The 144,179-nt window shown below is 40.8% G+C and overlaps 4 protein-coding genes across 5 annotated transcripts; 1 reads left to right on the forward strand and 3 right to left on the reverse strand.

Moving 5' to 3' along the window:
- Positions 1 to 10,543: 10,543 nt before the first annotated feature.
- LOC109409477 (rho GTPase-activating protein gacF) lies at positions 10,544 to 32,780 on the reverse strand. Of its 2 annotated transcripts, none has more exons than XM_062845143.1 (4): positions 31,680 to 32,780; positions 12,692 to 13,435; positions 12,127 to 12,634; positions 10,544 to 12,054 (listed from the first exon to the last, which is right to left on the reverse strand). In XM_062845143.1, exons 1-4 carry the CDS (start codon positions 32,355 to 32,357, stop codon positions 11,651 to 11,653), a joined length of 2,334 nt encoding a protein of 777 aa, XP_062701127.1. In that variant the 5' UTR covers positions 32,358 to 32,780; the 3' UTR covers positions 10,544 to 11,650. The 2 variants fall into 2 exon arrangements, with proteins under 2 accessions (XP_062701127.1, XP_062701126.1); XM_062845142.1 differs by having other exon boundaries at positions 12,121 to 12,634.
- On the reverse strand, positions 14,549 to 22,891 carry LOC134285095 (uncharacterized). The gene is made up of 2 exons (XM_062845144.1): positions 20,004 to 22,891; positions 14,549 to 14,563 (listed from the first exon to the last, which is right to left on the reverse strand). Exon 1 carries the CDS (start codon positions 22,889 to 22,891, stop codon positions 21,326 to 21,328), a length of 1,566 nt encoding a protein of 521 aa, XP_062701128.1. The 3' UTR covers positions 14,549 to 14,563; positions 20,004 to 21,325.
- Positions 32,781 to 34,957: 2,177 nt separating the features above from the next.
- On the reverse strand, positions 34,958 to 59,786 carry LOC109409480 (uncharacterized). The gene is made up of 4 exons (XM_029880411.2): positions 59,561 to 59,786; positions 36,912 to 37,055; positions 35,537 to 35,769; positions 34,958 to 35,468 (listed from the first exon to the last, which is right to left on the reverse strand). The coding sequence occupies exons 2-4, from the start codon at positions 37,019 to 37,021 to the stop codon at positions 35,152 to 35,154; spliced, it is 660 nt and encodes a 219-aa protein (XP_029736271.1). The 5' UTR covers positions 37,022 to 37,055; positions 59,561 to 59,786; the 3' UTR covers positions 34,958 to 35,151.
- A 28,583-nt stretch (positions 59,787 to 88,369) lies between these two features.
- Positions 88,370 to 92,729, forward strand: LOC109397627 (BTB/POZ domain-containing protein KCTD12). Its single transcript, XM_029880412.2, has one exon. It carries the CDS (start codon positions 89,180 to 89,182, stop codon positions 89,864 to 89,866), a length of 687 nt encoding a protein of 228 aa, XP_029736272.1. The 5' UTR covers positions 88,370 to 89,179; the 3' UTR covers positions 89,867 to 92,729.
- Positions 92,730 to 144,179: the final 51,450 nt, after the last annotated feature.

The raw sequence follows: 144,179 nt of genomic DNA on the forward strand, positions 1-144,179 counted from the left end.
AACGGCGGTATGCTCAACCGAGATACCAAAACGCGGAGAAGCTGCATCGTTCGAAAATGGTCCACGGAATGACGTTTACGAAAACCGCCAAAAGGTTTGGCGAAATGCGTGCGGAAAACGGATTTGCAAAACCAGCGGCAAGACCATTGACCCGGATCCACCGAAGTCCAACGAAGGCCATCAGAAGCAAAACACCCGCTGAAATGTGGAACGGAGAAAAGCCAAAGGTGGATTATTTGCTCACATCCGAGAGTCAGGCGTTCTCTCGGATTCCGGAACAGAAGCGAACAAAATTGCATCCCATAGGACGCACAGGACAACGTTGCAAGATGCTGGGATATGCGCCATGTAGCGGTAATCGACTTTGTTATCCTTCAACCAGAAATCAGTTTGTGGCTCGAGATGTTTGGAAGAAGTCTGAAGATGAAGTTCCAATGACACGCACAGTTGTTCCCCTAACGATTCCGGAAACACAAGAGAAAGAGGGGGAAATAACGCAAGCTGTAGGCGAGGTACATCCCGATGAACAACCTGCACAAGTAGAAGCGATAGCAGAAATGTATCCCCTTGAGTTTCGAGATGGAATTGATGATCACCATGGAGAAGAAGATCAAGATACTGAGGACATTCTATCTGAAGATTCGACTGGCGAACCGAGTGACACGGAATCAGGAGCATCGGCACTCCCACCACAACTTAAAAGGAGTAGCTTTCAGAATGAGACTGCTCCAAGGACTAGTGGTCGGGAGTGCAGGAATTCAGGTGGGTTAAAAGATTTTAATACTTCGTATGGATCGTTTTCTGCTGCGGATCATCCTTCTCAGGTTACCGAAACGTTTTACCCCGATGATGAAATGGAGCACGATACGAACAGTCTTGGCCATCGCAAATACCAGAGGAATAAAAAAACAATCAAATGGACGTGTGGACTTCGTTCCTGAGCGGCAAATCGGAAGAGAAGATACCAGGATGTCACGCCAACCCAGGAGAAGTAAAGATACCAGCAGCGATAGCAATGTCATCAACAGAAGCAGAGTATATTACCATTTGACCGAGCGGATTGATGGCGGACCTTGGAGAAACGCAGTTAAAATAGTCACTCCAAAGACAACCAGGGCACAGAAGGAAGTCACGCAAAGGGCAGCATAACAAATTCAGTTTGCCAACGGGCTCAACTTCAATCATCAACCTTCGGAGCAAAATAGGATTAGTATTAAGCAACTGAGAGGGGGTGTTGAATGTAACAAAGAATGCTAATCGTAGTAGCAGTTGCTAATCATAGTAACAATAGGATTGCCCAATTTGACGGGTATAAATAGCTGTAGTTGTTAGCTAGTAAGTCATTCTTCAATAAACCATCAAGCGAGAAACATCAATCTTTCAATATGTTTGAACATGTGAACGACGTTCTGCTGGATCGGAGGCTTTCAGGTCGGCTCGCAAGGCCTACAGGAAAGTTCTTCGATCTGCTAAACGATCCGACTGGAAAAAAACTTTGTACAAATGTTTCCAGTCTGAGTGAAGCCAGTCGGTTGAAAAAAATCCTTGCAAATCTAAGGATTTTCAAGTGAATGAACTTCGTTTGCCAAATGGTGATTTCACTTCCTCTGATGAGGAAGTTTTAGAATGTTTATTCAGTACACACTTCCCCGGATGTGTGGATATTACATCTTCGGATGAACCTAATGTCTTTTCTTGTTATGATTCTTTAGCTTCGGCTCGGAGTATCATAACTTTAGAATCGATTGAATGGGCACTAAATAGCTTTGCTGCTTTCAAATCTCTTGGGGCAGATGGGATTTATCCTATTTTACTTCAGAAGGGATTTGATTATTTCAAAAATGTTTTGAAAAAACTACTTGTTTGCAGTTTTGCTACAGGATATATTCCCAAATCCTGGTGGGATATTACTGTAAAATTTATTCCGAAAGTGGGTCGTGCGTCGTATGAAGAAGCAAAGAATTGGGTGTTTTCTTAGATATCGAGGGTGCCTTTGACAACCTGCCTTTCGATGCCATATTGAAAGCCGCACGAAGTCATGATATATCTCCAATGATTTCCAATTGGATTCACCAATTCCTCAAAAACCGACATCTCTTCTCGACATTGCGTCTAGCGGCAATTAGGAAATTGTGTGTTTGTTGATGCCCCCAAGAGGGAGTCTTGTCACCACTTTTGTGGAATCTCGTAGCAGATACGCTATTGAGGCAACTCAATAATAGCGGTTTTCCTACTTATGGTTTTGCCGACGACTACCTAACATTGTTAGTCGGTATGTGCATCAGCACCCTTTTCGACCTGATGCAAAACGCTCTTCAGGTAGTTGAGGGTTGGTGTCGCCAATATGGCCTTTCGGTAAATCCGAGTGAAACATCTATTGTTCTTTTCACGGAAAAACGAAACCGTAATGGTGTTCGACCTTTACGTCTCTTTGATTCTGAAATCAATGTGACTGAACAGGTAAAGTACGTTGGAGTCATTCCTGATTCCAAGCTTTCCTGGACACCTCATGTTGAGTTCAGAATCAAGAAAGCTTGTATGGCCTTCGGGCAATGTCAGCGAACATTTGGTATAACTTGGGGCCTAAAACCTAAGTATATCAAATGGATTTACACAACTGTGGTTCGGCCAATATTGGCCTATGGATGACTTGTGTGGTGGCAAAAGGGTTAAATGAGAACGGTCCAATTAAAGTTAGGCCATCTCCAAAGGATGTGCCTAATGGCGATGTCTGGAGCCTTCCCTTCAACTCCCACGACAGCGCTCGAAGTTCTCTTTGACGTTGCTCCACTACTCATTCATCTCAAACAAGAAGCACTTTCTTGCACTTACCGTCTACGGGTACTCGGTCTACTAGAGGAAACTCCTGTGAAACGCACATCAACACACACCTCGTTATTTCCACTTTTGATGAATTGGGACAAAGTTGTCCTTGCTCCAAGTGATCTTACAATTGCTTGTAATTTTCCATATAGGACATTTTCCACGAAATTCCCTTCCCGGGAAGAGTGGACATCTGGATATCTGGAAGGAAGACGGCATCGTATGTTACACTGATGGCTCCCTTCTCGAAGGTCGAGCAGGTACTGGTGTCTATTCTCGTGAGCTAAGGCTGCATCAGTCTTACTCACTTGGTAGACACTGCACCGTTTTTCAGGCCGAAATCTTTGCTCTTGTGTATGTGCGGAGTACAATCAGCACTTCAGCAGAACGTAATGGGCAAAGTAATACAGTCGGAACTCGCTCGTTGAGCCACAACCTCCACCCAACCAACGAATTCGATTCGCTAGTTGGGTGAAGTGACATCAGCACAAGGGGCGTGCGCATTGTTTTTTTTAAATCATGTTTAGTTTGGAAGTATAAAGTAAAATGTTTTACATTTAGAACAAAACTGATACGTTTTGCAAGATACATATATGGCCAATGCGAGAAATAATTATTTTCACCCATTTTTAGCCGGTGAAGTGAAAATATAGATGTTTATGAAACCACCCGGACCAAAATGCAAGCACAAAACTCTTTCATTGATCGACAAAATAAAGATTGCCGATGTTTTGCATTTGTTTCGAAGTAATTGTACATATTGTTTTTTTTTTTAAGAAATATGAAATAGAAATTCTTCTCGATTATCAGTAAAGTTTAAGAAACCAAAACTTATTAGCTCGCCCCTCGGAATTACAGATTGGTTGTCATTTTCAGTTTGACATTGAATTATGACATCCAGGTGCTTTTTAGTTGGCTGACAGCTCAACTAACGGAGCCCCAACTAAAAAGTCACCCAACTATTAAGCCCCCAACCAGCGGGTCATGACTGTATACTGATGTTCAGATAGCCAGGCTGCTATAAAAGCACTTGCTTCGGCCAACTCTAGGTCGAAGATAGTTATCGCTTGTCGAACTCAAATCGAGGAGCTGAATTCAGAAAATGCTGTTCACCTTGTATGGGTACCTGGCCATTCTTCCATCGCTGGAAATGAATTGGCTGATGAGTTAGCTCGCACTGGAGCATCACATGACTTCATTGGCCCTGAGCCAGTTATGCCGATATCGAAGTGTTGGTTAAAGCTTCAGATTCACACCTGGGCTTCTACTCAACACAGACAATACTGGAATAGTTTGGAGACATGTCGTCAAACCAAATTGTATTGTATTGAGCCATCTCCAAGGGTGGCGAAGTATCTTACAAATCTGTCAAAGCAGAATTGCAGCATTCTGGTCAAAGCATTGACTGGCCACTGCTGACTCAGCTATCACATGGCGAGTATTCAGCAAGCTGATTCATTTGCATGTGATGGCTGTGAATCCGATTATGGAACTTCGTATCATTTGATATGTAACTGTCCAGTTTTTGCGCAGCTGCGTTTCCGAGTATTTCACTTATTAAGTGAAACTGACTTCAGAAACCTCAATCTTCAGGATATTCTGTTGTTCTTAACCCGCTGTGGTAAAGAGCTATAGGCTCTCTTTCGCTTTATGCGTTATTACAGTGCCCTTTTCAGGACGCTGTTTGAACCCTTGGTGGTACGCTTATGCGTTAGTACCCTCTTCCAGGGTATTTTTTTCCCTATTTCCCTACCTGTCCTTATCCCCATCCTTATCCTTATTTCCTTCCTTTTCCCTCAGGTAGAAGATGAAATAAGCTTTTATTTTAGCGATGTCACAAATGTCCCAAATCCTCCACGTGCCTCTGGAGCCGGCCTTCTGATACCTGATACCCCTCTGCTACATATATCAATGATATTAGCAGTAACATATTTTAAAAGGGACTCACCTCGTTTGTTGATGTTACTGCTTCCCCATACAGGGTGGTGAGCTTTGGCATTGCAACAGATAATAAAGTGCTGGTTTTGTTGTCTGCAGCTGGTGACATATTCGCAGCTTGAGCACGTCGGAGCTTCTTCTTCGTCACCGGGAAAGTAAAGTGATGCAATATTAACGATAGACTTACCCCTGGCTGGTGGAACCTCCATCCTGATGGCTACGATGTCTCGTTTGATATATTCTGTAAAAGGAGTATAATTAATCTTTCCATTGGTGTTGTAAGGCCCATCACCCTATGATTGTTGACCCACGGTTCCTGTATCAACGCCAGGTCGAGGTCTTCTTTGGCAAACCTTTGCAAAAGTACGCCTGATGCCCCTCTTGCATGCTGTAGGTTTGTCAGGACCATTTTTATGTTAGTCATTGCGTTGACGATCCGCTTTTTTGTGACTAGCGGATAGTCGGCTTAATTTCTGAGCCTTTTGTGGTGGATTCTTTGAAGATTTCTGGGACCTTCTTTTGCATTCCCAGTGAACTACTGTTGTTCTCGCCACGGTTGTTATCCTTTTTCGGGTTCATTTTAGCAGTTCGTGTTGGAAGTTAGGTAGCGTTGAACGCTCAGGTAGCGTCGAACCTTCAGGTACGAGTTTGTAGTCTTGGAGCCGGTTTGATTTTTTGGCGTAGATATGTTGTTATTGAAGAAGATTGACAAATTGTATATACCTGGAATGAATAAAGAGTGTGACGGTTGCTGATTGAGGTATCAGTCGGCAGCCGTCTAGTTTGATGGAAGGTGTCTTGCGTTCTTTTTATTTATTATTAAGAAACAACCATCGACGAAGCTAGCCTCACTATGGCCTGCGTGGCCATGGTGGACTAGCCTCCAACAGGTTATACCTCGGACAGACATGTGATACGAGTGTGATTCCTGTACAACGGTACGCAGTGTCAAGAAAATTTTAACAAGACTGACTTGAACTGAGAGAATTTTCAGTATGGCACTCATTTCAAGCGCAATTGTACAGTGATTCTTGTATCACATGTGTCTCATAAGTATTATGGGCCCAGGAGTGTGTTCCACAGCACGTATCGACCGGGAGAAGGATCGGCCGCATAACTCGCAGAGTCGCAGCACGGGATCCTTGGGCGGATGGATTGGCTGCAAGGGAGGACAGGATCCATGGGAAAGTTGGCGATACGGGTCAACTGGATGACTGCTGGCTGGCCACCGGAGCTCGAGGCTTGTTGAGTTGGATCGGATGCAGTTCGGTGGTCGCACCTGGACAAAGAGGTTGGCGACAGGAGGAGTGATCCGGAAGACAACATGAAGGTGGAACTCGGAGATGGACCTGGTCGGAGCTCGGAACTGGTGCAAGCGATGGAACTCCATCGCCACTTGCCAAGCGTTGGAGCAAAGAATAAAATTAGAAAAATGCCCTCTCTTGTCTTTTTTCATGTAAACGACAAGTGACAAGACAAGTGGCGCTCTCTAAGCGTTTCAAGGTAGAAGCTCTATGTAAGTGTTCGTGATTTGTCATAAATGAAGGTGGTGTGCGTTTGTTTTGGTATCCGCATTACAATCAGTAACGCACACTACCGCATGAAAGTTGAGCTTTCATCCGCAGATAGAGCTGCGATAGTGTCCCCCCGAGCATCAGCGGAGTGGGCATTCTTGATATTCATATTCTTTGGTTGGAGTGAGGAGCTTTGAGCCAGGAGGAGGTGATCGTTGTTCGAAGGTTGCGACGCTAAGGAGGAGTGTTGGAAGTTAGGTAGCGTTGAACGCTCAGGTAGCGTTGAACGCTCAGGTAGCGTCGAACCTTCAGGTACGAGTTTATAGTCTTCGAGCGAGTTAGATTTGTTGGCGTAGGTATGTTGTTATTGAAGAAGATTGACAAATTGTATATACCTGGAATGAATAAAGAGTGTGACGATTGCTGATCGGCAGCCGTCTAGTGTGATGCAAGGTGTCTTGCGTTCTTTCTTCAATGTAATTAAGAAACAGTCATCGACGGAGCTAGCCTCGATATGGCCTGCGTGGCCATGGCAGCCTAGCTCCAACAGTTCGATCTTGGGATTCAGTTTTAGACGAGCATTCATGTTCATCACCAGTAGTATTTAGCGGACTCGGCCCAGGAATTTGTTGCTGCTGGTCCACATGAGGGCCCGGCAGTGTGTTCCCTAGGTATTTAACCTGTATCATACTGGAGATATTCGTTTCCATTGCCATATCCTGAATCTCTCTACAGTCAGTGTTACTCTGCCTATGATCGCATATCAGTCCCATATTTGCTGGGTTTCCTATTCATATGGGACAGTTATGCGATCATAGTCAGTACTGTCCTGCTTGTCAATCCTGCTTTCCCTGATAAAAATATACAATAAAATCGCCATAAACTTCCATTGAATAATGATAAAGTTGATTGTTCAACAACAAATCATATTGTGTACGTATTTTCCTGCTGAAAATTATGTATTGGAACTACAATATGTGCACAATAAAATGAATGGCACTAGAGATTTCAATAATAAAAACACCATAAATTGAATGGTAGTTGGCTTGAATTTGCTCCTGAAAATTTGGATTTTTCTATGGTTAAGATACATAACAACCCCCATTTTCTATTGTAAAAGTGACATTTACAATACATGCTATTGTGGAAAACCATAGGGTCTGTTGTTACTCTATCGTTTTAAACAATTGAAATCATGGTAACTACCATTCATTTCCGCGTGTTGTAACAATACATTCTGTTGTATCTCTATGATCTTTTTTATCAGGGTTTCTTGACCCGATTTAGTTTTTCAGTGTGATACAAGTAGAGTAGATGATTTGAAACCCCTATCTCTTTAATTTCTGCATCGAGTACTCGTTCACTGTGAGAACCAACTCAACCAGGGGACCCGCATGCGGCAAGGTAGGCCTACTGCTCATCTTTTGCGAGTGTGTTAGTGTGACTGGCAACGCGACCAGAAGCCTGGTCGAATACTGCTTGGAAATCGGTTTGTTTTGTCGATGGGGGTGGCCCGCGAAATCGCATTGTGTTGTTTGGGAAGGCCCGCTCGATGCATGTTAGGTAGGCGTAGTTTGTTCGAGTTTGACGTGCCTGCACCCTCCCTGAACTCAACATCATTCCCGTTAGGGGAAGATCTTTGCAGAACTATCCAGGAGTCCGTGTCCAAGTAATTCTGCAGACTCGATGAATGTTATTATTTTCTCGTTGCTTTTCATGGCGCTTTTCGGTAGGTAGGCTAGGCTAACAAGATTTCCGATTTAGGAATGTTGTTTTCGTCGACCGATATCAACTCAACTTCCTCGCATACAAGTAAGCTCGGAGTTATCCTTTTTAACCAGTCCGCTGTAGCCTGGGTCATGGCAGTTGATAACAAGGAAGCCTGTTTTTATGGTGAAGCCTCTGAAAATAGGTTATACATCTCTTGCGGTTAGTATCATACGGGCGTATCCACAATAATCGATTTTCTCTTAGGATTATTCCGGGAAGTACGAGCAATATTCGGATGATCTCTCGGTGTATTTCGATAAATGACGACTAGGACTAGCTCCTAAAATAACAAAAACAACCGAAAATAATGTGCCAAAGAGAAGTTGATCATTGTATATACGCCCATATGATACTATGCGCGAAATCTGTTCCTCGATTACTATAACTTATTAATAATGGTGTATTGTACCATTATTAGCTGTTGTGTTGCTAGCGTTGTAGTCGGATAGTCCTTTGGTATTATTCCTATGCGCATTTGATCAACAACCTCCGTGTATAGCGGATTTTGAGTAGACTGCAGACTCCTGCTTTAGCCTGTTTACATGGGACTTTAAGTTTCCCGGATTTGTAGCGTTTAGCGTTTTCGTTGAGTACGACTGCAACGCACGACACGTTCGGTCGTGTTCCGCGGCGTGCTCACAGAAAGTAAACTCCACCGGAGTATAAACGAAAATTAACTGGCAATATAGCGCTAGATCGCTGCGCCATTTTTCGCTCTTTTGCTCCTGCAAAGAGCAATCAGAAGTAAGAAGAAGAAGAAGAAGAAGCGTTTTCGTTTGTCTTCTTGTTCGTAACTTTTGAGATACCGCGTTGCATATGGACATTCTGGAGTTACTCTAGGGGATTCTTCTGGAGCCACTTTTGGGGATGCTCTGCTCCTGAAGTTTCTAGTGGGTTTTCTCGTAAAGTTCATTCAACGGCTTCTCCTAGAGTTCTTACAGGGGTTTCCCTGGGGATGCATCCTGGTGGGATCCATCGAGGATCCTTCCTGGAGTTTCTTCTTGGATTGCACCTAAACTTCAGAAATCCTTTTTGGAGTTGCTGCAGTGATTTTTCTAGAGATGCATCAAGGATCCATTCTGCAATTGTTTTGGAGATTCTGTTTAAAAATTCAACTCCGAAAAATCCTCTCAGAGGCTCTCTAGAGATCCCTCCTGAAGATTCTACAGGTGCCTCTTCTAGAATTGCATCGAAGTTTCTGCTAGAAGGTCGTAACTACTCAGGCAATTTCGCCAACGATTCATTTTAAGATTCCTCCTGGGATTTCTCCCGCAAGTCTTCCAAACCCCCCCCCCCCCCCCCCCTCGTTAAAATTCCACATTAATTCTTCCTGGGATTTCTTTTGTAATTTTTCTGGGGTTCCTCCTGGAATTCATCCAGGGATTTCTCCATGAGTCTTTCTAGATATTTTTTCTGAAGTCTCGCTCGGAGTTCTTCAATAGGAGGTTCGTCTTGAAACGGCTCCAGTGATTTCTTTGGTGCTGCTCGAAGAATATCTCTTGAATTTGCTTCATTGCAGATTTCTTCTCGAGTTGTTCCATATATTTCTGCTGGAGTTGTTCCAAGGACTATTCCTGGAGTTACGCTGGAGGCTTCAGCTGGAGCTTCATCCAAAATCTTTTCAAGAATTTCTCAAGTCGCTGCAGGATATTTTTTGGAAGCTCCTCCAAGGATTTCCAAGCAGAAACCAATGGAGCAATTGTGCGGTAATTTCAGGAGGAATCCCTTGAACAACTTCAAAACAATCTTTGGAGTAACTGAATCCAAAGATTGTTTTGAAGTTGTTCAAGGGATTCCTCCTGAAATTACCGCACAATTGCTCCATTGGTTTCTGCTTGAGTTCTTCCAAGGATTCCTTCTGAAGTACATTCAGAGATTCCTGTTTCGGTTTTTGAAGGGATTCCTCCTGAAGTTCCTTCAGAGAGGTCTCTGTCTTACTCCTGAGATTCATGATCGAGATCCTGTATGTAAGAAATATCATCAAGAATTGTTTTTGAAGGTTATGTAATAATTCTTCAACGACCCCGAAGTTCTTTCTGGAAATCGTTGCAGGACTTAGTGAAGGCATTTCTACTGAAGTTCCTTAAGTGATTCGTTAAATCGCAGGCCAGATACTCTAAGGATACTGAGGAATCAATTTGCTGCAAATACCTAGAAGACCTGTAAGACCTTTCTTTTGAAATTTGGATCAGAGACGTGTTGTAGATCTCCGTAATGCTTAATTATGTGCTCGATAGGTACCTCATTGACTGTTAATGATAAACGACAGGAGACGATCTGGCGGAGCACTTTCAGAATAAAAAGTCTTTATCAGGAGAATCTTATATTGGTAGTCAAATTGGGATTCAAAATTAACCTTTGCCATGTTGTGGCAGTTGGTATTGTACATAATAAAATGACAGACAGGGATTAATGAAGTTGGCAAAAGAACACTTACTGGAACCAAACATGACTGAGGCAGAATGGCAAGGATTTCGTTCATAGTAATCTAGTGCAAATACATTGACAAAAAATAGTTTATTGAAATATATACTGCTTTTACCATTCACTCACGCACGGCGGTATGAACAAACTCTCGAACCCACCGGTTCAAATTTCTGCTAAATCAGTAGGTTACATGCGCTATTCTAACCATTCAATCATCAGTACGAAAACAAGAAAGTCGCCGAAACTCGACGACTGTGTGGCATTCATCCGCGCAAAGATATCGACGACGACGACGGTTCAAGCTGCAATTTTCCACATTTACCAGTAAAAACAAGTAGGAAAAACGGATTTTGTCAATTAGTTATTAGAGGAATCTCCTGCCTGTGGGGGAAAGGGTTTGGGGGTTACTTAAAATCGAACATCTCACTACTGAAGACGGGCGGCGCCGATGGCGATGCCGTTCGTCGTATTGCCCAGGGAACGAAAGATCCAGGACCCGGCACGATGCGACGATTGACTTTTTGGGGGGTTTTGCTTGCTACTTAGCTATTAATAGGAGTGAGTAGTTTTTCGCTGATGCTTCAAGAAGTCTTTGAATTCAAAATGAATTCGAACCCCTTCGTCAAGCAGTAGCACAGTTCCAGCGCAAAACCACTCAGTCAATCTTTAGAACACTGCTGCTCGTTTTGTTCCATTGTTGTTTCCTGTTGTTTGCTACACATGTATGAGAGTAATCGTAATAGTACAAAAAAGTCTACCAAACTACCATGTTTGTGTGTTTGCTTTTACGCGTAGAACTATAATAATTACATATATCGACAAAATAGCGAGCACGAAACCTAATAAAGCATTATTCCTACGGGAGTACCCCCTCAGGCATAATGTTGTTTGGCATATCATGATGGCTAATATTCCGAACGACCATTTTATGCCAAATGAGGAACTCCCATTCCTACACAACTCGAAGGAAAAGTGGATGACGGACCATTTTGTGAAGGAAATATACGACACGCGTAAGGTTCTGCTTATGGGGAGGGCTGTCCCTGGGACGGGACAATAATCAATGCACATATTATTCGTCGCTGAACGGGGAGCAATTTGGAAGAGTGAGTGCTCCACGAACAAAACAAATATTCCGTTTACGAACTAATCGAAATAAAAGTCTACAATTTACCACCTTAGACGACATCGTCCGTGTGATGCAACCGATCGTCCAGCGTTCCGTCGATGGTGATCAGATTCGTTCCGCCGAGGTCCAACTGGTCGCCGATGTCGATTCCGGTTCCGTCGCCCATGCCGGCCAGTTGCTGCTCCAGTCCGTGCGAGATCGAACTGTGCATTCCGGTCACCGCACTGTTGCTCAGGATGTTGGACACGCCACTCGTGGACATGGCCGCCGTCGTCGATGGGTTGAAGAGGGCGTGGCCTAGCAGGCTCGAGGGGGTCGACATGCTCAGAGGGTTTAGCGAACTTTGCGTCAGCAGCGCGTCCGGTGGTTTGTGGGTCAGTAGACTGTTGAGGCCGGTGTCCGTCCGAATCATGTTAGACACGTCGCCGAGATGCGTCGCGTAGATGCCGACCACTACAGAAAGGTTAGTGTGTGAATAAAATCGCAGCCAAGATACCAAAAACTAAAAATAAAACATACTCTTACCGTGTATTGTCCCTCCGTTGGACACATTGTACTGGGTGGTGGTCGGTCCGGGTCCCACCCCCACGCCCGTCCCCGTATCCAAGCTGGCCTGCGTTATGTAGCTGAACCCGTTGGAATCTAGTAGGCCCCCACTGGGAACCATGTCCATCCCGTCCGGGCCGGCTATCAGTTGATTTGTACTGCTCAACACATTAGCTATCGATGTGGGTGTGATTTTGAGTGTCGAACCTCCCGGCAGATGACTGATCTGGGTCAACCCTTTGCCTCCGGTGCTGATCGTTTGGCCCAGGCTATGATTCGGCAGCGGCTGACTAACGCTCGTACTGGCAGCAAGTGAACTCTGTGGGCCAAGGACGCTTATGTGTGACGTTACGCTGTTGGTGCCCATGGAACTTACGGTCTGCTGAGGAGCCAGGACAGTCGTTGTGGCCGTGGTGAGAGCTTCCTCCTCGTTCGGATTATGGAGATTGATTTCCAGATTCTGTAGCTCGGGAATGTGCGGTCGAACCTAAAAGACAAATCAAATTTAGTCGATATGTACAAACTAATAACTTTTGAAACATACCTTCATGCCATCGGCCCGGTGAGGATTCCGACAGCCTCGGCACTTGCAGTCGACGCAGGACTTGGAATCGACATAACAGGGACACCGCTGGCCACAGCACGTCAGCTTCCCGGGGGTGGCCGTGGCGTTCCCACACCGGCAGCCTCTCCGTTTGAGCAACTGTTTGGCCGTCTGTTTGCTCATTGCCGCTCCGGTATTGATCGTTGCGCTAGAAGTGGCCCCAGCGGTTCCGGCATTGACAACCGTCACGTTGTGTCCTCCTTGCACGGTGGTCAATCCGCCGGTGGTCGTCTGAGGCATCTTGAAGCCACTCATGGCGGCCGAATTGTCCGCCAGGGTCTTGGCCAGCTTGATCTGGCCTTCTTTGTCCAGCGTGTGGATCGTGGCCTTCCGCTGGATGTGCGGTGGGTCCATTTTCCGCTTGATCGTGATCTTATTGCCATTCCCCGCGTACAGCACCGAGTACATGGTCGATCCATTCGATACGGTTTTGATCGGTGCCGAACGAAATTTGATTTCCTTGTGTTGTTGTTGAGGCGGTTGCTGCTGATGAAGTTGATGAGGCTGCCGGCTGGGATTCGGATGATGGTGCTGCTGTTTGTCCAGGATGGTGATCGGTCCGCCGGCAGTGGGTCCGATCGGCGTCGACGTCGTCTGATGAACTTTGGCTTGCACTTGGGAGCCGATTCCGCTGGAGGGCACGGATAGTTGCTGGCTCGGTAGCTGACCGCCCACTGATGAGGGCTGTTTGGGAAGAAACGGAAAACGAAAAAGTTAAAGTTTTGACTGTGGAAACGGAAATGTTCATAAACATTCATGACAGTTTTTTTTTCTTCTAATCCTCAGGGGTAAAATCTGCAAACATACACCCTTATAACATGGCTAGGGTAGTGTGGGGCTGAGGCCGTCTTCTACTACAATAGTAAAAGCAAGGACTACTCTCTCCTGGACCCACTAAACACATTCCTATGGTCGCCACAACCTACGTCTCTCCGGAGTCCGGAACCACCAAGAAGGTATTGCTTCAGAGAGGGGCTAGTGCACATCGCACCCTCAAGGTTAGCTGCTGCCAGTTTCCCGAGCGGTCCTGCATCAACCCCGCGATGCCCACGTGCAACCCGATCTGACCTGCCCGGAAAGGAAGGGTAACACTACCCTTCAGGCCCTATCAGATGCACCAGAAGGTTGTCCCTGACTAACCGCGGGATCGGATCCAACCCAGTAGAGCGACGCCACGACAGCACCGCTACCGGTCCTCTCCGCGACCACTTAATCGCTGTAAGGATCGATCTCGACCGCAGGGCACCGGTATGACCTACGAAGCCCTGGACCACCTCTTGTACCGCATCTGAACTAGCCATTCTCTGAGTAAACGCGCCACCTCCTCTGTAGCTCCCAAACGATATGGGTGATAGCCGTTGAAACGGCGTTCCAGCCAAACTCATCCCTACACAACACATCCTCTTGAAACTAATGTTCTGCCCGACAACAACTCAGCAGCGCGAGACTCGGACGTAGTCACAGGGTCGGCGCGCTACCGGGCAACCGGAGGGGCTTCGCGGATGTTTTAGGGCGCTCAAAGATTCAAATTAACTACACTAAAGCTGTTTGAAATTACGGTGTATTCAGTTGTCTGTTTCTGTTGTTCTGTAGTCTGTCACTGGAACACGGCACGTACCTTAGCTGACTGCAAACCTGCGAGCGCTCGCGGCGGGACCTCTGTTCCAGCGATGGCTGGCTGGACTCGATGCCGTCCTGTGGCAAGATGGTGGAACAGCTGCCGACGATCTGCGACGTCTGGAACGTACAATGGCGCTCGGAGAATGACTGGAATGGCGGTGTGTGGAGATGGTTCCGGACTACAGGCGCTTCCTTCAAGCTTAGTCGGTCGACGACGACAAGGCCGCCCTTTGTCGGTCCGAGAAGGGAATCTCTCCTTGAGATTTAGGGCTTTTGCCCGAGAGCTTTGTCCTCCTTGGTGGTTAAGGCCGAAGCCAGAGGACCAATGGTAATCCGTTACTTTTAGATTTGGGCACCTTACGGAAACCCAAACCGTTGCGTGCACTGGCGGTACTCGGACACACCAATCGGAAGGCTGGTTTTTAAAGAAACCGAAAAAAGGTCCTATTGAAGGACATTCCAGGGTCAGTTAAGATCCATCAGGATTTTCGAGGGCTTAGTTACCCGAATGCTGGTTAACTCTGGCACACAGGGTGTCCATCCATCCGGGAAACACGGGAAAACCGGGAAAAAACCCGGGAATACGAAAACACCGGGAAAAATACGGGAAATACACGGGAAATCGAAAAAGGCACCGGGAAAAATCTTTATGGTGTCTGTAAAGTAAACACAAGAAAACAACAACAAGTAAAAGCCTTGAATAGTATGATAGCAACGCTAACAGAGTTGCTGGCTGACTATTTTTTTTTAGACAGGCAGCCTCTCGGGAATTTTTGTAGTATCTGCTGGATTTCGATCAATTCATGTAAAAAAATCTGAAAACTTCTTTGGCAAAAATTTCAGATTTCCGAAAGGACTTTCTGAGTCTTGCTTGGAAAATCCTGACAGCAGGATTCTAGCGAAAAAAGTCCAAAAGGGCCTTTCAAAATTCCTGGAGAACTAGCTAAACCTGCAGATGTTACTCTCGGTTAAGTGATCTTCACGTTTGAAAAAAAATGTGTTAGTCCATGGAGGAATTCTGGTGACATTCTTAGTGGAACTCTATATGATTTCTGTCAGATCCCTTATATTTGATCGCTTTGGCAGAAGTAAAGGAGAAACATGCCTGAATCCGCTTCTGTATAGAGTTTTGGAGGAACTTTAGGCAAAATTTAAACAAAAATATAAAAAATGAGTGCAACACAGAAAATTTACAAAATTAAAAAAGCGTATGGTAGACAGCCAAGCAAAACTCCTGAAAGGCTCTTTTATGGTATCCCCTAAGAAATTTCTAAAAGATTTCCTGAGTACATTACCATACTCCACAGAAAAGTCTTCATCGGAATCTGTGAAGAAATGTTTAAAAATTTACCGAAAAAATGCTTCAATTACTCGAATCCTCGGTAGAGTATCCGTAGTAGTAATCCCTGATATTTCACGGCAATATTAGACAAACACAGCTTTTTCGAAAGAAGTTGTACGTGTAACTTTTGTAAGTTTTGAATGCCCACGAGATATTACTGGAGAAAAATCCAAAGAATTCTCTATAAAATTCGTAGAAAATTTTGGATTCAGCAAGCACATTGCTCAAAATGACTATAGAAGCAGAACGAAATTTTTCATGGAAATTTTCACAAAATGTAGCAATTAAATGATACATGACCCGGTAGTCCACCAAAAATGTTCCGATATTTTTCCACCGAACCTTTTAGGCTTGGTTTTGTACTGTTAGTTTTCATCCAGGTTTGATAAACGATTTTTCCATACATTTCGTATGGGGTCTTGGACTTGGAACGTTAAAAAACGCTGTAAGCAAAATAAAGTTTATCGATGATAGCATAATATTTTCATCAAAGTGCCATTTCCTTGTTATAGAAGGACCATTTCCACCGACTTCCATCCTAAATTTCATGTAAGGAAGGGAAATCAACGTTGGTGATTGTATAACTTACTCTTCAATTTTTTAAATCTTATTTTTTCAAGTCAGGAAATCATTAATATTCATATTATCTTATAGACCAAATTGAAACTGTGTATAAAAATGCTATAAGTTCTATCTTACTAGAACGATAATTTGCGTCCATACCCGGGAAAAATCCGGGAATCAGAAAACTGAATTTGAATGGACACCCTCGCACACCTCACTTCTGGCACAATCAACTGTTTCGAACACTCCACAATTACTTTAGTTAGCACATCCGATCTACACGCTCGCCTGTTTCAAAGTGGACGATGGCCGCCCACTGAGTCTTTTGAACCCTTCAGCCATCTCCTAAGTTCCGTGACGTCATCATCTATGACTTGGGTCACGCCATGTTTAGCTGTAGATTTGATTGCAGCCCAGTGGTTTTCTAATCGCTGAAGTTTGGTAACGTATCTGAACCTTCGACTAACATGGCGCAAATTAAAAAAAAAAACAGATATGAACCTTGTAACAACACTCTTGACAAGATTGTCCGGAGTTGTGTCCTGTTTCGACATGGAATGAACTGTAGGATTCCAATTGATTTCGGCCATGGACTTCAGATTTTCCGGAAATAAAAACTCACACGCGACTTCGGAAAAGCGATACAAAACGTTTATTGCGTTGATGACGAACTACAAAACTAAACTAATTCTTTTCTTTCTAGCGGGTTGCCGCGCTTTTTTAGTCCCAGTGGAAATAATAAACTAACAATAGTAAACACTGCAGAAAATAATACGGCATTCGTACGAGGGGCGCTACGATGCCGGAACGTCCTCCTCGCTTTGAGGCCACGAAGGGGCATCAATCAGACGGAAGTACACAAAGCTTATGAATCGGTATCTGGTATACAGTTGAACCTCGGCGCAATGTAACCACTCGAACGGTTCCCGAAGAGTCTGGATGAACCTTCTCCATGCGTGATAGTTCCCACTGCGTTATCATTCTTCATCAACGCCAATTGGCCTACGTCGAGATTGGGTTGAGCAGTACGCCACTTGCTGCGAGGTTGAAGACTTGCAAGATATTCGTCCTTCCATCTATTCCACACACGTTCAGTTTGCTGCTGAATCTCTTGCCATTGGTCCAATCGGTTGGCTGGCAAATGCTTCATGCTGGGCTCAGGAACCAAGTTGATGGGCTGGCCGATCAAAAAATGACCTGGCGTCAAGGCCTCAGCACTGTCGGGATCGCTGAAGCACGACTCAATTTGGCACAACAGTGTGGACAAATGCTCGAACGTGATGGCCGATTTTCCAAGTTCAGCCACGAGATGCTTCTTCACACTACGCACTGCGGCCTCCCAAATACCGCCCATGTGCGGCGCCGAAGGGGGATTGAAAACCCAGCTGATTCCTAGGTTCGACAGATTGCGTCCTTGCTGTTGACCAGGATTTGCTCCATGAACTCTCGTAGTTTACGATCGGCACCAACGAAGTTGGCCCCGTTGTCCGATCGGATCTCCACAGGATAACCACGGCGTGATATGAATCGCTTCAGAGCTCCAAGCTCCAAGTATCGGATGAAAGGTCACTTGCCACTTCCAGGTGGATCGCACGGGTCGATAGGCACACAAATACCGCGAGGTATCCTTTTGTGGTTTTCACTCCTCGAACGCACGCGGCCTTCAGCATAACGGGGCCAGCATAGTCCACGCCAACATGTGAAAATGTTCGTGTGGCCAGCACTCTAGCCGGCGGTAGGTTGCCCATCAGCTGACCAGCCGTTTTCCCCTTGAGACGTACGCATCGTGTGCAGCCTTGTACTACCTTGCGAACGACCGTTTGGCAGCCAATTACCCAGTACTGTTGGCGTAGTGTTGATGTCAGAAGAGCCGACCCAGCACGTAGGTCTCGCCTTGGTGGTAAAATGATGGAGTGTCCAAAAAGGGATGCAACGGAGAAAGAATGTGTTTGGATTGCAAAGACTTACCCTTCCGTAGAAGTTCTACCTCTTGACCATACTCGTCGTGCTGTGCTGCTTGCAGAAGTTTAGTCTTGGCTCGATGCAGTTCATCCGGTGTAGCTTCACCAGTGCGTCGATCGTCGATGGCTTGATTGCGTACATAGGATTTGAAGTTGTGGATGGCACGTTGCACACAAGCCAACAAACGAACTAGGACGAAGAAGCTGGAACATTTGGTGTTCAGTTGCGGTGCACCTTGGAACCACAGCCGATTGCCAACAAACTCGGTCGGCGTTAGACCGCGTGATGCCAAATCAGCGGGGTTTTCCTTGCTAGAAACGTGGCGCCAGCAGCTTCGCGGCAAGTATTCCAGTATGGCAGCAGTTCTATTGGCCACGAAAGTTTTCCATTTACGAGGATGGGACGCCAACCAATGGAGGACAATACCGAGGGCCTTCACTGTTTCGCTGTCGTTCAACATTTTCACTGGAACGGGTGAAGCTCCGTCATGTCGTTACATGGCAGAAGGTTTTCGTTGTTTCACGACCACTTGCGTAATTCAAAATCCGCTGACGAAAGGATTTCGGCCACCTGCTCCTTCAGCTGACTTGCTTCCTCCTCGTCATCGGCGCCTGACAAGAAATCATCGACGTAGAAATCGAACTTGATTGCTTCAACCGCTTTAGGATAAACTGCTTCAAATGGTTTGGCTGCTTCCCTCATGGATTCGATTGCCAAATATGGCGCTGTCTTCGTACCGTAGGTAACAGTACAGAGTCGGTAATGCTTCAGAGGCTGGTCTGGTCTGGACAGAGGTTGGTGGAACCGCAATGCTACAGCGAAGAGATCAGCGTTGTTGTTGGGTCCAGCTAGCAGCTTGTCGTTCAGTGAGACCCCTAACGATGACGCACAAGAAGCGTCAAATACGACGCGTAGCTTGGTGGTCAAACTATCGGATTTGATCACCGCATGGTGTGGCAGATAATAGCACTCGTTGCTATCCTTTGGTATCTGCTCGGCCGGAACTTCTTCCATGTGGCCAAGTTCCAGATACTCGTGCATGAAAGAAGTGTACTGGCGCTTGAACTCGGGATCCAGTTGGAATCGTCGCTCGATGGATGGCATCCGCTTCGTGGCTACGGCGAGGGAATCACCGAGCGCTGGCTTCGAATCATCAAGGGGTAGTCTGACAATGAAGCGTCCTGTTTCGTCCCGTTGCAGAGTCGAACTGAAGTGTTCAGTGACCTGCTGCTCAGAAGGAGTAAGCGGTGATGCTTTGGAAATCTCCTCCTGCTCCCAAAACTTCTGCAAGGTTCGATTAAGATCGATGTCAACATGCAGATTGACGACGGCGTGGTTGTTGGGGATAACTTCCGACGCATCGTAATGTCCGGCGACGATCCACCTGAAGATTGTCCGTTGGGCCACCGTTTGGCCGCTTTCGTTCTTGACTTGTCCCCCTTCCAGAAGAGCAAGAAAAACGTCTGCACCTAGGATGATATCTATAGCACCCGGTCGGTTGAACTCCGGGTCGGCAAGATCTCCCAAGTCATCCAAAAGCTTCAAATTGGCAGGGTTGAATCGTTGGGATGGTATTGTGGTGGTGAGTTTCCCAAGCACGTAAGCCTCGGTGGTCAAGATTACGACGTCGTTGAACCGTGATGCAAGACGAATGGTAACCAAACCACGTGTTGTTCCCACTTCCTGCTGGCCAAGTCCGTTGACCACGAGTTTTCCGTTACGTCGCGGCAGTTTCAGCTTCCGGACACAGGCTTCGGTCACTACCCAACTAACATTTATTGTGAATGTAAACGTCAACAAAGCGTCCTTAATACGGCTTGATGCTGAGTTACTGTGTTGTACATATGGATGGAAGCTTCTATGCAAGCCCTATACCAATGAATCTGGCGAACTTAATCAGCTTGTACATGCTGTGCGATCAGCTTCTATGCCACCTAGTCATAGCTCTTTTCTCGGCTCCTATGTAACCACTAACTGAATAACATCTTGAGAAGGCGCTTTTTCAGCCTTTTCGCAGTTGTTAAATAATAGTTTTACGGCATCCCCAAACTAAACGATTAAATATAATTAGGTTATGGATACCGTGACGCAATACATGTGGAACTGGAATTATCACTTTTAAAATTGAATAATTAAAGTACTTGCCGCTACTTGGAATCGAACTCCCGATCTCCGTATCCACTGGTCCCGATGATGTCCTCGCTGCCACACTTCTATATATAAATAACATAGAAAATAGCCCGTTTTGTTTTACTCCAGACAAGGCTTCATAATTGTGCCACAAGAAACCTTACCCAACTTCATCTTGCTGTAAAAGCTTGTGAAACGTCAAACGCAATAATGTTTACATTGAACAAGCTGTGTGGTTGCGCCAACAGATTCTTCTTCACAGCTTCTAGCTGAAAGAGTGTTCTTTAAACGGCTACGAAGCGCTGCTGTTTTGTATTTTGGCAACATTACAAAACATACTGTATAAAAGCAGCTGTTGTAGTGGATGGGACTCTTACTCGATTTGCACATCTTCCGGCAAATCTTCCGGCATTGAATTAAAGTGCAATAAAAGCAACCCAAATAATTTCACAGCACATACATGGATAGCTGTAAAGAATTTGTGTAGTAGCTATATATCCCGCTTAAAGTTTGTTTTGACAATAATGTTTATATCCGACAAGCCGTGTTGGTAAACCAACAGTTTCTTTATTACAGTTTCTAGCCGTAATGAAATCGTATAACGGCCTTTAAAGCGCTGCTGGTTTGGGGATTTGTCAGTATAATGAATTGTACTGTATAGTAGCAGCTGTTTTGTTAGTGGGGACTCCTATTCGATGTGTTCAAGTTTTTACATCTTCCGGGAAATTTCCCGGAGTTGGAATAGGGTGGAGTAAAGGCAGCCGCAGTGACAAGCAATGGATTTCTGAAAACCGAGTTTGGTAGCTGTATGGTGCTTGTTTTGCAGTCGTGTATTAGCTTATGATTTATATTTGACTAGCTTTCCTTTTATTCAGCGTTGACCTAGGCGTTGACTGCTTTTATTCGATGGTTACACAACAGAAATCAAATGACTGAAGCTTATAGCGCTGAAAATGTTAGTTGGGTAGTGATGCCTGCGACCCAGCATCGATCAGCACCCTTGCCGAACTGAATCCACCATCCGCCTGCTGCACTTTCACTACCGCCGTAGGTAACAACGAAATGGATTTCTTGTCGCCTTGTTCCATTCCGGCTGTCAACGCAACGACGACACCTTCTTCCTTTGCAGGTACTTCCGGCGACTGATCTTCTTCCTGTTTCTTCGCCACCACTTGATCAGGCTTCTTCACCATCGGACACAGCAGCGTGTGGTGGCGCTGTTTACACTCACTATTGCGGCATACCGTTTTCGACGAGCACGATTTCACAGAATGTGAGGGTCGTAGGCAGTTAAAACAGAGTTTGGCCTTTTGCACTAATTCTCGCCTGTCCTTCACACTCATATTTTTAAAGTCTTCGCACTGATACGTATTGTGCTCACTAGAGCACTTCGCGCACTTTTTGTCCACTGTTGTATGCAGCATCTTCAGCTTCTCTGCTACCGGCTTGGCCGCTTCTTTCTTCGGTTCATTCACTGGTTTCTTCGAAAATGCCGAACACGTTTCCAGCACCTCACAACGCTTCTTGAGGAACTCCAACAAATCTTCGAAGGTGGGATTTTCGGTGTCGACAACTTCCTGTGACCAGCTTGCTCGCGTCTCCTTGTTCAGTTTCTCCAGGATAAGATGAATCAGCCACGAATCCCGGCCGGTAAAGTCGTTTCCCAACGCGTCCAACTGTTGGATGATCTCGTCGGACGTTGTTACCAGCCTGCCTAGTGACTGTGGAGTAGCTTGGGTTACCGGAGATTGAGCCAGGAACTCATGAACCAACGAAAATACGGTGTAGCGCTTCTTGTCGAAGTGGGCAATCAAGGTGCCCCACGCATTTTGATAATTTGCGCCTGGGATAGCAAATTTGCTGACTAATCTCTTGGCATCTCCCTCGAGGTACGAAAAAAGATACTGCATCTTCAGCGCATCCGAAATGTCGGCTCGGTTGTGGATCGTTGAAACGTAAATATCCTTAAACGTCATCCACTGTTTACGTTCACCACTAAACGGTTGAATGTTGATGGCAGGCAATCGAACGGCGAGCTGCGGTAACGAATTCGGCATCTGACTTCCATCGAGAGGGGCACTATTCGAGAGCTGTGCAAGATTTTCGACGGTTTTCGTGTTCCTTGCTTGATCCAGCAGCAGCTTCCGCTGCGTCTCGATGAGCAGATGCAATGCCTCTTTCCAGTCGCTCGATTCGACCGCTGTTCGCTGGCTAATCGATGATCCCACGTCGAATTCGTCCAAGTAGCCTTCGAAAACGTCCTTGGCACGGTAGAACATACCGAAGAACTCCTCGCGTACGTTGTGGACGGATGCGATGGCATCGGGGTTCTCCTGTTTATCCTCGATCGATCCTTGTGTCTCCCGAAAGCTAGCAGCAAGTTCCTTCAGCTGGTTCAGTCGATCCCTAACCTCACTTAAGGAGAGACTCCGCTCCTTGACAGAGTCTGCGACTGAAAGCTCTCCACGCACCTGAATCATCAGGGCGTTCCGGCGGGTAATTAGCCTTCGCAGGTCCAACATTATTCGGAACGAAGATCCAAATGTTTCGACATGGAATGGACTGTAGGATTCCAATTGATTTCGGCCTTGGACTGCGGATTTTCCGGGAATAAAAACTCACACGCGACTTCAAAAAAGCTATACAAAAACGTTTTATTGCGTTGATGACGAACTACAAAACTAAATTAACTTTTTTTCTTTCTAGCGGGTTGCCGCGCTTTTTTAGTCCCAGTGGAAATAATAAATTAACAATAGTAAACACTGCAGAAAATAATACGGCATTCGTACGAGGGGCGCTACGATGCCGGAACAAAGTTTTTCGCAAGATTGTACGCGGATTTCTTCCGATATTCCCTGAAAGTCTCTTAAATAAAGATAAATCAATCAATCCGATATTCCCAATACAAAAAAAAACTGTAAAAATCCCTGCTGAATTCTGGGAGCAAAAATTCCAGGATTCAAGAAATCTTCCGGGAAGAGTTCTGGGGATAACCCAGAGAAAATCTCAAGAGCGTCAATGCAAGAAATCTTGTAAACAACTCCATGAGAAATATCAGCAAAAGCTTCTGCAGAAATCCTTAAAGGCAACGCGGAGACAATCTTAGAAGAAAGTCCGAAAAACTCTAAGACACATTCCAGGACAAACATCGGAAGAAATCTTCTGAGAGAACCGACAGGAACTCCAACAGAAACCTCAAGTGGAACATTAAAAAAAATCCCTCGAGAACTTTTAGGAAATAACTTGGCTAAAGGAAAGCTAAAGAGTTTCTGGCAACCCTGCTCACTTACTGCGCTTAGGCTCATATCGCCCCCGTTACTTCTACTGTTTTTCTAGTGCTAACCGATCTAAAATTCGCGTGTGATAGCTTAGCAGTGAGATAAATTGGTGCATTAAGTGATACAAGTGCAGTAAGGTAACAGCATGCCATTTAATTGCTATAATTAATGGTTTATTAGTGCCGGTGAAAGTGCTTCGTAAAGTACTGTGCTAGTACGAACAAAAGAAATTGATGAGAGAGGCTGAAATTTAATCCCGCCTTGCACGCAAGTTTGTGTTTATAGAGTGTGTGTGGTCCTGCATAACTTACGTTCTGTTCGGAAATATTCATGAAGTGCTTATTTTATGCTCTCCATATATTTTTTTTTGCAGTAGTGATATTAAACACTATCGAACGCTCATATACTTACCTAGTGCTGCTGCATTACTATCACTGCTATGGTCCCAAAGTCTGTTTAATTGACAAGGGAAAAAAGGATGGTATGCAGTAGGAACCTAAATCATTATCAATTGTAACAAAAAGCTGTATCAAGTTTTTATTTTTCTTGGAATTGAAACACTGAAAGAATTAATTGTGCACATATTATATCTGTATACATATTTGGTTTATATAAATTAGTTTTCTTTTTTCTTTCTCTAATGTCTATGTATTAATTATTTTTCTTTATCCATATATTTTTTTTAACTATTTGCTTGCTTCTGTTCTTTTTCTCTTGACTTATAACATCTATTAGTAATATTTGATTCTTGTTTTCTTGAATTTATTTCCATTTGTTTTTTTTTTGTTCAATTGTTGTACATATTTTCCTGTAATTCATGTATATTTTTTCCTGTTATGTTAGCGCTAGTGTCATGACTGAAAAACGTACTTTTCGCTTATTGTTACAGAGCTCGAATACTAAGCATAATGGATATGCATAGAGAAATTGACTTTGTCGAAGATCAATTAAAAAGCAGTTCTTTAGAGGAGATCAATTCTTGTTCCTCGTCTATTTTAAATACGCCGGATCGTGAAGACATGTATGTCGACGATGATGATTATGATGATGGGATTAATGTCACTCTTCTATCATCATCGGCTACTATGGGATGTGCAATGGAAACTACCCAAAATACTACGGTGGAAAAGAAGCTCAATGATTCTGCCACAGATGCCATTGGTATTAACAATTCTGGTAATAATGGTGATAAAAAGCTGCCATCCCCTGCTGTTGATGAAAACGAAAACAAGCGGAAGCGTCTTAATGGGGCTGCTAAGAAGAGGTTCAAGTACCTGGTAGATCACGGACATAGTCGTGATGAAGCTCGCGTATTAGCGGAAAAACCATTCCGCGTTTTGCAAACTGATCCAGCAAAGCGTCGCAGAAATGCCGACCTAAGCGAATCAGTTTCCAGTGATACTAATCCACCGAAACGGCTTGCTCGTCATTTTGATAGAGGACAGACTTCTGAAGCTAGGTCCTCGGTTCAAAACAGGCTAGTACAAGCTAGAAAAGGTGGGGCACTGACTAATTCTAAAGAGGCTGCTGGAAACAGTGGGCCTCACAAACCGCTATATTCGGAAGTAGCGAGCTGCATTAGAATTGGTGTTTTGCCGGAAGGCTTTCCCAATACTGAACTCACTACACAACAACTAATTGTGACTCAGAATGAAATTCTGAAGAAGGTTGCTGAGCAACGAAAGGAACGGATCAAGCCTAAGTTCGGTAACTGTTTGTTCAGACCTGGGCATATGATTATTGTGTGCAAAAACCAAGACACAGTCGATTGGTTGAAGGCTAAAATCCCTAGTATTAAACCATGGGAGAACGCGGGCCTTATTGCACTTGATGAAAAGGACATACCCAGGCCTGAAATTTTAGTGGGATTTTTTCCACGTAGACTCCAACGAGGAAATTCTTGCCTTGGTGGAAAGCCAAAACGAAGGCCTAGTAGTCGATACTTGGCGAGTTATCCAGAGATACACGGTTAAACAGCATCACGTGGAACTAGTGTTCACTGTTGATGCTGTTTCCTTGAAGTCTCTGGAAGACTGTAAGTATACAATCGACTACAAATTTGGAGTGGCCTACATAAGGAAAAGAAACCCAAAGACAGAAGGCACTGAGGGCGACCAGAATGAGGAAACAAGAGGTGCTGGTGAAGAAATATCAAGGGATGATGAACATCCCAGACAGGATTCGGAAATCAGTAAAAATGCTGTTGGCGCCGAAATGACAGAATCTGGTCAAACGGAAGGAAATAGCAAAGCCGCAAATGAGGAGTTAGAAGGGAAAAAGAATGATAGCCCGAGCACTTCGAACGCTGGAGAAGAAAGCGATAAAAATTCAGAGTTGCGAAAGAAGGGAAGTAATGATCGCTTGGCATATCGCCAAATACAGTCCCACAAGCAACAGTATAAGTTAAAGGCGGATAAAACTGCCTAAATGTAATCAAAATGGTGAAAGAATTCCGATAAAGTGGCCAAAAGAAGCATAAAGTTCATACAACAAAACCTTCATCACGCTAAGGCAGCTTCAGCAATATTGAGCAAAACATTTATCAAAGGCAAACTGGACGTGGCACTATTACAAGAACCATGGACAAGGAACCGTAAGATTTTAGGAATACACACTACAGGATGTAAGTTGGTTTATGATGATACTCAGCATGCACCAAGAGCTGCAATTCTAATAAACTGTAACGCTAAATTTACACCTATTACAGAATTCATCGGAAGGGACATTGCTGCAATTTCATTAGAGGTGCCAACCGCGAAAGGAAAAACACAAGTATTTGTGGCGTCTGCGTATTTTCCTGGCGATGTTGAAGAAGTACCTCCTCCAGAAGTTGCAGCATTTGTGTCCCATTGCAGAAACCAAAATAAAGGGTATATCATCGGATGCGATGCTAATGCCCACCATACTGTATGGAGTAGCACCGGAATCAACAGCAGAGGTGAGTCTCTTTTTGATTTCATAACTCAAAACGATATCGATATATGCAATAGGGGTAATTCTCCTACATTTGTCAATGCTATAAGAGAAGAAGTGCTGGACTTAACTCTTTGTAATTCAGTTCTATCTAGTAGTATAGAAAATTGGCAGGTATCTGACGAAATTTCATTGTCAGATCATAGACAAATTCTGTTTGAACTTGGTTCAAAGGAAATACTAAGGGAAACTTATAGAGATCCTCAGAAAACAAATTGGGAGCAATATGCCCGAATACTAAACCAGAGTGAACTCATTTCTGATACTATAGTCACAAGCATTGAACTTGAAAAGGCAGCTGACTGCTTAACTACTGCAATTATAGATGCTTACAATGAAAGCTGTCCATCAAAGGAACGCTCCAGTAGCAGAGATGTTCCCTGGTGGAATCAAAGATTGGAAAAACTAAGAAAATATGCTCGTAAACAGTTTAATCGAGCTAAACTTACATTGAACTGGTCTCCCTACAGAGAGGCCTTAACTAATTATAATAGAGAAATAAGAAGATCCAAGTGGAAAAATTGGAGACACATGTGCGAAGGCATAGAAAGTGCCCCTGAAACTGCAAGACTTCAAAAAGTACTCTCGAAAGATCATGCTAATGGTCTCGGAACGCTAAAAAGGACGAACGGGTCTTTTACTGTAAATACTCAAGAAACTTTGGAATTAATGATGGAAACTCATTTTCCAGGATCTATTCCTTTTACCTCTGATCAGAACAAGGATCAAGATATCAGTTGTGATCGTTTAAATAATGGATCGGAAATGTCCAATATAGAAGCTACTGATGTGGCAAACTACATTTTTACTTACTCAAAGATCGAATGGGCATTAGACTCTTTTGATCCATTTAAAACACCAGGTTTAGATGGAGTTTTACCTGTGCATTTACAAAAGTGCAAGGTAAAAATTATTCCAAGTTTGATAACGCTGTTCAAATCTAGTTTTCTACTGAAGTTCATTCCATCTAAGTGGAGACAAGTTCGAGTAGTATTTATACCAAAGATTAATAAAAAAGATAAAATGTCGCCGAAATCATATAGGCCAATAAGTCTTACATCGATTTTCCTAAAACTAATGGAAAAACTTATAGATGAGTACATTAAATCGAACGTACTTAAAGATAAACCATTAAATGGAGCTCAATTTGCCTATCAGACTGGCAAATCGACTACATTAGCTCTACATTCATTAGTTACAAAAATTGAAAAAAACATTTGAACATAAAGAAATACTTTTGGCAGCAGTACTCGACGTAGAAGGCGCGTGCGACAACGCTAGCTTTGCGTCGATGAAAAGAGCCATGACACAAAGGGGTTTTTCTAAAAACATAATCGATTGGATTGAAGTGATGCTTTCAAGAAGGGAAATATCTGCATTTCTTGGGAATTCAGTTGTAAAGGTAACAGCTGTTCAGGGCTGTCCCCAAGGAGGAGTAATTTCTCCTCTCCTCTGGTCCCTGATTGTTGATGATCTTCTTGTAAAATTACAGCATCAAGGATTCGAAGTAATTGGATTTGCGGATGACATTGTCATTATTGTCCGTGGTAAATTCGATAAGATTATATCTGATCGAATGCAAGCTGCGTTAAATTTTACTTTAACGTGGTGTAAAAATGAAGGGTTAAATATAAACCCTATAAAGACAACAATTGTACCGTTTACTAAAAGACGCAAAATCTCCATATTAGATTTAAAACTAGGAGATGTTAAGCTGTCTTTATCTAGAGATGTAAAATTTCTAGGAATTATATTGGATAGCAAGCTCTGTTGGAACAAACATATTGAACAACAGATAGAAAAAGCAAGAAATGCTTTCTGGGGCTGCAAAAGAACTTTTGGTAAGAAATGGGGTCTAAAACCACAGATGATACTATGGATTTATACTGCCATTGTAAAACCTATTATTACCTATTCATCTATTGTTTGGTGGGAAAAAACCAAACAAACTTCCACGCAAATGAAGTTAACAAAGCTTCAAAGGCTTGCTACTGCATCAGTAACAGGGGCAATGTATAGTACCCCATCTAAAGCCTTAGACGCTATGTTAAATCTTCTACCACTACACGATTTCATACACATGAACGCTGTTAAATGTGCTCTGAGACTCGAAAGGTCCTCAATGGCCACTGCAGGTGACCTAAGAGGACATATGAGCATATTAAAAACTTTTAGAGTAAGTCCAATATTCTCTATGAATGACGATTTCATAGTGAAGCGTCATTTTTTTGATCATCTCTTTAGAGTTCCTGATGTGTCCCGTCATGATTGGGAAAACAGAGAACCGGATTTTCGATCTGGCTCAATAGTTTTTTTCACTGATGGTTCGAAACAAGATAACAATGTAGGGGCTGGAATATTCGGCCCTGGAGTCAACGTTTCATTACCATTAGGTAGCTGGCCGACAGTTTTTCAGGCTGAAATTTACGCCATTTTAGAATGTGCTGACATTTGTCTCAAAAGGCGCTACAAAAACGCTAATATATGTATTTGCTCGGATAGCAAAGCTGCACTGAATGCTTTGAAGTCCAAGGTGTACACATCTAAACTTGTCTGGGAATGTACCGAGCTTCTGCAGCAATTGTCCTGTCGCAATAAGGTTAACCTGTATTGGGTTCCTGGTCATTGCGGAATAGAAGGAAATGAAAAAGCTGATCAGTTAGCAAAAATAGGGTCATCTACTCAATTTAACGGGCCTGAGCCATTTTTTGGAATAGCTCCTTGTGCCCTCAAAATGGAACTAAAGAATTTAGAAAAAGTAAAAATAAAACTTATCTGGTCGAACACTACAGATTGTCGTCAATCTAAGCGATTTATTGAACCAGATGCATCTAAAACATTAAGGTTAATGAACCTGAACAAACATGATTTAAGCATTTATACTGGACTAGTAACAGGCCACTGCCCTTGCAAATATTACCTAAATATAATTGGGAAATTACAAGATAACAAATGTCGTTTCTGTAAATTTGAGAGCGAAAGCTCTGAACACTTATTGTGTGAGTGTGCTGCACTTTATCAAAAGCGCCGCGGTTACCTTGATAAAGGCTTGATGGAGCCTTGGGAAATCTGGGCCTCTCATCCCAAGCAGGTATTGGATTTCATACGAAATGCAGTACCTGATTGGGAAACACGCCAATAGCTGTGAGGATGATCATTTCTCCATAGTGATGAGTCTTTTCAGTATGGCAAAAGTAAAGAGGATGACACCACAATAGATCAAATTAATGGTCGCTGTGGTACTATGTCCCCAACAGGAAAAAAAAAAAAGGAAAGCTGAAGGGAAATGTCTTGAAGAAAACACAGAAGAAACTTCGAAAGAAATACCGGGAGAAACTTCTGCAGAGAATTGGCCAAAAACTTCTTAAGAAATCCTCGGAGGTGCTCTAGCAGAAATCCCAGGAATGACTCCTATAGAAATTCTGGGAGAAATCTCGGTAAGATTTCCTGGGGAAGTCCGAATAGGAACTTCGACATTTCGGAAAAAAATATTTGTTTTGCCAGGTCTTACTACTAACATGTAGTAAAAACTCATGCTCAAAAGAAGTACAAGTTCGAAAACTCTTTTATTCCAAACAAAAATGTAGCAAACTCTGTGGACTTTTCTTCTGAGTAGATCAACAAAAAGAAAAGTTTACTACTTTTTAAATATTCATACGACCAAAAATGTTCTATATTCGAATTTACATTCTAAGGCCTGAAGTACAGGGTCAAATATTTGACAAGAAAAGAACTCAAGAAACAACATCTGTTTGACACTGTTTGAAAATTCGATCGAGTCAAACAAGATGTTTGAGCATTGGTTTCTTTTTGGACAAATATTTTACCCCGTATACTAACGGCTTAATTCCGATGGGATTCTTTGACTAGTAAAGGTCGACAGCAACGATAACTCAAAATGGGGTCTGGTACGTTTGGCATAAGGGCGTTTGGCATAAAGGACATTTGGCATAAAGGACGTTTGGCATAAAGGACCTTTGACATAAAGAATATGTGAAATATATTTTCCCTCTGGAGAAAAATTAAAGAACAGCCTTCAGTGGCAAGAAGGCAAACTTGTTAGTGGTGCATTATATTGGATCTCTTATTTTCGAAATAACCTTTTGCTTTCATGAATTGGATTATTTTCCGGAGGGGGAATATTCCTTCTTTTGTGTATAGGCTGTTCTTTATCGATACAAGCAATTTGGATTCCGGTAATTATTCTTTCCAGTAAATCATCCTTGTCTATGTATTATAACCAGAAAAATTAATGCATTCTAATGTATTATCCTTTTTAAAAATACTTTTCGTTCTTATGCAAAACGTCCTTTATGCCAAATGTCCTTTATGCCAAGTGTCCTTTATGCCAAACGTCTTTATGCCAAACGGCATTATGCCAAACGGCCTTATGCCAAACGTACCAGACCCCTCAAAATGTTTTTCAGTTAAGCAGTCTACAGTTGCCGAATGAGATTTAAGGTAGTACTGGTAACAAGGTAATAAACGCAATATTTGGCATACATCGTTTATTTGAAAGTTATTCAAGAAATTTACCCATTGATTGCTTAAAAAAAGATTTGCAAAGTTTGTCATATGATGTGATCTATCTATCTCGAATTTGTATCGTACTGGATCAAATCTAGGCACGGACTTGAAATACACATTTTTTTTCCTTGACCTGATTTATAGTTAAAATAACTGCCAAGCTTACATGGGAGCGGGACATTTGGCATAAAGTCATTTGGCATAAAGTCGTTTGGCATAAGGTCACTTGGCATAAAGACATTTGGCATAACGGTCATTTGGCATAATGGACATTTGGCATAATCGAAATGCACCCTTCTTTATTATGCCAAGTGTCCATTATGCCAAATGACCGTTATGCCAAATGTCTTTATGCCAAGTGACCTTATGCCAAACGGCGTTATGCCATGTGACTTTATGCCAAATGACACAGACCCGCTTACATATAATTAATAAACTACAATTACAATTACAATAACAATAAATAATGAAACCCCAATGATCGACTGGAAAGTAAAGGCCCAAGCGTTGGAAAATAAAAAAATACACTTACCGTTACGGACGGCACGGTCGTCGTCACCACCGGAGGCGCCGGATAAATGCAAGGCAGGATCGAGTACGCCGATTTGGTCAGCCCGGAACTGCACCGGTAGTTGTCCTGGAACTGCGCCCCCTCCTCGATCAGCTCGAACAAATTGCTCGGGACGCTGATTGGCTGGGAATTCGCCAAAGATGCACTTCCGACTCCTCCGCCACCGCCCATCATCGTCACCGAGATTCCATTTAGCGCCGTACTTCCCGTCGCCTGTTTCCGAATTTCCGCAAAGAACGGCTTCGTCTTGATGTACTCGCAAATGCTTTTGTAGCACTGCAGCAACATCCGCAGCTGGGTGTTTTCCACGTACCGGTTATAGTCCTTGCACGCCGCGCAGGACGGTTTCAGCTTCTTCCGCTCGCCGACGCATCCCCGACAAACATGATGCTGGCAGTTCAGTTCCGCCGGAGTGTGCGGCTCCATCAGCAGCCGGCAGCAAACGGCACAGCTCAAGCTCTTCCTCAAGTACGGCAGCAGACGGTTGAGATCCGCAAAGGCACTACTGTTGGCACCGGCACCGCCACTGCCATTGCTGGTGCCGCCGGAATCCGTTCCACCGGGTCCGGCTCCGGCACCACCGCAGCCACTTTGAAACACTAGCCGCGAGGTTGTGATGTATAAACTGACCGGATTCATCGCTTCCCAAATGCACACGGTTCCCGGAGCTGGCGTCGTCCGGTTCACTGTCCCACTCCCCCTAGGGATCGCAAATTCACACACAAACCGCTTCCGAACTGATTGCCACACAATTTAAAACAAATTTTCTCGATTTTTAGCCGCGACAACAAACAAAAGAACGTAGATTTTTGTTGTGCCTTTTGACAGCGCTTGCGACGAGCAGCGATCGGTTTTTGACAGGTTTCGTTTTGGGTGCAAGCCAGTCAGGGCCGCATTCGGTGAACGAAAACAAACGCGCCGTCGAGCCGGGGGAGCGCCCGGAGAATGTGCGTGACGGCAGCGTGACGATTGAATGACGCGTACACTGGAAACTTTTTCATTATGGAACACAGCGTCCGTTCCGTCGAGGTTGGGAGTTTTTTGACAGTTTTCCCCAGTGAAGAGAATTGTCAGACAAATGAGGCACAAAACAAGCAACAAAGAAGGTGCGACGATTACTCTTTATCCCTACTGGTAACAGATAATGACATGATCTCGAAATTTTTTGTTGCAGACAAAATGGAAGCTGAATTTGTTGCGTACTTTTCAACTCGTGAATAATTAATTATTACTAACCCAAAGTCGAAAATGTTTGATCATAGAGCTTCACCAGAGTTGCAGTGTTTACCGACTCGAAGTTACCGTTCGAAAATTGCAATGCAAGGCTTAAAAATCTCTAAACTCGTGGTGTACGATGTTATTCCCATTATTTTCAAGTTGGGACAAACTTATGTCGCATAGGTTTGTTTGTCGCAACAAATACAGGTTGCGACATTGTCATTATTGTTGCGCGATGGTTGAATTTTGATTCACTGGTTTCCCATTAGGGTAAATCTGTCAAATTCTTGTCACGCACACGCAAACGTATCCATGAGCCTCTGCACGAATTTGCCCTGTCCTTCTCACTCTCACAGAACATCTAAGAACAGCGCGCACAGTAAAAGTCAAATTTGACTTTTACCGTGCGCGCTGTTTTCATGTTTTCTGTGGGAGTGAGCAGTAGGCCAGATTCGTGCAAAGGCTCATTGTGCGGAGCACTTTAGGATATGTCAGGCGTTTGATTTAAATAGGTCATGAGTTTCTAGAAAAAAAATCTAAAAATTTCTAGAGGAAAATCTGAAGCGATCCATGAAAAGATGTTCCACAGACAAACAGACGTATCACTTGGAACAAATAGGGTCCTAAAATTAAAGACGAAATCTCGCTTATATTGAATAATACGATCAAGCATGGTATTCTAATCTGAATAGGGTCCCAAAATGAAAAATATTTTCCCGGTTTTGCTGCATAATACGAAAGAGCATGCTTTTCTGATCTCAATGGTATTTTTTCCGAACTTAAACAGTGACAGAATAGTTAATAAATTCGAAAATAAAATATTTATGAGCAGGTCTTGTTTGACATTCGAGGTCAACCTTGACGTAACGAAAGTGAAACGGCGTGTTGCAAAAGACAACAAATGTTCCTGTTTGACATACACGGTAAACAAAATTTATCCAAAATTGAGTGCTAAAAAAGGAGTGTTGCAAAAAATCTTAAATTTTTTGAAAATATATTTTATGGGCTTTACCTAATAGGAATACTTAAAAAATGAGTAAACATGTCGTTTTAATCAATGCTTGATCGAATTATGCAGAAATTGAGATAGGCCTTTTGGAGCCTATTTTTGCTGAGAAGTGCTAAAACTCTATTAACACAGACAAACAGACGTAACTCTTAGAGGAAATTCATCAAAAACTTTTGTCCGGTGTCATTTTCATGAGCACACTGCCACACTATCCAAACCGCGCGCAAAACGGCCATGATGGATTTCGATTTGACGTTTTGCTGACACGCACACTACTACCACAGACAAACAGACGTCTCACTCTACTCACTTCTCATCGTTACCCTTTTTAACGGTTAGTTCAAATATTTTATAGTTCGCAAATCGCTCGGTCACTGCGCTCGCATCGTTTTTGCTCCTGTTTGGCGTTTGCTCACTACTGTCACCTACTGAGTGATTTGCGTAACACAGCCTGGTTAGCATTGGGCGATTATGTTTTCGTGACGATGATTTTTATCGCAATTTGTTCCAAGTGATACGTCTGTTTGTCTGTACTACTACACAAATTGCCTGTTTTTCGTTTGCATCATTCAGCAACGTGTACACTGGCAAACGTAAAAGCGATCGAACACTAGCGCCTCTGGTGGAACGATCACGCAAATCAAATGAAATTTGAATTGATCGTTAAATGCATATGCCAAGCCGTTTTGAAGAGTGTTACCATAGACTAATTTCAAGACCTCGATGTACCAAAGAAAACGATCAAATTTTCGGTGACCAGTCCGGTACCCAATAAATATTCATAACCGTGTATTTTTTTCCGTGTAAATTGCCTTTTGTGTAAATTTTATTTAGCGTGTTACACTGATCTGACAGCTCTGACAGTAAGGGACTAAACATAAATTACGTAAAGTGAGTACCGAGGATTGTTCACAATCTGCGAACTTGACTGCGGAAAAAATTGCGACCATGATGCCGCTGGTGTTACGTCTGTTTGTTAGTGATAGTAATAAATTGATAAATAAATAAAAAATATGTGAAAACCGTCTCAAATGCTTGGTTTATTATATTGAATGTTACATAACATAGCATAATACCAGGAAATCATTTATTTATCTGGAGGATGAACTACGTTGAATTTTAAATTGTGTTCACCCGTGTTACGAGTATGAAAAAAAAACAAGTCATAAAAAGTGGTTCTCGCGTGAAATGGCAGCTCTCAACACGTTACTGGGCGAAGTACTTCTTCAAATTATCCCGCAACTGCAGCGGGCTGGTCTGCGGTCCGTGCCGTTCCACCGGTTGCCCCTTCTTGTCCACGATGAACTTGGTGAAGTTCCACTTGATGGCATCGAACAGTGTACCGCCCTGGCGCTGCTTCAGGAACTGCCACAGCGGATGCGCTTCGTCTCCGTTGACGTAGATCTTCGAGAACAGGTCGAACTTGGCTCCCTTCTGGTCCCGGGCGAAGTGTTTGATCTCCTCGTTGGTACCCGGTTCCTGGTTGCCAAACTGGTTGCACGGGAACGCCAAGATGCGAAGGCCTGCGGCAGAAAGATGCGGAGAACAGACATTAAGAAAGGGCAACTACAAACAATTCGTTTACTCTCACCTTCCGTTTCACCGTATTCCTCGTACAGTTCGTTCAGTTCCTTGTAGTGACCGCTGGTGTAGCCACATTTGGACGCCACGTTGACGATGATGAGCACGTGGCCCCGGTAACGTTCGAAATCCACCTTGTTGCCATCGATGTCCACTGCGCTGAAGTCGTACACCGAGGCAGGTGTGGTGCCAGCTTCCGTTTTCAGTGGTTGTTTGCTTTGGGACGAAGGGCATGCCAGAACACTGGGAACGAAAAAAATATGGACGATGAAGATCACGAGTTTAGAATTTATCACTACGGAAAATGTACGAAGGAATCAATATGATGGCCAAGTGCTGTACACTTCAGCGAAGAGAAATATGCAAACTGTGTCAAATAATGCCCAAGCATTAATAAGCATGGACTTCCAGCGAAGCTTTTCAGGCTGGTACCACAGACAAACAGACGTAACACTCTTTAAAACGACTTGGCTCATGCATTTAACGATCAATTCAAATTTAATTTGATTTCCGCGATTCTTCCACCAGAGGCGCTAGTTTTCGATCGCTTTGACGTTTGCCAGTGTACACGTTGCTGAATGATGCAAACAAAAATTACAGTCGATTTGTGTAGTAGTATGCGTGTTAGATAAAGCAAACAGACGTAACACCTTGAACGATTTTCATGAAAATCCATCGCCCAGTTCACACTACCATCACCTGGTGGAAAAGTTGCACGAATCACAGTGTTGTGTAATATCGTCAACAGAAGGCGCTAGTGTAAAACGTCAAACGCATAGAAAAACAATGCGCGCACCTCTGGTCGTGAAAGCCACAACTATGAAAATTCAAAATGATCGTTAAGGACAAACGTCTTGATATCCCGCTTCAACAGAGCATCAGAACTTCAGACGCACAAATTTTAAAAAGCAAGCCTCAAACAACAGTGCATTTTATTATTCTGTTCTTGCTCACTTGTAATAAGCTTAAAATAAGAAGCTCAAGTGCACTGGCGTTGTTTATGAAGAGATTTGTGCTTTCAAAATCGTGAGTAGGTGCCAAAGTCGGCCATTGTGGCGGCCATTTTGCGATTCTAACAAGTCTGTCCTTAAAAGCGTGGTCGATGGAAATTTCGCAAGTGTTACGTCTGTTTGTCTGTGGATAAACGTTAAATCGAAATCCATTATGGCCGACAGTGTCTCGCGCGGATCTACCAACAGGTATTTAGCAGTTTGTTCATGGAAAAGACACCATTCAAAAGTTTTTGATGAATTTCCTCTAAGAGTTGCGTTTGTTTGTCTGTTTGAATCAGGTGTTTGGATAGACGAACAACCAATCTTTTTACAGCTCATGGACGCCGGTGGAGACAGAGTAGGTTCTGCTGGTTTAATATACCACGAACTCACCTCGATGTTGAGAGCAAATTTATTGCCACCATGGCCGTTCCGAAAAGGCCAAATGCGGCTGTCCTGTTAGATGCAGCGGCCGGACGAGACAGGAGACGCAACAGGAACATCCTGATAGCTAGTTTTGGTACCTAAGTCCGATTACTGTAAGTAGAAGTAGAAAAAAAAAATAAAGTTTAGGTTTAAGCTCAACTGGAATTGTACAAAAATAGTACATACACAAACCATTTTAGGTCTACGTTACTTTAAATATGATTCTTAATTTGTGTCCAGATTATTCATGGTTTACGATCACATGATGCCAAAATTTTAGAGACTTTAAGGATAAAAGGACAATACGTCGAAACGACAGGATTCCTTCAGAACTCCTTCTGTAATTTCTTCGGGAATTCTTCCCTGGAAGCCCTTGTAAGCCCCTGAAAAACCCTGACGCATCTGAAACCTCTCTAAAACGCCTTGACCGGCCCTAAAACCCTTTAAATCGTTTCGGTAACCTGCCTGAAACGCCCAACGCCCCTGAAAGGCCTCTAAAATTCACCATGAAACCTTGCGACAAGACACTGTGTAAACGAGAGCAATTCTGAGAATTTCGGAGTTACTCTTTTTGGTGTTCGACGAAATTTGTTGAAAGACATCCCCAAAACTGCAATTTGCATTCAGCACACGTAACACTTTGCAATTTTACATTGATGACAGATCACACTTTGATATAAATGGGAGAAAATCTGAGGACCTGTGAGGGATTCTGAGCAACACTTCGAACACAGATTTTCTCTCGTTAGATCTGTCTTGCACCTAGCACGCAACCCCCAGAACTCCTCTGAAACCTCCCTGGAACGCCTTGTAACCTCTTGAAACGCCACTGAAACGCATCTTAAAGCCCCTGACACCCCAGTAACCCTCTAAAACGTCCCTGAAATCTCCCTGGAACGCTCTGTAATCCCTCAAAACACCCCTAAAAGCTACCCTGAAACTCCCTCTGAAACCTGTTCAGTACGCTCTCTAACACCATGGAACGCCCCTAAAAGTCCCCTTGAAACTTCCTGAAACCTCCTTGAACCCGCTAAAACGCCTCTGAAACCCCCCTAAAGCATCCCACAACCCCTTGGAAAGCCCCTGAAATGCCCCCTAAAATGCCTCCCCTAAAGGCTCCCTGAGAGCCCCAGAAGCCCTAATGCCTCTAAAACTTCTTTGAAACGCCGTGTAATCCCTTGAAACGCCCCTGAAATGCCCCTGAAATGCCCCTAAAAGCCCAATCTGAAACCCTCTGAAACGCCTCTGAAACCTCATTGAAACGCCCCTACCTGGAACGCCCTATAGTACATTCCCAAGTAACATTTTAGGTTTTGTTCGGATCTATAAGAGATCTTCATAACCAATTTTATAAAACTTGCAATAAAACTGATTTATACATCAAAACCTCTTGATAACCTCTTTAAGGGCATCTTCCGGCTAAGTGGACCACTCTCGGAGAGGTTTTGCAAACCACATTAAGAGTAGCAATAAACTCGTTTTGAAACCTAGCTGAAAAATGTTCCATTCTCGTTTGTTGTTGTTTTTTCTTCAACAAAAACTATGACAGCTCAAGATGCAGAGAAGCTTCTGCGATGACACGTAAAGTTCAGGAGAATACATCATTCGTAAGTAGAAAGCGGTCATTTCAAAGTAATATTTCAGTAGTTATTGTGCTGGTAGGCTTATGCGCATTCAAATTTACCGTGAATATTGGGGGTGCAGAATCATAAAATTAATGCGCTTCGAAAATAGTGAATATTATCATCTTGGAATGAAATGAATCAATTTTTGAATTTAGTATAACTATCTCGAATCACAAGAAAACTCAGCAGAGAGAGTTTATTTATGTGAGCATGTTATGAAAATGGTGACAAACTATCAATTTATTGCTTATTTAAGCAAAATTAACTATTTTCCATTCACGTAAGCTAATTATTCAATATGGCGACGACCACAATCAGCGAAAATAAAACGAAAGCAAGTTTACTTTTATGATGACCGCAATAAACCTAGCAGTCTCGTAGTTTCTGCTTTTCCACCAACAGATGTCGTTACTAATCGAACGGGTCGCCATCTGTTGAGAGTTTTAACAGTTTTATTGTGGTAATAATGATTGCCAGAAGGTTTACATATCGGAAAGTTTTGTTTACTCTTGAAATATGTCTTTATGAATATCTTCAAGTATACTATAAAACATTTTGTCAATGGTTTTCATAAAAGCAGTCATAAAACTGTGAGTTTTAATTATTGCTGTAATAAAACCCCTGTCAAAATCAAACAAAACCAATCTGCAATGGAATTGTTACTTGGGTTGAATCGCCCCTAACAGCCCCCCTGAAATCTCCAGGAAGCTCCTTAAAAATGTCTCTGAAACTTCCCTGAAACGCCATGTAGCCCCTTGAAACGCCCCTAAAAGCATCCCTGAGACCTCTATATAGCTTATGTCACATCTACCGAGACATGACATTTTTACGCGTTTTTCAAATAACGCGGCTCATTTACGTGTTTTTTTTCTTATGGGTAGTACGCAGATCGCAAGAAATTTCTTGGCCTATCTCGATGCGTGGAAAATTTAGGCAAGGGATCGCTCAAGAAATGAGAAAGCGTCACTGAAACGAAACGTCAAATCAAATAGGGCTTGCTGTGTTAAATTTCTTGACCATCCCGGTCACGGAAAAATAACGCACTGAACTAAAATTACTTGGGCGATTCCGGTTGAAGTGCATACCTCGCATAAATCCTAATGTAACCCCTTCCCAGAACATTTGAAACTATAAATTTTCTATCATGGGAATATCAACATCATGATCAGTCCTCTAAAACAGATTTACATAAAAATTGGAATTATTTTTTTCAATGTTTCATGTGCATATGCCTCACTGTGTATTAAAACGAAAATGTCACCGTCGATTTCCGTTAAAATGGCTGCAATAACTCTTTTTTATGTTTTTGAGATACTCCAGAAAAAATCAGATATATATTGTGGTTGTGGTATAATTGGGGCGTTAATGGGTTAAAACACAGAGAACAGACATCAAGGCTAGAACAAATTTCATTCGGAAAGTTGTGTAAGGATTTGAATCTTTACTTGAGTAAGGTTGCAAACCAATACACGATGACAACACTAACGCCGCCAAACACCATATTGCCACAGTCAGTGGTGAATTGAAACATTTCAAGTGGTGAATTAAATTAGTATGGGAAATTAACCGATTGCAGCGCCACGCTATTGCCACTTGTGTTGCCGATTTCAAATGGCCGTTAAATTCCTTACACAGTTTCGGAACTGGACTTGGATGTCTGTTCTCTGTGGTTAAAATGAAAAATAAGATTATATCTAGAATGGTTTTCACAAATTTTCTGAAATTTATGGAAAAATCCTAGAAAACGATTTTTCTAGTCCCAGCAGTTAATTAGTCGAGCCTTTTAGTTTGACCAGATATTTTTGAACGGAAGTGTTATTAATTTCACAAGGCTTCAAATATTACTGTGGTAGATGCCCAGTCGAGTGCCCAGTATACAATTATGAAAAGAATTGTTTGACAAAGAACACAGGCAAACTGAAACATAGAGTCTGTCTCAGTGGTAATGATATTCTAAATAGGGATGATGTTATTTTGCTGAGATGCTCCTGAAAAGGGTTTTTATTAAAAGGATATAACTCAAAAAAGTACTTCATCATTATTATTCTTGTAATTTCATTATTACAACTTCAGCTATTAGATAAACTAGAACACACAAAATACCTTCCTTTTGGTTGAAATAAAAACGAACCATTTTTTCATCTGACAATTCCACGTTACGCAAAACCTATCTCGACGAGAAAAGTGTAACAATTCGAATCCTTGGAAAAGATCCCGAACGGATCGAAACATCGGAAAAGATTCAAACAACTCGTTTTTAATTGGGTTGTTTAGTGAAAAAAAATATTGCTATTTTCTGTAGCCTAATCGAAAGAGCTTATTTTTCTGAGTATAACGTGAGTTTATTGGATTCCAATACCTTTGTTTTGATGGTTAAATTAGCAAAACAGTTTTTATTTTCGTGGATAGAATGACAGTTCAATCGATAAAGTGACAGTTCGACCCGAACAAAAAATTTTCCCCATACAAACTTTAAATGCATTTTTAAAATAGTTCCCGGACTTCAAAAATTATGAGATTTTGGATTTCGACTAATTTTTGGGCGGAGAATCCGATTATGAAATAATCCGGATACCCCTTAAGAACCCAATTGCCACCAAGACTGCTAAGCCATCTCCCAAAGTTGAAAATGATTATAGAAAGAAGATTCCCGTAGGAATCATTAGAATGATTTTAACAAGAATTCCTCTAAAGATTTCTCTTAGTATCCCTTAAAAATGCATTCCTGTCCATGGATTAAAAAAATATCCATTGATTCAGCAAGAGATACTTTTAAGAAAATCCCCCGGGATTTTTTTTTACATTTTTTCATGAGTTTCTCAAGAAATTTCTCAAAATATTAATCTTAAACTGATCCACCAGTTTCCTCTGAAATTTCTTCCGAAATCTTTTCTGGGATATCCCGAGGAATTTCATTAAAACAAAATCCTTTAAGAATTGTTAAATAGGTTCATGCTTGTATTCCTTCAAGTATTTCTTCAAACTGTTCTGAAGAAATTCCTCCAGAAATATTGTTAAATTTTTTGCAAGAGTTTTTCTTTGAGATTTCTCTGAACATGCTTTTAGAAATTTCTGTAAAAAAATACAGGAACTTCTCCAAGGGTTTCTCCAGGAATTCCTCCAAACTATTCTTCAAAAGATGCAATTCCACTAGAATTTTTCACAATAATTCGAAGACTCTTTCGAAAATCCCTGTAAGGTTTTCCTTCAAAACTTCAGAAATTTTTCAAATTTTATTCAGAAATAGTTTTTTTTAATTTCTCCAGAAGTTTCTTTAGGTATACAGATATTAGATATGTTTTTCTTTATTCAGGAATTTTCGGAAATTCCTGTAGAAAATTCTCTACTGATTTTTCGTGAAGTTGCTTCAGATTCAGACTTGTAGATTTTTTTAGGTTTTTTCAGAGATTAATTCAACAAGTTCTGCAGAAATTACTAAATTTTCAAGGATTTTTTTCGAGATTGAGCAACCTTTGAAGGACTTATGAATTCCTTCAAGGATTTCTAAGATATTTTTTCAGGTATTTCTAAGAAATTCGATCAGGAATTTCTTGAAGAATTTTCCGATTATTTTTGTGCAATTTCAGAAAAAAAAAACTTTGGAAAAATCTCTGGAGATTTATATGAACGAATTCTGCAGGAATCCCTTGGGGCATCGCAGAAGACATATCTGATGGAACCGTGAAAGGAACTTTGTTGTAAATATCCTTGGGGAATTTCAGCAGAAATCAATAAAGAATTTCTCAAAGATTTCATGAATAAACCTAAGAAACTCCGAACCAATCCATGAAGGATTTGTAAAGAAATTTTCCCACGAATTTCTGAAAAACTCTACAGATGAAATTTCTGAAGCAATCCCTAATATTCTAAAGGAGTCTCTGAAGATAAATACATTACCTCAAAAGAATTTCAGAAGGAATCCCAGCAGAACTTTCTGAGATAAACCGTGATGGAATCTCTAAAGAAATCTTCAATAGAATATCTGTAGCAATTTAAGAATGTATTTTTGAATGAATCTCTGCAGGAATCACAGGAAAATTCTTGAAGAAATCCGAGAAATTTTTTAAGTAGTACATGGAGAAATTCCTCGGCAAAAACTTTGGTGGATTTCCTGGATTCCTGGGAAAATCATTTAAAAACAAATTCTTGAAGGACTTTCTGAAAGTATTCTTGCAGAATTTTATGGACGAATTTTTGAAAAAAATCTGAAACTGGAAAAACACAAAGATGGCCGTCTGCAAAGATCCCTAGAAAAAAAACTCTTAAGATATTTTTAAAGAAATTTGAGTAGAACTTTCTAGAATGAATTTTCCAATAAATATCTTGGAGAGTACGTGTAGAAACTATTGTTGTTATTCTTAGAGGAAATTCCGGATAAATTTCTAAGATATTCATGTATTATTTGATACTCAGATATTCATGAATATTTGAAGAAAATTCTGAAAAAATCTCTGCGTGGACTCTTACTTGAATCGTTTGAAAAATTTCTGCTGGATTTTATGCTGAAATTTCTGAACACATGGAAGTTTTCAAATGAATACCGGAGCAATATATGAACAAATCTCTGATGGACTTCAATAAATTTGAACAAATTTCTGAAGGAATATATGGAAAATTTTCGGAAAAAAAACACTGAGAAACTTAATTAAAGAATCTGTGAAAGATTTCTACAGAAATCCCTGTAGAAAGTTCCAAAGGTATCCCTGACGAAATTTCCACAGGATTTTCTAAAAGAACCGCTAAAAGAAATAATAATGTAATTCCTTGTAGAGTTTCAGAACCCATAGAACCCATGGAAATCTACCTTGAAGATTTTTAGGAGAATTCTGAAGAATTCTAGAAATTCTAGAAGTAATATCTAAATGAGAAATATAGAAACACTTTTTTTTTATTTTTTTTTATTTTCATTTTTATTTCTGTGTATATTTTAACTTATGCTAATTCTACACTTCTTAGAAATATCCTTAAGAAATAGTTTCTGAAAAAAAAAATCGCCAGAGGAGTTAGATTTTTAGGCCGAATTCATTGAGTAATCTCTGAAGGAATCCATGGATCACTTTTAGCAGAGATCCATAGATTTTTTTCTTGGACTTGGATTCCATTGTAGAAGATTCTCATAATGAATTTTAAAAGGAATCCCCAGAAACATTTTTATAAGACACTTTGAATGAATTTTATGTAGGAATTTGTGGAAGATTTTCTAGAGAAATCCTTGGACAAATATCTGGGCGATATTTGTCCAAGGATTTTTCTAGAAAATCTTGAAACAATTATGAAAATTAAAAAATTCTCAAACGTGTCCATTTATTAAAATGTTTTGGGATTCCTTTAAACTCATGAAGCTAAGACATTTTGAGAATCTTCTACAAGGATCCTCTAACGAAAATTCTGAATGAAATTCTAAAGGAACATCTGAAGCGACCTATGAAAGATGTTCTAATAAACGTTAAAAAAAATCTGTGGAAGACTTTTGGAAAAGAATTGCTGGAGGATTGAAGGCATCTTTTTCCAATTTATAAAAATGTCCTAAAATTAATTTCTGGGGTAATTCTTTGAGAACATTTTGGAGAAAATTCCAAAAGAAACTAGCATTTTTTGAAGATGTAAATAAAATAATTCCTGAATGAAAGACTCTCCGACGATATTCACGGTAGAATGTCTTAATAATTCCCTGAAATATTTTCTGAAGAAATCGCTGGAGAAATGTCGGAGGAAGGAGGATTTTTGGATTTCTGAAGATATCCTTGTGGAGCTAAAAAAAAAATTCCTTGATGAAATGTCCAAATGAATCTTTTGAAGTTTTTAATGACATCGCAGTGGAATTACAAGATCAATAAGTAGGGTATTTTTTGAATATGTGATGATCTTTCAAAGTAATTATCGAAATATTTATTTTATTTACAGGGATTTCCGAAGGAATCCCTGGAAGAAGTCCCAATATCATAGAGTTTTTGAGCACATGTGAGGGCACAAAAAATGGAAAACTTACAAAGTAAACTTATACTTTCTACGTATATGAAGTCACAACAAATTCGTAGACGTTTTCTAATATTTAAGAGGAAAAATTTCCTAGTATGGAGGCACACAAATTGTAATATTCACATGAATTATTACACTATGTTTGTGAGAGTGCAGAATGGTTACAAAAATATTATATAGGTGATTTTATTAAATTCAGAAGGGCTTCCGCCCTTCCAAAGTAAAAAGTTGTTTTTCTTCCTTACACGATTGGGACCCAAGCAGTACACATGTCACAAAGGAGTATCGATGGTGCTGGTTTTTGGTTGGCCACAAGTTATTTTCAAGTTATTCTGCCTTTTTGTTAGAATTACATGAATGTAGCTCCTGTACAACCAAAACGCTGCACTGTCAATGCATTGGGGTACAGTTTTATCGACATTAAGCTGTCCACTTAGCTGTCAAATAATAAAAAAATCGATGTTCTAAAAGTCCCGGTGCTCAACTTTAAAATGAAGGATATACATATTTGGAGCACTGTTGTAGATCTTTTCGATTTTCTAAAAAAATCATTTGGAGTTTCTGCCAGGCCAATTTTTGAAAAAATGGCAATTTTTAGAAAAATTCTAATAAAAAACATTTTTAGTAACATTTTTTCAATTTCTGTTTTTTTTTCTTTTTTTGTATTTTTCTATGATTTACTAAACATTTTTAAACATTCCAAAAACTCATACCTCTCAGAAATGCCTAGTTGTCCATAAAAAAGTTGAAAAAAAAAGAAATTGAAAAAAAATTCTTTTTCTGAGAATTTTTATTAAAAAGTGTAAATTGCCGTGGCGAAATCTCATAATGATTTTTAGAAAAATATAAAGTTCTTCAACGATGCATAAAATATGTAAATCTTTGAGTTTTTCACCTTATATGTGCTGTGGAATAAGTTTTCATGACAAGGATAAATAAAAAGTTCGACAATCGAAAGCTTAATCCACACTCCAAAATCAACTCACCGTAAAACCCACGTGCTCATAAATCCTTTTAAGATTGAGCAACCCATCCCATCCAAATGACGTATTTCGCATGTCGGCTTTTAACAGATTACACACCCGGGGGGTGGCCAAATGGACTTGCTCCCATGATGCAATGCCATCCAAAGGGCAGGTTTACGAGGTTCACTGAAAAAATATTTCTAAACCTCTGCTCTGGTCTGGATACAGCTCTCAGCTGAACGGATACGTAAAGCCGTATTCCTCCCGGTCGGTCAGACAGTAATCCACGGTTTGGTATATGGGCAAGCTCCTCCACGAGCAATCTATATAATGCACTCTTTATGGATATCATCAAAATTTGGGGTGACACTTGCTGCTTCTGGGCAGGATTATGGACGGGCAGTCTGCCAAGCAACCTGTCCGAACGCTCGGGTTATGTGCGGTGGAGGATGAAGCAGTAGCTAAGGATTTGATGTCCCGGCCTTTCCTTACACACCTGCTGGCTGCTGGCGCTCTTTTGGGAATGCGAAACGGAGTAAGTGTCGTGTGCCCCACCTCAAATCCGTTTAGTTCGATTTTTTATGACATCAGTGGTCGTGGGGAAATGGTATAAATTATGGTCTCCAGGGGTTTTAAGCTTTCGGCGGACACCAAAAAAATTGACACAGTCATTTTGTAGGTATATACTTCTGTGTGAGGCGTTAAAGTCTAATGAAATAATTACGCTCTGTTTGTAATAGTGCTGCTTTCACCTTTCAACGTTCTCACATCTCACATATGTGTTTACATACATTTATTTAAAACTAATTAATTTGTTCGCAATGCTATTAGTAGTCCAGGCAGGCGTCGCCAGTATCGTAAAACGTGGTAAGCTTCGTTTATTACCACTCAAAGTGCACATTATTGCAGAATAATCAAGTTATAACGAGACAGCAAATGAAAAATAATGCAATCGGGCTCCTGGCAATCAAATATGCATGTCGATTTAAATGTATTTCCCAGACCGGAGTCGCGATACCCGGTTGGCTGGTCGACCGGCCGAACGGCAATCACTGAAGCTGATTGGGAAAGATAATAACCCATTTTAAAGCAGCAAAACTCATTTCCCCTGTAACGAGTGGATTTGCGCGGCCACGGTGCTTCCTGTGTTTGCCCACCATGCTTTATTTCATGGGCAATGCCACCGCGAGATGGCTAAAGTTCCGGGGAGTGACTGACTGCACGGTGGAGTTGAACTGTTTGGTCGAAGAATTGTGTAACTTTAGAATCTTTGTCCTACTAGCAAAAAAAGTTGTTGAAATCCGAACCCGGCAGATGAATGGGAACGTCATATCCATAACACTGCATGTAGGGTAGAGCATACAGAGCAGACAGAGCAGACAGAGCAGACAGAGCAAACATACTAGAACAGACATAGAAGACAGAGAAGACTGAACGAACAGAAAGAGAAGATAGAGAAGACAGAGAAGACAGAGAAGACAGAGAAGACAGAAAAGACAGAGAAGACAGAGAAGACAGAGAAGACAGAGAAGACAGAGAAGACAGAGAAGACAGAGAAGACAGAGAAGACAGAGAAGACAGAGAAGACAGAGAAGACAGAGAAGACAGAGAAGACAGAGAAGACAGAGAAGACAGAGAAGACAGAGAAGACAGAGAAGACAGAGAAGACAGAGAAGACAGAGAAGACAGAGAAGACAGAGAAGACAGAGAAGACAGAGAAGACAGAGAAGACAGAGAAGACAGAGAAGACAGAGAAGACAGAGAAGACAGAGAAGACAGAGAAGACAGAGAAGACAGAGAAGACAGAGAAGACAGAGAAGACAGAGAAGACAGAGAAGACAGAGAAGACAGAGAAGACAGAGAAGACAGAGAAGACAGAGAAGACAGAGAAGACAGAGAAGACAGAGAAGACAGAGAAGACAGAGAAGACAGAGAAGACAGAGAAGACAGAGAAGACAGAGAAGACAGAGCAGACAGAGAAGACAGAGAAGACAGAGAAGAAAGAGAAGACAGAGAAGACAGAGAAGACAGAGAAGATAGAGAAGACAGAGAAGACAGAGAAGACAGAGAGACAGAGAAGACAGAGAAGACAGAGAAGACAGAGAAGACAGAGAAGACAGAGAAGACAGAGAAGACAGAGAAGACAGAGAAGACAGAGAAGACAGAGAAGACAGAGAAGACAGAGAAGACAGAGAAGACAGAGAAGACAGAGAAGACAGAGAAGACAGAGAAGACAGAGAAGACAGAGAAGACAGGGAAGACAGAGAAGACAGAGAAGACAGAGAAAACAGAGAAGACAGAGAAAACAGAGAAGACAAAGAAGACAGAGAAGACAGAGAAGACAGAGAAGACAGAGAAGACAGAGAAGACAGAGAAGACAGACAAGACAGGAAAGACAGAGAAGACAGAGAAGACAGAGAAGACAGAGAAGACAGAGAAGACAGAGAAGACAGAGAAGACAGAGAAGACAGAGAAGACAGAGAAGACAGAGAAGACAGAGAAGACAGAGAAGACAGAGAAGACAGAGAAGACAGAGAATACAGAGAAGACAGAGCAGACAGAGCAGACAGAGCTGACAGAGCAGACAGATCAGACAGAGCAGACAGAGAAGACAGAGAAGACAGATACTAAGAAATGTTTGAAAGAATTGCTAGAAAAGTAGCCATCAAAAATTCCAAATGAAGGACCTCTTTTGTAACAGACAATAATGGACTTATGACCCTTCCCAAAGAAACGATTCACTTTGTCCGCCGGAAGAAACCAAGCACTACTTTATTGTTTATTCCATTTTATGTTTCACTTTTCACAATCCTTCCACCGCACAGCCCCTCACCAACTGGTCTACTCTGTGACTATTACCCATTCCAAGTACCTACAGTAGCTTTTCTGCATTTCCATTTCGAACTGCCGCGCCGCCCCGCCCATTATTAGCATTATTTGCCCATCAGGACCAATTCGAGATGCATTTATTCCTGGATCTGAAACCGTGTTGCAGCATCTAACTAAGTAGCATCCAGCAGTACCTACAGTATAGTGGTGGATGGTGCGACCACGCAGCGGGACTGAATTGTTTCACAATTTTCCTCTGATTCGAGCCATTTTTGCTACTTACAGCGGAATAAAGTTCTTTCCCGGGAGCTGGCGCGAGGACGTGACGGTCTTTCCGCTGGTGGTGTGGTCATCCACCAGACGGTTTCCATCTTCTGTTGAGGGGAAGATCGTCTAGAAAGGATTGGTGCGTCCCAGAGAAGGATCTGAGGAACGAAGGATATCTTTGAGCTTATCCTTGAGAAAATGCTTAAAAGGTTTTCTGAGGGATTCTAGAAGAAATCGCAGAATTATCTTCTGGAAGAATCGTTGGAAATTTCTGGAGAAATCATCGTCAGAATTTACAGAGGAGCCGTAGAAATATTAGGTGCATTTCTTTGAGAAATTTTAAGAATGTTCAGACTACAATTTTGAGAAATTCTTAAAGGAACTTCTGGGGGATTTCAGAAAAAGACTTCTGGAGGTTTAATTCAAAGAATTAACGGAAAATTTCAAGGGATCTCGATGAACTTCTGTTTCTGAAAAAGCCCGTTGTCGAGAAATGCTGGTAAAATTTTAGGAAAATTTTTCAAATGAATTCCTGACGATACCTCCATGAAATTACTTAAGAATTTTTGGATACTTGGGAAATTTTAACAAAATTTCTAAGAAATTTTCTCAAATTTTTTCAGAAAAATTGTATGAGGAGTTTCAAGGGGAATGCTTTTAAGATTTCTCGGAAATAATTCAGAAATCTTAGTTTTCGGAAGAGTACTGGAAGGAATTGGAAACGGAGTTGTCGATTAATTTTGAGAGGTATTCAGGATAAATCATTAAACGAATCTGCGAAACATTCTGAGTGATACTCCTGAAATTTTAAAGAAGTCATGATAGGAATTTCCAAAAAATCTCGATTGAATTTTAATAAGGAATCTCCATGATTTTTTCTTCGTGTTTTCGTGACGATGGATGATTCAAATCACAAATAGCTCCAAGTGACACGTCTGTTTGTCTGTGAATCCAGTATCATTGTAGGTGTTAGGAATAAAACTACAAGAAGCGAATCAAGCATTTTGATACAGTTTCCCCTAAATTTGCACGCCTCCGCTGTACCACCGCGTTGTTGTTTGTGCATGCTACTTCTTTGCACAAGCAAAAATCCATTATGAAGCGTAAGGAATTTTGATTACTTTTAATTTTCTGTGAGTGGGATTGAGGGGTTTTATTTTCTTTTATTTCGTACGAAGATTGCGAATTAGCAACTAAGAAGATTCGTGCGAGTCTTCGCGATTTTTGTGTAGCTGCTGTGTGTTGAACTGGTGCTTTGGATGTAATTGTCAAAAACATTGCACATTCCAGGAAATTTTCCCAAATGGAAAACTTCTTGCGAGAGGGTAATAATTGGACCATTCTATATTCCAGCTCAGATTGTAACCGTGTAGCTGAGTGAGGATCCTAGATCAGTTTTTTCGCGAATTCCTTCATGAATTCTTCTTGAATTTGCTACGGGAGCTCCTTCTAGAAGTGCTCTCGGAGTTTTTTCTGCGATCTTTCTGGGATTTCACGAGGAGTTCCTTCTGGGATTATTCCTTCTAATGATTCATGCTTCTAAACATTGCACCTTATGAGATTCTTCAGGAGTTGATTTAGCTGACTTTCAGGACTATTAGAGATATTTCTGAGATTTCTTCAAAAATTCCTTCCAGGATTCCTCCAGAAACTACCTCTAGGATGCCTCCAAGAAAAGTCTCTACGATTTCCCTAGGAGTTTCCAGGGATTCCTCCCTGAATTCCTCCAGCAGTTCTATCAGGATTCCTCCAGGAATTCCTGCCGGGAATTGTCAGGGAACTCGTCTCGGGATTCCATTGGGAATTGCTCCCGGGTTTCTGTCAGGAATTCTTCGCTGGAGTCCTCTAAGAACTCTTCCCGGGATTCCTTCAGGAGTTCCTACCGAAATTCCTCCAAGTATTCCTCCCAGGATCCCTCCCGGACTTTCTACCGGAATTCCTCCGGAAGTTCCCCTTGAGGTTCCTCCAAAAGTTACTATCGGGATTCCTCCAGAAGTTCCTTTCGGAATTTCTTCCAAGATTTCTTCAGGATTGCCTCCCTGAATTAAGCCTTGGATTCCTCCCGACATCCCTCCAGGGATTACTCCAAGAATTCCTCCCGGAATTTTTCCAAGAGTTCCTCTCGGGATTACTCTCGAAGTTCCTATCGAGATTCCTCAAGAAGTTTTTCGTGGGATTCCTCCAGTAATTCCTACTAGGACTTCTCCCGGGATTCCTTCAGGATTTCCTCCCACAATTCCTCTTTGGCTTCTTCCTGGAATTTCTCCCGGGGTTTCTCCTGGAATTCCTCCCGGAATTTTTCTAAGAGTTCCTCCCGGGATTCTCCAGGACTTCCTCCCGGAATCCCTTCAGATGTTCCTATCGGTATTCCTACTTAAGTTCCTCTCGGGATTCCTCCAGGAATTCCTTCCAAGATTCCTCCAGGAATTCCACCTGGGATGCTTCCGGGAATTCCTTGCGGGATTCCTCCAGGAATTTCTCACGGGATTCTTTCAAAATTCATCCAGGGATTCCTCCAGAAATTCCTCCCGGGATTCCTTTTGGAATTCCTACCGCAATTCCTTCAAGAATTCTTCTCTGGATTTCTTTAGGAATTTCTCCCGAAATTCCTCCCGAAATTCCTCCCAGGATTCCTTCTGGAATTCCTCCAGGAATTCCTCCTGGGATTCTTCTCTGGATTCCTCGGGGAATTCTTCTCGAGATTCTTCCGGAATTTCCCCTCGGGATTGCTTTTGGAATTTCTCGCGAGATTCTTTCGGAAATTACTACCGGAATTCCTCCAGGGGTTCGCCCAGAGATTTTTTCAGGTATTCTTCCAAGAATTCCTACAGGGATTCATCCCGGGATTCGTGCAAGAACTCCTCCCGGGATTCCTTTTGATAATATCCCGGAAATCCTCCAGTAATTCCTTCCGGTATTTTTCCAAGAGTGTCTCTCGAAATGCCGCCAGGAGTTCTACTCGGGAATCCTTCAAGAATTGCTCCCCTTCAGGATCCCTTCTAGGTTTACTTCATGAACTACGGAACTCCTCGAAGCAGGACAAGTCCACAAGTTCTTTCTGGGATTGCTCCAAAAGTGTCTTCTGTGATCCCTTTTAGCAGTGCCTTCTGGTATTTATCAAGAAGGGTCTTCTGGAATTCATCCTTCAAATAATTTCTGCGTCTTATAATTCTTCACTCTGAGATTGCTCCAGGAGTTCTTACCGAGATTCCTCAAGAACTTCTCATGGGATTCCTTAACGCTCCACCTCCAGCTTTCCTCTAGGAGTAACTTCGGAAATTTATTCTGCAGATATATTTTGGATTCATCAAGGAATTTCGTCTGGAATTGCTATCTTCCTGAGCATCTTTCCAGATTTGTTATTGCTTCAGTGGCTACTCTGAATTATCATCCAATTTTTTTCAGGGATTCCATTCGTGATTTCTCAAGAATATTTTTCATATATTCCTCAAAAACAATCTCCCTGGATTGATCCGTTCTCTCCAAACGGGATTTTTTCAAGAGTTACTTCTGGGATTTTAAGAGGAGTTTCTTCCAAGTTTCGGACAGGAGTTTCTTCCGAGTTTCGATTTCTTGGAGGACTGGCTCGAGGATTTCTCCAGAATTTCCAAAAAAATCTGAAGGAAATGGAAGCGGAATTTGAGTTTGAGTTCCGGCAGAAATTCCTGGGGGACTCTCAAATGAAGTTTTTGCAACGGGTTTGTGTGACAATCCAAAGAAATATTTGTGTAGTAATCCGTAGTCGAATATTTTGGTAGAATTTAGGCAATTTTTGGTTGGAATTCCTGATGGAATCCCCGGGAGGAAGTTCAGGCATGACCAGAACCTGCCTGTATATCCCGTTGCAAATATTCCGGATTTCACCTGGAGCTCTGTCTGCATTTCTTTCAGCAGTTTCCTCAAGCATTCTCTCTGATCTAACTTCTTTTTTAAGGAGTTCAACCTGGGTTTCCAGTGGATTTTCCTATAGGTATTTTTTTTTATGTGTCAGAGGTTTCACGAAGAGAACCTTCTGCTATTCGCTCGCATATTTCCTTTAGGATTATTTCAGGAAGTCTTTCTCTCTGCATTATTTTTTTTCTCAATGAGATTGTTTGTAGGATTCCTTCTGTAGGTTCGTCGTTTTTTATAGAGTCATTTAAGATTCCAAAATTAACTTCTTGAAATACCTAAAAGCACGAATGGAGTAATTTCAGAAGAATCTTCAGAAAAAAAACCCTGAAGAAAGTTGTTGAAAAACCCCACAGGGAGTTAATAGAAGAATCTGAGGAATAATTAAAAATACGCTATAGTAAACTTAAGGAGGAGTAGCAAAAAAAAATCTTGAAGAATCCCAGAAAGAACATCTTGTAAATTCTCAGAAATTTATTTTTAAAGAGCAGCAGCAATTCCAGACCAAAAGCCACAAAGAACTAATGATGGAAATTCCAGAAGGATCCCAAGGAAAAATCCTTGAATGGGTGAATGGATGAGATTTTCTCAGGTATTCTTTCGGGAATCCCACGGAATATTTTCTAGCGATTTCTCCAGAATTTTTTTCAGAATTTCTGGGATTTTTCCTGGACATTCTTCTGGTATTCCTTATGCCGTTCCTTCTGTTATTTTCCAGACATTTTTTTTAGAAATATGCCTAAATTATCTAGGATCCCTTAATAAGAATCCAGAATCCTTTTTAAGAGATCCCAGAATACTTGGAGACATCCTAGAAGAATTTTTAAAATTGAATCTTAAATATAAGTACTTTGGGTTTGGGTCTTAATCTGAACATCGTTCAAACTTAAAATGAGCAGTGGACGGAACGTAGAATCAAACTATAACGATTATGGCCATGCCCAAAGAATAGGTTTTATGACTATGGGAGAAAAGGCTCAAAAATAAACAGAAATTTCTCTTCCACGGACTTTTCCCTACTCAAAAAAAAAAAAAAGAAAAAACAAAAATAAGGTTACCAGAAATACGTTTTACTCACATTTACAGGGCAATTAGAAGTTATAAAAATGAATTCGGATGGTTTGCATGCGGTGTCGTACAAACCAACGTAAGTACACGGTATTCAGGGCGCTAATACCGAGGATTTTCGAAGAGTTCGATTCACATACCGGTATGGTGCAAAACCGCTTTTGACCTGGATGGTGTCACGCCATTGACTAATTTGAACTTTTGCAGGGATTCATGGAAGAATTACTAGGCGAGTTCTTGATAGAGGTCTTGAAGGAGTGTCTGTATGCATTTCAGAGGGATTCCTTGCAATAATTTTCAGGATTTTTGTTGAAAAATTCCCGACGAGTCCTTGAATGATTTCCCTGGGGAAATCCATAGAAGAACTCCTGCAGAAATCCTTGGAAAATCTGTAGAGGAATTATTGGAAGATAATCAGGGGCAATCCTTGATGATGAAATTTCCGGCTTTAGTTTTTGAAAAATCATCGAATTAGTTGTTTCGAAAATTTCCACAGGAATTCTTGGAAAAATATTCGGCGGAAACATTGGATAATAAAATCAGGCCAAATCTTTGAAAAAAAAACCGAAAATATAATCAAAAGATTTCTGTAGATATTATTCAAAGAATTCTTGAAGAAACATTTGGAATAATTTTTGGATAAATCATTGAAAATAATTATCAAACATTTTGTTGGAAGAATATCTGGTTCACCATTGGAAGAACTCCTACAGAAATTTTTCAAGAAATCCTTATAGGAATTCCTGGATCTTTGAAAATAATCTCAGAGGAAGCCTTGGAAGAATTCCGGAAAAAATCTTCGAAAATTTTTCTCGAAGAATCCTGGAATCATCCCCAAAGCACTTTTTTAAGAACTACTGAAGATTTTTTTTAATTCCTGGAAATTTCCGGCGGAGTGCTTGGCAGAACTTCAGGGCAAATCATTAAAAGAGTTTTCTATTTAAAAAAAATATATTGAATGAACCATTAGAAGAGTTTCTGCAAGAAAATCTCCTGGAGTCATTTGTAGAAGAATGCATAGATGAATTTTTGGAAGAATTCCTCATTCCATCCGTGTACGATTAAAAAAAAAAGACACTACACCGTCTTCAACCAGAGGTTTTACAGACTGAACAAGCACTAACATTAGACAACGGACAACACATCTAACACCCAGTGGCCCCGTGGAGAATTTTCCGTTCGACGAAAAGTTTTCCCCGACTGGAGCAGCAATCGAACCCGCACTCCGAGGCTTACGAAATGCCTAGATGACTGACGTCTCTAGCCACACGACCACGAAGCCCCAATTTTCTTCATAAATCCTAAAAAAATCTCGGAAAAGTCCTTCAAGAATTACCGGATGAATCCTTGGAAGAATTTCTTTGAAAATTCCTATGCGAAAGAGAATATTTTGAAAGATTTAACGTAATGAATTCCTTGAATTTATGCCTGAAAGAACCTTAAAATGAAGGGCTTCTTGGAAAAATTCAAATCTATGAAGATTTCCTGAATCACAAGAGGAATCCTTGGAACATTGTCTGCAGATTTCTTAAAAAGTATTCCTAGAGAAGTTTAAGCGAAAAGATTCGCAAGAGCCCTTGGAAGAATTTCTGAAAGATTTTCAAAAACAAAATTCTGAAGGGATTGTGGAATATATCTCCAAAAATCGTTTGTAGAATTCTTGGAGGATTTCCTGCTTCCATCTGAAGGAAACCGTAGAGATATTTCTGGAGGAGGATTTTCTGGGATAGTCTTTATAAAAAATCTCGGTAGCCATTTTAATTATTCTCTAAGAAATCCTTCCGAAAATTACTAAAAAAAATCTTGGAACAGTTCCCGAGGAAATCATAGGAAGAATTTCCGGAGAAATCCTTGAAATAATATTTGGAGAACCTACTTACTTTCAGTCCTGGGCACCCGCTGTGGTGCAGAGGACCGAAGATATTTGGAGAAGGCTATTTAATATTTGCTGGAAATGTGCTTGAAACAATTCTTGTAAAATATTTCTGTAGTATAAACTGCCGGAGGAATCTTTTGAGGAACACGTGGACCAATACATGGGAGAGTTTTGATTTTTGAAATGAAGCCTTAGAATCATGGAATGACTGACTTAATATGTTCGGAATTAAGAAAAATCTGGAGGTGTCTCTTGTCCGAAGATAAGCACAGTGGTACAATTTAAAGGAATTTGCTCATCCTTTCTGATTTTTCTTTCAAGCGTTATTAATTTTTCTTCCGCAAATGTGACAATCACTTCAGTGATTGAAGTGTTTTCATATTTTTTACTAATATTTCAAGTGAAAAAGTTTTACTAAAAGCTTAAAGCGATAGTGAAATGCTTCTTAGATTTTCAAAAATATGCTTCCAGGACTTCCTGTAGGCATACTTCTGTGGATTTTTGGATTCCAGCATTTAAAATGGTTTTAAGGTAATCATTTAAATATGAGCATTGAAGGTATTTTTATTCTTAGAGCGGTTCCGCGACAATATTTCAGGAATTATTTTCGGAAAAAATCCTGGGAGAATTGTTAGAGAAGTTTATAATGGTATCTTTGTTAGTATTCTTGGAAAAAAATTCAGATGGCTTGTCCAAAAGGAGTACCAAAAAAAAACTTGCGAAGAAGTTTTTTGGACGTATCCTCGGAATTATTTATGGAAATAAATCTTTCAAATTTCTGGAAGAATTTTAGAGAAGGATCTGATGAAACCATTAAAAAAATCTTTGAGAAATTTTCTGAAGACGTCTTCTTAGATATTCTAGGAATCTTAAAATAATATTTTAAGAGACTCATTGAAGGATTTTTTCTCAATTAATCTCATAAGAGTTTCTAGGGGAGATATCGGTAAAATTCCTGTTGGAATACTTGGTGAAATTTCAGGGCGATTGCTTTTATGATGATTTTTTGAAGAAAGTGAAATGGAAAGTAACTTCAGAAGATTTTTAGATGAAATTTCGTAAGGAATGCAGATTTTTTAAAAAAGGTTTCCCTAGTTAGTTTCTGCAGGAGTTTATGGAGGAATCCACGGATAAGCTTTTAGAGGAAGAATTTTTCGAGGAACTCTCGTGAAAATTTCTGAAGAACTTCTCGCGGAAATGTCTGGATGATTCCTCCGGAGGGATTTTTAGTAGGATTTCCCAAGATTGTTATTTTATTTTTATTAACATGAATTTCAATGAAATTCATGAGTTTTTTTTTTATTTATCTATTGGATCTTTTAACTTTTGTCATTCGGATCCACTTAAGTGAGATAACAAGCATATTTAACTACAACACATTCGGTCATAAAGTATTTATCTGATAATTGGGGCGTTACAATGTTGACACCTGGGGGGGTGTTCCTTTTCCATTGGATGAATTTTAACATTTAGACGAAGGAACTTCAGGATAAATGTAGAGGATTATCTGAAAGAATCTTTACAGGAATTTCAGGTAAAGCAATGTTTAAAAGGTTCTTTGGAGTTATTTCCGGAGACAGACTCGAGAAATCCTTGCATTAAACTTAAATGCTTGATGAAATTTCAGAAAATTCATCGGAAGAAGTTTTGGATGATGCTTGGAAGAAATTCGAGGCGAGTATCTTCGGCAAATTTTTTTAAAGAAATCATGCAGAATTTTTCAGAGAGCTTCTCCGAATAGTTTCTGCATGAGTTTCCGGAGTATCCTTGGATGAACTTTCAGAAAAGAAATTTTTGGATGGAATCCCAAAAAAAAATTGAAGAACCTTTCAAAGAAATTTATTGAGGAATCTCCCAGAAGTGTTTCTGGAAGAATGTTTGGAAGATTTTCCGATTTTCTTACTTTACGTTATCGCAAATTTGTCCAATGTTAAAAGACGCAGGAACTTCAAGAGGAATCTAGAGGAATATCTAGGGCAATCTTCAAAGGATTTTTTGGAAAAAAATGCTAAGAAGGATGCTTGTAGCAAACTTTAAAATATTTCTAAAGAAATTTTAGGATGAGCTTCTAAAGGAAAATCTTTGGAAGGAATATCCTAAAAAATTTAATAATTTCTTCTCCGTATCCGCTGGTGCATGCTCCGTGTGTCCGTTGTCTAGTATTAAGTTTCATTCAGTCAGTAACACTCTCTGGCTGAAGACGGTGTCCGCGTCTTTATTAATTATTTCGTGAAAATTATGGAGGATTTTTTGAGGACTTTTCAGAAGACTTCTTGGGCAAATGTTCTGTAAACTTTTATAAGGATTCTTCGGAAGAACATTCGGAGGAATTTCTCAAGAAACCCTTTGAAGAACTGATATTGGAATCCTTCGAGTAACGTCCGAAGAATAAAAAGCAGACATCATCAGAGAACTTTGGCTGCAATTCCAACGTATTTTCTGGTTAAATTCATGGAAAATAACTTGAAATACCCATGTTCTTCTTGGAGTGGTGTTCCTCGGTGATATCTTGATTAGACTCGTAATCTTAGTTTACGTTTCAACCTACTTTTATTTTTTCGGTCATCTTCAGAAACTTTCCGACGCGCCAGCGCCTTCGTTCTTTATGCGCGGCGGAAGGATTCTGAAGATGACCGAAAAAATAAAAGCAAGTTGAAACGTAAACTAAAGGCCCCATTAGACTGTTTGTCATTATGACAAATATTTGCCATTGAAGTCCGACATTTATCCAAGGTTGCTATGATTCAGGCTGTGTTGGTCTTTTGTTGGGCTTGTTTGGCCAAATATTTGTCACGTCTAATGGGACCTTAAGATTACGAGTCTAATCAAGATATCACCAAGAAACTCCAATCCAAAACGAACAAGATTAAGTAAGCGGTGATCAAAGCCATATCAAGAACTTCAAATTACAGAAGATTCTTAAAATGAGATTCTTGCAGAATTCTTAACTATCTTTTTGAGAAAAATACATAGAGAAGTTTTTGGAAGAATTCTCGAAACAATTAGGATAAAATTTTGAGGAATTCCTGAAAATGTTTTAGAATGAATTCTCAAAATACAAAAAAAAGCATCGTGAGAGTGCCAGGATCAATTTTACCAGGCATTGTTGGTACACATTTTCGAGCGAATCTGAGTAAAACTCCTGAAGTTGTTCTGGGAGGAAATTCTGAGGAAATCTTGGCCGGCTTTTCCGAAAAACTAAAAACTCGTGAAAGTTTTGTTTTATAACCACTAAGAGAAAGCTCAGACGAAATTCTCAGGGATAGCCAAAAAATCTCATGAGAATAAAACTAAAAGATAGTCAATTCAAATGTTTACCATTTGATTTAAATACAAATGGAAGAGATTGAAATTTAAAAAAAAAAACATCATATCAAACCAACTCCACAAGAGAAAATTGTCCAAAGCATCTTAATGGAAGCCTTTTCTTCAGGGGTCAAGTAAACGCCAATTACGCTCCCTTTTTTGTTGGCCCATAAATCATAAAGCATCGGCTTCAACGGAGAAAAAAAACCTTCTCCGAATAGCAGTAAAAGCAAACTGTTAACCCAAATCATAACTCCACGATGAATTGTACAATCTGTTGCTCCGGTGCCGAAAACGTTCGCTTAGAAAAAAGGCTGCATTACGCCGGTTTTGAAATCTAGACGACAGTTCTGCCGATGTAAATTGTTCACCTCCTTGACTCGGTTTTTCATGAAGAGGTATCGAAATTGAAGCAGTCTTAAAACCTTTATAAAACTAGTTGATTCGACATCGGGGTTTTTAAATTCGAACAAAGGTCTTCTCTCTTAGATTCTATAATTTAAATTCAAGGTTTACTCTGTAGAGAGGTACAATATTTCCCGAGAAAAAATAGGAAATAGTATGTACACGTCAATGAATAGTATCACGATTCACAAATTAAAATACTTTATAACAGCACAAATAAAGATGAAAAGAAAAACTTCTTGGTCAGGTAAACCAAGTTTAGTTATTTCGAAAATTTATCGGAATTACAAAATATCGGCGCACATTCTTGTCTTTAAGTTTAATTCCTGATGGCACTAACGTATTACGTGATTCGTACAAACGCTCTATAACCAGATTCAACAAAACAACAACTCGGCTACTTACTTCCAATCCACTGCTTTCACTCTCTTCCACTTCGCTACTGAATTCTTCCACTGATTCTAAATGTTTGCAGCTGGAATAATATTCAGTTTACTAATATTTAGTGGCGATATGCGATATGCCTAGTCACTGGTCAAGTTGATAATATGTTTGCTCCCCTACTGAGATGAGAATGCTTACAAACTGAGCGATAAAGAGAAAATTGTAGCGTAGGCGATTCACAATTTCATATGAGCTGTGTTTTTCACTGTCAACGCACACGACCGAAATAATCAAGATGTTTCTCTTTCGTTTGCATATGATTGCCGGTTTACCAGATAGATGAATGGGTATTAAACGCATCATGTAGGTGAAACGACCTTTCCTAATATTTATCTGTTGATGAAGCCTATAGGGATTACCTGTTACACAATCTGTCTTATGCCTACCAAAAAGTAATCCGCTCAAAACCCGCAAAACTTGAGCAGACGCAATGACTATACATATTACATATACGGTCAGCCATAGACGAGCGATTGCATCATCATCTTGTTTACTCTAAATTGACCTACACTGTGATGCAACTTCGAGGGAACAATTTATCCTAAAATATTTTTACTTAGATCATTGTTTTTATCGGGAGATGGATGCATTTTACCCCGAGCACCCCATCGACAGCACACAGATTGAACGAAACTATACCAGATGCGAGTGAGTTGCGTTTGCGCAGTGGCAAGATCGTTGAAACATATGCCAAGACGCACATGACTTGTAGGTATAGCGTTCTAGCTTGATGTTAATCAGCAGAGTAAATAAGCATTTTGCTTGTCGTTCCTGTATTGATGCATATGGATCGGATGATACTCACTACATTTAACAACCGGCTAGCCGGCTTCGTTATTCGTATTCGTATTTGTAAGATTATTGTACAGTAGCACTCAAAAATGATAATGACAATTAAATTTTGATCATTTTATGTGATCCCAAGGCATTCTAGCATTTCTTCTGCTTTATATTGGAACCGAGACAAACAAATTTATACAAGTTCTCTGATTATCTTTGACTGTTTCTGCTTCGGGGAACCAATAAGCTTTAAGACATACCGTCTTTGATCATTATATCTGCATTCCACCTGCTTACAGCTCTAACATAGCAGTTCAAATGCTAAATTGTACTCAATTAGTAACTGAACAGCTACAGAAAATGTGACAGTTTTTGCGTAGCATATCAAATGCGCGATCTTTTGGGTCTTCAAGCGTAATTCTAAATAAATTTCCGTTTCCATTTTCGACTGTCTGAGGGATAAACATTTAATCAGCCGTATATTGGACCATAACCAGTGCTGTCATGGTAAAATTAGAGCTGGTTACTCAAGGTTTTCAAATTTTAGCGCCCCCTACACCGCGTACGCCCTAAGGAAATGACTTCACCATTGTGCCTAATTAATAACTATTCCGGGATAACCCCGTCATGCATTGTAATTTATCATTTTTTTCTATAAGAATTCTTCTTGAAATTTCTAGAAATTTCTCCAAGATTTCCTTCAGGGACACCGTCATAAATTTGTAGATTCATCAAAAAATTTCTGGAATGTTCACAGAAATAAGAATCTCGCTGGATATCTTAGAGAAAAAAAAACCAAAACGCCATGTTGTCCATGGAATCTTTTGAAGATTTCTGCAGAGATTTTTTCAGGAACTGTCTCAGAAATTATCCTTGGCACTTCTGCAGAAGTTTCTAAAGAAATTTCTCAAAAGATGACTGTTGAAACTGGTCTATGGGATTCCACAAATTTTTTTTCGACATTCTTTCTGGGATTTTAAAGTATTCTATAGGAAATTCCACCAAAGATTGATACATAAGATCATGCTTGCACTCCGCCATGTATTTCTTTTAAGCATTTCTGAAGTTTCTCCAGGAAATCCTCCAAATGTTTCTTCAAAAGATTTTTTTACAAAGATTAGGAGATTCTTTCAAAAATTCCTTTGGAGTTTTCCTTAAAAAAAAAACCGGAATTTTTCTAGAAACTTTTTCAGAAATTATTGCTTGAATTGCTCCAGAGGTTCCTTCAGGTATTACTCCATTTATTCAAGGATTTTCTCAGACATTTTTGTAACAATTCTTAAAAAAAATCTCAAGGAATTTTTCTGGAAGTTCCTCCAGGATTATCTCTAATTGTTTCCTCCAGGTCTACTTTCAGATTTATGCTGACCTTCCTTCAGGGGTTTTTTTCACAATTTCCTTCAAATTTCCTAGGAATTTATCAAGAAATTTATCTATGAATACCTATAGGACACTTCATGTTTTTAGGTATTGTTCCAAACAATATTTCAGAACTTCTTTATTTTATTTTTTCAGTTGTTCTCTAAAGAATTCTTCTAAGATTTTTTATTGTTTTTGCAAGATTTCCCTCATAAAATTTATTCAGATTGTAGCTCAGGGTTTTGTTTGTGTACAAAACCCTTCAGAAACTGTGTAATATTTTTTTCTGGGAATTTCTTTAGCGGTAGTTCTGGGAGTTCTTACAAGGAATTCTCCAGGGATCGAATCTTTTTTTCAGAAATTATGGCTTGAATTACTCCAGAGGTTCCTTCAGGTATTACTCCTTTTATTCAAGCATTTTCGCAGGCATTTTTTGTTTAAATTCTTAAATAAATCTGAAGGGATTTTCCTGGAAATTCCTCCAGGTTTTTCTCTATTAGTTTCCTCCAGGTCACCTTTCAGATTTATGCTGATCTTTCTTCAGGGATTTTTTTCACAATTTTATTCAAATTTCCTAAGAATTTACCAAGAAATTTATCTATGAATACCTAAAGAATACTACATGTTTTAGGAATAATACCAAACAATATTTCAGAACTTATTTTTTTTTTCAGTTGTTCTTTAAAAAAATCCTCCATGATTTTTTATTGTTTTTGCAAGATTTACCTCATATAATTTAATAAGGTAGTAGCTCAAGGATTTTTGTGTACAAAACTTTTCAGAAAAGATTTTTTTTCTGGGAATTTATTCAGAGGTTTCTCGAGGAGTTCTTACAAGGAATCCTCCAGGAATCACTTAGAAATTTATTGAAGGATTTTTTCAAGAACTCTTCCAATACTCCAAAATTCTGACTCCTCCGATTTCGGTAGACATATGTTTAGAGATTCCTTCAGAAATTTCTCTACGGATTTTTCCAGGAATCCGTCAAGAATTTTAACAAATATTCTTTCCTTGGAATTACTGGCAGAGTTCCTCCATAAGTCTTTCATTTTTTTTTTCTTAAAATCAAGAGTATTTGGAGCTTGTTTTTCAGGTATTCTCTTAGATATTAGCCTACCCAAGAAGCTGCAGCAGCATTTGTGCATTGTTAATGGCACAAATTTCCCAAATGGAGGAGAACGTGCCTCTTGAGCCGACCTACTGATGCATCCAGGAATTACTCAAATAATTACTTCAGAAATTGCTTCAGCAAGTTTTGACCTGGAATTTAAAAAAAAAATCAAGAATTTATTCAAGGAGTTTCCAAAGGTATCTCCTGGAGTATTAAAGGATTCTGCTAGTAAATTCTCTATTTCTTTTTTTGAAATTTATCCAGAGATTATTCAAAGAATGTGCAATACCTGCGAGAATTTCTTAAAAATCCCTGCAAGAATAACTAATGTGCAGGTATCTCTAAGCACATACCAGGAGATATTTCTTATGTAGCCGCAGGATCATTTTGAAAAAATAAAATCTGGTTGGTTTCTCTGCACAACTGCAGAAACAACTTAAGGAATTTCTTAAGGAATTCTTTGGAAAAATCGTAGAAAGCATTCCCGAAGCAATGCAGGACTTGTGAAATAAATCTAAAAGAATTTCTTAAAAACTCCAAGGAAAAATCTTCGAAGAAATCCTTTGCTGATGGTTCTGATGCAATCCCTAAAATCCTGAAGAATTCCCTGGAAATAAAAATATTTCCTCAGAGGAATTTCAGAAGGAATCCCAGTAGGAATTTCTGGTAGAATCTCGTAAAGAATTGCTGAATAAATTTTCAACAGAATACATGTAGAAATCTTAGAAAGGGCTTTTGAATGAATTTCTGGATAAATATCCAAGGAAATCCCAGGGACTTTCTCGAAGGAATCCCAGGAGGAATTTCTTAACTTTCTGGAAAAAATACTCGGAAACTCCTTGTTGGAATAAAAAAAAAAAATATTCAGGAACTCATAGGAAAAAAAGAAAATCTGGAGGAAATCCTGAAGGAATCTCTATCTGATCTCTTTTTGAACTCCAGGTGGAATTCCAGGGGTAATTCCTGCCTGGATAGCAAATATCTCTGGAGGAATTTCAGCAGTATTTTTCCATAATTTATCTAGATTAATTAAATTATTAATACCTGAAGAAATTTCTGGACACATTCACGTAAGAATTTTCAATATAATACCTAGAACAATTCCTAAACATATCTCTGGACTTTCTGAAGAAAATCCTTAACGAATGTCTAGAGAAATGTTTGGAAAACTTTCACAGGAAACACTGAAAAAAATATTAAAGAACCTGAGAAAAAAAACTAAAGAAAATTCCTGAGAAAAATTTTGAAAAATTATCTCTTGAGGAATTTCCGATGATTTTTCAAAACGAATAGCTAGAAATGGAACTAGTGAAATAACTCATAGAAACCATGAAAAGAATTCCAGGGGAAATTCATGGAGGACTTTCTGGAGGAACCCAATGACTAATTTTCTATACAATCCCTGGAAGAATTTCTCAAAATAAATCGCCGGAGGTTTCTGTTTAAAGCTTTGGTAGATTTAAAAACCGAATTTCTGGAGTAATTTATGAAGGACTTCATGGATTATTTTGGAAAATATCCATTGAAGATTCTCTTCTTGGACTTGGAATGCTTGAACAAATTTATGGTGGAATCTCATTGGCAATGTTCGAAGTATTCCCCAGGTAAACGCCTAAAAGAAACCCAGTATGAACTTCTGGTGGAATCTTTGTAAGATTCCCGGCAGGAGTCCGAGAAAGATTTTCTTTACAAATCAAAGAAAAGAAAACCGAGTAATATACTGTTCCTTTCAATTCCAATTAGCTTGCACCCTATGGCTGAATTTGAGTTTCGACTTGAACAGTGTGTCATACTTGACTCGACCTTCAATTTAAAAAAAAAAAATCTAGAGTTTCATCAGGAGATTAGAAAATCCTCCTGGAACTCACCCAAAAAATTTCCGCGAGTTGTTTGTAGGATTCTTTAAGAACTTCTTTTTAGTGGTTGACGTTTTCGGAATTTCTTACCACGTTTCCCTCCAAGAGTTCCATGTGGGAATTCTCCAAGAGATGATCCTACGAATCATTCAGCAGTTGATTGTAGGAGTCCTTCCGAAGTTGTTGTTGGAAATCCTCCAGGAGTTCCTTCTGAAAATCCCCCAGAAGTACTTCTGGGAGCCCTCCCAGAGTTCCTTATAGATATCTCCCGGGAGTTGTTTTTTGGAATTCTCCAGAAGTTTCTTTTGAATATCCTCACCAAGTTTCTTGTGGGAATTCTTCAAAAGCTTCTTGTGAAAATCCGTCAGAAGGTACTGTAAGGAATCCTGTAGAAGTTCTTTGAAAAAAATCTCTAAGAGTATCTTTTGTAAAGGTTCTGAGTTCCTTTTGGAAATCCTTCAAAAGTTCCAGAAAAAAAAAAACTCTGAGTCGGATTCCTGGATCCTAGAGTAAACTTCTGTTCATAAACAAACAATTTCCTTACAGATTTAACGCCTAATTTGCTTAAGGAATTTCTGAAGAAATCTCTGAAGAAATCCACTAAGGAATCTGAAAGGATCCCCAGATCCTAGCAGATGTTACTGATTAAATTCTCGTGCTCATGGACGTAATGTAACATTGTACTTACCACATAATATACAATTTCATGCAATGGCAGGCAAACTTGATATTTTTTTTAATTAATGTGTATTTAAACTTTAAGCTTGCACTTGAAAAAGGCAGGCAAAGAAAGTCCTTCAAATAATAATTGTGGAAGTACTCAAAGAACACACAATTTAGGATAGGCAAGCCAAGTTCCAGTTGGAATGTAGAGTCATGAAGATGCAGAAGAATCTCCACGAGGAAGTTCCTGGATCAATAGCCAGGACATCCGGAAGGAATCCCCGGAAGGAACACAAATTAAGGAGTTCTAACACAATATGCTAATGAAATGAAAAAAAAAAATAGAAGAATCTCTCAAGGAACTCCTGATGTAATTTCTTTAGGCATCCCTGAATGTGCCAGAATCCTTCTGGAAAAATCCCCGAAAGTACTCCAGGAGCGATACCTGGAAAAACTCCTGGATGAATCCCTGAAGGAACACCGGGAGGATTCTGGAACATCTAGACTAATCCTTTAAGGATATTTCTGTAGGAACCCTTGAAGAAACTTCTGAAGGAACTTCCGAAAATGCTGGAGGCCTCCTTGGATCATCCTGGAAGAATCTCTGAAGGAACGCCTTAAGGAACCCTGATGAATCACCAAGACAAACCCTTGATTGGAACTCCAGAAGAATTCCTGAGGAAATTCCAGAAGTAATCTTTGGAGGACCTCCTGCACGAATCCCTGGAGAAGCTACTGGAGGAATCTCTGAAGAAACTCCTGGACGGTCTAATTCCCGAAAGAACTCTTGTAAATACTATAGAATTTTTAATAGAATTTCTGTAGGAACTCCTGAACTTATCCTGGTGGACCTCATAGCCATCCTTGAATCCTCCTGGAAGAATCTCTGAATGAACTTCTGAAACATTCTCAGGAGAAACTCCTGTCGGAATACCTAAAAGATCTTCTGCAGGAATCCTTGATGAAATCCCTAGGGGCATCCCTGAATCCTTCTGGATGAATCTCAGAAAGAACTACTGGAGACATCTCTCAAAGAATTTCTGAAGACATCACTGATTTGAATTTCAAAGAATCTTTGAAAAAAAAAAATCCAGGTAGAATCTGTGAAACTCGTGGACTAACCCCTAAAGACACTCCTGAAGGAACCTCTGAAGAATGATCTTAAGGAATGCCTGATGAAGGCATTACTGAATCATTTCGGAAGAATCTCTGAAGAAACTTCTGGAGAGATGTGAATGATAAATGATTCTTATGTAAAGTTTTCCCAAAAATTGAAAGAAAAAAGCGGACAGACAAATGTACCAACGGTCAGACTTCAATTGTAAGAATTTTAAAATCATCGCCGATACTTCGTTCGGCGTCGGTGTCAGACAACAAGTATCGGCAGTAGCGACATGGCGTGACGACACAGAGGTCTACTCTAGAGAAGCTCTCGGATAAATCCCTTGAGCTATTTCTGAAGGAACCTTTATTTTCATCTTGGATGAAAATCCCTTCGGTGAGCTCCTGGAGTAATTTCTAGGAGATTTTTGGAAGAATTCCATCGAAATCTCTAAAGAAATCCTTGTTAGGATATCAGATAACATTGTTGGAGAAGTCCACGGAGGAATTCTTGAAAAAAAACTCTGGGGCAATTCCTGGAGGAATCCTAGAGATGGCTTGAAAAACTCTTACATGAATTCCAGGCAAATTTTCTGCAATAATTTCAAGAAGAATTTGCAGAAAGTTTGGAAGAAATCACAAGGGAAATATCTTATGCAATGTCAAGAGATGTTGCTGTAGGAATATCGAAAAGAAATCCTGAAGAAATCCCAAAAGTAAACGACGGAAAATTCTTATGTATGCCTTAGGGATACATTTATTGACAATTTCTTAAGAAATCTTCAGCGGGAACTCCTGGATAAATTGTTTGAATAACTCCTGGAGAAATTACTAAAGACTTTCATATTGTTTTTTTTTTTTTTGGGATTTTCTAAAGAAATCCTAAGAGAAATTCCTGAAAAAATCTCTTGGAAAATCTCTAAATAAATTCCCGGATAAACCGACAGAGTTATTCTAGGAGGAATCATTAAAGAAATCCTGGCACGGTAAAGGCTGGGTATGCTGCGCAATTCAGATCCCATTGTGATCCACTAGCTTCTGCCCAGCAACTCCTATCCCTACCTCCTCGTGGTACCGACCGGAAACTATGGGCAACCTTAGGGAAGATCGGGTAATCAACCCCGGTGGGAACTTTGGTCGTAGGCTTACAGAGAAGGAGGGGGGGTTTGCTTCGGCAAACCTGAGCGTCTGTTCTCCAGGAGGAGTGGCTCACAACAGCGACTGATCCCCATGTTAGGGGCGGCTGATCTACGTCCGAGTGCCAGGGAAGGACTCTAAGCTCAACTGTGCACTATGGTCCTCCGGAAAGTAGGGGGTTGGTGTCAGGCCCTACGAGCCAGCCGTAAAAATCCATTGTAACGGAAAATCAGCAACAGAATAATACGAACCGAGACCAACGGCAACGACCCCAGCGAACAAAAAGGACTTGCGATTGGAAACTCGGTACGTGGAACTGCCGATCTCTCAACTTCATTGGGAGCACCCGCATACTCGCCGATCTACTGAAGGACCGCGGGTTCGGCATCGTAGCGCTGCAGGAGGTGTGTTGGACAGGATCCATGGTGCGAATGTTTAGAGGTAGTCATATCATCTACCAGAGCTGCGGCAACACACGCGAGCTGGGAACAGCTTTCATCGTGATGGGTGATATGCAGAGGCGCGTGATCGGTTGGTGGCCGATCGACTAAAGAATGTGCATATTGAGGATCAAGGGCCGATTCTTCAACTTCAGCATAATAAACGAGCACAGCCCACACTCCGGAAGCACTGATGATGACAAGGACGCAGGACAGAGGACTGCTGGAGTACAGTGAAAGCAGCCAACAATGACGCAGCCGAGAGCACCATCGGGTACGTGGAACGGAATCAACGGAATAAATGGTTCGACGAGGAGTGCAGAGCGGTTTTGGAGGAGAAGAACGCAGGGCGGGCGGTAATGCTGCAGCAGGGGACTCGACAGAACGTGGAACGTCACAAACAGAAGCGGAAACAGCAGACCCGCCTCTTTCGGAAGAAAAAGCGACGCCTGGAAGAAGCGGAGTGTGAAGAAATGGAACTGCTGCGCCGTTCCCAAGAAACACGGAAGTTTTACCAGAAGCTCAACGCATCCCGCAACGGCTTCGTGCCGCGAGTCGAAATGTGCAGGGATCAGGACGGAGGCCTCTCGTAGGAAACGACGACTGGAGGACGGAAATGAACCAACTTCCACGCTGAGGGAAGTTAAAGATGCCATTCACCAGCTCAAAATCAACAAAGCAGTTGATAAGGATGGTATAGCAGCTGAACTCATCAAGATGGGCCCAGAAAAGTTGGCCACCTGTCTGCACCGGCTGATAGTCAGGATCTGGGAAACCGAACAGCTACCAGAAGAGTGGAAGAAAGGGGTAATCCCCATTCACAAGAAAGGCGACCATTTGTAATGTGAGACTTCAGAGCGATCACTATCCCAGATCATCTTCCGTCGTCTGTCACCTAGAACGAATGAGTTCGTGGAAAGTTATCAAGCCGGCTTCATCGACGTCCGGTCGACAACGGACCAGATCTTCACCGTACGGCAAATCCTCCAAAAATGCCGTGAATACCAGGTCCCAACGTTCATCGACTTCAAAGCGGCATACAACAGCATCAACCGCGCAGAGCTATGAAGAATCATGGACGAAAACGGCTTTCCTGGGATGCTAACTAGATTGATTAAAGCAACGATGGACGGTGTGCAAAACTGCACATACGTAAGGGTTTCGGGTGAGCTGTCCAGTTCATTCGAATCTCGCCGGGGGACAAGGTGATGGACTCTCATGCCTACTCTTCAACATCGCTCTGGAAGGTGTGATGCGATGAGCCGGGCTCAACAGCAGGGGAACGATTTTCACAAAAACTGGATGGACCAAGAATTCACTGCACTCTACGGCGAACCCAGCCTCCAGAAGGAGGCCAGGTGGAGCGTGATTTGGTAAACATTGGACGTTGCTAAGGATGGCGTGGCGTATTATCATAATAATGATTGATTATCAATTTAATAGATAATCAATAATCTCAATCCTAATTGTGCAAAAAATGTAACGCTAAAGAAGATTGATGTTCAAACCACTTCAAACTGTATGTAAAAATCAAATATTTGAATCGACTGCTGAATAGATGTTCTACAAAAACAGCTTCCTAACTGTAAGTGAATTATCCAAGGTTAGTTTTATAGCTAATGCTGTAGAGATCCACAGTAATCTTGTTGTCAGCTGTTGTATACAAGAAGTGTGATAAAGATACTGAAACGAAACCATAAAATAAATCGATGCTCTGTAGAGGCTTCCCAGAATGAGAAAAATATGTTGCTATTCAGTATACACACGTACTACTGGCACAGTTAGTAAGAGAACCAGGGAGACCGCAGGTAACACTGTGACCGGGCTTCAAGCATTATCAGTGATGACATTGTTCTCCGGCGTTGATATGATTCCTCTCCGAAAAAATCCCAACTTTTCCTTTTCGGAGAATAATTCAATTGTTTTATCGATTTTTTTTATGTGGTCTTTGACTTCCGTTTTGAAAATAATGATCAATTTGTAGCAAATTTTCCTAACCAAAACTAGGAAAATATCATTCCAGTCAACCATTAATAAGTAATCATTAAGGTCAAGCACCATCCTGCAAAATCGGCTAAAACTTCCTGCGATTCGAGAAGCAGCTGTTTTTCGTGCAAACCCACAATTTGCTACTGAATATCAACAAGCAGTAGATCGGAATGCAAACGTTGGACATCGATTGCGTTGGAGAAATTCTCCACCGTTGCAACTCGGTGGTCTTCCCCTCTTGCTCTTGGTGTAGATTGAGCAAAACCAAGCACCAAGAGAGATGACTCTGCTCGGAGATTGTGATGCTGCGCACTTTTTGTGCCCTTGTCCAGATGGGGGCCATCAGATGGAAACGGCTGTTGCTCTAACTGGCTGTGGAACGCATGAGATATGAATTTGTGCTTCTTCTCTCAACAATTTTTAGATTCCTTGCTCGGTTTTTCTCCAAAAACGTTGAGCTGTCCTGTTCACATATGCCTGTCTTACAGCGGCACGAGGGACAGCTACATTCAGTGAACCGTTATGTTTCTTCTAGGTGCAAATTCTCAACTATGCCGAAGTATATCGACTACAGGAGAATTGTGTTGAGCATAAGCCATCGGATCTACATGCATAGCTTGGGTATTTGAAATAAATTCATGCTTGCACTGCCTCATACAGTTTTGCGTAGTCAAGTAATGAGTTGAATGTCTGTTCGAGAATCTACAAGAACTCCCATGAGTATTGATCAACGGATCTACAAGCGCTAGCAATCTGGAACGTCCTGATGCTCTTCTCAAACCACCTGAAACGTCTCTGAAGCACCATGAAACGTATTTTAAGTTCTAAAACGCCTCTGAAACCTCCTGTAACCTTCGTGAAGTTCACCCGAGAGTTCATAAAGTCCCCTAAATCCAACCTAAAACTTCCTGAAACGCCCTGAATCTCCATAACCGCCTATTAATCCCCTCTGATACACCTGTGAAGCTAAGCTTTAAAACTAAACTTTTGCTGTATAAGAGTTTAATAAGGCACTCGTAGACCAGCGTTGAAGAATTCGTGTACTTGGGCTCACTGGTGACCGTCGACAACGACACCAGCAGAGAAATTCAGAGGTGCATTGTGGCAGGAAATCGTTCTTACTCTACGATCGAATAAAGTTCGCCGAACTCTACGATCGAATAAAGTTCGCCGTAACACGAAGTTAACCATCTACAAAACGCTGATTAGACCGGCCGTCCTCTATTGGCACGAAACATGGACCCTACGTGCAGAGGACCAACGCGCCCTTGGAGTTGTCGAACGGAAGATGTTGCGCACCATGTACGGCGGAGTGCAGATGGAAGACGGGACTTGTAGAAGGCGAATAAACCACGAGCTGCATCAGCTGCTGAGAGAACCAACCATCGTCCACACCGCGAAAATCGGGCAACGCGACTAAAATGATTCTCGAGAGTCATCCAACCAGTACAAGAAGACGTGAAGCGCAGCGAGCTAGGTGGGTCGACCAAGTGGAGGACGATCTGCGGACCCTACGCAGAGTGTGGAACTGGAGACAAACAGCCATGGACCGAGTGGAATGGAGGCGGCTAAATACTATGTACAGCAGAGGCCACCCCGGCCTTAGCCTGATCGATAAGGTAAGTAAGACCAGCGTTTGCTTCAGAAGCTATTGCATATACAGCAACTTTTGTTAGTTGGGCTGAGAGCCACCTTAAAGCCCCCTGAAACCTCTTGAAGCGCCTTTAAACGCCCTGTAACGCGTTGAAACACATTGGAACGCCTTAAAACTCCCCTGAAATTCACCTTAGAGTCTGTCAAGCCCCCGAAGCCCCTATGAAACCTTCTGTAATTACACACGTAACAGCCTTGAAACGCTTTTGAAATACCTTGGGTCCCGTGTAGCACACCTGAGAGACCGCGAAGTCCCCTTAAATGCTCCCAAAACCTCCTGAGACACTCTGAACCACACTAAAACTTTCTGAAACGCCTCCTGAAATCCTCGTGAAGCTCCCCTTAGAAATTACGAATTCTTCTAGAGCTAAAACCTCGTGGAACCTCCACGAAGTTCACTCGAGAGCTCATAAAGCCCCCTAAATCTCCGAAATCCTTGAATCTTAAACCCTCTGAAGCTCATCTGTAAGCCTGAGAAGCTCCCCAAAAACCCCTTGAACACCTCCAGCCTTGATACTTCCGTGAAACTTCAGAGAAGCTCACCGGGAGCTCGTGAAACCACCTGAAACTTCCTGAAATGGCTTAAAATACTTTTGTTTAAATGCTTTAAAATTCTTCTGAACCCTCATCCCCACCTGAAACATCCTCTTTTTTCTTTCTCTTGTAAACCATAGGGGGATAATCTGCTCAATAGACACCCGGGCAGAAGCTCCAGGTAGCATGGGGTGAAGGACAGTCTTTGGAGCCTCCACCTGCCCCGATCTTGCCGAGGATTTCTTGCCCACCACGGGATCGGATCCAACCCAGTAGACCAATTCGGATAAATACTTACCATAGGGTGTATGGTGAAAACCATTCCTGCACCATACAGTGTACTAGTTACAATAATGTGTATTGTAATGAAATAGTTCGCCAAAAGCTTTGCTTTCCTAATTGCTACTATACATATACATCCGATCTTTATGTAACAATATATTATGCTGTTTTTCTTACGTTTGAACCATTCACTTTTCCGAAATATTATTTTTTCCGTGCATTTTCTAATATTTATTCAGTTTTAGATTTTTTCCGTGCTTTGTTTTGTTCATGTTTGTGACTTTTTTATGCAAAGGAAAGAAAAGAGATCACGGTGTGTTTATAGAGCAACTTTAAAACAAAAAAATAAGTAAGTCTGGAATTTTGCCCAATGATACTTTGGGCCATTCCCTTCAATTTGCTGGGTCGGTGGAAATCATCCATCGGGGGGTCTAGAACAAAAATTTTTTTTGAAGGTTTTTTATGCAAAAACTCTTAAAAGCGCATTTTGTAAATTTTTGCATCTCCTACAAATAGTCACAACTTTTTTGTCTTTGAAGATAGAACCATAAAAATTTCAGGCGTTTCGAAGTAGTATGCGTAGATGACTGTGTGAAAATTTCATTGCAATATGTTGAATGGTTTTCAAATAATACCAAAACTTTAAACGCATTCTAAAATACTAAGCTTAGTAGCAAAAGTCCAACAAAATATCTATATATTTTTTATATAATAATACAAGAAAAATATTTAATTCCAAGCACCTTGAGTTATTATGATGGCAGTACTGTGAAAACTTGTTTTTCGAATGATGAACAGATACATAGTCAAATACATGAAAGGAAAACACACACACTGCCATTATGTAGCTTTTCACTAAAGTAATAATTATTTATTTCAAGAACGTGGTTTTGCGTATACATGTTAATTTTTTCTATTTTTTTAATAAATCAAGCCTTATCTTAATATCAAATTGCAAGCGAAAGGCTTTAGAAGAGCGTGGCCCAATAATTTGGATTAAAAAAAGTTTGTTTTTTTTTTCAAAACATATAGTTTTATGTAGAAAATATTCTACCAGTAAACAACGCCTTAACAATGAACAATCACTCTTCCTCATGCTTGGAGGTTTTAAATTACACAGAAAATATTTTTTAAACATCATATACAAATCGATAAGAATATTTAAGTCATTGTTATCAAATTGTTTTTCCTAGGATTTATGCTGAGCAGCCAATTTTCATGCTTCATGTAGAAACATTTTCAATAAGTACTCCGTTCTCTCAACTATTCTTTCCGTACTTATTATCAGTTATTTGTTAATAAATGGTCGCATAAGCAATAAGCAACATATTGCTTTTAAATTCAAAGACAAACTTAAGTTTAGGTCTAACAGCTATGTCAAATATCGTGGAATAATCCGGAAACTATGTTTAGTATCGTAAAATTGCCCTTGATCGAATATTACCCAACTGAATTCTGTTTTGAATTCAGTTCTCTTTATTGTGTTCTTCAATCAAGAGAGTGTTTTAATGTAGACTCATACCCACAACTTCAATGTTATTATGAGGTCTTTAACAGAGTTAACTTGTTTTTATTGTTGACTAAGGTGAAATACTATTGATTTTAAGCTTGTAAACATGAGTTTCAAAATAATTTAGTTTCTGTACTTTTTCCTCAAAACAGGGATTCTCATTCCTCGAGTGCTTTTCTTGGGTTACCAATTAACATTCAAATATTTTTTTGAGGAAGGCCGACATGCTCAGCGATCATGATAATTGTGTTTATTATAGGATTCTCAATAGAGACATACTTGTACTTGTGAACATGTATACGCAAAACCACGTTCTCGAAATAATAAATTATACTTTAGTGAAAAGCTACATAATGGCAGTGTGTGTGTTTTCCTTTCATGTATTTGACTATGTATCTGTTCATCATTTGAACAACAGGTTTTCACAGTACTGCCATCATAATGACTCAAGGTGCTTAGAATTAAATATTTTTCTTGTATTATTATATAAAAAATATATAGATATTTCGTTGGACTTTTGCTACTAAGCTTAGTATTTTAGAATGCGTTTGATAGTTTTGGTATTATTTGAAAACCATTCAACATATTTCAATGAAATTTTCACACAGTCATCCACGCATACTACTTCGAAATGCCTGAAATTTTGATGGTTCTATCTTCAAAGACAAAAAAGCTGTGACTATTTGTAGGAGATGCAAAAATTTACAAAATGCGCTTTTAAAAGTTTTTTGCATAAATAACCTTCAAAAAAAATTTTTGTTATAGACCCCCCGATGGATGATTTCCACCGACCCAGCAAATTGAAGGGAATGGCCCAAAGTATCATTGGGCAAAATTTCAGACTTACTTATTTTTTTATTATAAAGTTGTTCTACACAACACACCGTGGAGAAAAAAGTGAAAAAGTTGAAATGTTTAATAAAGTGGTAAACCAGGTGTCCTATGGACTGCAGATTGTAACCTTGTAGCTCAGGGATTAAGGGATCAACAGGGTCGTCTATAGAGGATGGCTTGAACTTTCCTGTCTCCACGGTTTTAAAGGCAGTCTATCAACAGTAACATTGAACATTTGAAGCACATATGAACACCATAGAAAATCTGAGACCGACCAACAACATTCACAAACACTCTAAATAAATATACTAACGGGAATTAGAACAGATCAGCAGACCAGCGAGGGATGGTAACTCCTTCCGAGTTCGGAACCGTTCAACAAAGGGCCAGAAATGGTAAAATCGCTAGAACCAGGGCTGTGTCCTTAATAAAGTGGCTACTCTGAGGCTAGTTACAATTTACATAATTTATTTTGTGACGTCACACTTAACTAGGGGTACTTGCATGCTGATTGAACTTCGGGATCCGGATCCCCGAACTGTGGTAGATTGTTGTTTCGCAGGTAGGTAACCGGCGGCCACATTGACGACGGTTGTCGGGGCTATGGTTGGCCAAATGAAGATGGCGAATTCTTGGGCTGCAGCTGGAGGCATTCGGAGGACGCAATGGCGACCGATCGTGGTTTCGTTCGACCGGCAGATCGCAATGGCCGTTGCTGCGGTAAACCTCACTCCGTAGAGGGGGGGGGGGCTCACGGCGTTTGTCTGTCGAGGCCGCCACGGAGATTCGATTTCCGATCACTGGAGAGCGCACTTGACCACTACAGATGCTTCCGGGGTCACTCCTAGGCAGTGGTACACAAATAGAAAGAAAAAGGCCCAATTGCTGGACCTAACCACAAATTTGAATACCCCGTGACGTCACTAGCACAAGCCTCTTACAATTTGCCATGAGCAATACAATACAACAATTCACAATAGAAATTACCTTTTTCTTATGGGTTTTCTGTTTAACTTTCTACTTTTTGTATCTTCGCACTACTATTTAGCATCAGAACTGTTGGAAATGACACATATTAGTTAGGTCCTTTTTACATAACACTAATCCAAACACACTAACCGTACTATCTTCGTGGACGTTAATACTAATTTTTAATATTTTTTGTGGTGTATTTTAAGCATAACTTGCACAATTTTAAAGACCTAGGATAAGAACAAAACAACACTTAGTTATTAACGATTTTATCACAAACTATAAATTAATTTTAACCTTTTACAATATGTACATTATTTACACGCGCGCACTACTGTCTGTTCTGGTGATCTTGATCGGAAAAAGAGATTGATCATTGGCATTTCTTGCTTTTATAATCAACAGCCATCTGTGGAACAGAGCTAGATTAAACATGCAACATTCAACATACATCCATTGTTTAATCTTTTGCGCTCATAATTTGGTCATATACCCGATTTTTGCTGGCTCCATCTGTCTGTCAAACTAAAGACCAAGAAGTACTTTACCCAGTCTCTTTACAATGTTATACTGTCAGACGGCCCGTCAAACAGTGGGTACAGTAAAAGTGGAACAGAGCTCTTGCACTCATCAAGCCAACTGAGTGAAGCCACCCGTTCCATACTGGTATTAGTGGGATCTTACTTCGCAAAGGGCGTATTAGTCATAACCGGAAATTCGGGAAAGGAAATTGGAAATATCAATCAATCTTGTGGCGGAGCTACAAGTCCAATTCGGAACCAACGGTTACAAGATCCAAGAGATATGGCGGGCTAGGTATGTAGAGTGCGATGAAAGGAATACGAATGTAGATCAATCCGGAAAGACGCAGGTCAGATTACCGTAAATCAGTGGATGAGTTCAGCACTATTCTTTCTGTATATTTGCATTTAGGAGAGTTTTCTCCCCTTCTCTCATGTGAACTTGCCTTCGGTCACAACAGAATCAAATGCGATTGAAGAAATTTATCTTTGACGTAGAGCCATCTTTAACATATGGACTGTACTGGAAACTGGAACGACTACTAATATAGGTTCGTCTGCGGGTTCGCTTTTTAACCGATTTAGAGACGAACCAGCCAAGGGCTGAACGTCTCTTAAATAAAGACAAATCAATCAATTTTAACCGAACTTATATTTGCATCGAACTTGACAGTTTTCTCATGAGTTGTTTTGCATTTCAATCTTAAGACAAACTGGAGCCTCAATATTGCAAAATGGTTAAGCACGCTGTTATGATACTTATGTACCTCGTCACCCACTTCATGCAACTGCATTAGTGGTCTCATAACACTTAGTGCGCTCGGCATAGTTCCATTATGGCGCTCAAAGTGTTGCCACAAATAATGCTTAGTTTGCAAAACCCGGTTATCTGGCTGGTGGGGCATGGGAGCCTAAGCTTCAACTGTTAATGTAATCAGAGACTACTAAGACTTAGACGAGGGCTATCCTATATATGAAGGGTTTTCCAAGACGCTCTGGGGAATTCCCAAAGCGCATTCCAATAGTGCTGAACTTGATAGTTTCTAGTCCGCACTATCAAAGATAGTTCTATTTAACATTATTTTCTGGTTAGTTTGCCTAGAAAGCCATTAACAGGAGGAACATGACAGAATAATATAAAATTATATGGTATATGTAATGTAAAACAATACAACATAACAAAATAGAACCATTCCAAAACCATTAGATTGAATGTATAGCCAGTAGTGAAGTTACAATTAAAAACAATATATTTACAGTACATTTTATTGTTTGAAACCATACATTTACCATACAATGTACGGTATATTAAAACCCACGTATCAGTATTAACAACCTGTATAATATACTGTAAAAATCTTATTTACATTTCACTTTATGGTGTCTACTTTACATCTTATTGTTATTGTATTTTTATTTTTACAGTGGTGCCTATTGTAAAAATATGATTCTAAACTGGGGACTGCGAATAAAATCAAAACGGTTGTCAAGATATCTCCATGCACCGCTGTCAAAATATCACCGTCGAAGTGTCACAGCTCTAACAGCTACTGTTCTTATGCGATTCCACCTGTCAGAAAAGTATTGCAACAATATTTTTTCTGAACAAGTCAAACAAGACTGACAAAGTGCTGTTTAGCAAAGAGCATTAGAATTAGCATTAGCATTAAGCAAGTCGCACAAATTCGTAGGTGGTACAGTCCCAGACCGCTGTTATGAGAATTGTCTCCTTCCCGTCCGTTACCAAAGCACACAGATTTGGGACTAACCTCTGACTTCAAGACAAGATTGACGCAATCCTCCAACGGCCGAGAGCTGTCCTGGCCACGTCATTGCGACCGCTGAGGGATGGGAAAGAAAGATTAGTTGGACACCTTAGAAAGGTATGCAGAGATCTCTACTTCCTCTCTGGGTGTTATTAGTGGAAGGGTTAGGCCAAAGGATACGTTTTGTCAACGTTCAGGCACCAGAACGATACGCAAGAACAAACTCACCAGACCATACGAATTCCAGTACTCTCGATACGAAGTTATTGACTCCTATCGGCGTCTTCTGGACACCCAGTAGCAATATCACCAAATCAGCCGTCCAAACACAAATTCTCCCACGATGATAAATATACCAATTTTGAAGTACTTTCACTGCAATCACAACACTCCCGCACATCTGACTTCTGCACCGCCCACACACTCACGATAAATACGCAAAATTAAAGAGAATTTCAGGATTTCGGCACTAAAAAACTTAATACAATGACGAATTATTCTTTTCAAAACGATGCCCATATCGACAGTTCAAACAAATGTCACGCGCACTTTGCAAACGAAACACTTCCGGATGGCGTAGCGCTACCAGCCCCCTTATCCCACTCGGAAAAACGCGAACCATTTGAAACTTTCACTTGCGTAAACGAAACTGCTATCAACAGTATCTCTGCTCAATCCCAATGTAGCTCGCCTGAGAACCCGTGAAGTTACATAAAATACTCCTGAAACTTTAAGAAACGCTTTGGAACGCCTTGAAACGCCTCTGAAACATCCCTTGAAACCCACAAAAAGCTCACTCGAGAACCTACGAAGCCCCCTAAAGCCATCTGGAACCTCGTGAAACCTCCTGAGAGCCTGTGAATCCTTCTGAAATCTATGTGAAACCTTCAGAAACGTTCTTAACTACTCGGAAACATTTTGATACGCGTCTGAACCCCCCTGAAACTCCCCTGAAACTCATCATTGAAACACCTTTAAATGCCTCTAAAATGCTCTGAACATCTATGAAGCCCCCAAAAGCCATCTGAAACCTTCTGAATTGCTTTGAAACACATTGAAAATCCTTAAACCGCTCTTGCAGCTCACTTGAGAATCTGTGAAGCTTCCTAAAACGCCTGGAAATGCCTTGGATCGCATAAGAAAACCCCCGCTGGGGCGCAGTTGGTCACACGTTTGCTTCAAAAGCAGATGGTCATGGGTTCGATCCCAGCCCCGGCACTTTCGTCAGTTGCTCTTTCCCCCTGAGAGCAGCTAACATTGACCCTCTTCTGAGCCCATGGGTCAAACGAACCCGGATACATGGACATTAGGCCGTCCCTTTTTTTGTAAAAGTTTGAAATGTTAAAAGTTCAATATTGCAAAACGATCGTTTTAGCTAAAAAACTATCATGCCAAAATTTGAAGTCCGTTTCTCAAGGCTAAGTGGTCCCCCACGAGGCCTAAAGTTCCCTATCGTAATTCTGAACACATTTTTGGCTCTTAAGGGTCCTAAATTCATCGATTTTAGTAGAATAGAGTATTTTTTCGTCGAAAAAAATTCATGATTTTTTTATCCTATACAATTTTTGAGAACTTTAGGCCCCGTGGGGGATCATTTAGCCTTGACTTCAAATTTTGGCATGTTGGTTTTTTAGCTAAAACGATCGTTTTGCAATATTGAACTTTTAACATTTCCAACTTTTGCAAAAATAGGGACGACCTAATGGACATCCGCGAACGGCAACTCATAATGGACCCCCAATCGGACTGGAAATAGGAACAACCAACAGCCACACATCCTCGTGCTCATCATTTCATCAGTAAGTGAAAGCAACGCAACGTCAACGAGTTCGATATAGAGAAGAATTAGAATAGAATACATTTAGGCGCTGTACAAAGTGTAAGTACAGCTTCCAATTGGAATCGCTCACGCAGTGCCCTAGTGAACAAAAGAGCTGTAAATTAGGTTAAGAGATTGTAGGATAAAAAATAATTGAAACGACTTGAAACTCTCGTAAGGCTCACTTTGGAGGCCATATAAGTGAAGCACATCTATATTCCTCCTAAAACATCCTTAAATTGTGGAACGGACCTGGTGTAATGGTTAAAATATGTGACCATTGAGCCGTGGACCTTGAAATGAATCCCGCTCCCGACAAACTCATTGAAATTTGGGTTCTTCTGTCTGAGGGGAAGTAAAGCCATGGGTCCCGAGATGAACTAGCCTAAGACTTATAATCTCGTCAATCTACACACTCAGTCGAGCGCTCGGCAATCCACAATTAACTTATTGCTGGTACATATATCGCAATATGTTAAGTTTATTCATAGCAGCACCCATGCGTACCGCTATCAACAATTTAAACCGAGATTTGCACAGTCGATCTCGAGGTGACCTTCTCCAAACGCTCTGAAACACCGCTCCTTGAAACTTTCTTAAAAGCCTTCTGAATTTCCAATTGCACACCTTCTAATCTCAAATTGACTCGCCTTCCTTTAAGTTCTTTGAATCTATTCAGGTAAAACATCTAATTAAGCAGTCCCGACTCACCGATATGAAGGTTTTAGTTTAAAAAGGGCATAATCTGCGTAGCCGACTTTCGTGCCTGTGGTAGCCATTCCTCGAGTCCAAGCGCCACCTCTTTTGTAGCTCCGAGACGATATGGTCGATAGCCAATGGAACAGTGGCGTTCCAGCCAAAACATCCCTACACATTCCCTGGACAAGACAGTCCGAAAGTCCACCACATGTGGCAAGCGATCTACACGTGTTCCGCGATTTCATCAAAACCTGTTCAAACTGGACACTCGGGAGAACCCGTATGACTGAATCGATGTATAGATGTAGTCTTATGAACGGCTTACGTAGAACTAATTTTAGTCATCTCAGACAAACACAGCCCTCCTCCTCGTAGACTTTTAATTCTACAAAAAAAAAAGTGTTTCTTGGGAACTCCTGAAGCTATGCGAAAGAACTTCTCATCAACCACTGTGTCGTTAGTACTCGATTCCAGAAGTAGTTTCCGAGAATCTTTTACAAGTGTAACCAGGTATCCTAAGATGCAGGAGCGCATCTCCTATAGCCGCCCAATTGGCAATAAGTATTGGATGCGTTTCGTACATCCAAGGTCACTACTGTACAGTAGCGAATTACGCTGGGAAGCTATTTCGGCAATTTTAGCAACCGACAGTGTCCACTGTAGACGACCTTCGAGCACCTTCCCAGCCGTGTCGTGGTCTGTATGAGGACGGACCACCGGGTAATTTCCCCGCCTTTGGCAATAAGACCTGACTCTGTCGCTTTCGAACCTCTGGAAAGACTCCCTCTTAGGAGCATTTCTGCTGATCTGAATATCTCGAGAGCCTCAGATCTGCAGAAATGTCGGCTATAGCTACTTTCAAGGACAGGTTCGGAACTTTGTCTGGACCTGGGACCTTAGCTATAGTGTATACACTAAGGAAATCTTAGCAAGTTCCTTATCGGCGACCCTCTCCTCATCACCAGTCCCAGTATCCAGCTGTCCCACGAAAGACGTGATGCGGAAAGAGCCCCTTGATAATCCACTGCAACATCTCTGGAGACTGTCCCTCTGTAAAAGCTTTCACACCTTTTATCTTGGCCCTCACGATTCGCATTGGTATTCTGACAGAGACGCTCACATCAGGCTTTTTTTTCTTGCCCTTATCGCGGTTTTGAGTGCGACTTTGGCAGCGACGAACACCACCCTTCACTCATTTCGCTCCTCATAAAAACGGGCTCGCTGTTTGCGCCTCCTGGCCCGTAAATATTGGCGATGCAGAACCGCAATCACTTCAGTCCACCAGTAAGCCAGTGGTTTTTCGATTCTAGGGTGGACTTGCCTAGGCATGGTCGCATAGTACGCACACGAAAGCATCCCTACCAGCTTTTCCGCTTAAGGACAAGGTATTTGGAGTACATTGCTCAAAATTTCTAGAGCACCGTTTTTTAGAACCGTTGAACGGATTTGGATTAAAATGCATCACGCTGTTGACAACCACTGAACAATTAGCGTGATGCATTTTCATCCAAATCCGTTCAACGGTTCTAAAAAACGGTGCTCTAGACATTTTGAGCTATGTACTCCAAATACCTTGTCCTTAAACCGAGTAGGCTTCGCTCACGGCGAAGCAAATGAAGCTATGACAAAAGGTCGAAAGACATAAGGTCGAAGAACAAAAGGTCGAAGGACAAAAGGTCGAAGGACAAAAGGTCGAATGGACAAAAGGTCGAATGGACAAAAGGTCGAATGGACAAAAGGTCGAATGGACAAAAGGTCGAATGGACAAAAGGTCGAATGGACAAAAGGTCGAATGGACAAAAGGTCGAATGGACAAAAGGTCGAATGGACAAAAGGTCGAATGGACAAAAGGTCGAATGGGACAGAAGGTTGAATGGGACAAAAGGTCGAATGGACAAAAGGTCGAATGGACAAAAGATCGAATGGTCAAAAGTTCGAATGGACAAAAGGTCGAATGAACAAAAGGTAGAATAGGAGAAAAGGTCGAACAGGAGAAAGGTTAAATACACAAAGGACAAATTGGAAGACATGAAAAAGTGATCAGAATTTGACAGAGAAACGACAATTAAAATTCCGATAAAAATAATAGCACGACTGAATCAGAAAAAATGTTCAACAACTTTATAAAAAAAACATTGAAAGATAGGAAAGTGTCTACTAAAACATGCAATACCTCATATGCACCAATTTATAACCGCATTGCAATTTAAAATAGATGCCCATAAATGATAGAAAGTAATGTTATTCATTAAAGTTAAATGTGGAATACAATACTCCTTAAAAGAACAGCTTATGGGTTGAAGTAGGACGAATCATAGATGGAAATATTGTCATTTGAAACTCCAATCATTTCAGTAATTTGATTGAACCAAACAATCTATGAATTAGAGAAGGATCACTTGATCACTAAACACAAATAATCAATGAATAATTCTGCAGTATAGTTAGGAAGAACAGCGTTTGATTAACCCGTTAACGCCCAAGGTGTCTCACAATTTAAATCTTCAAATAAATTTGTTATCAAAGGTCAAATTCCAATAAAATAAGCATGATTTGATGAAAAAAATGGAAGTCTATGGTGTAGTTCCAAAAAAATACTTCATTGTAGGTCCTCAATATCTGATAATTTTCTTGAGCTCTACTTCAGCACAACTTCTACGCTATCGTTATATGCCGATCCGTATAGATAAAATGCAGCTCTAAACAAGAGAGAGAGATGATAACCACTCAAAAAAAAAAAAAAAAAAATAGAAAAAGGACTTATAAATTGTGGCAGAAATATAACCCGATAAACGCCTAAAAGTATGCAATGCATGGTTCTTGTAATTTCATGTAGTTTCGACTGCAGTGTTCAACTTTTCTTATTTTTTTTTAACAAATCAAATGAAGAGAGCTCACTATGTGTAGCATAAGCAAACGTTAAAATACTTTAGAAGTTAGATTTTACACAGATAATTATTTCTAATAAAGTAATTGAGTTTTGTCTTCAGCACCCCACAAACTCTCTTTACCTACTCACCATACGTAAACTTTTCAGAAGTTTTTTTATATATAAAAAATAAAATCGTGTTAAGTAATGCTCCATTAAATTTGTCTCCTTTGACAGATACGTACTTCGATCTCGACTATATGGTCGTCTTCGGTGTCTCGTATTTACAGGTATTCTACTCACACGCCCAGGTTCACCATCATTCCATGTTTTGATATAAAATTTCAACCAGATATACTCTACACGGCTTCTCCACTTATGTTTGTACTACTCCATGATTGTTTATTCGTGAACAATATGTGAATTTTATGGTGTTATTGTGGGCACTAATAAAGTTATATCGAAAAGATAATGTGAAATCCCCGAATGAATCCCGGGAGGATATACAGAAGGAATTCTGAGAGTCATATCTGGTAGAGTTCTGAGGGAATCTCAACTGAAAGCTTGGTAGGAATCCCTGAAATAATCACAGAAAAAATCCCGGGAGGAATTGCTGTATAAATCCCGAGCGAGGATCCCGGCTCATAGAAAGAATTCCATTAGGATTCTCTGAATATGTTTCGACAGAACATTTTAAAAGTATACTAAAATGAATCTGTGAAGTAATTCCTGAAGAAATCCGTGAAAGAATGCTAGGTAAAATTTCTGAAAGAATCCTTTCAGGATTTTCTAAAGCAATTCTGGCAGAAATCCCTAAAGTTATTCCTGAAGGAATCCCGTAAAGAATACCTGATGTATTCCTTAGAGAGATCATGACAGGAATGCCGGCCAGAAGCTGAGCAGACATTCCTGCAAGAACCATAGAAGATGTCTCTATGATCTAGGGTTGCCTGAAAACAATCACGGAAGAAACATCTCTCTCTCTCTCTTCTTGGCGTAACGTCCTCAATGAGACAAAGCCTGCTTCTCAGCTTAGTGTTCTATGAGCACTTCCACAGTTATTAACTGAGAGCTTCCTCTGCCAATGACCATTTTGCATGTGTATATCGTGTGGCAGGCACGAAGATACTCTATGCCCAAGGAAGTCAAGGAAATTTCCTTTACGAAAAGATCCTGGACCGACCGGGAATCGAACCCGTCACCCTCAGCATGTTCATGCTGAATACCCGTGCGTTTACCGCCTCGGCTATATGGGCCCCTAGGAAGAAACATATATTTTCTCATTTTTTTTTCGGGAGAGATCCCTTAAGGAATAACAGCAGGAATCATGGAAGGAATCTTTGAAGGAATTCCAGCACAAATCGCTAAAAGAATGCAGAAAAGAATAACTAACAGAATCCTTTCAGGATTTTCCAAAACAACGCCTGCAAAAATCCCTGAAGAGAGCTCCGGAGCAATCCATACAGCAATCTCGGAAGCAATATCTGAATCTCGGGAAAAAACCTGAGAAGATTCTCGAAAGGAATGCCTGAAGAAATCCTGGAAAGAATTCCTGAAGGTATCTCAAAAAAAAAAACCTCAGCTCATCTAATCTCATCTCAATTCTTCACCCTATTCTCTAGCCTCTACTTTTTTCTTTGCCCTCTATTCCAACCCTCTATCCTACGCTCTATCATAACCTTCAACCCTACCATCTGCCCTACCCTCTAAACTATCCTCTACTATAACCACTGCTATATCCTTTACCGTACCCTCTAGTCTATATTGTGCTTAATCGTACCGTCTACCCTACTCTCTGCCCCAACATTTTTCCTACCCTCAAACCTACTCTCTATTCTACCCTTCTCCCTACCGTCTACCCTAAGCTTCTACTCCACTCCCTCTATCATTCACCCAAACCCTCTACCCGACTGTCTGCTCCACCTTTTATCCTACCCGCTACCGTACCATCTACCCTTTAGATACGCATATTGTGTGGTATTATTGATCAAACTATCATTCTGGCCACTAACTTGGGTATGGTCCGCCATCTTGGGTTTCAAAATGGCATCGGATATTCATTTTGAGTTCTCTTCATGAAGCCCGATCGATAGATACCCATATTGCATGGTATCATAGCTCAAACTACCATTCCATGGGCGCTATCTTGGATATGGTCCGCCATCTTTAATTTCTAAATAGGGTCAAATATCGATTTTGACTTCTACTCATGAAGCCCGATCGATCGATACCCATATTCCATGGTATTATAGATCAAACTACCATTTCGTGGCCGCCATCTTGGATATGTTCCGCCATCTTGGATTTCAGAATGGCGTTAAATATTGATTTTTTACTTCTACTTATCATGCCCGATCGATCGATACCCATATTGCATGGTATCATAGCTCAAACTTCCATTCCATGGGCGCCATCTTGTATATGGTCCGCCATCTTGGTTTTCGAAATAGGGTCAAATGTCGATTTTTGACTTCTACTCATGAAGCCCGATCGATCGATACCCATATTGCATGGTATTATAGATCAAACTACCATTTCGTGGCCGCCATCTTGGATATGGTCAGCCATCTTGGATTTCAAAATGGCGTTAAATATTGATTTTTTACTTCTACTCATCATGCCCGATCGATCGATACCCATATTGCATGGTATCATAGCTCAAACTACCATTCCATGGGCGCCATCTTGTATATGGTCCGCCATCTTGGTTTTCGAAATAGGGTCAAATGTCGATTTTTGACTTCTACTCATGAAGCCCGATCGATCGATACCCATATTGCATGGTATTATAGATCAAACTACCATTTCGTGGCCGCTATCTTGGACATGGTCCGCCATCTTGGATTTCAAAATGGCGTTAAATATTGATTTTTTACTTTTACTCATCATGCCCGATCGATCGATACCCATATTGCATGGTATCATAGCTCAAACTACCATTACGTGGCCGCCATATTGGATATGGTCCGTCATCTTGGATTTAAAAATGGCGTAAAATAACGATTTTTGACTTCTACTCATCAAGCCCGATCGATAGATACCCATATTGCATGGTATTATAGATCAAACTGCCATTTCATGGCCGCCATATTGGATATGGTCCGCCATCTTTGATTTCAAAATGGCGTCGGGTATTAATTTTTGAGTTCTACTTGTGAAGCCCGATCGATAGATACCCATATTGCATAGTATCCGAAGCAGCATTGTCGTTAAAAAGCATATATTCTGGAGTTTTGACCGCCATCTTGGAACCTAAGCCGCCATCTTGAATTTAAATATCCTTGCTACCATCTCCACATCCTAAGGAATGTGTGATTAAAAACTCTGCCGAAGAAATGAACTGTAAATGATTAACCATTGTCAAGATTCCACGGAAATAACTTTTTTTTCGCATTGGAAATGATGCTCACAGATCGTGACAATATGCATTCTTTGCAGCATCGTTTACGCCACCTAGTGAACCAGTCACATACTATATTGTGCACTATGAGCAAGGTATGGGTGTGGAGAACATCTTCTCTGAAGAAAGTATTCTAAAATTTTGCATGATTCTGGAGATATTTACATCCAAAGGACTGTCCTATTTATAGGACGCTGGGCGTTCGGGGCATCTGTCCTATAAATAGGACGCTGGGCGGATATGGGTTAAAAGAAGGCAAAATTTCTGATTAAAATATAAGTACCTGAAGAATCAATATTTTTTCGGCAACAAATCTTGAAAGAACAGCCTATAAATTAAAGAAGGAAAAATTCCTGAACAATAAGATCAAACTAAATTTCCAATAAATACTACATTAACACAATTTGAAAGAACAACCTATAAACAAAAGAAGAAAAAGTTTCCTATAGAAATGTTAGTGGCTGAAATGCATATGATTTGTACCGTAGATACACAGTTATGGATCACACACGGTTACGGATCAATTCGATGTTTACGGTCGTATGTTGCAGCTTAGCATGGCATGGCGTGGCATAGTATATTGTTTATGCTATGAAGACTATGCTGTGTTATGTCATGCTGTGCAGTGAGGCGACATTTGACCGTAAACAACGAATTCATCCGTAACCGTGTGTGATCCATAACCGTGTATCCACGGTATAACAACACTATAATTTTTCTCTCAATGAGCAGCAACAAAGGTTCATCCAAAATATTTTCTTTTAAGTATTTGTCGACCATTTGTCCTTCGACCATTCGTCCTTCGACCTTCTGTCCCAAAGCCCCCTAAATATCTCGTCGTTGAAGTATGATATTTTCCACCTATAAGGCCTTGGCCTACTCGCTCCTCCTGTTCCCTTCCATCTGGCACAGACCAGCCTTTTCCGGACCACCCTTCCCAGCTTTCGGGGACGCCTGGCTGGGGTTCGACTTGCCGGCTATCCGGGTTAACAACCGCCTAGCTTTGCTGGTGCCACCTGGTAGTTACTAACCTGGCGCCTGCTCCACAAGCTTCTACAAATGCTTTTCAAAAGTAAACGCACCCGCCGTACCCGCGAGTGCGAAGGCTCAAAGACTTCCGAACCTTTGTCTTCGCGGGCCACCTGCCACTGCCGCAGTTTCCATGGGTTTGTCACGGTCATGCTGGGCTGCCGTCATTAACTTTCGAAGTCTTAGTAGGGCCTGCTTGCACAGCTCCCTACTCCTCCTTCTCCTCCGGCAAAAACACGGTAATATTCGAGGTTGCTACGATGGGGCGTTATGTCCCTCTTCCCCCTATGACCGAGCTGGATGCTGCTCGAATTGGGAAACAGTAAACATGGTCCAGCATCCACAGCGCTTTTCGCGAGAGGAAAAATCTCACCCCCAGCGAGAAAATTCTCTCAATGGAACTTCTGCTTGAAAAGAATCGAAGCTCAATGAAAGGGCTGAAGAGAATCGATAACATCCGTAGGGAGAGCCACCCGCGCTCGCTCTCGTGATGGTGGAGAATCTCTCCACCACATCCGGACGGAAGCATGCACAACAATGCAAACCCAAACGGAACGGAACAGGGAATGGCGCGCGGATTCCCCTTCGCTCACACATCGGCACATCGGGGAATGAACCAGCAGAAGCCAGTTTTTCATTTCGATCGCGTACGGGCACGAGAACGGACACGACTCGGCGTAACGGTTCCCCATAGTTGGCGCGCGCTCGCTTTCTTCCACCATATACTCAGGACTGACTGTCTGTCTGGTCTGGTCTGGTTTGCTCGGTTGTTGGTCGGTCGCTCGTCAGCCATTGAAATTCCGAGGCAGGATATAGCTACGTGCGGAAAAAGGGCAGGCAGCTAATCAATCAAAGTGCGTAATTGAATCGCTGTGACTGGGGAGAAAGTTACTACGGAACGGAAAATCGGTTTTGCTGGTGGGAAATTTCCGGGTGGAGAGAAGTGCCCGCGCGGTTGTTCTACGGTGCCGGAGGGAAGCTGCAGGTGAGCGCTTCATTAGTGATACCCGATACCACTGGATGCTGGAGGAATACAAGACGCAGACGCGCTGACCAATTAGTGAGATTTTGAAGAAAGTTGAGAGGTGGGAAGCAGTGTTGCACGAAAATAGTCCGCACAGGATACCAATGGATACGTGTTGAAGTGGAAGGTTCAATAAGTGAGTGATTGAAGAATACAGCAGAGTTGAACCGTTGTTGATTACGAGTTAGCGAAGTGGTCGGAGTTAGCAAGCGGAAGAAAATCAGTGTTCACAATGAGTGATTTCCCAGCGGTGGTTGAGTTGAACGTGGGAGGAGTACAGTATGCTTCCGGTTTGGATACGCTCAGATCAGAGGATGGATCCTGGCTGCAGGAGGTGTTCGGCGGCAGCGCTGATGACATGCCCAAGGATAGCCAAGGTCGGTTCTTCATCGATCGCGATGGAGTGCTGTTCCGGTACGTGTTAGAGTACCTGCGAGAGCCGGCCAAGTTCAAGGTGACGGCAGAGTTCCAGGATCGAGTGCGACTTCGTAGGGAGGCAGAGTTCTTCCGGTTGAGCGGATTGGTGGAAGCCTTGACCAAGGAACCGGGCTGCATCACCATCGGGTACCGGGGTAGCTTTCAGTTCGGACGCGACGGACTGGCGGATGTCAAGTTCCGCAAGATCACACGATTGTTGGTCCACGGACGTGTGGCCATCTGTCGGGAGGTGTTCGGCGATACCTTGAATGAGTCGCGAGATCCAGATCACGGAGGTCCGGATCGCTACACGGCGCGGTTCTTCCTGAAGCACGTGTTCATCGAGCAGGCCTTCGACATGCTGCAGGACAATGGCTTCCGGTGCGTTGGTAGTTGCGGCTCGGGCACGGCCGGATCCATCACGGAGAACCTGAAGCCCGGCGTAGACTCGGAGGAGAACCGCTGGAATCACTACAATGAGTTTGTCTTTATCCGTGATTAAGGCAGTCAGCGGTTATAACCGCTGTAGGGAGGATTGGTGACCAAAAGATAAGTGACGGGGAAAATCTGTAGATATCATGTGATACATTTAATAGCCACAAGTTTGATCAGCCCAGAGTGCTGAAAAGGGGGAGGGGATCGAAATAATCCAATTCCAAGAAAACAACGGAACTTGTGTTCGTTAGTGTTCGTTTTGATGAGTTATAGGATGTGAACTCGTGTGCGAACGTGACATGCATCGATTCCTTTTCCGCTGACGATGACGGGGTGCCAACTTGTTGAAAATCACGATTAGTCCGGGTTTCCTTGGGGGAGATGAAAAGCCACATCATCATTATCGGGTTTTATCTGGGCTTATAGGAAACTGGAAGGTCGGATAGACGGGTGAGAAGTGCGACGCGGTCAGGGTGGCATACAATCAAAATCTCACTCTTCATCATTCTCGCTTCCAGAGTGCCTACCAACCAGGAGGCAGTGTCGAGTGGAGGAAAAGTCTGGTAATGATGTGTTTGACGACGATTGAGCAGGGAAATAACCGGGACGATGACGGACGGAGGGACGAGCTCGGTTGTTGATTGGGGAGTAGTTTTTCCCATCCACCGAGCATCCGACAACGGATGATGCCAGATAGCTGGAGGCTTGAAAGTTGTGCTGATCGGCGCTCGGCTCGGCTCCACTGGATGGATTTGGTCCATGAAGGGCATGGCATAGTGGAGCTTGGGATTTCATCTAACTATGGTATGGTCGGGAGTGATAAGTTTGTCTCTGTTTGTGACGTTTTTTGTTGAACAGCATTGAAACTATGCTATAACATTTATTTGATTTGATTAGGTGCTTTTTGATATATTCCTCGAATGTTTGGAGCACTTATGCATACTTTTGCTTGGAAATTTGTATACTTTCTGATTAATCATTCGATTGAATTTAGAAAAGATCTACGAATCTTTACTTAAAGCAGCCCAATGGCTATGCGTCTGACCCAGTAGTCGAAAACAAATTCTAAAAATTGGGGATTTCAAAACTTCTTTATTGCTTTTCACCGAAGGAGCATTCAACGGTTACATGTCTGATAGAATCTTTGATGTTTCATTAGACTCTTGCAGTACAACTGTAATCCAAAAGTTTGCACATGGAGTATATATGTTATATTGATGAATTTGATATTCTTGGGAGGATTGTAGTCCAGACAACCGAAGGTCCCATAAGGATGTTCATATTACACCGTATAAAGTACTATTTTAAGTCACTATCACATATACATACGGCAGAGGGACGACTTTCATCGCATATGATGATATTTTTTCCGTCATTAGTTCGATTCTGAGGGGACAAGTGTTGTGTTTTTCGAATATCATTAAGTCGTATAAGATGCTGCATTGCATCGCAACAGCACACACCGTGAATCGCGTAAGATAACGCTTCTTCGAGTCATATAGCGCTATTTTCGTCCCGCCAATACATCACTTCCTCTATTGAACGCATCTTTTGTAAACAACTGGAACTTTTGCTGCATCTTATTCGGTGTAACCTTGCCGTATAAAAGTACGTATAATACAGTGGTGATTATGCGAGCAAATTAGTTATCGACAACCACTACAGAAGAACACATTCAGGTATCAAGACTTACTTCAAAGATTATAGCTTGGGAATCTACCCAGAATTCAAAATTTCTCCCAAAATTTTATACAGATTTTTCTCCCGGATTCCTTTCTGGATGTCTACCACAATGCATTTCTATTTGTTTTTGAAGTTTCTTGCAGAACTTTTCCCGTGATTTCCCCCGATGTTCCTTTTTGAGTACTTCTAGGAAATTTTAAGTAGAGAATTTCTGGAGTTTCCTTTCTGGACGTCTCCCAAGATTCCATCCCGCATTTTCCCAGAGTTTTTTTTTCGAAAATTTACCGGTGTTCCTTCCGGGAATTCTGAAAGTTGTACCTGGGACTTATGGCAGGATGTTTGCAAGAGTTTTCCACGGATTCTCTGCAGGAATATCTCCTGGATTTTCTGCTGAGGATTTTCACGGTATGCTCCCAGAGTTTTTACTGGATTTTTTCAGGAGAAACTTCCTCAATTTTCTCAAGGTTCGCTCATGAATCTTTAGTGAACTAGTGGTTTCTGGGATGGCTTTCCAACAGTTTCTCCTGGAGATTTTTGCGAGATTTTTTCAGAAGATCTTTTTGGGATTTCTTCCAGAGAATTTTCAAAAAATCTCTTGGTGTTCCTCGCGAGGTTTCTTCCAAATTTTGTCCCGGGTTTTTGTTATAAGGTTTTTAAAGTCCATACAGGAACTTTCCAATCCCCAATGTCCTACTGGGATTACTCTCTGATTTTTTCAAAGAAGTCCCAGTTTTTTTTTCGGGATATCCTTCGAAGATCTGCTAGGGATGCCCCCAATTTGTAAGTTCTTTCCGGAGTTTCTAGTGAGATTTCCTTAGGATCCCTTCCGATATATCACTAGAAATTTCTTGCCAGGAATTTAGTAGGTTATCCCAGGAGATATTCCAAAAAATAAAACTGGGAGATCTTGGCAAAAGCTTTGGGTACCACTATGAGTGAAATCCCACAATTGGCACACAAAATGCCGGGGTGTAAAGTACTAGCTGTCAAGTAAAATTCACGAATAAAAAAACATAACTCTGATACTTTCTGATGAAACCGCAGGATGATTCCCGAAAAAAATACCTGGAAGAATCTTTGAAAAAAATACCGTAGATTCCTAAGAGAAATTTCTGAAAAAATCCTCGTAGGTATTTCTGAAAGAACTCTCAAATAATTTTCTGAAAATATCTTTAGGGAAATTTCAGAAGAAGACCTTTGAAGTTTTTCTCAAGGTGTCCTTGAAAAAAAAAGGTCGGAAGAAATTATCAGAGCCATGATAATCCCTTGAAAGCTTTCTTAAAAATACGTGGAATAATTTCTGGAGGAGCCTTGAAAAAAAAAAACATTTTGAAGAGGGATTCCTGGATTTAATTGCTGAAGAAAAACGCCCAACATTTTCTAAAAGAAGAAGAATTTTTTGAAAAAAATCTTTGGAGTAATCAGAAATTCAACACAAGCAATCTGCACTATTTGCAATGGAATCTCAGGAAAAATATGCAGAATTTGGAGAAATCACTGAACAATTTTATTTAGGAACCTCATAGAAGATATTCCGAAGAAAACTTTGGAGAAATATATAAAGGAATGCTGAAGAAATTTCTGAAGAAATCTGGGGAAGATTTTTCAAAAGAATCCCCGGAGAAAGCTCTGATCGAATCCATGGATAAATTTCTGAGGAAGCCCTTAGAATGTTTTCTATAGTAATATTTGCAAAAAAATGGCGTTCTCAGCCTTGGACTTTTCAAAGCGGAGTTATGTACTTGTTTTGCCCAAAGTTTCAGTTCTTTTATTGAAGGACCATTTTTAAGGGGGTAGTTTTATTTAGATTCAATTGAATTAATTTCTGGAGGAAGCTCTAGAACGATTTCAAAAGGAAACTTTCAAAAAACTCATGAAGGAACTTCTGACGAAATCCATGCAAGTTTTTTTTAAATAATCCCTGGAGAAATTTTTGAAATAATGCATTGCTGGAGAAAATTTTGTTACAATTTGCTGAGCAATCGACGAAGTGATTTCCAAAGGAACCGCTGGTAGATTTTCTTCCAGAATCTCTGGAAGAACTGCTTAAGGAAACTTTGAGAATACTTCTAAAACAATCAATTGAAAGTTTTATACACAAAATCCTGCAAGAATTCATCGCAGCGTCACTGAAATAATATTAAAGAAGTTGGTGGAGAAATTTCCCAAGGCATCCGTGGGAGATATTACAAAAGAATCAGTGGAGCTGTTTATGAGGGAAATCTTCTGCAGGATTTTAAAGACGAATCTTTGGAGGAATTTCCGAGGATATCTATGGCAGGTCTTCTAAAAGAATCCTTTGAGGAATTTCCGGAGAAACCTCTAGAGAATTTTTTTTAAAGAAGCTCCAGAGGAATTTCTAAATTTCTGAAGTAAGCCTAAAAGGATTTTTCTAAGCAATCTTTGGATATTTTTTGCAGGCATCCGTGGGGAAGATTTCCAAATGAATTTTTGAAAGATTTTTAGAAAGAATCCCAGGAGTAATTTCTGTAAGACAATGTCTGTAGGGACAATTCTTGAGGAATTCATAGATAATATAATAATAATGGATTTTTTTGAAAAATTTCGAAAATATTTCTGGAAAATTTCCTAAAAACTTCTTTGAAACATTTTTTGAAGAAAAAAAAAATCAATGTATAAATTTGAGGAGAAAATTATAATAGGTAATTCAAAATGAATCATTTGACAAATTTCTGTAAGAATTAGTTGCAGGATCACAAAAGAAAGCTCTGTTGAAATTACTGAATCAAGCCATGCAAGATTTTTTTAGAGATTTTTGAGAGAAATTGCTAGATTCTTTCCAAAGCAATCCCTGGAGAATTCTTCCAAAGACTCCGTGAAGAAATTCCTGCGAGGACGTCTGAAGGAAAACGTAAACATTATTCCAAGGGAATCATTGACTGGATTTTTGAAAGAATTTCTGGAAGTTTTTCTGAAAAACTTATTTCTGGAAGAATTTTTTGGAGAATCCCTTATGTAATTTCCAAAAGAATCTTTTATAGATTTTATTTCAGAATCACTGGAAGAACTGCTTAAGGGACCTTTGGAGATAGTTCTAAAACATTTAATGAACAATTTTATAACCAAAACCCTGGAAGAATTTATCAAAGCATCAAAAATAGCTTGTAAAATTTCTCAATGAATTCTTGGGAGATATTCCAAAAGAATCAGTAGAGCAATTAATGAACGATTTGCAGGGTTTTTAAAAGGAATCTATGGAGTAATTTCTGAGGAAATTTACGGCAGGTCTTCTAAAAGAGTCCTTTGAAGAATTGTTTCTTCAAAGGACTCTTTTAGGGAAATTCCTTAAGGAAGCTCTGAAGGAATTTCTGAAGCAAGTCATGCAATGTTTTCTAAAATTGTAACACCAAATAAAATTCTGATGAAAGCTTCAACGGAATTGTTTGAAGCAAACTCTGGATGAATTTTTACAGGCATCCGTGGAGAAGATTTCCAAATGAATTTCTGAAAGATTTTTTTTAAATAATCCCTGGAGGAATTTCTATAAGAATGGGAACAATTCTCAAGAAATCTATAGATGATTTTCTAAAGGAATTTTTGGGGAAACTTCTGGAGGAATTTTTAGACTTATTTCTGAAGAAGTTTTTGGAAATCTTTCTGAAAACCTATTTGAAAGAATTTCTGAAGAACTCAACAAAAGTAAACCAATGAATAAATATGTTAAAAAAAATAAAAAAAAACGTTTTTTATAAGAATCATTCGAAAAATTTATGGAGGAATCAGTTGCAGAATCACTAACGAAAGCCCTTTTCATGGTTTTGGTGATAAGAGATGAACAAACCAAGTGATGAAAGTCTCTAGAATAATGACAAATCAATCATTAAATTTTTGGAGACTTTTTTTTTTTTAATTTTGAGAAATTTTTAGATGTGCCCGATGTAATCTCTGGAGAATTCTTCCGAAGCATCCATGAATAAATTACTGCGAGAACGTCTGAAGAAATACGTCTAAAGGAGCAACACTCCGAGCAAATCATCACTGGATTTCTGAAGGAAATTTTGAAATGTTTTCTGAAAAACTTATCTTTTGAAGAATTTTCTAGAAAATTTCCGGAGGAATTTCTGGAGAAATTCTTGGAGGAAAACATCCATGCAAAATATTCTGAAAATACTCTTATTGAAATGTCTGGAGGAATCTCTAGTGCATTTTCTGAAAGTATCTTAGGAGGAATGTCAAAAGCAATCCCCGAAGAATGCCGAATGATTTTACTTTTAGAAAACTTTTTTTTAATTGATGGCTTCCTATGGGATTTTTATTAAATTAAAAAAAATCCATAGGAATTTTAAAGATAATTTTCGGAAAATGTCCAATAAAAAAAAAATCGAAAGGATTTCAATAAAAATTCTTACACTCCCAGGAATCCCTGCAGAAATTTACGTATAAATGTTTAGATGAATTTCTGAATCCCAGGACTATTTATTGAAAATATCTTTAGTTGCATATCTGATGGGATCCCTAGAAGAACTAACAGAGGTTTTCGAAAGCTATATTTTCTTTGTCTTGGAGTGTTTTTTAGGATTGCCATGCAGAGGACTTTTAGGTTTTGCTCCTAGATTTTTTCCCAATAAGTTGCCAATATTTCGTCCAAGATTTTCTGGATTCTGCTAGACCAAACAAGCATATTTGTGCATTGACTTTCATATAATCCTCTTTTGAGATTGTATTACGCATAATACAACAGATCGAACAATAATGGAAGCTTGAATTAACCAGAATTGAAGCATTGATGAGAGCAAGAAATATGGTTCATTCAATCATATGATGCTTACATCAACAATATTTATGGTTGATGGTTTGACAGCTCAATTATTCTCATGGTGGATTCAAGCATGCTTATGTTTGAACTGACCCTCAACTTGAGGGTTGAACTAACTATATCGGATGATTGGTTTAAGCATACACTGAGTATCGTTCAAATTATGTTTTTTTTTTATTTTTATAATCATTTAAAGCCTTATATTTAGTATAAACATGAGGATAAATTTATCGTTTATATAGTACCTATTACGGATAGAACTTTATTGGCCTGTGACACTCATCAAAGTCCGAGGCAATTCGTTTTCCACTGCAATGCCTGTGTTTGCTAGACGTGCTGGAAGCTGTTCTTCGCGCTCAATTTGAAGTCATTGAATTTCATTCCCGTTGGCTGAAAACGAAATTCATTGAAAAACGATCATGGAAGTAAAGCTTTAGTTTAATACATACACACAGATTTCGAAAGAATTCGATAAAATTGAAGTTGTCTCTTAGAACTGCAGCCGCCATGATGAATAAATTTATCAACTTATTTGTGACTGAGTGGACAGCAGCCAAGATTGTTCAACTAATGACATGTATTCTTGGTTAAAGCATTGGATGGTTGATCTTCAGAGAGGTTGATTCAAACTAAATATATGCCTGGTGCAAACATCTTATCATTGTGAAACAACCATTTAAAGCAATTACATCAAGAATATCTTTGAAGCTTGGTAGAACTATGGCAAAAGTTATATCAACCAGACAACATTTCTGTCCGTGAACCTTCCAAAATTCCACCCAATCCCTAGTAAATTTCTGCAATAGCTTCTCAACAACTTTTTCAATGATTGTGGCAAAACTTCTGCAGAAGTGCTTGCAGAGTTTTCTCCAAGGGAATTTTCAGGAGTTCCTCTTAAAGTTTCTCTCAGGATTTCTCTTACAGGTTCTCAGATTTCCTCCTGGAATATCCCTGTGAAGGTTACCAAACACGTCACTTTTTGCTTCACTGAACTACTGGCGGCAGCAGCTGCATAATCGGAAGAGTTTTTGATGGTCAAATAAACTAAACAGTTTTAATTTCCGTGGATAAAATGGCAGTTTGATCGATAGCATGACAGCTCGCCTGAATCACGTGAAAATCATGACATTTAACAACGCTGGTTGGGGTCAATCGAAATGAAGGTATATCAGACGATTCTCAACGAACGCTGTTGTCACTCCGATGCAGACATTATGACACTCACTGGCAGAGATGGCATGCTCTTCAGTGTGAGTGCAAGTGTGCGCGGTTTCAATATGAAAATGAGCTGCACTGTGCACATTTTCAGTGCCCTGCTCACTGGTAAGTGACCATCATCAATATCAATCCGAATGTGAGTCAATTTGAGTCAATACAGTAAAGCATTTTCTGCACAAAAGGACACAAATCGAATAGTGCTTGGGCCCCTTATTCTGGGTAGGATAAAAGCACTTCCCTTTCGTCAGAATTCTTATTTCTATCGATTTCATACCAATACCAGTAACAATAGCTTTCAGACTATTCGTTATTTTCAGTCAATGAAAGGGAAAACAATAAACTAAACCAACTGACATAACCTATAAATCGATCATAAAACAATCATCAATTCAATCCACATCGTATCCAGGAATTACTGTGCAATCCCAACCGTAATTGAAATAGATATCCACATAAAGATGGAGGAATAAAAAGGATTCGCCATTTGCAGGATACAGGGAACTGGGTCAGTCAGCCCTAGCCGAGCTGCCAACTACCTACTTATCAAACTGCATGTCATCTAATCTTCCATGCATAAAAAGTCATGGAACGGGATTTCAGTCGATCTGATCCACGAAAGGGACATCCATCTGTGCTGCACAGTCCGAGTCCGGTCCGGCTAGTGGAATGACGACGACTACGATGCATAAAAGGCGAAGTACTTGACTCTCCCTTCTGGACGTCGTCGGTCATTGGTCGATGCTGCTGCTGCTGGGGCTGATCAAAACGAATAAAAGATGTGTGGATTTAAATAAAAAAACGGGAGAATTGAATTTCGTTGCCATTTCTCTCCTTTGCCGGTTACATAGGTTCCGTCCGCCGTGGCAGTGGTCGGCATATCGTTCGCTTTTCTATTACTTGCATCTGTCGGTCGGTCGGTTGGTCGTCGATGTAACACGTTGAGGCTGTGTTACACACACTGTGGAGAGCCGAGTGGAAATCTGTCGAACGTGATCCGGACTAAATTATGATCATTTTGCTTTAGGGGCTCAGTGCGTGGAGCAAGAGTTACGGATAATAAATGAATCGCTCGCTTTCGTTAACAAGCGCGTTGAAGTTTCGTTCAAGAAGTTTGACAAGAGCAGCCTTGAATCAGAGCAAAGTTTTACTCCTATTATTATTTTTTGTTTGTTAATGGCACTACTAGCATCACTAATGACATTCATGACTAGCCGACTACACGTTCTAATAGTCAACACATGCCGAGCTTTCCTAAAAATCATTAGCTTGTGAGCATGTGAGTTTTTGTTACCTTTGGAGGGGAAATTTCCCCATGATAAACTAGCCATAGACTGGAAATCTCGTTAAAAATATTGAAAAAAAAACTTGATTACGAACGTGCGTCATCCTCTATGGAGCCACCATCCTTTGGTTCAATATCCAATACCTCCAGTTCAGCGATAGCTCTTTTCAGAACTCCACTTGGTGTGCATACGTCTGGCTTACGCACTCTTCCGCTTTTCCAGAACATGGACAAAGCTCTAAACATGCTGTGAGATGTTCATTGTCAGATATATACCATACAAGATGGCGAAAAATTGCAAGTGCCGGGGCTGGGATCGAACCCATGACCATCCACTTATGAAGTAAACTTGTAGCCACTACGCCACGGGTCCCGGCATGAAGTCATATGGGGAAGCGTTATTGCCTTTTTGATGTTGAAGCGAATGGTCCAGAACCGAGACCAGTAGTGGGCGAGGATGCTTCATTCGGCGTAGACCACCGCTACGAGTTGTAACACATCAAGTATTGTCCATTGGAATCAACGGTCTGGGCTTAGATTTGTCATCTTCCAGAGTGGTGTAGCGTTATCTGGTAGAGAGCGAATCTGGTTCGAAGAATTGTTGCTTTTGAGGTCTGCCAATCTTGCCTTGAAAGTTTTGGTCATGGGATTGTAATCCATTTTCAATGCAGGTAAACAAGAACCCTGATATTGCCAGAAGGTGGGGTATTGCTCACCTGATTGCACACTAGACTGCGCAGCTTCGTGACTTGGGAGAGTGCTTGTCAATGCCCTCGGGAGCGTCAAGGGAGGCTTCGTAGTCGACGAAGAAGTCAACTTGGTCTCAAAGCCGTTACTAGTTTGTTTGGTGGTAGTTCCAGTGCTGGAATAGGGATGAACTCAAATAGTGGTCGGAGCTGAGCTCCTGAAATACGACCGGCTGGTCGATATTGTGGGTCATGTTCATTAGGATTATCGTATATGACCCAGATATGCTCAACCGGATAGTAGTATCCGGTCCGGACTTAGTATTGTAGATAGGCCTTCATTTGGCCTTCATCCTGTTCCTTCTGAACGACGATGCTATTGCCATTCCTCATAGACGAAACTACGGGTTTTTGGTCAGGGGGTGCACTACAAACAAATATTTATTAGTTCATCCATTCATCATCCATCGTCCATATCTCACAGCAATGCATCAACATTTTAAGGGGTGCTTGGCACCCCCGGGACCCCCGGTAGTTCCGCCTATGCCATTCCGGAAGGTACTCCCATAGGCTTCGTGTTTTGCGATCAGGTCCCCAGCGACGATAAACTGCCCCTGCTGCCGAATCAGCTTGGAGAGGTCGTTCCAGATGTTCACTCAGGGGGCTTGTTTGGGGTTGTAGGCTAACTAATGACTTCCATGGTTTTCAACTAGGAACACGGCAGCAGGTGCCAATGGTTGTTGTTACGGAGAGCAATGGCCACACCATCTGGAGATTCTTCCCGGACATTCTTTAGGAATTCTTTATGATATCTTCATGATCAGGAGACCTACAAGAACTTCTCTCAGTATTCCTCCAAAAACATCTTCAGCATTTTTTCAAGAGCTACTTCCGGGATTCTTTCAGGAACTACTTCTGGGATTGCTTCAAGAATTCCTTCCGGGATTCCTACGGTAATTCCACCGGCAAGTTATTCCGGGATTCCTCCAAGAACCTCTACCGGGATTCCTCCAGGTACTACTTCCAGGATTATTTCGGGAACTGCTTCGGAGAGCTCCATCAGGGATTCCTCCGCGTTTTTTACTGGGTTTCTGTCACGAATTGCTTCTATATTTTCTCCTGAAGAAATCCTGGAAGCAGGTTTAAAAAAGAATTCCAGAATAATTTCCCGGAATAAGTTCCAAGAGGCATTCCAGAAAGAGTTCCAAAAGGAATCCCGGAAGAAGTTTCCGAAGAAATTCACGAAGGAGTTCCACGTTCCTTCATGGATTTCTTCGGAAACTTTTACCGGGATTCCTTTTGGAATTCTTTCTGGAATTCCTCAAGGAACTTATTCCGGGAAATCATTCCATCCAAGCTCAGTTTCAAAACTGTGTAAGGAATTAAACGTTCATTTGAAATGGCAACACAAGTGGCAACATCGTGGTGGCGCTGCTATCCCAATGTTCCCACGCTGTTGTCGGTGGTGAATATAAAACTTATGTAGATATGCGTACTCACCACTAATTGTAGCAACTTGCCGCATAGGTGACGCTAGTGTTGTCAACGCTAAAAAAATTGAATCCTTGCACAGCTTTCGAGACAATTTTCTATAGGCTTGGATGTCTGTTCTCTGTGATACAAAATATATTTTCATGAAAAATCGAATAAAATGGAATGTAAATTTCAACGTTTCCTTCCCGTAACCGGGAGGAACTCCTGGAGAGAAATTCCTGGAGGAATCCCGTGAGGAGTTCCTGGAGGAATCCTGGAAGAAATTCCTAGAGGAATCTCGAGAGCAACTCCTAGAGGAATCCCGGGAGAAATTTCTGGAGAATCCCGGGAGAAATTCCTGAAAGAATCCCGAGAGGAACTCCTGGAGGAATGCCAGGAAGAATTCTTGGAGGAATCCCGGGAGAAATTCGTTGAGAAATACCAGTAAGAATTCGTGGAGAAATCCCAGGAGGAATTCCTGAAGAAATCCCAGGAGGAATTTCAAGTGGATTTCCTAGAAAAACTCATGCAAGAAACCCGGAAGGAAATTCTGGAGAAAACCCGGGAGCAATTCGGAGACAAATTCCTGAAGAAATTCTGGGAGGAATTCGTGGAGGAATCTCGGAAAGCATTTGTGGAAGAATCCTTTTACGAATTCCTAGTTGAATCCCTGGAGGAATTCCTGAAGTAGTTTTGGGAGTGATTTCCGGAGGGCTTTTAAGTGGATTTCCCAGATGAAATCGTAGAGGAACCTCGGGAGGAATTACTGAAAGAATCCCTGTATTAATTTCTGGAAGAATCCTGGTAGGAGTTCCTTCAGAAATTTTGGGAGCAAATTCTGGAGGTATCCGGGTGAGTCAATTCTGAAGTAAATTATCCACCAAATTGGAAGTATTGATATTGTGAACTGAATGTAATAATATTGTGTTATTCTCAAGGTATTCACTTCCTTATAATTTTCAAAAGAGCGTACTTATTTGAGGATGCTTGCCACTCGGTAATCTAGGATGCTAGGCATATACGAACTAATTAGCGCCATTTTGCAGAAAAACTTTAAAATAATTTTCATTACCAAATAATCCTTGATGTATTGAACACTTTTGCCGAAGACACAAACTTTCTATACATTCCGAATCTCAAGATATTCAAGCTAAATTTAACTTTCAATCCATAATTTGAATAAACAATAGCGCCACCTACTGGGCTAATTCCAATTCAATTTGTTCGTCACAAGATTGCCCTTGGTCTATTGAACAATTTTGTCGAAGACAGCATTATTCTAGGAAGTGACGATTACAAGATACAATCATTCGTGTCGTGGGGTCCAATGGACCCCAGGGGACCAAAATCGCCCGGTTCAACTTTGGCATAAAAAATAATCTATAGTACGCCATGAAATATTTGTTATTTTTGCACAAATAACTCAACGCGGTGTAGTTTGAAGGTACTGTGAAAACGGGACCGATGTGTCAATCCAAACTTTTTTGCGACCACTTCAAAGTGGCTCTGGGGTCCAATGGACCCCAGGTATCCATTAGAGGGTTAAGGAAAAATTCAGTGTTGTAGGGATGCTTGCAAAAATCAATAGAGGAAATACTGAAGAAATCTCTAATAAAATGTCTACAGAAAACTGCAGACAAAGGTATTGGTGGATTTGTTTTTTGAGAAATCTTTCAATAAATTTCTAATGTGTCCCTGGAGGGGTTTTGGAAGAACTACTGAAAAAAACTCCTGAAGACACTTCTGAAGAAATTCATTAGGCAACTTCTAAAAGGATTTATACACAAAAAACCCCAAACTACCACCGGGAGAAATTCCTCAAGAAAATCCTACAGAAACAATAAAAAACTGGAGGAATTCTTTAGAGCATCGTTCCTCAAACTTGGCTTTCGTGCCCCCCCCCCCCTCACCACAATGAGGTTTAAAAATCTAAGCTTTAGAGAACCACTAAAAACATTAAAAAATGACGTTTTGAACGAATCTTTAAAATAATACCTGGAAGAACAGGAGCTGCCTTTAAAGGTATTAATAGAAAACTTCTTGGAAAATTTCATGAAAAATGCCAAGAATCTTGAGTAATTTCTGCCAAAACTGTTAAGGGAAAGCTTCCCAGAACCAATATTGTGCATAAGCAAATGGAGGTCACAGGGGAGTTTCAGGGGGTCCCAAGGGGTATCCGAAGGGTACCAGGAGATGGGGTTATCGGGGGTCTGTAGGGGTTTTCGTAAGTATTGCAGAGAGTATCAGAGGATTTTCGACGGGTTTTGGAGGCGTAACAGGTACGTTTTTGGGGGTTTCCGAGGGCCTCACGTGCGTTACATGGGGTCCAAGTGGGTCTTAGAGAGATTCCGAGGCGTTAGGCAAGCGTTTTTGGGGATTCAGATGTGTTACATAGGGTCCGAGGGAATTTTAGAGGGATTTTGGAGGTATTGAGGAAGTTTCAGAGCATTTTTGGCGGGATTTGGAGGCCTTACAGAGGCGTTTTTGGGGGTTTCGGAAGGTCTCAGGTATGTTACATCCCGGGTAGAGCAAAATGGCAAATGAAGGACAAAGTTTACCATTAAAATAGAATGATTGAATGGCAAAAATTGCTATTAGTTTGTTTGAATTTTGGGATTTTGGGATTAAGAGGCGTTACGAAGGAGTTTTCGGGGGGTTCGGAGCGTCTCAGGTGCGTTACATGGGGTCCGAGGGGGTTTAAGGGGGACATTTCTGGATGTTTCAGAGCGTTTTCGGCGGGATTCAGAAGCGGTATTGAAGAGGTTTAGGAAGATCCTGAGCATCTCAGGTGCGTTACATTGGGTCCGGGAGGGTTTTAGGGGGATTTTTGAGGCATTTCAGGAAGTTGCAGAGGATTTTCAGGGACTCCATCCCAAAATCCTTTGAAACGCCCCTGAAATGCTATTTGATTTAAAGATGTTTTCGTAACCCCCTGATACGACCCTGACCTGAAATACCTCGAAATGCCCCTGAAATGCTATCATACGCCCTTAAAATCTCTAGGAACGCCCTTAAAATGCTCCTGAAACCCCCAGAGAGTCTCTAAAACTACTCTGAAATGCCAAGAAATGCCCCTCAAACCCCTTGTATCGCCTTTTAAAGGCTCCTGAGGTCCGCTGAATTGCCCTTCAAATACATTGAAACGTCACTGAAACCCTCTAAATTCTATTGAAATGCCCCTGAATTTCCCATTATCATTTGAAAACGCCATCAGAACCTGACAGAACGCTCTTAAAAGGCCCTCCAAATCCCCTGAAATAACTCCCTGAAACCACTTAGATCCCCCTTTTCTGAGCTCTCTAGGAACTTTATGGAAACCCTCTCAGCCACACCTCAAATGTCCACGAGCAAGACCTGTTCTCACGAACTAGATTGCCTCATTAAAACCCAAACTTAAATTATGCATAAATCCCTCATTTTATGCCTTTTCTTAATTTATGCACATTTTTAACTAGGGTGCAAGTCATGTGCATAAATTGAGGTTATAGTGTACCTGAAGAAACTATTGGAGAAATTCTTGGAGGAGCTTCCAGCAGAATCTCTTGATAATTTCCTAGAGGAATTTCAGAAAATCCCTGAATAAATGGAGACATATAAAAAAAACATCTGAAGAAATCCAATCAGTAAGCAGTAGGGAAGCCCAAGAAAAATTTCTGAAAGAATCTTCGGATCATTATAAGAAAAATCCTGGAATTGCATCTTTTGAAGAAACTTCTGGAGGAATTGCTGGAGAAATTCCAAGAAGAATTTATTTGGAATTTTCGGAGAAATCCCAAAGAATCCTAGAAAAAAAAAATCAGAAATGTTTAAAGAAATATATGAAAGAAGACAAGCATGTGCATGTATAGCAATCCTTGAATGAATTCCCTATACAGTTCCTTAACAAATCCCAGAAGTTATTTTGGAAGAAACCTGAGGATCAGTTTCGAGAATATTTTTTTGAGAAATTTATTGACAAACTCTTGAAAACTGTTAAGGAAAATTCCTGTGAGAATTTCCAAAAGCAAATCTGGGGAAATCACTGGAGAAATTATCAAAGAAATCCATGGACAGTGGTGCATTTTGAAGGGATTCCTACTAAGAGTAATCTTTGTAGGAGTTCTTACTAAAATCATTCTAAAAAATCCCACGAGAATCTTCTTTTTGTAAACATTCCAGAATTTTGTTAATATATCCTCAAACAATCCCCAAAGGAAGTTCTGGTGGTGTCCTTGAAGTTAATCCTGGCGAATTTATTGAAAACTTTGGGAAAATTTCTTGCAAAACTCGAAAGGAATCCCAGAACGAATTTCGATTCCTCGTTAATTACAGAAAAAAATCGTCAAATAATAATGCATGGATGGGTTTTCTCGGAATAGTTCTAAATTTGGCGTATGGTGCGTACCAGTACAGGGGGCACTGACATTCGGAAACCTTGAGTAACGAGCTCTGCTTTTACCATGGCAGCACTGCGCTGGACTTGGTAAGTCTGAACTAGGACCTGTCGGCGGGGGTTTACGTAAAGTATTACGAAGGACACTTTTTCTCGGGCCGGTATTATTATTTGAAATTTAGCGATGATTCTCGTACTTTTCAAAAGTAAATTGGGACGAAGCGAGCTTAGTAAATGGTGTTCAATGTCACATTTCATATCTTTTAAATTACAATAAAAAGAATAAAAAAATACCATATACACTACCCGTCATAAGTACGGACTCACAAAAAGTATTGCAACAATATTGCATCACCCTGACTCACCTCGATATCTCAAAAACCAGAACACCTATAAAAATACCGCCTTCAGAAAAGTTGTTGCTTTTGGGCTTCTGAATAACTTTGCTGAAGACAGCATCTTTGTAAGTCCTAAGGTTTTGGAGATATTGAGGTGAGTCAATGTGATGCAATATTGTTGCAATAGTTTTTGTGAGTCCGTACTCATGACGGGTAGTGTATTTCTGCTCGGGTCACCTTATCCTAGCGATCCCTCCACCGTTGCCCAGCAGCCATTTCTGAGATTGAGAATCGTCCTCAGTGGAAAACGTAGCTACCGTTTGTTCAGCCTCCCTGAACACACGGACGGGACAGCCGGACGAACGAACTGAAGGCCGACGATGGAAACCATCCTCCTTAGCCCGAAGCGGAAAGATTGTAATGCAAGCATTCACTCAGCTCAGACACACACACAACGTGGAACTGGAAGTGAAAAAGCGGCACGTAGAAACGTGGAAGCCGTGGTATAAGAAAACGTGAAACGAAAGAAAAAAAAAATAAACGAAATGATGAATAATGGATCCGGCCGGGAGAACTTGACCCGGGTTGCGCGCCTTCCGGCCAAAAGGCTTTGCTTCACCACTGACTGGTCGGAGAAGGCGAAGGAGCGAGCGAGTGACAGTGGAAGGGCATGCGGACGAAAAATCGATTTCCAAGGGATTTTCTCCGGGTTCTGTGCTTTTCCACAGCGGCTGTTGCGAGCCAGTGTGCTTCACTTGTAGAGCAGCAGCAGCGTTCGTTCGTTCATCGGGCTGATGATTGAGTATACGCACGACCTCCCCTAGTTGCTTTAGGGTGGGCAAGGGTCCAAGGAAGGAAGAGGAAAGTTGATGGTCTAAGATGGGGATTTTCTTTTCCGGATTGATGATACAAATTAAAGCCGCAGCCCATTATGACAGCCGGCGCGGCCGGGCCGGTTGAGTTGTGTGCGGGTCAAGAGGTGTGGGAACCGAGGCCGAGGTGGCCCTTTACGGAATCAATTGTGCCACTGATGATTTTTTTTTTCTTTTCGGGGAAAAGTCAGCACTTTTTTGTTGTTGATCGTTAGCAATCGACGGACCAAGTGTTGAGATGGGTGAAAATAGGCAGAGAAATTTCAATGAATGTTAATTCGGCTGTTCGTGGAAACGTCTTCGCTGTCGTTGGACGTTGTGCTTAATAAGGATTAATGATGTCTTGATGTACCGCTTTCTATGGGGAAAAAGACAATTTGCTGTAGAATGTTTCTGAGTATCGATTACAGCCCTCAAGCCTTCAACAATCTTAAAAAAAGGTTGGGTTTCTTTTAAGGGAGAATTCCCAGAAGAATTCGTAGAAACATGGAGAAGAAACTCCTGGGAGAATTCTCATATCTAAAAGAGCAAAAATCCCTGAGGAAGTGAAAGTTTCCGGAGAATCTTACGGAAGAATTTCTTGACGAACTTTAAAAATAATTCTGGGAAGAAATTTATAATGCCGGATGAACTCCTGCAAAAAAAACTTTTGGAGGAATCCTTGGAGACGAATTTCCGGAAAATGCTTAGGATTTTTCCCAAAGAAGGAATCAGGTATTCAGGCAAAATTTCGGATGAATTTCCAGAAAAAATGTGATTATTACCAGACGAATTCTCGAATTGATTTCCTTCCAAACTTCTTCAACTTATCATAGAGGTATTGATGAAAGAATTTCCAGTGAGGGAGACTTCCACGGAGGTACTTCCAGAAGAACTCACAAAGATACTTCCAGCAGCATTTCCGGAGAAACTTCAGAGAAATTGTGAAATAATTTCTCGCGTATCCCGGAAAAAACTTTTGGGCAACCCCGAAGGAACTCCTGGAAGAGTTCTCCAAGAAATGCATTTAAATATTTTCAGAAAAACTAGAACTGAAATCTCAGGAAGAAACAATTGCAAGGAACAGTTTCCGTAGGAACTCTTGGAATAGATTCCGCAGGAATTGCTCTCAGTGATTCCTGGAAGAACTCCTGGAAATTCCCATAGGGGCTCCTGACACAATCCTACAAGCAACTTCTTGAACTATTTCCGTTCCGTTGGAACATTCAGAGTTTTTCCGTTGGAACATTCAGAGAACCCACGAAGAAGCTTCCGGGAGAAGTTCCTGAAAAAAAAACTCCCAGAATAACTTTGGGAGAAACTTTTTTAAGAATTTATGAGGAAACTTGTGGAATAATTCCCGGATGTTTTTCCTGAACATTTTTGAACGATTTTCGAGCAGAATTTTTGGCAGAACTCGCGGAAGTCGGCCTGGAGGAATACCTACAATAGTTATTGGAGGAACTAATGGATGGTTTTTTCAAATAAATACCTTGGAGGATTCCCAGAGAAATGCCTGAAAATAAATTAAGAGGAATTTCCAGTAATTCTTGGAGGAATTTCTGGAAAAAGGCAAAAGAACTCTTGGGTGAATTGTCAAAGCATCTACAAGGAGACATTCCCAGAGAAAAATTTAAAAAAGTTAACGAAGAATCTTTCGGAAAAAAATCCTGAAAATAGATTTGGAAATTTCGGAGGAACTTTGAAAAGTATTCTTGGAAGAAGTTTGGCGAAAACCCCCGGAGGAATAAGTTTTGAAAGGATCCTCTGACTGCTTTCAGGATAAACTCATAGAACAGCGTCTGGAAGATTTCCCAAAGGATATACTGTTAGCATTCTCAGAGAAAATTTTGGATTATTTTCCATAAAATAACGCACAAATTTCCGGTTGAATTGTTTTTTTTTAGTGTTTTTACCTTTTTTATCGGATGCATTCCCAACTCAATATCGGGAAGATGTCACGGAGGTATTGATGATAGAACTCCCAGAAGATCTCACGCAACAGCTTCAGGAGAACTTGTGGAAAAAATCCCAGAAACACTTCCAGCGGAACTTTTGGAAAATTCCGGAGAAACTTTGGAATTAGTTACCTTAGAAACTCCTGCAAGAATTCACAAAATGACTTCTAGAATCCAAAAGATAAAAAAAAATAATAGCTTCTAGTAGAACTCTAGGATGGATTCACTACAAACATCTGGAAAGTATTAGGAAGATACTGATAGACGAACTCTCAGGCGATCACCAGGAAAAGTTTCCGAAGAAACTTTCAGATGTACTCCCACAGGAAGAATTTCCAGGAAAGTTTCTGGAGAAAATTGTAGAATAAATATCGGAGAAACATTAAATTTGTCCCCCCTAGAAACTGCTGCAAGAATTCATGAAATGACATCTGGAAATCCTTTGAATGAACTCAAAAGAAAAAAAAATGGATGGCTTTTAGTTGAACTTTCCGATGAGTTCCTTACAAACTTCTGGAAGTTATCAGGAAGGTACTGATAAAAAAAAATAATCTCACGGTATCACCCGCAAAAGCTTCCGGGGAAACTTTCAGATAAATTCCTGATGGAGCTTCCGGAAGAATTCCCAGAGGAGTTTCCGGAGAAACTTGCGGGAAAACTTTCGGGAGAAATTCCACAGGAACTTCAGGATTAGCATTCGTAGAAACTCCTGGAAGAATTCGTAAAATAACTTGCGGAAACCTTTTGGAAGAATCGCCTGATGTACTAGCTGACGAATTACCGAAGGGACATCCAGATGAATCCTCATATTGATTTCCGAAAGATTTCTCAAAGGAACTTCTGGAAGAATGTGTAGTAACCCCTGGAGAATCTCCGAAAGGAATTCATGGTAGAACACCTATAGGAATGCTGGGAGGACCTTATAGAGAAATTACCGGTGGATTTCTTAGAGCAGATCCTGTGGCATAAAAGAAATTTCCAGTGGAACTCCTAGGCGAATTTTTGTGGCTTCCTTGAAGATTTCCCGGTGGAAGTCCTGAAGGACTTCCCAGTGCAACTCCTAGAAAAGTATTACAGTGGAACTCCCACAGGAATTCTCGGTGGAGCTTAAAGAGGTATTCCTAGTGTAACTGTTCAAGGAACTGTCGATGGTTCTTCCAGTGAAATTGCCGGTGCAACATTTAAAGGTATTCTTTGTAGAACTCTTGCAGAAATACTCGGAGTAAATTCCCGGTGGAACTCCGAAGGATTTACCGATTTACCGAAACTTACAAGGGAAATTCCAGTGGAACTCCTCGAAGAATACCCGGCGCAGCATCTAGAGGAAATCCAGATGGAACGATTAGAGAAAAACTTGATGAAAATCCTACAGCAATTCTCTGTGAAACTCCTAGAGAAATTCCCGTTGGAATACATAAAGGAATATCAGATGGAATTCCTTGATGGAATACCGATAAAATTCCTGGAGAAATTGCCTGTGGAACTCCTGATACGATTCCCAATGAATCTTCCAGAAGAATTCCCGTTTGAATTTTTAAAGAAATTTTAAGTGGGAATGCTATTGGAGTTCCCGGTGGAGCTTTTTGATGATCTCTAGTGGAATGAAGGGTGATTGAACACCTAGAGAACTTCCCGGTGGAACTCTTAAAAGAAACCCCTGCAGAACTTCTAAAAGAATTCCAAATGGAACACTTACAACAGGTTCAGGATGAGCTCATAGAGCAATTTCAGTGGATTTCGGAAGATGGAACTCCTAAAGAAAGCCCCTTGGAACTCCTTGAGGAATTCTCGATGGAGCGCCAAAAGGAATTCCCAGCAGAACACATAGAGACAATCTCTGTAGAACTCCTAAAGAAATTCTCAGTTGAACTGCTTAAGAAATTCCCTTGGTACTACCAGAGAAATTCTTGGTGGAACCCTTAGAGGAACTCGTGGTTGAACTTCGAGAGGAATTTCCGGTGGAACTACTAGAAAAATTGCTAGTAGTATACTCAGAGAAGTTCCCAGATGATTTGCCAAAACTCGAAAATATAGAAACCATAAATATAAATATTTGAGATGTGCTAGTTCAGCCAAACTGTTTTACAATTATACAACAAAATTGCGATCTGCATTCACCATAGTCAATGATCTTCTGAAATATCACAAAAAATCACGCGATCATTCAGGATGCTTGGTAGAGTTATACAACATTATCTCGTTACGGTTGAATGAATTGGAAGCGCAGTAGCCAGTGATAACCATTTGGTGGGAGTTCTGAAGTCCTCCCAAAGGTTATAGAGTTCAGAACTAGAAGTTATACTTAATACTTTTTCAGCATTCAAAGCTATGACTCAGAAAGCGTCCGGAAACAACGCAACAATAGTTGATAGGATGGTAAAATAGCGATTGTTAAAAAAAAAACACATAATTTGACAATATAGTGGACAAAGCAATAATTGGAAAGATCTCACCAAGTTTCATCTCGTCGGACGATCGCACTGACGTTTTTTTTTCATTTCTGCTCCAAAAAGTGTATTAGCGGCAACCGCTTTTTTCAGAAGCTAACGATAACCTGGTGACAGGTATGAGAACCACATGGAAAGAGTGACTCCGATCGAAAAGTGCACTACGAGGCATAGGAAGAGTGAACTTTCTTAACATCTCACGTGGAAGAAAAAATACTGTAAAGAACCAACTGAAATTTCCATCATTGGATTAGCAAAAATGTCCTTTTTTTGATACACTCATGGTAGGAACTCATGAACAATTTGAGAAGCTCTTTCTATGTCTCAAGTGAGCAACCTTCCAAAAATTTTTTATAAGCTGTATCCTGTCCGGTGTATGTCGACTTGGGAATCAAAAGAAAAAGAAGGAATAAAGATTAAAATTTGGATCTAAACAGACGATTATGGTGACGTTTCACCGTATCTCACCTAACACCTCCACAACAGCGGAGCATTCGAATTCTTCTCTCCGATGATATACTACTGAATTCTGGAATTGTTTTCTTAGGTGGCAATAGTTAGACTTTAATATTTCAAACTTTTGTAGCTCGACATTCAAAGCATGTAGAAAATACAATCTTGAATATAAAATCTAATATGGATTCTGAGTTCTTTTCTGGAATGGATCTCATTTAATATTTGGGATCTAATCTGTTATCTGGGATTAAGTCAGGAATATGGGATTTCATCTGGAATTGGCAATTAGGTCTTGAATCTGGGATCCCATTTGGTATCTAGGATCCCGTCTTTAATCTGAGGTCTTGAATCTGGGATCGAATCTGGGTTCAGGGAACTCATCTGGATCACTCAAATTTCATTTGGAATCTTGAATTTAATCTGAAGTTTGAAATTAAAACTTGTTCCGGGATCCCGCTTGGAATCTGAAATCCTATTTGAAATTTGAGAACCAATACGGGTCTGAAATCTGGAAACCCAGTTGGAATCTGGGAACTCATCTGAAATCTGAGTACCAATCGGGAATCCGGAATACAATGTGGGAGCTGCCATCACGTCTGGAATCTGGGTTCTCAGCTTGTATTTGTGAATAACTTGTGAATCTGAGATCTTATTTGGACCTGGGACCCCATCTGGAATCCTATCTGGAGTTTGGGAACCCATCTGGGATAAGGGATGGAATTTGTAATTTGAGATCTCATCTGAAATATGAGATTCATATGGAATTTAAGCTTTCATCTGGAATATGGGAGCTCATCTGGATTCCGGGTTATTTGAATTGGATCTCATCTGACATCTGGGGTCTCATCAGAAATCTGGAATAAGAAACTTCAACAGCAATTGAAACTTGAATCTGAAACCCCCTAAATCTGGGGTCAAATTTAAAATTTGGTATTTCGTTTGCAATATAGGATTTCATCTGGAGCCTGGGTCCTCATCTGGAGTCTGTCATCTCATTTGGGATATGGGATCCAATCCGTAATCTGGGACCTCATCTAGAATCTGACATCTCATCTAAATATAATTTCATCTTGACTCTGGGATTTCATTTGGAATCAGGTTTCTGGGTTCTTATCTGGAATGAATCTTATCCGCCATCTTAGATCTCATCAGTAATTTGTAATCTAATCTTGAATGCGAGATCTGATCAGAAATCTTCAATAAAATATTGGATCAGTGATCCTATTTGGAATCTAGGATGTCATTTGGAAACTACAATTAATTCTTGAATGCGAAATCCCATTCGAATAAATCTTTGTCTCCATGTAGAATCAGCAGATAAATCTTTGATCTGGGATACCATTCGAAATCTGGGATCTATTATGAGATCTCATCTGTAAACTGGGACTCCATTTGGAAACAGGAGTTGCATCTGGAATCTTGGGTTAAATTTTGATTCTGGGATCCCATCTGGATTTTCTAATTAAATCTTGAATCTGAAATCACATTCGGAGCTGGGACTTCATCTGGACTCTGATCTAAAGACTAGATTCTCATCTGGAGTCTAGGATCTCATCTAGAATCTGGGATCTCATTTGGGTTCGGGGTACTCAACTGGAATGGATCTCATCTGACATCTGGAATCTCACCAGTAATCTGGAATTCAATCTGCCATGTGAGATCTTATCTGAAATCTGCAATTTAATACTGAACCAGTTATCTAATTTGGAATCTGAGATGTCAACTGGAATCCAATCTGGTATGTGCAATACAATCTGGGATCTCGAATTCCATCTGGAATCTGGGATCCAATCTGGAATCAGGCATCTCTCATCTGGAATCTAGAATTCCATCTGAAATCTGGGATCTCATCTGGAATCTATGACCTTATCTATAATCTGGAATTTCATTAGGAATATAGGATCCAATCTACAACCTTATTTGGAATCTGGAATCTAATGTGAAATCGAGAATCCCATCAGGAAAATAAAATTTCCTATAAAATCCTGAAAAATATGGATTCTCTCTGGATGGATCTCTCTCATCTGGTGTCTGGGATATGATATCCAATCTGTATTCTGGGATCTCATATGGGACCTGGGACCTCACATTGAACCTGGAATCTCACCAGAAAGCTGGGATTTCATCTGAAATCTGGCATCTCATCTGGATTCTGGGTTTTTATTTGACATGGATCTCATCGAACATCTGGGATCCCATTAGTAATCCAAAGTCCAATTTGAAATGAGAGAATTGGGAATGAGATTATATTTGAAATCTTCTACTTCTAGATTTCATCTAGAATGTGGGCATCTGGGCTCCGGGATCCAATATGTAATCTGGCCTCGGATCGGAAATCTGCAATTCCATTGCCAATTTAGGAATTAATTCTCCAATCTGGGATCTTATTTGGAATTTGGGATCAAAGTTGGAATCTGGGATCTCATCCAGAATCTAGGTGCTCATTTGGTATAGATCTTATCTAACATCTGGGTTCTCATTAGGAATCTAAATTCCAATCTGAAATGAGATATCTCTTCTGGAATCTGGAATGAGATTCTATTTGAAATCTGAAATCTGTAAATCTGAAAATCCAATTTGGCAACTGATTTGGAATCTGAAATCCCATCTACAATCTGGAAATTAATTCTGTAATCTAGGATCTCATTTGGCTCCTATGTTCTTATCTGGATTGGATCTCACCTGACATCTATGAACTCATAGTTGTTCTCATTTTGAATAGGCAATCAAATCTCGAATCTGAGATCCGCCAATCTGGAATCTGAAATCCGCCTATTTCGTCTGTAATTTGAGATGCTATCTGGAACCTGGGATCTCATTTAGGTTCTGGGGTTTCATCTGGAATTCATAACCAACTTTTGAATCTGAAATCACATTTAGACCTGGGACTTCATCTGGAATCTGATCTGTGGAGACTCATCTGGAGTCTGGGATCCCATTTGGGTTATGGCATCCAATCTTGAACCTAGGATCTCATCTGAAATATGAGATCTCATCAGTATAGTGGAAATTCATCAATAATCTGGAATGTGAGATTTCATGTCAATTGGAATCTGAATCCAGTCTAAAATCTGTGATCTCATCTGGAAGCTATGATCTCATCTGATCATCTAGAATCTGGGATTCCATGATGAATTTACAATTCACATTTGGAATCTGGAATTCATAATGAAACCAGGGATTCCATCTGGAAAATTAAATTTTATATAAAATCCCCAATCAAATTTGGATTTTCTGGAATCTCCAAATAAATCTTGAGGCTGGGATCCCACTTATCTGGAGTCTGGGATCCCATCTGTAATCTGGGATCTCACATGTGTCTGGGATTCTAGATACTAGATGAGAATTTGGGATGTCGTCTGGCATCTGGCGTCTGGGATCCGGGATCCAATCTGGAATCTGGTATCTAATCTAGACTCGGCATATCTACAATCTGGCAATATTTTTTTTCATCTGTGATCTCATTAGGAATCTGGGATCTCATTTGGATTTTGGGTTATTATCTGGATTGGATCTCATCTGACATCTAGGAACTCATCAGTATTCTGGAATGAGAGATCTCATCTAGAGTCTGCAATTAAATCCCGAATCTAAGATCCACCAATTTGGAATCTGAGAGTTCATCTGCATTCTGGGATTCCATCTGGAACCTGAGATCTCATCAAGAATCTGCAATCTCATATGAAATCTGGAACCAGGGATCTCATCTAATAGTGGGGATTACATCTGGAATGTGCAACACATTGAGTTATTGAGATTTTTCTTGTGAGTATTCGAAGAAAATGTTAGCAAAATTCTTAAAGAAAATCAATGGTTTTAATTACTGCGCGAATTCACGAATTTGACGCAACTGACAGACATCTTCAGTGTGTTTCGGATAAAAATTTCGCCATCCACTCCAGCTGATCAATGCTGGATGAGAATGGAAGTGATGATGCAATCACTCGCAAACAACATACCGTACAGGGGATAGACAAAATGATCGGGACAGACAAAATTTTCACTTTTCAAAAAGTGTTCAACTAGCTGTAACTTTTCGAAAAGTGCATCAAATATTCTCAAATTTTTACTGTGAGTTCATCAACTAGATGTCTATCAGTGGTCCAAAATTAGAAAAGATCGGGCCATTCTCCACGAAGTTATAATGATTCTTGAAAAAGGTAAAATTGTCCGATAGCCAACTTTGAGCTGTTATATCTCCGGATTCAATAAACCGGTTGCAATGACATTTTGACCATTTATGACTTATATAATGGGCTATGAAAAACCATTGACTTAACTTAATATTTTTAACACGGAAGAAACTTATAACGATTAGATTATTTTTTCTAATAGAACACCAAATTATCCAAAATATCAACATCGTTTCAAAATTCAAGATGCAAATTGAAGTTCTTTTAATTTCCCTCTAATTGACTTATACATAAATGTGTTTTGAAGGAAAGTAACAACATAGTTACCAATAAATTGAAAAAGTAATAGAATGCATATTAAAAATAGACCAATTTACAAGAAAATCGTGAAAGAATTAAAATCGCTATAATTTTGTCTCTTGTTAAAAATTTCAAGTTAAGTTAAATGTTTTCCAGAGTTCATTATATAAGTCATAAATGGTCAAAATTTCATTTCAATCGGTTCATTGAATCCGGAGATATAACAGCTCAAAGTTGGCTTTTTTCAAAGTTTGGCCTTTTTCAAGAATCTTTACAACTTCGTGGAGAATGGCCCGATCTTTCCCAAATTTGAACCACTGATGGACAACTAGTTGATGAACTCACAGTAAAAATTTGAGAATATTTGATGCACTTTTCGAAAAGTTACAGCTAGTTGAACATTTTTTGATAAGTGAAAATTTTGCTTGTCCCGATCATTTTGTCTATCCCCTGTATATATCTCTGTGAATGCACAAGTTCATGCGAATGTTAGTGTAGGGAAATGGCTGCGTGGCAGAGGTTCGTGATGGTATGTGGATTGCCGGTTTGTAGGCAAGATCTTGACAAATCGAAGGCCTTTCAGCAAATGCGGCAGATTTTGTAGGGGTGCCTAATCTAACAGATGAATGAAAAAGCGTTGTTTGGATAAATGTCATTCTGATAAGAACATAAACAACAAATTGACTGCATTGAAAAAAAGAGAGATATCGTCAATAAACATTAAAAATACAATTTCGAACATATAGGGCAGTGGCCGGTATTTCGGGCACTATTGTATGTTGCTTTCATAACAAAACGCGCTGCCAACTTCCAGTCGGCATTTCTCAATCATCGCAACGAATCATGCACCACCTCTGCTGCTGTTTGTGTTAGTGAGATCGGAGAAACGTCAGACTCCCGCCTGCTGATTGGCTGCGACGACTCTGACGACGGTTTCATCCGCGACGGATTCAAATCGTCGCGTTCGATAAGGGGGAAAACCGTCAATATTTGCTGTAGCTCAGGAAATTCCAAATCAATTGACTTTAAATATTGTTCACGGCTAGATACGTATAATATCTCATCGCGTTCCAAAAATTGTGTCAATTGATTCAAAATTGGTTTAGTTATAGCAGAAAAGTGACCAAAATAGGAGCCCTGCCGAGATAGTTCCACTTCCCTTGTCAGCTTGTTCACTGAAATACAGTCCATGAAACGAAATCAAACTGACACGCGATGAAGCACTCTTTTCAATTTACCGCCATTCGAAACAAAAAATGTCACAAAACGAGAACACAATGAAAAGCCAGAAAAATCAAATTAAGTTCGACTCAATTGATTTTAGAGATTCTTTCGGCGCATGTCACCGTTCACTGTCACTGACTGACTGGTTGTTGCCATCGTCGCTTTTTGTCTTTCCTTTTGTTCGCGATGATTAGGGTGGTGGTGGCCAACCAAGCGACACCCGATGACAGCTCCCAATTCCGATACGATGAACCTAGGTAGTTAGCATTGGAAACGGAGTGGGAGGAGCGATGGTTGCCAATGGTGGCCGAATTGCTTTTGTAGCCCCTTGGAAGTTGCGAGCCATGATTGGACCGATCGCTCCTCCGATGGGGAACGGGAAATGGAATCAGTTGATTAGATCTATCGGAGACAGATTGCTTTGAGCGCGGCGCTAATTGAATGACACTACTGAAGGAATCGATGCATGTCCGGGGCACACGGTTGTTTTAGAAAACAATTAGGTTATGTTTTTGTTCACACACCATCACCATCACAAGGCTACCCACCGAGTTAAGTTTGTGTGTTGTTATTCCAAGAATGAAGTGAAGAATCGCGATGAAAGGGGAAGGGTGAGTTAAGTTATCGATGTGGTCTGGCAACCCTGTATCAGAGAAGAAAACTTGAGAAAAAAGGGAAGTTGTTTTGAAAACGAGAAAAAGGTGACAAAAAACGGGTATTCACTGAAACTTCCACAATACTTAGGACCTATTTATAATATTTATATTGTTGTCTATTGTTCCAATCCCTCTATCTCTCTAACAATCAATGTACATCTTCTTTAGGAAATTTACTACACGAATAAACACCTTCAATATTTTATCGAAGCGAAAAAAAAAACATTCAACTGAGCGCTCAGAAAGGCACCGGCCAATCATAACCTTAATTGGTACAGTCCCGAAATGGTGCACACAAGCTGTGAAATTGATCGGTTAGTAGACTCGTAAAAAAACTTCCTCGCCGGTTCTTCCGACCAGACGGTATACCTTTCTGGGCGCTCACCAAAGAAGCTAAATCGAACCGAAACCAACGTAAACGTGAAACTTCTCTCGTTCCCTTTAATGAGCCATAAATATCCATCGAAGCGTATAAAAAATAACAGAAACTTTCCTTCTATTTTCGGTTTAGTCTTTTATCGCCAGCACCGGTCGGTATCCCGTTTTAGAAGTACAAGCATACGTACAGCGCACATACACACACACCGACACCTACACGGGAGCACAAGCACAATTACAAGCCGCGCGTCAATGTAAAACTTTCCGAAATGTTTCCTCTTCCCGTCGTAGTCGTCGTCTTCGTCGCCGTAGTCGCCATCGTCAGCGATGTAAACAATCCCTTTTGGGGAAGGAAGCGAGCCATTTTCCGGCAGCCGCCGCCATTTTGGAAAGTGCAATCTGTCAAAAAGGCAGCGCTGCTAGTGCAGTGGCAAATGAAATGCACACAGGTTGTAAATCCCAAAGCTAGGCAACCCTGTCGTCGTCGTTGTCGGTGCTGACTGAGATATGACAATGAGGTCCCGGATGCTCTGCGTCATCACTGAACTCTCTGCACTCATGAGTAAATAACTCAGATCGCATTTGTTGAGGAGGGTAGAAGAGTGGCAGAGGAAAACATGGGTGGTGAGCCGTTAGGGTAAAACGCTTCACACTAATTGTTTTCTGATAAGCTGCATGTAGACCGGTTCCGACCAAAAAGATTTAAAAAACTCTGAGTTATTCGAACATTTATGGTTCGGTCATTAGTATACTGGTGATTGTCATTCGTCCAAATAACTATCGGCCATTCGTCATGGATCCAAAATGTTAGCTTTTACTCAGACTAATGAATTTTAAGTTTAAAGATTGCTTATAATCACGTATCAGAAGGCCGGCTCCAGAGGCACGTTATCCTCCGTTTGGGACATTTGTGCCATCGCCATAATAATAGCCTATTTCATCATCTACCTGAGGGAAAAGGAAGGAAATAAGGATAAGGATGGGGATAAGGACAGGTAGGGAAATAGGAAAAAATCTCTGGAAGAGGGTACTAACGCATAAGCTTACCACGATGGGTTCAAACAGCGCCCTGAAAAGTGCACTGTTATGAGCGAAAGAGAGTCTATAGCTCTTCACCGCAACGGGTTAAGAACAACAAAATATCCTGAAGATTTAGGTTTCTGAAGTCATTTTTACTTAATGACTGTTTATCGAATACTCGGAAACGCAGTTGCACAAAAACTTGACAGTTACATATCAAATGATACGAAGTTCCATACTCGTATTCACAGCTATCACATGCAAATGAAGCTTACTGGGGAGTAAGCTTGCTGAATATTCGCCATGTGATAGCTGAGTCGGCAGTGGCCTGCTAATGCTTTGATTAGAGTGCTGCAATTCAGCTTTGACAGATTTGTTAGATACTTTGCCACCCCTAGAGATGGCTCAGTACTATACAATTTTGTTTGACGACATGACTCCAAACTATTCCAGTATTATCTGTGTTGAGTGGCAGCCCAGGTGTGAATCTGAAGCTTTACCCAACACTTCGATATCGGAATAGCTGGCTCAGGGCCAATGAAGTCATGTGATGCTCCAGAGCGAGCTAACTCATCAGCCAATTCATTTCCAGCGATGGAAGAACGGCCAGGTACCCATACAAGGTTAACAGCGTTTGCTGAATTCAGCTCCTCGATTTGAGTTCGACAAGCGATAACTACCTTCGACCTAGAGTTGGTCCAAGCATGTGCTTTAATAGCAGCCTGACTATCTGAACAGAAGTATATTACTTTGCCCATTACGTGCTGCTGAAGTGTCGATTGCACTCCGCACATAAGAGCAAAGATTTCGGCCTGAAAAATGGTGCAGTGTCTACCAAGTGAGTAAGACTGATACAGCCTTAGCTCACGAGAATAAACACCAGCACCTGCTCGACCTTTTAGAAGGGAGCCATCAGTGTAACATACGATTGTATGAGGATACAAAAACACACGCACACCACTTTGATACGCTTAGAGAGCGCTTGACGTTTACATAGAAACAGACAAGAGATGGCATTTTTCTATTTTTATTCTTTGAGAGAACGCTCCATACATCGCTTTTAAGCACATCCTTTTGACAGAGGCGAATGAACCCGTTAGTTTAAAACCTCTTTAATAAACAAAAAAAAACATCCTTTTGAGATGGCCAAACTTTAATCGGATCGTTCTTATTCAGCCCTTTTGCCACCATACAAGACATCCATACGCCAATATTGGCCGAACAACAGTTGTGTAAAAACATTTGATATACTTGGGTTTTAGACCCCAAGTAGTACCAAAGCTTTGCAAAGGTTCACCGGTATTGCCTGAAAGCCATACAAGCTTTCTTGGTTCTGAACTCAATATGAGGTGTCCAAAAAAGCTTGGAATCAAGAATGACTCCAACATTCTTTACCTGTTCAGTCATATCGATTTTAGAATCAAAGAAACGCAGAGGTTGAACGCCATTACGGGGCGCCTTTTCCGTGAAAAGAACAAAAGATGTTTTACTCGGATTTACCGAAAGGCCATATTGGCGACACCAACCTTCAACTACCTGCAGGGCGCTTTGCATCGGGTCGAAAAGGGTGGTGATACACATACCAACCAACAATGCACTAAGGGCCAGAATCGCAATCTAGCGGAACAAAATTAATTACTCCAAAACGAAGCATTTCCGACACATGGTATCTTCGACAAAGTTGATTGACATCAGCAGGGGCATCTATTGCTAAGAACTTAGTAGTTCGCAAATCGTCCGCATAGGTGGCGCCACCATCTAACTTCTTTGTTTTACGTTCTAGAGACTTGGCGTCTTCGGAAAAGTTGTTCATTTTGGCAAAATAAACAACACTCTCTCAGACGTCAAAATTCCACAGCCTACTGTTTTCGAGTTATTTTAAAAATAAAATTCATTCAATGAAAAACCAGTTTTTAAGCTTATTTTGACATTTTTACTAGAAACCATGTGAGTTTAATTTTTTTCCTAATGCAAATATGTCAAACCAAACACATTCTATGGAAATATATTCAATATTATCATTAAACATTTTAAATTAAAATACGAATTCGAAAAAATAGTGTGAATTTCAAGCCTTAATATCTCACAAAGCGCAAAAAATCGCAACTTCAAATTTTCAGCAAATACGAATCAATACTAGGTGAACATACTGTCAAAAATTTGGAGAGGTATTTTTTGGTGTTTTTGAGATAATAGCTTTTTAGTAACATCATAAATATAAGTAGTGCCAGCGTGTAACTTTTTACTGTTACACATTAGAGAGTTTATGTCTTCGAGAAAGTTGTTCATTTTGATTAAATAAACAACTGTTTCTTAGACGTCAAAATTCCACGGCCTACTGTTTTCGAGTTATTGTGTATTAACTAGATTTTATTGATAAAATTTGTCAATAAAACACATTTTGATGCAATAGTATGAACTATTTGTTATTGTTTTTGATTTTACGATACATAGTAGGTCATAAAAATGTCATTTTCTAGGAGCTCCAGTTTCACAATCTCTAGAGATTGATCAACGTCCTTTCCATCCAGGAACAAATCCACGAGCTCTCAGAAAGATATTTCGCGTTCTAACATTTGAAATGATTGACAAAAAAGGTAAAGCTTAAAACATTTGGAAAATAACATGCAAAAAATTAAAAGTTACCTTGAGCCATGCTGACAATAGTATACTGACATTTTCATGACCTACTATGTATCGTAAAAATTAAAACAATAAAAAATAATTCATACTATTGCATCAAAATGTGTTTTATTGACAAATTTTATCAATAAAATCTAGTTAATACACAATAATTCGAAAACAGTAGGCCGTGGAATTTTGACGTCTAAGAAACAGTTGTTTAGTTAGTCAAAATGAACAACTTTCTCGAAGACATAAACTCTCTAATGTGCAACAGTAAAAAGTTAAACGCTGGCACTACTTATATTTATGGTATTACTAAAAAGCTATTATCTCAAAAACACCAAAAAATACCTCTCCAAATTTTTGACAGTATGTTCGCCTAGTATTGCTTCGTATTTGCTGAAAATTTGAAGTTGCGATTTTTTGCGCTTTGTGAGATATTAAGGCTTGAAATTCACACTATTTTTTCGAATTTGTATTTTAATTTAAAATTTTTAATGATAATATTGAATATATTTCCATAGAATGTGTTTGGTTTGACATATTTGCATTGGGAAAAAATTTAAACTCACATGGTTTCTAGTAAAAATGTCAAAATAAGCTTAAAAACTGGGTTTTCATTGAATGTATTTTATTTTTAAAATAACTCGAAAACAGTAGGCTGTGGAATTTTGACGTCTGAGAGAGTGTTGTTTATTTTGCCAAAATGAACAACTTTGCCGAAGATGCCAAGTCTCTAGGACGTAAAACAAAGAAGTTAGATGGTGGCGCCACCTATGCGGACGATTTGCGAACTACTAAGTTCTTAGCAATAGATGCCCCTGCTGATGTCAAGCAACTTTGTCGAAGATACTATGTGCCGGAAATGCTTCGTTTTGGAGTAATTAATTTTGTTCCGCTAGATTGCGATTCTGGCCCTTAGTGCAATGTTAGGTAGTCGTCGGCAAGTAGGAAAACCGCTATTATCGAGTTGCTTCAATAGTGTGTCTGCTACGAGATTCCACAAAAAGTGGTGACAAGACTCCCCCTTGGGGGCATCCACAAACACTCAATTTCCTTATCCCTGCCAGACACAGAAGAGATATCGGTTTTTGAACATTTGATGAATCCGATTGGAAACCATGATTCCATGCGGCTTCCTACATGGCATCGAAAGGCACATTGTCAAAGGCGCCCTCAATTTCTAAGAAAATACCCAAACAAGATTACTTTTGAGCGAATGCTTTCTCGATATCGTAAACAACCTTGAGTAAAAGAGTCACAGTGGACTTACCAGATTGATAGGCATGTTGGTTCACATGAAGAGGCACGTTGGCCAGATGAACATCACGGATGTGATGATCCACAATGCGTTCTAAGCATTTCAGAAGAAAATAGGTCTAACTGATAAGTCTGAAACTCTTTGATTCTTCATACGACGCACGACCTATTTATAGAAGACGCTGAGAGTTCTTGTCCTCTTTTAGGATGCGGATTTGGTGGAACATCTCTTGGATATCCGAGGAAACGGCCACGCCATACAACCGAAATCGGAAGAGAATGGCCGGGAGAGATGTGAGTTGATCTGGACCTTTGAGGAGCTTACTGTTTAATGATACTGCGTTGACTTTGGTTGCTGCGTCCCAAATGACACGGACATTCCCTGTTTTTTTTTAGGGTTCATCACTGCTCCGACTGGGACGCTGCTTCCATCTCCGCGATTGTGGTGATGTGGGCATAGCCTTTCTTTTCATACTCAACGATTTGCCGGTGGAGATTTTCTTTCAGCACTGGGTCCGACTTTCCAGACATTCCAGTCGTCGTACTGCCATGTAGTAACTGTCAGGGAATTCTACTTGATCTTCTAGCAAAATCATCCCAGTCTCAAACCGATCCCCCATTCGCAAGGTCGTAGCTTCCATGATGGTTAGCGCTCGCTCATCTTCCTTCGCAAGGGACGGTTCAACTGACCTGGAACCCGTTTCTTCGACAGCGTAGAACTGCTTCACCGCTTCGAGGAGTTTCTCGTCGCAGGAACTCTCACATACATGAAAGCTATAGGATTCTTGCTTACAGCTTCCTTGAGGACCGTAGACACACCACCCCAGTGTGGTTTTCACTGCAACTGGAGCTGCAACTTTCAATGGTACTGCTAGTTGCAAATTGTCCATCAGAATTTTGGGTACCGCGTTTTGATAATTGACAGTCGGGAGCCCCTTCAGGTGTCTGTGACGTTCTGCGCCTTCGCATACTTCGAAGCTTTGAACGGGTACTCCAAGGTTGTTTACGGTTCTCCTGGCCGAGTCCGATCGTAGTTTGCCAATGAGAGTCTAATAGAGGTGGGGAAGAAGATACTTCGTGTGCGTGACATCCGTGTCTGGTGCAAAACATGTCACTACTACAAGTAAAGCGAGCTCCCATAAGAACGCGTGTCAAATAGTGACGTCACTATTTGTGTTTACATTTTTCTTTCCTTACTAATACATAGCCATCTCTTCTTCTTCACCACCTGTAATATACTCTCATTGGTAGTTTGCTGTGAGCTCTACTCGAATCGGGAGGTGTTACTGATCCACCGGAGGCACAATGGCAGCGTTGCACCCTTGACACCTAGCGAAGCCACCACTCTCCAACAACGAAAAATCCGAACCTTCGTCGAGGGAGGCAAATGTGTCGACTGATCTGTTCGTGCCGTGGAGTGTAACCGGAATGATTCGAAATAGCATTCCGGAAGTTGGGTACCGATGGGTGTGATTTTCTGCCTCCTGAACCACGGTATCCAAAGACCGTTGAGGGCCCTTCGAGGAATGCAGGAGCGGATGGTGGCGGAACTGACAGCCGTCGATGCCGATGTCCTCGGCACCCACGTCTTCCGTGGTTGAATAATCAATAATTCTGACATAGACCGAGGGCGCGTACTTACTTCCAGCGTTCGTCGAAGTGTAGTTGCCTGAATGCATGGAAATCGTTGAACAGTTCGACTCGTCCTTCGGTTCGTAGGAAGTTTCGCCGTGTCCTCCGGTAATTCCTTTGTGTGAGAGTTGACAAATTCCTTATTTTTCGACCGGTCACGGGCACCGCTCCGTTTCATGTCTGGTTTGAACGTCACCACACTTGTTGCATCCTGCACCACAGGCGCCGAAGGTCTTGAGGTGCCCACATCATCCGTCGGTCTGCAGGAAGCTTTGCCACTAGTTCCTGAAGCAGCGAAGGGTTTGACAGGTGAGCACGTTCGTTAGCGGCTTCAATATGATCGCACAACGCTTGCACTGCCATTCCAAAGTCGATAAGCCTTTCGAGTTTGTCCAGAGTCTTAGAACTGGAATTTCACGCACCTTCTGTAGCATCGCGTTGATCAACAGCTCCGGCCTTCCAAATCGCATTCGGAGGGTCTCGATCACCTGTGGCACAGCTGCAGGTAGGACCAATCGACTGTGTGTACTGTTTCGAGCGCAGGGCCCGTTAAGCAACGTTGTACACGGAGTATGTTCTCCCCATCAGAGAATCCGCAAGCTTCGGTTGTGTAGCGGTAGCTGGAGATAAAAATCGGTCATGCAGAGGGATCGCCGGAAAATCGTGGTAGTTCTTTGGCCAGGGACTGCCTTGCTGCTAGCTGCTGCTGTGTTGGACGCACTAGTTCGAGGTTGGGAATCAGTTGGTTGTGTAGAATAATAACGAACGGATTCTCCCAACACTCACGCTGTATAATTCACTTAGCTTCAATTTTATTTTTTTAAGATCAAGAACTCCCTAAAATTGCACTTTATGCTTCTTCTGCTGCTGTTCAAAGTATGGCCAAAATCAACCGTAAACTCCAGCTGACAGATTGTCCCTCGAGCAATGACATCGACAATGACGCGGAGGACGACAAGGTTGCCAGTTTGCCGTTTTCTCACGCCGACACTCTAATTCAAACTATTTGCTTAATTGAGACTATGCTGAGAGTGTCTGGAGTTGATATCCGGTCCAGAATGATTTCCGTATGCGAAATCCACAATGACGTTGAATATTTATAATTAACTTTCGACAGTTCGCTGGGAGAAATAACCCTCGAACGATCGCACTGTTGTATTTTGTACAACATCTTGAAAAAATATCGCTTTGTATACTTTGCATTTGAGTGGTGCTGATGGTGGTGGTCAAACGTGCGATTGCCGGAAGGTTGAAAGCACGTATTCAGCCTCTGGAAAAATCCCGGGAGAAACTTTTGGAGAAATATCGGAAGGAAATATGGGAGGAAATTTCCATGAAGGAATCTCTGGAGAAACCCAGGTAGGAATCCCGGAAGGAATCTCTGGAAGAATTCCTGAAGAATACAAGACGAAGGAGTCTCGTCAGAAATGTCTGAAGAAATTGCGGGATGAAACCTTGAAAGAATCCTCGGATGTTCGGAGGAATCTCCGAAGTCAATCTCAGTATAAGATCTCTGCGACGCAACACTCAGCATTTCGATGACATTTATGCACTTAAATCGCTGTACTGTGCATTAGTTCGCAGTGTATTGGAGTATGGAGTGCAAGTTTGGGCTCCGTATCATGCCGTCTATGCTGAACGCATCGAGAGAGTCCAGAAGCGGTTCATCAGATATGCTCTTCGAGGTCTACCGTGGAATGATTCTGTTAACCTGCCTCCTTATAACCAACGATGTGCGCTGATTGACATGGAGTCTTTAGCCAACCGTCGAACATTGCTGCAAAGACTGTTTGTTTTCGACGTGGTCACCGGCAAAATCGATTGCAGCTGTCTTCTTAGCAACTTGCGCTTCCACGCTCCAGCCCGCCGGCTTCGTAATTCAAGATTGCTGTGGATTCCCATGCATCGTTCGGATTACGGATATCACAGCCCGTTTGATTCGTGTTGTAGGTTGTTTAATGATGTGTGTGACTCGTTTGATTTTAATATAAGTAAATTAGTGTTTAAAAATAGAATTAAGTCTAGCTGATCAGTCTGTGCGGCATGCAGCCGAAGATGTTGTCAAATAAATAAAATAAATCCTCGAATTCCAAGAAAAATCTCTAGAATAATCCTGGAGGATACGCTGAGAAAATTCCCGAAGGATCCTGGCAAGAATCCCAGAAGATACCCAGGCAGAAACCCCTAACAGAATCCCGGGAGGCATCAATGAAGGAATCCCCAAACGGAATCTCGGAAGGAATTGATCAAGGAGTTCCGGAAGGAATGCCTGGAAGAATTCTATAGCCACCCCTGGAAAAACCCCTAGAGAAAGTCTGGGTCCAGAATCCATGAAACAATCATGAATCATGAAAGGGAGGTATCCCGGAAAAAACTCCAAGGAATCCCATGAGAAATTAATCGAATAATTTCGGGAAGTGTCTCTGTAGCAATACCTGCAGGGTTCCCTGACGAAAATCCCCGCAGAATTCCTTGAGTTAGCCTCGAGAGAAATCAATGGATGAATCCCGGGAGGAATTCCAGAAGAAATTCCGAGAGCCAGTTCAGAAGTAAATTGTCCACTATTTACGAAGTATGGATTTTGAGAATACCTTCTTCGACCGTTCGTTGGTTGGTTTGACGTTTCTGCCCGTTTGGGACCTTCTTTAGGGACTAAGTCCCTGGTTTGCTTTGCGTTTGCATTTGCTCAGCGGCAATGTTTCCTAATTTCCATCCCCATCGAAGAGTTCGTGCAGTAATTCAAGTTCTCAGAATGTTTTTTTTTATTTATTTATTTTTTTTTATATTTTTTTGTTTTATTTTTATTTTTATAGAATGAGAAAATCTGCAACAGATACCCAAGAGGTGGTTCCTCGGGTGATGTGAGGATCGACTCACTAAAAACTCATTCTCTCTCTTCCTTACCTTCGCGGTACGCCCGTTAGGGATGACTTCGAGAAGGGGGGGACCGTATATGAGTACACTCTAATAGTAAGCGTTCCACCAGCTACCGCCTTAGGAGCTGTCCATTAATTACGTAAGGGTTTATGGGGGGGGAGGGGGGGTTTGAGGAATCTTACGCGCCATACAAAAAAATTTAGGTTCTCATACAAAAAATCTTACAAGGGGGGGGAGGGGGTGTCTGAAAATCGCTAAAATTCCCTTACGTAATTAATGGACAGCCCCTTAAGTAGTTCACTCTCCCCTGGAGGCTCGGGTCTTGGCTAATACTTAGACTACCCGTTGAACTCAAGCTCCTGGATGGGGAAGGGGGGCCAACTCAACTAGCTGTTGTTCGGCTCGCCATTTACTCTGTAGTTCAAGTACGATTCGAGAAACCGTGGAAGAAACGGAGTCCCACTTGTCCGCCCCCATACACATCCTTTCAACAATGTTGTCAGGCGTGATATCTCTACCGCATACCTCCTGCATACTCGACCTTTGCTCCACGAATGGTTTGGCTGGACTGAAAGGGTGTAAACCAGAAGAAAAACCCTGGACAACTTCTGTTGTCAAGATGGTATCGCCCAGCAATTCATCCGAACGTACATCCATACGGGGTCTCGGAACATAGCAAACGATCAGTAGATGAGGGGGCTTCGTACGCAACTCCGTACGAGATCTGGATTGGAGAAACCGTTGATGATCTTTAATGCCACCCGAGCACATCTGCAGCTTCCAGCTTCCAAGAAGTGGATCGAAATGGACGTTTGGAACAATTTTAGTTGTGCAATAAAAGATATTGACTCACACAGAGGTCCAAAGTTGTCCATCAGTTCTACTACACACCTCTGCCGTTCGAGGAACCGTTGAAGGGCTTTTTTAGAGAACTCTGTAAACGTGCAATGGAGTAGAAGGTTCCAAGATGATTCAGTCCTTGTACGAGAATGTAACTTCTCTTGTCCAAAACCGTATAACCTTCAAGTGGACGTAGGTACTAGAAAAAGGTGTATAGTTTGGCCTTGTCATTTGAAAGGCTGGGCATGTCGTTCAAGAATTCTGCCTGAGTCTCACATGGATCGAAGACTTGCCGAAGCTATCTACAAGCTGCGGAGTTTGTGTCAGATTATTGTATCTTTGTAAAGAAGCAACAAGGTCATTTGTCATTTGTAGTAAGCGGAGAGAATTGCGGAAGTTTGAAGTTGATCTGGATCAACCGTGGACAGGATGGTTGATTATGTTCTGTTGGGTCATTCTGCATACATTGAATAGTAAATTTGAAATAGTATCATCTTGCTTCAATTCATCCGATGCCATAGATGAGGTAGACGCTTCATCTACGATCCGATTGATTTCGATCCTTCCAGCATTGACCGTATCAGTCTAATTGGCTTCGCCGGAAAACCATGTTGTGGTATTATGTGTCGAAGCTCATTTCTGTTAATTGTTCTCTACATTGCAGATGACAAGCATGTGATCTCCCGACCTCCCAAATTTGTCTAGGATCATTCGTAGTTTAAACCTTTGATCCGTCGTTGATTAGCCCTCACGAAAACCAGTTGACCAAGAACTCATTAAGAGGTCTCAGTCTATTGAACAGGACATGTGACAGTAATCTCTCTGTAATCAGCACACTCTAGTCTGTACCGTTTCTTGTAGATTGGGCATATGCGGCCATCGTACCAGCAGGTGAGCTATTCTTCATCCTCCCATGTCTTCGAATCTGATAGATTGATTAATGCTCGCTCCCATGTTTAAAAAGCTCGCCCGGGATCTCGTCCGGTCTACTTGCCTTGTCGTTAGGCCTTCTTAACCTGATCTGGTTCCACTGACCGTCATCAACTTTGTTAATCCGCTTCCTGGAAAAACTTCCAGTGTTACTATTCCACAAATCTTCGAACTGCTCCGCTTATTCCGGAGTTGCCAGTATGGCATTGTATGTTATCAAATTTCCTTCCCGGTCATTGCATATGGTGAACACTGACGCAGTCTTGTACTGCCCGCCATTGACAGCTGCATAAAACTTACGCATATCGTTCCGATCCATGTTTTCCTGAACTTCAGTAATCACACTCTTTCGCGTCGCTGAGTGGAATCAATCATCTTTGGCGCTATCATTGCCTTTTGCTTCCACCAAGGCGGAATCGAACCTTTTGTAATCAGGATTCATTCCACACCAAACTCCCCTTACAATGGAAGGTATAGGAACCACCACGTGGGAACCGTGGGAACCAACTGAAAATGTCACGTTTCCCTGCTTTTGGGCTGGTTGCTTCATCCGCCCACGCTTTAGCTAGTAGGGGTGTTTTCCGTTTTTGTCTGCGTTGTTGCTGCTGCTGCTGCGGAACTCGTGGAACTCGACGGGGGATTTTCGGTGGTATTTGCCTTTTGTGTTGTACGGTTGTAGGTACGTAGTTCACGGGAACTGTTCAGTTCGTGTTCACGTCGTGATTTTACTCGGTATGATGTGTGCTAACCGCAGGCTGTGATAGAAGTTAGGGTGGCATGGTCGGGCCAGGCCTAGGATTGTGGGTCGGGGGAGCTTTAATGTGGATGATACGTTGAGGTTAGGTTTTAATGCTTGGAAGAAGCCCATCTGCTTCTTCTGTGGCAGAACTCGCAGTGAGATAGATTAGGGGAAAAACGTTGATGAAGGATTTTTATCTTTGCTTTGCTCAAGCTTTGATGCATTGTGCACTTTTCAGAAATTTCACTAGAACTTTGGCTGTAGTGACTATTCTTTCTGTACTTTTGTACCTTTTACGTAGACCAAATGTAGAAGAAGAGACAGGCTCGGTATCAACAGAATCACACCTAACACGATGAGACACAGAATACACAGCGTAGAACTTTGAACTTATATTTCACCACAATTAATCACAAGAGGTGTAAAATAAATAAAAATTGCAAAACAGATTTTCAAAACTTTTGGAGACATTAAGATTAAGATTTTGTATCGATATTTGCCTTGGACTGTCAGTTAAAGTCTGGTGAATGTCCATATTTTTCGAGATTAATGTCACAGAAGTCAAATCACTCTAACAAAAAAAAAAAAAAAAAAAAAATAATGGGAAAAATTAAAATATTTAAAAAAATCTTCTATCGAAATCCACTGATTTCCAGTTGAGTCGACCAGCGTTCTCCCAATTCCAGGCAACTGTAATCCAGACTCATTACAATAAACCACCCACGCAATCGTTCGCAATTTGCCTACCAGTCTCAATGCGAACGGCTCGTGAATCCGAAAACAAAATATTATTAACTACCATCATCATCGTGAAAGAGAGGTATAACTGTAGCGTACCGTACGACTGGTCGAGTTGGTGGTCACGCATGACACGAACCAGATGTGTTTTACATTTCTCCGTGTTGATCGTAAACCGTGGGCAACTGTAAAATAATTCGGCATAATGAACTTGTAAATGCCGAACGGAGCTGACGTTGCGATGCGATGGTTGGGTTATTGTATGTTGCTTTCATAACAAAACGCGCTGCCAACTTCCAGTCGGCATTTCTCAATCATCGCAACGAATCATGCACCACCTCTGCTGCTGTTTGTGTTAGTGAGATCGGAGAAACGTCAGACTCCCGCCTGCTGATTGGCTGCGACGACTCTGACGACGGTTTCATCCGCGACGGATTCAAATCGTCGCGTTCGATAAGGGGGAAAACCGTCAATATTAAACTGAGGAAACCAATCATAGCAGCGAGGTTTTTCTGGAGTAAACATATTACTTTTTATGGGCACAAGTGAAATTTCATTTTTACAATTCTCTGCACGGAGCTAAAGTATGTGGAATCATAGCCTTAGAAAGTGTTGCCAACGGTATGCGAGAAAAATAGACAAAATAATAAAAAAAAACACATTTCCAACGTAGACAGAGGAATGGGTATCAATTTGATACAAAACCAACAAAACATCGATATTGAGACTAATACCCAACTGATTTCTAGCAAAGCTAGACTATTTGACAGCAGGGTTGCCATCTTCTGAAGAACTTCTCACCAAGCACGCTCCAATCTCTCAAATTTTGACCTTTATTCGAGTTTCAGTGTCATTCGGTCAAGTGCGTAACTTTCCGGGTTTAAACTTAACAAATAGCCATAAAAAAACTTCGCCACTTCCAGCTGTCAAATTAACGAGGGTCAGTGGTGCCAGCCGAGCAGTAAAATAAGCTCCCCTTCAAGCATGGGCGGCAGCATGATTTAGGCCACTTGATTTCCCTTCTTTTTCCACACTTTCGAGAGTCGGTCGGCGGTTCGAGTGCCGCCAATAAATAATGGCAACAAATTATGGACCCAATTTCTCTGCAGCAGGGCAGATGGGGGAGTACCGAACCTGTCGAAAAGTTATTTATGGATTGGCTTTCGAAGCAAGTTTTTCATCGGAGGGCGACGACGCGACGCGACGCGACGGACGGTGACACCCCGCGGGAAGAGGAAATGCTCTCCGGCTTTCACTCTTACATTTCACCACTCGGTTCAGCTTGGTTTTCTTTTGACCTGTGAAATTTCCGCGGAAAATGCAAATATCAAACCTACGACGGAGACGTATCGGGCAATGGGATTTGGCGCGAAGAAGGGAAAGCGATTGAATTGATTTATGGGAATGCAAAAGTAGGAAATAATCGAAAATTGTAACGACTTTGAAAAAGTTTTAACGGTGCAATAAGAAAGGGGATAATTGTCAAGGTCAATAATGACAAGACCAAGAAGACGAAACAGGAATGGAACAAGTATTGAAAACTACATTAAACGAATCCTTTACAGAGCCAAATAGTGAATACAAAAATCATTCCTCAAATAATCCACATTTGAAACAGAAAAAGAAAACATCAAAAGCAAAGTCGTTCTCACCAAAAGGACGCAAACATTGATTGAAACTAATCACCAGAATCAATATCTAGAGGGGGCTGAAAATCAACCACTGAATATAAAACATAAGTGAGAGTAATTTCAAGTAATATAAAGAAACATCTTTAGAATTTAACTTAAACCCATTTAAAGCTAAAAAGAAAATAAAAAAAAAACGACAAAAGTGACAAAACCAAAAACCAAAACGGTATTATATATTAGCAGATATATATAGAAATCAAGAATAAAAAAGTATTATCTGAAAGATTTTAGACGATAGTGAGTAATAAGTAAATTTAAAATTGAAACTCTAAGATACCAAAAAATGGCAGAGATGGAAAGCAAAGGAGCATGGTTGGCGCAACGAGTTGGAACCGGAAACTAATTAAATCATTAAAGCAAACATTATACCAACCAATCAGCATTAATTGAACACAGAAGAAAAAAATAAAAATAAAACATTGAAACTAATGTTAGAGCAGTGACAATTAGCGAAACAAAACTGAAACAGAGTACTCCGTTAGACGGGAATCGAATAATCACACAAACAAAAATAACAAATAATGCAACAAACACACATACAGCGTAGCATTTGATCACGAAACACATTGGATGATACACAAATTTTCGAAGCGAAAAAAAAAAATAAAATTAACGAGATTGAAGTACTTCATCAAACCAGTAAAATAAAGCACAAGCCAAGATGAATCGGAAGAGAAAACGAACGTGAAGGGGTAAACTTCTAGTGATGATAATATAAACTTTAGTGCGATATGATGGATCGGAAAATAGTGGAAGACGACAAAAAAAAAAAACAAAGCTAAATCCATACAGCATTACGGAGGCGGATAAGATAAAAATTCGAAAAAAACCGGTATGAGTAATGAGAATTCAAAAGAAAAAATAAATGAATAAAACTACTATAAATGAATCAAAGTTGGTTGCGTTCTGTGCGTTTTTGGATTTGCAGATATCACATGACCCTGAAACAGTTTTAGTCGTATCTAAGGTTCTATCCATGGAAAATAAGAAAAACAGGTGAGTATTGCTACATATGTAAGCATTAAATTCAAGGCGACTTTGTTTTGTTTTCAGTTTTTAAAAATAACTTCAGAAATTTTTTAAAGCATTTCTTCTTGAGGAAGAAATACTGTAATCGTTTTCCAGAATAACGTTAAAATACCCTGTAATAACAGGGAATGTCTTGGAGTAACCCATAAAAAGTATTGAAGAACTCCTGAATGTGTATTAGAATAATTTTGTTATGGAAACCTTCTAAAACTAACGAATCTCCAAAAAAAAAAACAATAGGGGGATTCACTTAACAGCGTAAACCGCTTATTGAAGTTTATTCTGATTAAACGTCGCGATCACCAAGGCAATCTTTGATTATTTCATTCGCAAAACCATGAAACATTTCAAATAATCAGAAAATCATGGCTTACGCAGCAATTTAATCTGTTTAGTGAGTACCCCTAATGAAACCTTTCAATGGATTGCTTCAGGTATTCGATTTGTTTGCATTTGTTTGTTTGATGAAATTGCCAAAGGATTTTTTGGAGAAATTTCTATTTTTAGCTTGTTGCAATGTGTTACATATTCCTAAAAAGTTCAATACCGTCATGCTGGGCTACTTTTGACATGCGGGGCTACTTTGGACACTTTTGAATGTTAATTTTTTAAATTCAAAATATGGTTCAAATCTGTTTGATGTCTTTGGGACTATTATGAAGCAATAGTTTTCCCTTCATTTGGTTGAAATTATTTATCAAACAGACCGTTTATTGCTTGTCAGGACGCGAAAATAAATCGATTAAACCAATAAAACGTATATAACGTATCAGAATATTTGGTCTGTAAGCATTGTTTCTACAGTTCATAAATTTCCAAGAGTTGATCAATTTATTCAAAATGTATAAACGTAGCATATACAATCGAATATTTGTATCGTTATACATTATAAATGACCGTTTCACTTAAATAAAGGATTGATGGCCCCTTCTTTCAGGTTATCTATATAGCAATATCAAGCTGCTCATAATACCAAAAGTAGCATAGAACCATCTTAAAACGCATATATTTATTGAAATCATGTCTGATATAGTGTACTACAGCGTTGGTACAAAGTAGTTTTCTTAATAACCCTGGAATTTGAAGTGCAGTTTTTGTTATACATACAAATGTCCAAAGTAGCCCCCATCCAGTTCTATATGAGATGTGTCCGATTGGTGTACAAACACCTTTTTTGTTTATTGATGGATTTAGCTCAAATTTTGCATACTTACTACATACATACTCACGATTATTGTGTGTAAAAATTGTGGAAATTCATTCACTACTCTGGGAGTTATAATGTCATAAAGTTTAAAAACCATGAAAAAGTGTATAAAGAAGCCCCGCACGACGGTATATTAAATAACATTTATTTGTTTATTAAATAAACATTAAAATCAGTTTGTGTTGTACATAATACATGAATACATTATTTTTTATTTTTTTTTTCATGAAATTCTTGTAAGATTCCAAATTTGTTAGAGAAATATTCAATACGATCCTGACTGCAAAGAATCTTCAGAAGAATTATGTAGCTAAGAAATCTCCAAATGAGCACCTAAATGAATCTCTTAGGCAATTATCAAACAAAAATACTTTTACAAATTTCTGAGAATTTTTTTGAAGACATTTTTATCATAATCGCATAGAAACCCAGAGAAAAGATTTTGTTTTGGAAATCTCCGAAAAGTGGCAAATGGAATCCATGAAGAACCTATCAATTATTTTTGAACTTTTAGTGGCAAATAAAAAGCGGCAACATGATTTATGGAACATTCCAAAGCATTCCTGGAGGTAATCAAATCTGGGAATAATTTCTTCTGGAACAGCCAAAATATTTTTGAAGGTACTGTTTGAACCCTAAAAGCAATTCGTGAAAAATCTGTAGAAAAATTTGGAAGATTACTACTAAATGGGAAAAAATGGAATTTAGAAACTCTTTTTCAGAATTTTCTACAATTATTTTTCAGAAATATCTGCATTCTCATTTTTTGTTCCATATTTGGAGGTTTGGTACTCAATGGTTTCCTTGAAGAAATTCCGGTGGATCGACCTGATGGAATACGTTACAAATACCTGAACAATTTTGAGGGCTATTTATTTTAAACAACTTGAGTAATTGTTTTATTTTAATGTTTTTCTTCAAAAAACTCTTACAGGTTTAATAGAGAAATTTTCCGGAAGGTCCCAGATTCTCCGGAATCTTCTATAGAGTTACTTCAGAAAGCTTTAAGAAAATTCCTCAAGCAATCTTTGGAACAATGTCCAAAATAAAACTTGAAGCAGTTCTAGCGAAAGTTATTGAAGAAATTTTCATCGGTATCATGAAACTACATCCAGAAACCACTAAGAAAGCTCTTAAGGCGAAACGAGGTCCATTTCCTCATTTTTTGGTTTTTATTTTTTTTATAAAATAACGAAGCAATATTTACAAAATCGGTTTACGTACACATGTAGAGTATGGATCAAGGGGATTGTAACAAGCTCAAACAAAACCAATGCGAGTGCCACGGCTGGGTAATCGACCACAAGAAAATTTTCAAATACTTCGTAATATCAATGAATTTTTGTAATTATTTCCAATTGGCGTGATCTGTTTGAGTTGTTAATGTTGAGGTTAGCCTTTAGGCTGGTGCGTTTGAATCACCATTTCAGCCTTATGATATTTCAGCCTTTTGATGCATTCAGCCTCCTGTAATTTCAGCCTTTCGTGTTTCAGCCTTTTGATATTTCAGCCTTTCATAGTTCAGCCTTTTGTACGTAACCCGTAATAAACCTAGAAATGTCGTAGTTCTGCTTTTCCACCAACAGATGTCGTTACTACTCGAACGGATCGCCATCTGTTTAACAGTTTTAACAGTTTTAACAGTTTTATTGTGGTAATAATGATTGCCAGAAGGTTTACAAATCGAAAAGTTTTGTTTACTCTTAAAATCTGTCTTTATGGATATCTTCAAGTATACTATCAAACATTTTATCAATGGTTTTCATAAAAGCAGTCATAAAACTGCGAGTTTTAATTATTGCTATAATAAAACCCTAATAAAAATCAAACAAAACCAATCAGCAATGAAATTGTTACTTCGGATGTGTACGTAAACCGATTTTGTAAATATTGCTTCGTTATTTTAAAAAAATCAAAAACCGAAAAAATGAGTAAATGCTTCCAGTTTTGCCTTAAGTGGGTGTACGAGCTAATTTGCAATCTGTGTATGTAGGAAACACTCGATGAGTGTCATGGAGTTTGTCCGATTTTATTTTAGTGCTGAGAAAGTTAAGCGTGAATGGCTTCTGTGGGGTTGCTACGTTACTAGGGCTGAAAGTTTGTGTTTGTCATCTCACTAGTAAAAACAATTAAACACAAACTTGCCAGCTGTCGTTAGGTTTTCCAATATGGCGGATGGTGCAATCTGACATATTGGATTACCTTCTTTTTACTTACCTTGGTGATTACCTTTATTGCTCTGATACGCTAGTCCATAACAAAAGAATAATTTTTGAGAATGGAACTAAATCGAACGTTTAACTTGTAATGTTTGCTGCCGATAATGGAACAAGGACTATGACGTCGGACACAGAGACAGTGAGTTTGAATCCCAGCAGAATAAAAATGATAATTCGGTAATAAAATTGAACCTTAAACTAGAATTGAAATAAGACAAGCTACGTTCGTTGAAATGCGTATGGCATAAAAAAACATGAGAATGAAACAGACCAGTAAATAAAACTTATATTTTTTTTCTGTTTCTGTTTCTTTTTCATTAAGCACTTAATCAGTATTTAAAATGCTAACTTTCAAGCAGTTAATTAACATACAAGATGCCATCACCTAGCTGTCAATTGCTCATGTCAACAATATTCGCCATGGGTGTCTCTTAGATGGGGTTTTGCATTAATTCAGCCGTATATTTGGCCAAAAACCGGCTTTAAAGTAGTACTTAAGGCGACTATAATGCTTGTTAGCATTAAATAGGGTGTCTTAAAGGCGCATATAGCACCGACGAACCGACGTGACAGTGGTGTTTCAAAACTGTCCCCCCTAAATTTAACGGTCGACCAGCGAAGCGAGCGATCGCTTCTGTCAAATCAGTGCATGCACAATCCTCTTTCTATATCAACATACGGGGGTTTGGGATCAAACTATCAAATCAACGCGAGCCGTTATAGAGGTGGCGGTAGTGTTCGGCTATTTTTCATCATGACGTCGGGGACAACAAATTTGAATTTATTTGTTCTAGCTGTCACGTCGGTTCGTCGGTGCATATAGTGCTACTTACGTGCTAAATATAATGTTTAATGGTTACCTGAGTATCCCTATTAGAAGTTTCTGAAGTAAATACTGGAAAAATGATAATGATAATTCGTGTAGAAATGATTGACATTTTTCATGAATTATTGATAGAGAATCTTGCCAGACAAGCAACTTGGAAGATTTGCGCATTGTTTTTATAGTTTATTCCCAATGGAACTGCAAATTAAATATGTGAGTAAATCTTCATAGAAATTTCTGTAGCAATCTAGAGCTAAATTCTTGCAGGAAATCCTATAGCTATAAACCTTTTTAACATTTTCTTACAGACAAACAGACGTCTCACTCTACCCACTTCCCATCGTTTCCCTTTTTAACGGACTATTCAAATATTTTGTAGTTCGCAAATCTCTCGTTCGTGGCACTTGCATCGTTTTTGCTTGCTCACTACCGTCATCTACTCAGTGGGTTTACGAAACACAAGGTAATTAGCATTAGGAGACTATGCTTTTGTGACGATTATTTTAATCGCACTTCGTTCCATTTTATACGTCTGTTTGTCTGTGCTATTACTGTAGGCGTGATATTTTAGTTCCCCCTTCCAGTAGCTTCTTCCTTCTCCTACTATGCAACTCCTTTGCCGCCCTTCCCGTATTACCGGCTGAAAACTGCTAGCAACCTTTGGGAAGATTGGGCAGTGCCTAATGGGCAATATTGTGCATTATATAAGGACTTTCAACAAGTAGGAGGTTGGTATCTAGCTCAGCGGGCCAGCCATAAACAATTTAAAAGAAAAATAAACAACAGAACAATACGAACCAAAACCAACGGCAACGATTCTACCGTCAAAACAGCACACCTACACGGTTACAGAAGTTACACAGATTTGTGTACGACTAGACCAGCCTCACCACTGTGCCAAATGTGCACAGTTACTTTTCCGGCTCTAGCGCTGGCATGAGAACAAAATTAACAATTATTTTTGCACTGGTCGATTCCTGATAATGCATGTCATCGTTCAGAGAAAAATAGTTATGAACTTTGCTCCCATACCAACGCTAGAGCCAGAGAAGTAACTGTGTACATTTGACACAGGGGTGGAGGCTGATCTAGTAGTACACAAATCTGTGTACATTGTACACAAGTCTGTGTTGTTTCGTTTCAGGGTGTACCTAATCCACAAGAAAGGCGATCATTTGGAATGTAAGTACTTATAAGCGATCATCATTTTGAATGCCACCTACAAAGTGCTATCCCAGATAATCTTCTATCGTCTGTCACCTCTCCAGGGAACTTATCAAGACGGTTTCATTGACGGCCGGCTGACAACGGACCAGATCTTAATCGTACGGCAAATCCTCCAGAATTGCCGTGAACACCAGGTTCCAACGCATCACCTGCTCATCGACTTCATGGCAGCATGCCACAGTATCGACCGCATGGGTTTCGTGTGAACTTATCAATTCAAAATGAAATCAGCCGAAGATGGGGAAGCAGCCTTCCTTGATGTGCAGAACAAACCTAGCGTTGACATTGCGTCCGTCCATCTTCGGCGAGATCCAGCTGCGCGTTGCGAGGATCCATCGACAGGAGGAGGAAGTCGGGCGCCGCGCCGGTTCGACACACGTCGACTGAAAGACGCTGCGGTGAAAAGTTCCTTCGTCGAGGAGCTGGAAAACCGTTCTGAAGATATTCCGGAAGGTGGAAAGCGTAAATGATCAATGGACCGCCATCGAGAACGCCTTCATCGCCACTGGCGAGAATATTTTGGGTGAGCTACGCAACGCACCCAGGAAAAACAGTGAATCACAGATGACACCAAAGCCGCGATATAGAGCGAGCGAAAACACGAGGAATCAAAGTCGTTGCCCGTCAGCGCAATTCGGCTCTCCAGAAGCAAGTGAAGCGTACATACAGGCGAGACAAAAAAGCGTGGGCAAACTCCCTAGCCGACGAAGACGATTTTGAAAAAGCTTTCGACCGTCTCAATCAAGAAAATATTTCGGGAGCCTTCAGGCGCAATGGTGTTCCTGAGAAAACCATCGGCCGCATTGAAGCACAGTTAAGGGCATTTTCGTGCAGAGTACTACACAACGGTGTATTGTCCGATCGCATCCGGGTCGTTGCTGGAGTGAGGCAAGGATGTATCCTATCACCTCTACTGATCCTCATCGTAATCGACGGGATCCAGGTAGGTGCAATTGTTCGTGGGTTGTTGTGGCAGCCCATTACCATGGAGCATCTAAATGACTTGGAATTGGCTGATGATGTTGCTCTCCTAGCTTAGCGGCGCTCTAATATGTAGAGCTAGCTCAATGATCCTGCCAATCGCTCCTCAGCGGCAGGTCTTACCATTAACGTCAACAAGACCAAACCGTTGGGTGTAAACACGGTCAATCTTTCCAGCTTTACGGAAGCTGGGCAATCAGTGGAGAATATTGAAAGCTTCCAATATCTTGGTAGACAAACGGCGGCCGATGGCGGCACCAAGAAGAGCTAGTGCTGAATCTGAAAAAGAATGTCATGCATTCTAAAAGAAGTCCTTGAGGAAATTCTTTCCTTTCATTCCTAAAAATTTACCAGAGCTTTGAATAACCTTTTTTGTCAAGGTGAATTCAGGAGTTTAGAAATAAAGCATTAACAGAAAAAAATATGTAATTAAAATTCAGCGAGAAATCATGCACATAAAGGGAATGCTAGAGTTAGTGCATATTTACATGAGATATCGTGTAAAATTAGTTTACGCTCTTGTAAATTTCCGCCAATAGTCGCGTAACCGGTTGGAGTCCATGATTGTTTACGCGATGGTTGGCGGAAATTTACACGATGGTGATGTAATTTTACATTATATCTCATGTAAAAGTGCACTAACTGTAGCATTCCCTTTATGTGCATGATTTCTCGCTGAATTTTAATTACATATTTTTTTCTGTGTAGACAATGATAGCGTTGAAAATTCCGTCAGAAATTTCGTTGAAGTTTTGAATGCACTCTTGAAGTCTCATGTCAACTAGTTTAAAAATGTATGTGCACTGGAGCCTTGTTGTATAAATCAACATAGAGCATGAAAAGAGGTAGTTTTGTGCATAGATTTAACTAGTACTTCAAATGAGGAAACTCAGTACTATCAAGATAGGTTGGTCGATCAAGTGGAGGACGATTTGGGGACCCTTCGCAGAGAGTGTGACCAAAGGCGCACAGCCATGAACCGAGTCGAATGGAGATGATTCCTACGTGCAGCAGAGGGCCCTCTGTCCGACCGGTCGAGAAGTTCTCAAGAAAAGGTTTGCTCCTAGGCGTTTGGGATGAGCCCAAGGGGATTTTCGGATTTTTCACGGAAGTCTAAAAAAAGGAAGTTCTAGGGGTGTTTTCCGATCCAAGGGAATTTAACCCTCCTTGTGAATTAGGGTCTTTTTTGTCACAAACCGTGTCCTACGTCAGTGACGTCAGTGTTCCCAACGTGAGGAGAGCTCTAAGTGGATTCAAGGAGTTTTAGATGCGTTTCAGATGTATTCCAGTGGAATTTAAGGCTATTAGAGCCATACCTGAAACCCCTGAAAGCACTCTAAAAGGCACCTGAAACCTCCTGAGAATCTCTGAAACGCACGAGAGACCCCCAAGAATGCTCCTTGAAACCTCATGAGACCCCTTGAAGCCCACGGATACTCCCTGAAGCCCCTCCAAGACTCATCTGAAATCCTCTGAGATTCCCTGAGCCACCCATGAGACCCACTGATACTTCCCGACCGCCAACGTGAAACGTACCTGAGGCCTTTTAAAACCTACCCTGATACAGGGCGGGTACCAGCCACCTGAGATTACCTGAATTGCTCCTGAAACTCCCTGAAACGCCTCTAAGACTACCTAGCACACTCTGAAACCCTACGAGATTCTCTGACCCCCTGACATCCCAGACAACCAGAATCGCATAAGGAGGGACGCTGTACATCGCATAAAGTACTTTTTTAAGTCACTTTCGCACATATGTACGGCTGAGGGACAACTTTCATCGCATATTTGAACTTATTGTGATCTATCTGGTAAAATCGTATAAGAGTGAAAAATAACTTTTTTGAAAAATAACGATGTATGACTACATCGTAGTAGGCGATATGCTGATGTTTTATTGCGACGAACTTCGCATATTCGCAAAAGCGAGCGAACTCGCATAGTGTCAATTGAGTTCGCATAATTACGTACTGCGATGATTTGGGAACGTTCATAAATTACGTCACGCAAAAATTGCCCATTTTCAACCACCCCTCCCTCCCCCCTATGTCACACTTTTTGTATGAGACCTCTGAAATTTTTGTATGGGTTGTCACACTTTGCTGAACCCCCCCTCCCCTCTAAAAGCGTGAAGTAATTTATGGACGCTCCCTTTCCGTCAATGCGTGAATAGCGCCTACATTTTTGTACGCATGAAGCACTTTTACTGCATCTTATGCGATGTAACTTTACCACATTAAAGTACGTATAACATGAATATAAACTTCATTATACGTTCAAATTGGTTATCTGGGATACGCTGTAACACCCTGAGGCCCCCTGAAATGCCCCTGAGACCCACTGAAACGCTTTTGCATGGTATTCCTTGAAAGCCCATTAGACCCCTTTAAACGCCCCTGAGACTCCCTGGAACTTCTACAAATAGTCTTCTTTGGGTCTTCTCAAACTCCTTGAAACCCCAGAGACCCCTGAAACCACGACACCCCCTAAAACCCCTCTGATACGCCTCTGAACCCCCAGGGCTGCCTGAAACGTCCCTGAATCCTTCTTCATCATTATATTCTTCTTTTTCTTGGTGTAGTTTCCCCACTGGGACAAACCCTATTTCTTAGCTTAGTGTTCAGTGAGCAATTATTAACTGAGAGCTTCCTCTGCCAATGACCATTTTGCATGTGAAGTGAATATCGTGTGGAAGCCAATTAAACGACCCTTGTTTTTTTTAATCCATAAATAATTCGAAAATTGCCAATAAATAATTAAACAAATAATAATAAATAATTGAGTGGGGACATCGTATTAAAACTCGGTGCAAAATATGTGCTCATCGATGTGAATGACGTTGCAAAGAAGGTTAATGTCACTTAGTTTGGCTTCTTGGGATGGAACATGGGTGTTTAATCCGTCTGTCTTGGTGATTGTGCCTAGGCTCAAGCGCCTTTACTAGCTGCCTGAAACGAAACAAAATGTCATTTTCTAGGAGAGCAGGAGATGTGGCAAAATCAAAAATCAATTGATACAATTACATGGTTTGTGAACGTCTCGCGAGTAAAACAAAAAGAAAACGTAGTCCGAAACGATCTCACCATTTCATCTAGATACGAAAATCCTTAAGTTTCTTGAAAATCGCCTTAAACGAAGCATCGACAGCTGAACGGTATTCTGCAGATTGCTTACATTAGTTTGTTGATTGATTTGCCTTTATTAAAGAGACTTTCAGCCCTTGGCTGGTTCGTCTCTATCCTAAACAAGAGGTGAGCCAGAAGGGCTCACCCGGGAAAATACGATATACGATACAATATCTGTCAAGGGCCCATATAGCCGAGGCGGTAAACGCAAGCTGAGAAGCAGGCTTTGTCCCAGTGAGGACGTTACGCCAAGAAGAGGAGAGAGAGAGAGAGAGGATCTGTCAATGGCTGTCAATTTTTACATTTCATTTTTTTTTGGAAATTTGTTTTAAATTTTTGGGTCCGGGGTCCAGGGGCCTGCGGCTCCTTTCGTGCCTCGTCTTGTCGGTCGGGTTGGTCGCAGGGGGTCTGTTCCATCGCTTGTTTGGAGGGGGTGCGGTTTACCGCTCGGGTTCCGGAAACGGGGGTCCGAGGTGCCGGCTGGTGATTGATAGGGGATGCTCTTCGAGGGTTACGGGCTAGCTGCTCGGGTCCTGGGGTCGAGCTGCATCGGGCTCTTCCGACCAGGCTGGTCGTTGTTGTGGGGGGTGTTGGTGGGGGTAGCTTGGGGTGGGGCTTACCACTCGGGTCCCAGGGAATCCGAGAGGGCCGAGGTGCCCAACATTAGTTTGTTCCAGAAGTATCAACCCTCGCAGACATGTGACCAACTTTTCTGGGTCCATTTTAATGAATTCTTCTGCGATACCATCCTTCCTCTCCATAGTCCGTCAGGTGGCACCCGTCCTTATCCATGCATATATCGGCTTGCGGCACGAAGTCTTTGCGGGATGCGTTGAGCTTGTGATAGAATTTACGTGCATCTTTAGAAAGACACAACAGTTCCATTTCCTCGCAATCCACCTCTCCATATCAAGGTTTTCTCCCGCCCACCCCCTTTTTTACTGCTGCTTCCGCCTCTGTCTACATCACACCACATTCTGTCGGGTTCAATGCTGCAGCAGTGGTCTAAAGCTGAGAGAGAGGAGACAGCTCACTGACAGCCACGATGTTTACATTTCTTCTTCTTACTTGTTTGTACAACCTTGGACGCCGCACAATGGTTTGAAAATATAAAATTGATCAAAAATGATTTTCATATTGAGTTCGCTGCTACAAATCATGAACAATTAATGGATTCGTTGC

Source organism: Aedes albopictus, chromosome 1 (assembly GCF_035046485.1).
Source record: "Aedes albopictus strain Foshan chromosome 1, AalbF5, whole genome shotgun sequence".
Classification (NCBI taxonomy): Eukaryota; Metazoa; Arthropoda; class Insecta; order Diptera; family Culicidae; genus Aedes; species Aedes albopictus.

Coding starts and splice junctions, on each gene's coding strand:
- LOC134285095 (XM_062845144.1), bottom strand. CDS start 22,891: ATGTTGGACCTGCGAAGGCTAATTACCCGCCGGAACGCCCTGATGATT.
- LOC109409477 (XM_062845142.1), bottom strand. CDS start 32,357: ATGAATCCGGTCAGTTTATACATCACAACCTCGCGGCTAGTGTTTCAA. Junction 13,436..31,679: donor CGACCGTGCCGTCCGTAACG/GTAAGTGTATTT, acceptor CTTCCCAAACAG/CCCTCATCAGTGGGCGGTCA. Junction 12,635..12,691: donor ACCGGGCCGATGGCATGAAG/GTATGTTTCAAA, acceptor TTTGTCTTTTAG/GTTCGACCGCACATTCCCGA.
- LOC109409480 (XM_029880411.2), bottom strand. CDS start 37,021: ATGTTCCTGTTGCGTCTCCTGTCTCGTCCGGCCGCTGCATCTAACAGG. Junction 35,770..36,911: donor AATTTGCTCTCAACATCGAG/GTGAGTTCGTGG, acceptor TTTCGTTCCCAG/TGTTCTGGCATGCCCTTCGT. Junction 35,469..35,536: donor GGAATACGGTGAAACGGAAG/GTGAGAGTAAAC, acceptor TTTCTGCCGCAG/GCCTTCGCATCTTGGCGTTC.
- LOC109397627 (XM_029880412.2), top strand. CDS start 89,180: ATGAGTGATTTCCCAGCGGTGGTTGAGTTGAACGTGGGAGGAGTACAG.